General features: G+C 42.4%; 13 protein-coding genes and 1 long non-coding RNA gene across 16 annotated transcripts; 9 read left to right on the forward strand and 5 right to left on the reverse strand.

The window, feature by feature from the left end:
- Nucleotides 1–212: 212 nt before the first annotated feature.
- On the reverse strand, nt 213–5697 carry LOC135496112 (mRNA cap guanine-N7 methyltransferase-like). Its single transcript, XM_064785249.1, has 10 exons — nt 5562–5697; nt 5185–5323; nt 4737–4868; nt 4273–4397; nt 3777–3958; nt 3295–3465; nt 2972–3089; nt 2594–2734; nt 1415–1448; nt 213–1036 (listed from the first exon to the last, which is right to left on the reverse strand). The coding sequence occupies exons 2-10, from the start codon at nt 5222–5224 to the stop codon at nt 642–644; spliced, it is 1338 nt and encodes a 445-aa protein (XP_064641319.1). The 5' UTR covers nt 5225–5323; nt 5562–5697; the 3' UTR covers nt 213–641.
- Nucleotides 5698–6472: 775 nt separating this feature from the next.
- Nucleotides 6473–9289, forward strand: LOC135495581 (protein FAM210A-like). Its single transcript, XM_064784377.1, has 3 exons — nt 6473–6622; nt 6935–7475; nt 7894–9289. Exons 1-3 carry the CDS (start codon nt 6538–6540, stop codon nt 8276–8278), a joined length of 1011 nt encoding a protein of 336 aa, XP_064640447.1. The 5' UTR covers nt 6473–6537; the 3' UTR covers nt 8279–9289.
- A 65-nt stretch (nt 9290–9354) lies between these two features.
- On the reverse strand, nt 9355–28101 carry LOC135495580 (rifampicin phosphotransferase-like). Its single transcript, XM_064784376.1, has 33 exons — nt 27916–28101; nt 26721–26893; nt 26064–26320; nt 25653–25727; nt 25146–25259; nt 24648–24757; nt 24062–24173; nt 23511–23789; nt 21325–21505; nt 20579–20635; nt 20253–20302; nt 19305–19471; nt 18795–18930; nt 18311–18458; nt 17542–17659; nt 17251–17351; nt 16805–16983; nt 16096–16192; nt 15611–15706; nt 15223–15390; nt 14951–15076; nt 14646–14730; nt 14379–14467; nt 13587–13745; nt 13107–13166; nt 12714–12820; nt 12516–12579; nt 12242–12313; nt 11813–11904; nt 11358–11436; nt 10831–10962; nt 10450–10627; nt 9355–9756 (listed from the first exon to the last, which is right to left on the reverse strand). The coding sequence occupies exons 1-33, from the start codon at nt 28013–28015 to the stop codon at nt 9704–9706; spliced, it is 4014 nt and encodes a 1337-aa protein (XP_064640446.1). The 5' UTR covers nt 28016–28101; the 3' UTR covers nt 9355–9703.
- Nucleotides 28102–28507: 406 nt separating this feature from the next.
- Nucleotides 28508–29922, forward strand: LOC135495990 (kunitz-type serine protease inhibitor conotoxin Cal9.1d-like). The gene is made up of 4 exons (XM_064785065.1): nt 28508–28593; nt 28768–28800; nt 29195–29246; nt 29716–29922. The coding sequence occupies exons 1-4, from the start codon at nt 28561–28563 to the stop codon at nt 29889–29891; spliced, it is 294 nt and encodes a 97-aa protein (XP_064641135.1). The 5' UTR covers nt 28508–28560; the 3' UTR covers nt 29892–29922.
- An 8780-nt stretch (nt 29923–38702) lies between these two features.
- On the forward strand, nt 38703–41526 carry LOC135496022 (uncharacterized). Its single transcript, XM_064785124.1, has 7 exons — nt 38703–38777; nt 39152–39238; nt 39567–39779; nt 40267–40293; nt 40624–40845; nt 41219–41243; nt 41426–41526. The coding sequence occupies exons 2-6, from the start codon at nt 39175–39177 to the stop codon at nt 41236–41238; spliced, it is 546 nt and encodes a 181-aa protein (XP_064641194.1). The 5' UTR covers nt 38703–38777; nt 39152–39174; the 3' UTR covers nt 41239–41243; nt 41426–41526.
- Nucleotides 41527–43939: 2413 nt separating this feature from the next.
- On the forward strand, nt 43940–46384 carry LOC135495378 (uncharacterized). The gene is made up of 4 exons (XM_064783920.1): nt 43940–44073; nt 44825–44974; nt 45725–45901; nt 46152–46384. The coding sequence occupies exons 1-4, from the start codon at nt 43951–43953 to the stop codon at nt 46350–46352; spliced, it is 651 nt and encodes a 216-aa protein (XP_064639990.1). The 5' UTR covers nt 43940–43950; the 3' UTR covers nt 46353–46384.
- A 2179-nt stretch (nt 46385–48563) lies between these two features.
- Nucleotides 48564–58461, reverse strand: LOC135496304 (calcium-activated chloride channel regulator 1-like). The gene is made up of 14 exons (XM_064785560.1): nt 58263–58461; nt 56188–56491; nt 55811–55928; nt 55498–55663; nt 55023–55161; nt 54628–54746; nt 54166–54396; nt 53316–53624; nt 52774–53004; nt 51899–52072; nt 51342–51441; nt 50802–50975; nt 50187–50411; nt 48564–49957 (listed from the first exon to the last, which is right to left on the reverse strand). Exons 1-14 carry the CDS (start codon nt 58428–58430, stop codon nt 49023–49025), a joined length of 3393 nt encoding a protein of 1130 aa, XP_064641630.1. The 5' UTR covers nt 58431–58461; the 3' UTR covers nt 48564–49022.
- A 602-nt stretch (nt 58462–59063) lies between these two features.
- On the forward strand, nt 59064–65351 carry LOC135495468 (uncharacterized). Of its 2 annotated transcripts, XM_064784147.1 has the most exons (7): nt 59064–59336; nt 59829–60093; nt 60476–61680; nt 62014–62141; nt 62544–62689; nt 63092–63189; nt 63706–65351. In XM_064784147.1, exons 3-7 carry the CDS (start codon nt 60511–60513, stop codon nt 63931–63933), a joined length of 1770 nt encoding a protein of 589 aa, XP_064640217.1. In that variant the 5' UTR covers nt 59064–59336; nt 59829–60093; nt 60476–60510; the 3' UTR covers nt 63934–65351. The 2 variants fall into 2 exon arrangements, with proteins under 2 accessions (XP_064640217.1, XP_064640216.1); XM_064784146.1 differs by having other exon boundaries at nt 59829–61680.
- A 332-nt stretch (nt 65352–65683) lies between these two features.
- LOC135495466 (uncharacterized) lies at nt 65684–71499 on the forward strand. The gene is made up of 6 exons (XM_064784145.1): nt 65684–65964; nt 66401–67605; nt 67939–68066; nt 68469–68614; nt 69028–69125; nt 69642–71499. The coding sequence occupies exons 1-6, from the start codon at nt 65808–65810 to the stop codon at nt 69867–69869; spliced, it is 1962 nt and encodes a 653-aa protein (XP_064640215.1). The 5' UTR covers nt 65684–65807; the 3' UTR covers nt 69870–71499.
- Nucleotides 71500–71648: 149 nt separating this feature from the next.
- LOC135495292 (amiloride-sensitive sodium channel subunit gamma-like) lies at nt 71649–76507 on the forward strand. Its single transcript, XM_064783755.1, has 7 exons — nt 71649–72559; nt 73208–73302; nt 73794–73877; nt 74261–74367; nt 74833–74996; nt 75765–75845; nt 76367–76507. The coding sequence occupies exons 1-7, from the start codon at nt 72185–72187 to the stop codon at nt 76505–76507; spliced, it is 1047 nt and encodes a 348-aa protein (XP_064639825.1). The 5' UTR covers nt 71649–72184.
- Nucleotides 76508–76874: 367 nt separating this feature from the next.
- On the forward strand, nt 76875–78984 carry LOC135496335 (uncharacterized). Its single transcript, XR_010448651.1, has 5 exons — nt 76875–77007; nt 77305–77362; nt 77454–77524; nt 78115–78193; nt 78476–78984. It is a non-coding gene; the product is annotated as an uncharacterized LOC135496335 (long non-coding RNA).
- A 4660-nt stretch (nt 78985–83644) lies between these two features.
- LOC135495293 (mucin-2-like) lies at nt 83645–88357 on the reverse strand. The gene has a single exon (XM_064783756.1). The coding sequence runs from the start codon at nt 88355–88357 to the stop codon at nt 83645–83647; it is 4713 nt and encodes a 1570-aa protein (XP_064639826.1).
- An 8717-nt stretch (nt 88358–97074) lies between these two features.
- Nucleotides 97075–106852, forward strand: LOC135495911 (uncharacterized). Of its 2 annotated transcripts, XM_064784935.1 has the most exons (17): nt 97075–97456; nt 98093–98175; nt 98409–98579; nt 98940–99146; nt 99778–99888; nt 100487–100672; nt 101016–101231; nt 101549–101659; nt 102137–102301; nt 102557–102784; nt 103093–103203; nt 103704–103880; nt 104047–104268; nt 104672–104782; nt 105175–105345; nt 105754–105993; nt 106379–106852. In XM_064784935.1, the coding sequence occupies exons 1-17, from the start codon at nt 97431–97433 to the stop codon at nt 106423–106425; spliced, it is 2583 nt and encodes an 860-aa protein (XP_064641005.1). In that variant the 5' UTR covers nt 97075–97430; the 3' UTR covers nt 106426–106852. The 2 variants fall into 2 exon arrangements, with proteins under 2 accessions (XP_064641005.1, XP_064641006.1); XM_064784936.1 differs by lacking the exons at nt 97075–97456; nt 98093–98175; nt 98409–98579; nt 98940–99146 and adding an exon at nt 99429–99491.
- Nucleotides 106853–110237: 3385 nt separating this feature from the next.
- LOC135496231 (uncharacterized) lies at nt 110238–113740 on the reverse strand. The gene is made up of 7 exons (XM_064785423.1): nt 113618–113740; nt 113317–113427; nt 112897–113073; nt 112297–112524; nt 111980–112027; nt 111021–111668; nt 110238–110870 (listed from the first exon to the last, which is right to left on the reverse strand). The coding sequence occupies exons 1-6, from the start codon at nt 113730–113732 to the stop codon at nt 111022–111024; spliced, it is 1326 nt and encodes a 441-aa protein (XP_064641493.1). The 5' UTR covers nt 113733–113740; the 3' UTR covers nt 110238–110870; nt 111021.
- Nucleotides 113741–140636: the final 26896 nt, after the last annotated feature.

The following is a 140636-nucleotide window of genomic DNA, read 5'->3' on the forward strand; positions in this document are numbered from 1 at the left end:
CTGAAATAGCTCCACCTCTCGATAACAATTTATTGGAATCAAAGGCATAACTGTTGTTCATTACGAGGTGGGTGACAATCAAGATAACGGTAGCTTGTCTTGCAGCACTGTCCAACCCTTGATCATATTGGGCCTGGAGTAGTCCATCTACTGGAAGTAGTCCATCATTTTCTTTGGAAACTACTGAAAAAAATTGTGAATGCGAAAAAATCTTTTTGATTTTTTACACTTTACTTTATTGAGTCTAAATGCATTTGGTATTACAACACTATACCAGCACAGTATTGAACTTTGTCAAAAATAGTTCATTACTAGAAAGCTCTTCTAACATTCTGAATTTACATTTAATTTTGAATACTAGCTGCAGCTGAGGATACATGTATGCAAGTTGCTACCTCAGACCTCATTGGGATCTGAAATCCAAACACACCGACAGCCTGATGGCTAACCCACCACATGAACCTGGATGCCTTGCCATCCATATCATTCAAGCCAGTCCACAAGACATGGAAATCCATACACACATTTTATTGACACCCTTCTATTGATAAGTAGCATGTCCTAGTAGATATTTCGCTTTGTCTATGTAATCTGTAGTGATTGAAATGACAATACAGTATCAAATGGATGACGGTGGCCGTTTACTCAACTTCACTGCTCTTTTCAGCCACAACGTCAGCTTGGTCGGCAGTATCTTCTGCCATTTTAGCCACAACGTCAGCTTGGTCTGCAGTATCTTCTGTCATTTCAGCCACAACATAAGCTTGGTCTGCAGTATCTTCTGCCCTTTCAGTCACAACAACTGATTCTCCCTGGGCTACGGTATCTTCTGCCATTTCTTGATCCACAGTTTCTTGCGCGGTAACCTCAGCTTCCTCATGAGGGCGCTTTCTACTCGGGCTTGCCGTCTGCTCCGTATCTTGAGTAGTTTGCTCAGATTCCCAACGAGTGCGCTTCCTGCTTGGAGTTGTTGTGTGCTCTGTCGATTCCTGCAACTGCCCGCCATCTTTTTGAAAGGCAAACACGATGTACAAGGCTGAAATTACAAATTGAATGTTTTGACAAAGTGAATTGTTGGAATATACAACCAACCGTCTGTAAAAATGATGGTCCATACACATGAGGTTTCATCTAATCATCACTCTTTAGCTTAACCAGCAGAACAACAATCGTGAGAGTGAAAGATTGAGAGCAAGAAGGCTGCAATTTCGACTCTAAATTTAAAGGACAAAAACTGTTTAATCGTTGAGAAAGATACCTGATGCAAACAAGTGATTTTATTTATTATTTTAAGTCTTTGTGGAAAGTTGGTCCTTGAACTCATAGAGCATGACCATCTTTCAGCAGGAAAAGATGGGAATTTTCAGGCCTTCTATTCGGGTTATCTGTGAATTGTCTTAAATCATGTACTTACTGGAGGCATCCCAATCGTCCTGGGATAAGGTGCCCTGGAATAAAACAACAGAAATTTGTAAACTCAGTTTTCTTTACTTCAGTGCCCTGGGACTTCACCCACTAGAGGAACTTGCATGATCCTATTAAGCCAAATACCAATTATCCTACCTGCTTAAAGGGAGACGATAGGTAGAAGCTGGGGGTCAAATTGGTCATCTTCAGGCAACTAATACAAAAGTTGTATGAGGCGAGTGGCTTACTCAAATATTTTAAATGATATGCATTGTTGGGGTTATCGTGTGGTCCTAAATTGTTTTATTGCTGTGTTTTAGTACTTTGAGCACATTGTTTCTTAGATTGTAAGGTGCCTTTGAGCAATTTGTTGATAAAGGCACCTAAAAATATGTTTTAATAATAATAATAATAATAATTGTTTAATAAGGGACTCTGATGTGTTTGATTTGACATTAAATATATTCCTCATACAATTGTCAAAACTTTCGTTGCACTGTGAGATGAAAGATACCCCTATTGCAGGGTTGGCCCGCCCGTTCGCATTTTCGCCACTTGCGAATGCTGCACATGAGTGGCGAATGTAAAACAATGTCTGGCTAAAAATTTTGCGAATTCAATTTGACTTGCCATGATTTGGCGAGAGAGTAATAGTGCTGTACGAAAATTGATCAAAGTCTATCAAAAAGAGCCACTTCCACACCAAATGCACCAAGGAACGATCGTTAGTCAGTCAAACTTTATCATATTTGCGGGCGGCCGCGCTATCACACGTGGTTGCTATCGTCTGCATTGTAGTTCAACCCGTTGCCGCTACAGTGATTTTGGTGGCGCTGCTGGTCGCCTTACGCATACATTATCGGCTAGTTTCCCGCTCGCTTCGTTGCCATGGAGTCTCCGGTCACGGGTTCCTCGAATCGTTCGTTGATTTGCTAGTCTCAGTACTGGCGGGCTACCATTCTCGCACATGTTACTGTGGGCTGGGTTGGCCCCAAGATGGACAAACGATTGGCAATGGCTAGAGCTGACTCAACATGGCTAAAAGTGACAGCCACTTGGCTAAAAAGTGGCTAGGAGGAAAAAATTCACAGAGCCAACCCTGGCCTATTGGCAACTTTGTGTAACCTTGCTGCAGCCGGGCACTCCTTGGAGCCAAAATCCCAATGAAGACAAAGGCACAACTTACCACCTTGAGACGCCTGAGTTTGCCATCATGGTCACCCCTCTCCCTTGCCTCTTCGTATAACTTGGCATGAGCCTCTTTCGCTGCATTGTACCCATCATATTTTTTACACAACAGAGCACTGTCGTCATCTGCAGGATACGGCTGAAGGAATAGGTCCATGAATGATTATAAAAGCTAGTTACATACATGTATAACCTTATAAATTTACAACATTTCAAACAACTAAGTGGTGATCAGACAGTCATCCAAAGCAAATGATCCATGGATTGTAGTCTGACGCCCTGACCGATCAAAATTATGTCAAATGGCCACGTACCTTCATACAAAACATACTGACCTCAGTTGTCATGTATTTCCAGATTTCAGAGAAACACCTACCTCCAAGGCTTGCATTTTCCCAAGTAGAGAGCGACTGTCAGATTTCTTGGAATTTTCGGCGACATATTCTGCAAACGTTTTCTTGTAGAGTAGATTCATACCATGCTTCTTTGCTAACCTGAAGAGAGGAACATACATAGTAATGAAAACTACTTTGAAAGACATCATTAGAGTTTTAAACAAAAAGATGACACCAAAGAAATGTACTGTAGATTGTAAACAAGGAAATCTTTGAGAGGAACCCCGATACGAGAATATCTTCCCAATATTTCATGGGCTACAGTCCAATTTCATGGTCTACATGAGAATCAACCTTGACTTACTTGACAAAAGTTGGGAAGTGCACCAAAAACTCTGGACAGTCGACTACCCCTTCTAAGTGGAACATGTACTTGGCACCAAATAAAGGAATGTCTTCTTTGTTGTCGCTATCGAATGTGACCTGGTAGATTTCATTACCGAAATTGTTTCCTTCCGCGGCCCGCCATCTTTTGCTGGAAACAAACAGGTATACGGTATTAGCTGATGTCACAGCTTTCGACCTACATTGAAGTTGTACCCTTTGCAAGTTTTAGTAGGCAGGCGCAGCACTACAGTGGGATGTCTTCCCTTCAAGACCAAGACTCAGAGAAACAGCACAACGGCGTTTAAAACAAGCTGTCTAGCCATCTAGGTAGCCACATGCAAATCAGCTGAGGTTTGTTGATTGGATGGGATATCTCCTGCAATAGGTAGCTGATCAGATGCCGTCTTCAGTCAAGGTTTGATGTTTAGAGGGATGTCTCCTTAAAACTCATAGACTTACATTAATTCAAAGGCATTAGGCGTGGTCCCAATGAAGTAACCACCAGGTTTCAGAGCCTCACATGCATTCTGTAACATCCTATCAGCCTGTTCATAACTTTCAAATGAGTAGTGATATGCGAACTGGCAGCTAGTGAGATCAATGGCAGAGTTGGGGTCGCTGAAGCGGTCTTTTAACCGATCCTGAAAATTGATACAAGCAGGTGAGAATCATGACTATCTTTGAGGATAACGATTTCCTCACAGGTGTCCCGTGGTCTATTGTTGCCTTCCGACAAGAGTTACACCGGCCACGACAGTAAGAGAAATGCTTTATCAACCAATAACAATAGAAAGTCCCTTAGCGGACACCCTCTCTCTATTAAGGACACTAGTTTTGGTCCAAAATTGGTTGTTTCCATTTAATTTGACCTCTCCAATAAGGATACCTCTCTCTATTAAGGACAGCACTAGTCAGTCCCGAGGGTGTCCCTTATAGAGAGGTTCTACTGTCTTACCTTGGTACAGTCTGCGGTGATGAATTCAGATGTGAACATGGTTTGTTGGTACCTATCTCTGGAGTTCCTCTCAACCATTTCTTTGTAACGAGTTTCACACTGCTCAACTGATGTGCCTGCAATATCTGAAAGACATAATCTATGCAATCAGCAACTATCAACAGATTCGAAAGCAGTGCGAGAAAGTTTACAGGGACCTACAAATCATTTTCTTTATGTCTACCACTCACTGATCCTTGGTCAGCCCTTTGCTTTTGAGGAGCACACTACTCTTGGTCCAGGAGGAAAATAGAAATGCAGTTATACACAATACCGAAGTGCAGTCATTACACACAGGAATTTGCTGAAACTTTGTATTCATAGTTTTTGTATATTTGTCTACAAAACGACATTTTTGAAACTCATATCTGGTACATATATAAACAATTTCAAATTTTCAAATTCAATTTCAAATTTTTACCTACCAGCACATATCAAATGTGAGATATTCCCCTTCTTCCATTTGAGCAAGTCACCTCCTTTACCAGAGCCTAAATCCAATGCATTGATTTCGTAAGCACTACCGTTCCGTTTCCGAATCTCTTGTATGAATTCAGCTGCAACGGATATAGATTTTATGACCCGAGTAGGAAATGGTTTGATCAGGCATATATGAGAAAATCACTTCCGAACATCATTAGGCAGTCTCTCACTCGCAGTGGCCAATTTTGTGAAGACAATGATGATTCAGCCAATAAAATATACAAGAATTTTTCCCAAAAAGAGAGAAGCTTTATTTCTAAAGCTGTTTTCTTTTTAATAATACAGTAGAACATCTTCATTGAGGACACCTTTTCGACAGACAAATGCTGTCTTTAACATGGATGTCCTGATTACGGTGGTGTTCGCTAAAGGAAGTTCCACTGTACTCACCAATAACAACACTTTTGATCCAATTGTTCAGATTTCTCATGTAGAATATTCTGCTCTGGACACGAGCCTCTAAACCAGTCTCCTCCAGCTGATTGTAGTGCTTAGCAACGGTATTGCCAAGTCCACCATTGCTACTTTGCTGCAGAAAAAGAGACGTAGACATAGATTTTAAAATCTTATACAAATTTTTATGAGGATTTGTTTGAAGCCCTGCCTGCTTGACTATGATTTTCCACAAACCACACAGTGATATTTCAAATGACGTTTATTTAACATTTCACGATCTTAAAAAATATTTTTTCAAATGAAGCAGAATTGGAAATTTGATTCTATCATTGTATACAGTTTGTAAAGCAATGTGGTAGAAGAGATCTTACATTTGAGGCACTTTTTATGACATCTGGAGCAGGTACTGGGGTATCTACGACAGGAGCTTGGGCATCTGAGACAGGAGCTTGGGCATCTAGAACAGGAGCCTGGGCATCTGGGACAGGAGCTTGGGCATCTGGGACAGGAGCTTGCTCATCTGGGACAGGAGCTTCGGCATCTGGGACAGGAGCTTCAGCATCTAGGACAGGAGCTTCGGCATCTGGGAGAGGGGCTTTGGGATCTGGATTTTTCTGCTGCACCTCTGGCTCTGTGACTTGATCTGCAGGCACCACAAGTACTGTATCTGAAAAAAAAAGATTGGTGAAGTCAGAGGGAATCCCACACATTTTTGTTACAGATATCTAGAGAATAAGTGTGAAATATGATTGTCATCAATGTGGTACTCTGGTGGGGAAAACACTTATTGCAAGGCTGCATGTATATTGACTACTTAGTGTATCTCGCTGTATAAAATGTACAGCACATTTTTTCTCATTTTCAGAACTTTCATTTTACTGTTTTCTTTTGTCTCAGACAGAAAGATGACGTCTTTCGATCAGCATGACAGTACACTAAAATAGATATAAGTAGTATTAACAAAGGTATAACACATTGAAATTTGAAAAGAATTGTTTAATTCGCTGAAATAAGCAAAGTTTGAAGGCAAAATTTCACAGCACCTCCTGAATTTTCCATTTTGATTTTTGAGGAAACCCCTGTCGTGAAATCTTTGAGAATTCCCTTTCGCGACATACATAGCAATTCATTTCGCAATAATAAAAAAATATCTATCTATTGGATCTTAACTGCATATGTTCTTGAGTACATGCATGATGTTTTATATTTGATGATTACTTAAATCAAGAGATATCACTGACTTTGTGAAACTCCGCGTATGCCGGAAATGAATGACCTTGAGTTGGGGGGCCATGTGGTCGAAACAAACATTATTTTCAAGCCTTGCATAAAAGTTGCGATTGCAACATGCAGGCTCTCCGGTTCAGTCGATTTTCGTGGCCATTTGGTAAAACAAATAAGAGCAATGCACTGTCTGTCGTCGAAGCTTTTGGTAAGTGTGAAAGGGCAAGAGGAGGCATGTCGCACTCCACTGTTGATGCATTCATTCTGCTCTGTCAGTGTAGCAATGCATGCAGCGTGTCCATTGTGAGCTTGTAGTGCTAAAAATACACTGACCACCATGTCATTGTCAAATGAATGATCTAGCATTGTTAAATTTTAATAGGGCGCCGCACCCTGTTTTCCAAAGCTGTGCCCTTTTCATTCTGTCCTGCTTTTTCAGATTATCTAGCTGAAACACCAAATTAAATATGGTAAACTAGCAGATATGATATAACTAGGCCAGATGTGATATCTTTTTCAGGGAAATCTTTGAGATGTCAGAGGTTACAGTGTCCTTTCACCCGTTCATCCATAAGACAGTATTTCATCAGCCGTGGACAGCAGTGGCAAAGCAAACAAGTGATGAAATGTGACACAAGCCTAAAACATTCAGTTCATGACAAATTCAAATGGACATGCTTTTATAGTGGTTTACCAAGTCACAAGCAGAGTTACTCGAACAATAGTGAAGATCGCAGTAAAAAAACTGACAAATCGTTTGAAAACTCTGAGATAACGGAAGTGACAGGTCCCGGTGGCGATAACGTTTCAATCGATGAAACGTCAAAAACATCCAAATTTCCCAATATTGAGGAACCTTTGAATAATTATGCGACGCAAGAAAGCTCGGTGCTTGAGGAAAGGAAGGTCGCCGCAGAGTTGGAGGGGAAGGCTGTAGAAAGCAATGCCTCCATCTTCCGGCGTTTCAAAGATGCGTATAAGGAGCACGGGAAAACTTTGATAGCTGTTCATTGTGTGACGTCTGCTGTCTGGTTTGGGTCTTTCTATTATGCTGCTCGTAGGTGAGTGTGATGTGTCATGTCTGTTTCATGTCGATATAACCCAGAGTGCATTATTTATATCTGCCTTATGACTCAATATAACCCCAGACTCCATGGACAACCTTTTTAATCTGTAACTTTGGAAGGTGATGTAAGAGCCTTTTACAGATAGAAATTGGCGCTTTTGGCTCTTATGTGCATTTTGATGATTGGAACTACATGTGCCATTATTAGATTGGATGGTGACTGGACAGTCTACAACTTTGTAATGCTGTCATTGATGACTCTGTTGGTCCTTTTAAAAATTTGTTTCTTTCTATCACAAAATACATGTAGACGGAACTGGGACTTCTTAATTGGCTCTACGAGCATGTACATGTAAGACTAGCACTACCCTTCATAATTTAAATGTTATTCTTTCATGTCTTTCTATTTTCAGTGGTATAGATGTTCACGCTCTTCTCCATGGTATTGGTTTCCCCGAAAAAGTCATAACACCTTTAGAAAACTCCCAGCTGGGCAATGTGGCGGTCATGTACATCATGTACAAGATAGCCACGCCTGCAAGATACACAGTAACCTTGGCTGGGACGAGATACGCCATCAAATATCTCAAGAAGACCGGCAGAATCAAGGAGGTTCCTGAAGGGGATAGTCTTCGGGATCTCTTTTCAGACAGCAAGGACGTTTTCTCGCAGAAAGTTGAGGAGAGGAAAGAAGAATGGGCGCAGATTGTTGAAGAAACCAAAGAACAAATCAAGACGCAGGCTGATGAAAAAAATCCATTTGGGAAGAAAAAAGAGAAACGTGATAATAAGAAATGAACAGGTGCTCCTTGTTCTGTATCATACCTACCAGAAATATGGCTTAGGATCAAGTCCCTGATGGCTTGTCGGCGGCTGTCTTTTAGGCAAGCTCGTTAGTATTGCGGGAGGATGGTGCCCTAAACTTGAAGTCCTGCTTAGTTGCAGGCATCAGATAGGGCCCTGATGGCTTGTTAGTGGCTGCCTTTTAGGTGCCCGAAGCTTTTGGAGTTCCACTTTAGTTTGAGGTACAGGCAGTGGACAGGACACAGGACCATGGTGTCTTCTTAGAGGCTACCTTTAAGGCAAGCTTGCTGGCTCTGCAGGAGGAAAGTGACCTAAACTCTAGAAGGCCTACTTTACTTTGAGCTGGAGGCATCGGACAGGGCCCTGATGGCTTGTTAACGGCTGCCTTGTAGGCAAGCAGTGCAGCTGTAGCAATTCTTCTGGTAAACTCCCAAGTTCAGTCCTGCCCAAGAGTTTGAGCCCCTGACCCTGTAATTGTTTTTTTTGTAGCTTTTAAAGTGCCCTGCAGATGAGATATTTCATAGTAGCTGCAGGCGATAATTATCGTGCATGACAAAAATCTGTGGTGTCTGCAACAAAAATTACCACTGCTGTGATATGCGGTCAGTACAAAATTCAGCGATAACGCTAACAGACATCAATAATAGAGATAACGTAGGTCTTTTTCTCGCTCATGACAGTTATTGTAAGTAGCTGCAACAAAAACCTCTCGTTTGCTGGGCACTTAAAACTTGAGGTAAAGCAGTGTTATTGAGTGACAATTTGATAATCCTTGTTTTTGCTGTTGGTAATAAAAACTTTTTATGACCACATTAGTTTTCTTTTATCTTGGAAACACTGGAATAACGCTCAAGACTTTTCGTACGAATTCCTGAATGAATGACTAGCCTTTCCCACTGAGGACTCCAGCATTCTCCACCCCAAGTTTCTTGGGCCAGCTGCCTTTGTACTGTTGTATGTGGAGATGGTGTCTTTGGGGCAAACTGCCCAGTTCCATGACTGAAACTCCTGTTTTCTCTGGTTTTCCTCAATTCCATTTAGTACAATATATGTAAAAGATTTTGACACTATAGATGTTAAAACAAATTTATTATTCATATCACAATAGTAGTGTAAATTATGTCACTCTTAAAGTATAACTAAAGATTGGCGAGCACAGACTTTGACTTACTTTGTATATTAGTCACCTGAAAATGGTAAAATTAGCCCCTCTGCTCCTGCCTATATTCCCCCCTTTAACATCTTCATAATTGTACGAATTACATGATTATCAAAGTTTATTTAAAGTTGCCGCAACTGGGTTCGAAGTAAGGTTATGTTGACTTTGAAAATATGAAGAGAATCTCAATTTTCCAACTTTCTCATGACTTCCTCAGACTGTATGAGAATATTAGAATCTCAAACTTCTTGTGTTGCACATTAGACAATCTTCTCTATCATCCCTTTCGTTGCGTTCAGAATGACCGTGTCATCTGAAAAAGGAAATGGTTGATGTAAGTGTTGGACAGCTATAGGCCTGTACATTCCAGTTTATAAAGCTGAACTTCCTGGGTGCTCGCCTCTGGTTAAGTGCCTTGCTCAAAGGCGCAAAGATGAAACTGGTAATCCTTCTGAGAGTCCGACCCATGACCTCCCGATAATGAGGTCGGTGCCATAACCACTCCGCCAATGATCTCCCACTTTGGGCAGCATTGCTGCTATGTAGACAGTTAAAGACAAATGATATGAATACCAGTTCCAAGTTTCAGTGTATAACTGCATTTCTATTTTCCTGGACTACTAGAACTTACGAATTGCGCACCCCTTTCAAGCACCTGCAATTGGGAACTTCTAAGTGGTCCCACCACCATCACTTGCAAGTGCAACAAGGCTTTCCTAACTTAAGGTTTGGGCCTTTTATCCTATTGAACAGGTATACATGCTTCCCGAAATTGGTGGCTTGCATTGGAACTAACTTTTCCCCCCTTGTCCGTCATTAAAGGCATTCAAGTGTGTTGGTCAACCATGACTATCTCCGTTGTCCCTCCACCATAAGGCCTAGTTTCCCCTTACTATTTTGGACACTCAGCACCCCATTTCTGGAAAGGTGTATATAGGTTAGAAAGGCCTGCCATTGAACCTGTGGTGATAAATTCCATTAAGTAATATACATTGTAAATTCTAACCTGTTTTGAATAGATGTGTTGCTCTTGGACAATTGACAACACAAGGTAGTCCATACTCCCTGGCCACAACAGCACCGTGAGATAGGAGGCCACCAATCTCGGTCACCAGTCCAGCCAGCAGGGGGAAGTATGGTGTCCATCCAACGTCAGTATATGGTACAATCAGGATGTCCCCGAACTAAAAAGCACCAACATATTTATTCAGTAAAAAGGCATTAAAAATTGATATAAACTGATACAATCATGGAGCCCCAAAAAATTTGCCAAAAAACTTGTGAAAGCGTGTGCATGGGTGTCCCCAGACTGAATAAGCACCAAATTAAAAAAATCTCTTGCACAAGCTTTAGCCTTGGAAATTATGAATAACAAATTACGGAATACCTGAATTGTCTCTGCCTCTTTCAATGTCTTCACAACTCTAGCTCGGCCTTTCACCAAACCCTGACTCACAGGCATACCCTTGATGGTTACCGAAGTCGCCAACGGCTCTTCACAATCCTCTTCTTCCTTGAGCTAAAAGAAGGAAATCGTGTGCTATGAAACGGGAAAAGAGAGGCAGGCTTATGTCAAATATAGACAGCAGCTTGCAGGTGGCAGTGTTTCCAAACGGTTTTCTCAAGGTAGGGTGGTACCCTTGATATTCAAAAAGTTTTGCCAGTGTGCAACTCAAGGTCGGGTGGCCAGGACTTTAAGGTGGGTGCCGGCCCAATAGAAACCCTTCACAAAATTCTAGAGCAACGTGGGGTGGCTCTTTCCTTTGGTTACTCTAAGCTCTTCCGAGGGAGTGTATGCCGCCCTGACAAATGGAGTTGTGGAGAACTCTGGGTTGGAGATATCACTCCTGACAGTAGACAAAATGCATCGAAAAGGACAAAAATAAGGAAAAGAATTAACTAAGTGTTCCTCACACTTGTTGGATGACCAATGCTTATCTCTGGGAAATGCACATCCATCTGTTTGGGAAGGACTCTACGTCGTTTGGAAGCTCTGAAAGAAATTAGTTGTACCATAAATATACGTGTAGTTGGTCCCCACAGTAGGCATATTGCATAGCCATGTGCCGGCTGTTCCAGCTGGTATGGCCTAAACATGCCGCAAACATTTTGTCCCAACAGTATTGCTTAGTCATGTTCCGGCTGGTGTCCCAAACATGCCCCACACATTCTGTCCCAACAGAATTGCATAGCCATGTTCCAGCTCGTATGTCCCAAACATTTTGTCCCAACAGTAATGCATAGCCGTGTTCTATCTAGTATGTCCCAAACTTGCCCCAAACGTTCTGTCCCAACGGCATTGAACAGTATCGCACAGCCATGTTCCAGCTCGTTTTTTTAGCATATATCTCATCTTGGGAAAGATTTACCTTGCCACCAGCTTGGCTGACCTTGTCTTGAGTACCTGACCGATCTCATAGTGTGTGAGGAAGAAGAGCAAATCTCTGTCGGGGAGGTAGCCCTGGAGGAGCAAAAAAGTAATGATAACAAAGAACGAATGAAAACTAAAGGGCTGCGAGGCAAATCGACTTGGTCCTACTATATGACTTTCGTCGTTTTGCCTTTCAGCCCCCAAACTGGCAGTGAGTATTCAACATGATTTGGCCATTCATTTAGTAGGCCTACGTCAGCTCAATTCCCCAATTTTTCAGTACTCCTCCCCTACATCAGAGCCCAGACTCCCAGTTGCGTACCTACGCAAAAAGATAGTCAGTCAATACTCCATCCCCCTCTGGTTAACATCTAACACAGAGTCTTTTTTTAGTGGACTTTAAACAACTGCATCGAATGGTAGTTACCTCTTCGACCATGAATTTGGCCAGTTTCCAGTAGGCCTCCTTGAAAATGTCATTGAACTCGATGGAAATGGACTGAAAAAGAAGAACTTTGGACATTGAATCCACCAATCTCGATATCACACTTGAAAACCAGTGAGAAATATCCAATATGAGAGATGGTGTAAAAAGTGCTAGTTGTTATCACTGCTGAACTTTTTTTGGTAAGTTGAAGGAAATAGTATACATGTACTTAGAATGGAATGAAGTACTTTGCCCAAGCCGATAGACCACTTACCTTTCCCCATTCTCTTCCACCGACAGCCTGACGAGCCCACGGAACAAGCAGTTTGAGTACTTTCCTGTTAAAAAGAAGCAGACCCGAGTATAAGTTATTTTTAAAGGGGTACTATAGGCAGGAACTTGCGGATCAAATTGGTTGTCCTCGGGTAAATAAAGTTAAACTTTAGAAATGCCCGAGGCATTTAAAACTTACCTTCCAAACCATGTTGTTGGTGTTTTTAACTTTGAAATTGCCTCATTAACATCGAGGATTTGATCCTTTGACTTTTTTTGATCGGAATGTCCAACCTTGATCAGCATCTAGAATAAGGAAAAACAACACATGGTGGGATGGTGTATTAAAGGGAAAACTTGGGTGTGGGGTTTAGGTACGTAGTTGGAGAATAATACCTCAGATCACCACCATGACTGCACTGCCACATGGATTTCTTCATCCTGACGTTATCATAAGAGATATATATGACTATTGTGCTATGTTTCATTTGACTCCAGTCGAGATGATACGCACAAATATCTTTCCCCATGACTAGACTCCTGGGCAAGTCCAAGTATGACCCCCCCCCGGACTGCTAAAATCAAAGCTTACCTGTAACGATGGAATCAGTTTTGTTGGTTCTGCTCGCCAAGAGGTCTCTCTGAATTCAGCCTGAAATCAACAATGTTTTGCAAGATGCAGTAAGCTCGGCATTAGATTTGACTCCCGGGGCAGTCAATTGTGTCATCCTAACTGCATCTTCTTAGGGTGAGGAACGAGGCCAGTCCACTGAGTCCGGAGCGTACATTAGCTCTGATGAGTTTATGTTTCCGACAGAGAAGAGGAAAGGCGGGGTACCTGTCGCGATGTACCTGAAAAAAACTGCAACCTCTCTCCGGCTTGGCATTTTTATCAAATCAAGGGCAAATTTTGGCAATCTCACCTTGTGAAAAAGTTGATATCCTCCTCATACAACTACATCAACATTTCAAAAGGAACCAACACGGCTATACAGCAACAAGGTCATTATCATTTCATACGCCAACCTTGCATTCTGATTTACCAACTCAAATCTATAGTTAATGTTCTCACCTCCCTCACACAGCGATGACCATGACGATCGATGAACTCCGCAAACTTCTTCCCAGCTTCGCCACTCTCAGCTGACTTCAGCCAATTAACTGCATCTTGACAAGTCATGGTTAGAAACGCTTCTTTCTTGTTCGACTTAGAAATCACTTCAGCCAGTTCCTGAAGTAGATAGATTAAAACGTAGAAACCAATGGACCTCCAAACAATCAGAGATTTTATGCACAATCAAATATCACTCCCAGTTAACTGTTTTCTGAAGAAAGGCATAAACCATACACTGTACGTGCAGCCAGGAGGGTGTTGGGGGGAGGGGGGAAACGACACCCCTTTTTTTGCCAAAATAGACTGTGAATGTCCCTTGCACTTTCAGAAAATGACTCCTCTCTCGTAGATCCTGTCTACGCCTATAAGAAATAGTGTTGTATCATTAACAGTAAAGTGTTAATACCCCTCCCCCAAACAACCTAAAAAAATTGAGATATGCTAAGGGAAAGCAGGCCAGTCCCAAAATGTTAAAGAATTCAGATCGTTATGATTCCTTTGTGAATATCATCCGAGAGTAGAAAAGGGGGACATGTATGGAGAAGGAGGGGACATGGAAGAGAAAAAAGGACGTGATGATAAAGCGGGGATATGATGTCTGGGAAAAGATGGGGCATGTCTATATGGAAAGAGAGTGTTGATGACAAATAAATCACTGTATCTAACTCGAATGATTGCTGGAGAAAGAGTCATAAGTTGGTGTATGTATGACTCGAGAGGAAAATTGAAAATGGAAACATTTGATTCTACCTTCATTGCAGTTGGTACGTCAGCGCTGTAGACATCGTCACACTTGCTGAGCAACATGGCTACATCTGAAACATGTTCCGTCTTCCATTCTGGAACGGAATCACAAGAATGTTAGCCAGGTTTGGAACATCTTGGCAAACAACTGAATTGCTCCCAATTAATTTGATGGGTCAAGAGGGGAGTTGGTGGCCATGGGCAGCGAGAAAGTAAACAGATAGAAACAGCCTTAAACAGCAAGAGACGTGTTGGCTTTTTTTGAAACCGTACCTTGTTTTCCCCGAGTTAATGTGAACAATAGCGCAGCTCCCCACACCCCTGACTTGCTACTGTTCAGGACAGTATCAATCCAACACTGAAATAGACGAGTAAAGCAGAAAACTTGATACAAGGTACCTATTTTGAAATTACAGGACTGGTCCAAAAGTCAAGAGGCTTTTATTAAGTGTACTTTAGGAATTTACGTTACAAATGCCGGCTGTGGGAGGATGCTATGAACTTTGCAAACCTTATTCGATGTCTCAATGCTATGAAACTAAAAAGATGCGTGTCAGTGATTTAAAACTACATCGTACTTTGTAAAGGTCAGGTAGCTTGTTGTCGATATCATGGTAAAGCTCGGCAGCATTCGCCCCCTCAATCCTATAAGTCCTACACAGGTCTCCCCATCTCTGTGTCTTGGCCTTGCAGTGGTATCTTGACTGAAAAGGAACAAAAACGTTGACAAAAAAAGTCTCTTAAGTTCAACCCTTGTGATACCGCCTTTGTTCAGGAAAAATCTTCCTATTTAGGAAAATTCTAGGTGTAATGTTACAGCTACGTCCAATGATCACATGGATCTACTCACACGATTGATCTCCGCCACATTCTTCAGTCTCTTCCACCAGGGGGAATGGCCGACATATTTGGCCACCTCCTCTTCATCAAGACCTTCTAATGTCTTCGCCATCAGTGAGAGCTCAAGGCCTTGCCGCCTCACGCCATGAATGTGGTAGTGACAAGTTGAAAATAAGCTCTGAAAAGGATACATATTTAATATGTCATCAAGACCCTCGAATGCCTTCGCCATCAAAGAAACCTCAATGCCTTGTCGCTTCTCGCCAATGCGGTCATGACCATCGAAAGTCTTTGCCATTAACGAAAGCATTGGATGAAAACATTGGATGAATGTATTTCAGCAATTAGTTATGCTTTTTTTATTTTTCACGGATAATTCCTTCATTTCATACACTTACATAGAGGTTTATGAACAGATGGTTACAGCAAGTTGCCATCCCTTTCAGCGGAATGAAGGCATCCTGGACATTTTTTCGGTTGAAAAATGACGGACCCTGAAATCAAGAAATTGACGTGAACTTGCTGAACTGAGACTGATGATTTAATCGAACAGCAATCTGAGATAGTTATTTTGGAGTGAGTAAAAGCTTTAGAGTGAACGATATCAGGGTTGAACAGTTTTTTTCCCAAAAGCAGTTTATTAACCCTTTATTTCGTCTTTTAATAGCCTATTGCTAATCAGAACTGCTGGGGGAAGAACACTGGCTAACCCATACAATTTTGAAGGAGGCGCAGAGCTCCTTCCCAGAGAGCAGCGAAATTGTGATCTTGGGAACTCGGTTGGAAAATTTGCCACTACAGCACCAGTTACTTGTTCTATTTCAAGAAGTTAAATGGTCTTTTTTGCAAAAGGTTTCATACAAACTTGAAATCTTTGACGTACCTGACCGAAATAATTTGTGTTCGTATAGATTGACCACTGGATCCCCTTCAGGAAGACAAACATGGAGAGAGGCGTCATTGCTCCAGGCATCATCTCTCTGAAAATTGTAGAAAAGTCATATTTTTAAATATAATCCATCCATAAAGAAGAAATGCTCGTTATTTGTTAGTCTTCAGTCTTGTCACCAACATTGATATCACGTATTATAAGAAAGCTGTTAATGTTACAAGATATGTTTACTATAAACTGATGAACAATGTCTTCGATGGTAAGACTTGCGAGAACATAAGCAACAGAGAATACGGTGAAGAGAGCACTTTCCACCTGTTGCAGTGCCTCATGGTCAGTCTGAGCACGTTGGCCTTGTAGCGACTGTGAGCACTGGCTGGATGAAGACCAGCATTAATGTAAATGCCAAGTTTGATAAGATAGGTTTAAGGAGATTGACAGTCAAACGCACTGATGAGGAGGGGTTTTCTTTATAAGAAGAGCTGTTAACATTACAAGACATGTTTACTTTAAACTAATGAACAATGCCTTCTATGGTAAGACTTGCGAGAACATAAGCAACAGAGAATAAGGTGAAGAGAGCACTTTCCACCTGTCGCAGTGCCTCATGGTCAGTCAGAGCACGTTGGCATTGTAGCGACTGTGAGCACTGCCTCATCAAAATCTGCTGAGCAGTTCAAAAGCTAAATATCATACCTACCCTATATTTGCTGTTGTTACCCATTCCTTATCACAAGAGAGCGGCGAATCAAACTCATGGATGAGGTCATATTCGGACTCAATCTCAAACGATGTTATCGGTCGTGCTTGTAAGAGGTAGATTTCACCATCATGGATCGCCCATTCTATATCTCTGGCATCGCCGTAACTTTTTTCAAGCTGGGAATGAAAGGAAAGCACACGTTGTAGGCTGGCTGATTCGAGTGACGAGATTGGCACTGATCGGAGGAGGTATACAAGACTTACTTGAATAGCCTGGCACTACCGTAGCCAGTGCCTTTCAAGCTTGACAAGAAGAAGACAGCCCGGACACCCTGGAGACTGAGACTCGGGCAATCTTAACTTAAAAAAACGACTTAGGATAAAAATTTAGGTTTCTTTGACAACAGTGATAGATCTCGATCACAAACAAAATAATAGACGTACCGTAACTCCTAATTTTCCTAATTGTAGAATTTTCTCATCCGACATGCAGCAATGTGAGGATGCTCCGTCATCTACATCTTCTGTGGATGTTCCACCATCAGCTGTTAAAAGGAGTTAGTGGATATTTGGTATCAACAGGAATCAGTTCATTTTTCTAAGATTGTTTGCAGCTGTAGCTGTAACGTCTGTTTAAGGCTTGTGATGGCTAGTGACTGACTGGTTGCTAAGATCTGTAAAAACTGAGAGAATGATGCAGTTCTTTAACGACAATGAGTTGATTGCAATACTGACCAGAAAGTTTGATTGCCACTTTCTTCCCGCCTATCGTCTTCTCCTTTATGGCAAGTCGATTGTCCCAATTTCTCGACAAGTATATGGTATCGGGCTCTGCTGTACCGGAGACAACACTCTGAAGGAAACAATGGAAATCTAAGAAAGGGGTTACGTGCGTTGTTTGGTATTTTGATTTGACTTGAGAGTTTTGATGAATTTTACATGAAAGACTTTGGGGTTTCTTGATAGATGCGAATGTATTTCTTCATGCAGGAAGTATCGGCAAAGGAATGGGACATCATTGATGGAAAATGGAGGGGACGTGCACGGAAAAGGAAGAGGACTTGTATGGAAAAGGAGGGGACTTGTATGTAAAAGAAAGGGGACTTGTATGTAAAAGGAAGGGGACTTGTATGGAAAAGGAGGGGACTTGTATGTATGTAAAAGAAAGGGGACTTGTATGTAAAAGAAAGGGGACTTGTATGTAAAAGGAAGGGGACTTTTATGGAAAATGAAGGGGACTTGTATGGAAAAGGAATAGGATGACTTGTATCAAGGAAGGGGATATGGATTGAAAAGGAATGAACATATAGATAGAAGGGGATGTGTATGGAAAAGGAAGAAACATGTATGGAAAGGTAGGGAAGTACGAAAGCCATAATGCGAAATGTATTGACGAAGTTACAAAGCAGAAGTAAAAAAGAAGGGGCATGTGGCAAAAGAGGGGGCACAAGGATAAAGATAAACGTTTTGAAAGGGATTCGAATTGAATGGGTCTTCTTCTTACCTCTCCTAAACCATAGTTAGCGTTGATCATCATCACACTAGGGTTGCCTGATAATGGATCTCGAGTAAAGAGAACTCCAGATATTTCTGAAGGGACCATCTCCTGTATTACTACGCCCATTAGTGAGGTAATGGGCTGGCCATGTTGCCTTAAAATTTGACAAAAATTAATTTATTAGACACGATTTTCCACAATGAAAAGAAAGTCGGGAGTATACTTATTCATGCAACAGGCGATCCGAACCTCTCCGTTAGGATACTATTGGAACCGACAAATAGCATAATGGAAAAGTGACTTGAAATGAAAACGACAATTTCGGACCGAAAACATTGGTCCTGTCCTGTCAAGGGAGGTGTTCGCAAAGGACGTTTCAGGTGTTAAGTGTGATGTGACAACATTTTGATCTTTCTTTCAAATTATAAAATATTCTTTTATTCAAAATTATATACAGATCTTTGATACTGGAAACGGAGACAAATATTACCTTTTGTACTCGACAGCCTGGTGAGAAAATTGTGATGCCCAACACTTGGAAAGCGCAGAATAGATCATTGTTTTGCCAACAACCCCAAGTATGGTTTCCATCTGACCAGCAGCCGACATCTCTTCGCCATCCTCCCCTGAAATGTCAGTTATCGCCAAATAAACATTGTGCCGCTAAAGATACAGATCTCTTGCCATAAAAAAGCAGCCTGAAAAAATTGTGGTTAAGCTGTTCCTTATCTTCAATGGTGTGATTACTAGTTACAGCAACTGATTAAAGTGTTGCTGATTCATATTTCTCAGTCTCAATTCTCTATCTCCATCTGGAGCTAATTTATCCAGTTCTGGTGTTGCATCAAAGCTCAGTTACTATACCGTATTGCCATGGTCATGTTTTCAATACACTATTTTAACAATTCAAAATATAATGACAATTTCAATGACTTTTGATGACGTTATCAGCCCGGAATTTGTGCAATATTTTGGTTTGATAAGGTAAAAAATATCTCACCGGCTGCTGAAGACCGCACAGCCAACTTCACTGTTTCACATCTGCCTCCAAACTGTGTCTCGAGTTCCCCATCAACTGCTCTCTGCACCTCTTCCAAGACATCATTGTTGGTGAACAACTGCTCCAGCAATTCGCATTCCTGCTTCAGGTTACCTATGACCTTGCCACTGAAATGTCAGGAAAGAAGGTTCACGCAATAACAAAATGGTCGACCTGTCCGTCTCAAACTTTAGCTGACAGACCTGCCTACCCAAAGGCGTCCATTCCTTTAAGGAATTAACACCACATTGGAGGGCTCTTTAAAAAAATTGAGACCGGAAGGATGTAGCGGAAATTAAGGTCCACACCTGAGGCACTTTTTACCCCCTCGCAATATTGTTGGCAAGCAGAGGCGTCATCAAAAGACAACACTGCACCAGCGGGCTGTTTTTAATTACAAAAACCGCTGGGGCCAAACGTTGTTTTTACTGCTGCGGTAAAATACCAGTGAAAAGCCAGTAATTCTTTTTTTTCAGCAAAAAATAGCTGCTGTGGTCTATTTTTTGGGCAAAACGATTATATTCGTGATTCTTTGTCAAAAACAATATTAATGCATTCATAGAATGATTGTTGCACTGATTATTAGTGAAGTGGCGAAAAGTAGGCCACAATTATGTTTGGTTGTTCGATCTGATAGAAACTTTAACCTCCATTTAGGCCTAATTGCCCTCATGTGCCATTTGATATTCGTGATGATAAATAGGTAATGAATGATCATGATGAAGGGAAACAAAATACAAAATCAACAAATTATGACTTTGTCGTTGTAGTTCTGTAGCACTGTTGTCATCCTACTATATGATTTGTTTTCAATATACACGATATGCTCCGCTCTCGAAATTTCAGACTTTTGTATATGACTTAAGAGGGAAAACCCCTGAATCTCAAGATGCACTGCTGTAGGCGTACCATGCTATATGTTCCAACTTGGTTACAGCTGTCTGCAGTTGGGGATTCCTCTGAAAAAAGAATAGGAGGGCAATAAAAACAGAAGGGAAAAGCAATGTTAAATCTGAGAAAAAAGCCTTTTTAAAGCTAGGAAAATTATGTAATGCATTTACAAAATTTTTACGTTATACTGGTGATGGAAGGCGAAGCACCCAAAATCGGTTTCAAGGGGTACCTATGATTTATTATGTTCGACGTGCAAGCAGAGCCTACCAGTTAGTAGGCACATATAGGCTAACATCAGCAGTGTTTTATTTTTACGGCATTGCTATCATGTATGTTCATACCTCTAGTTGCATTTTAAATGCTGTTAGGGTGACGCAGAATCCAGTCGGCACTTTCACCTGTAATCAATCAAGGAGAATACTTAGTGCTTTGTTAGAGGAGAATATAATGTAACAGGCTTTTTCAATCGTAAATGCCCACCTTTTCGTTTGAACGCTGTGAAAGCTACTAGTCAGGACCGATTTCTTCAAAGTTTGCTTTTTCTTATGTTTTTTTACGCAACACAATTGTTAATTCGCACAGCAATCCAAATGGACGTGGACATTTACTTCATCGACAGCCTACAGGGATTTGTTAAAGAAGAAAAAGTATGTTCCAGAACAGTTTATTTATACTGTTTAAAGTACAAAGTTTTACAATAAATAAATCATATGGGTACATGATGGAGATGAGGTTACTACATGTATTGTTAATATGACAAACACCTAAGTTTAATCGCCATCTATCTCTGATGATTATTTAGAATGGATTTTAGCACTGCTATAATTTCAAAAAACTGACATCATTAACTTTTGAACTAAATGAAAACTACACATTCAAAAGGATGAAATTTTATGATATATTGCAATAATGAAGATTATTTGGTGCGTGAGTGTTTTGACTATTGGTTAAGTCAGGATTCATTACGGCTCTTGAAGGATAAACCAAATCTGTAACGGTATATTCAATCAACGGTTTAACATGATGTTTATGTGATTTGCTGCTGACCTAGTTACTGTAATAGCACTATAGGAATATGTTAACTAACCTCGTCTCCCAGTGATGTTAGCATGGCCAAGCTTGAACCTTTCCCTCCAACCAACTCGGAACTCTGACATGCTTTATCTTTGAAAGCTACAACTAGCTTGTCCTTGTCAGTTTCAGTCAGTTGAGGCTCTTCCAGCAGGGAGTAGTTAGGCTCGAGAAACACTGGACAACTACCATCATGCCTATGGTTAAGAAAGTTAATGGCACAAGCTAGCATGGGACTACGGGTAACGAAGTCAGTGAGTAGAACTATAACATGTGCCACAATTTCTGTGTAACTAGGTTAAAGGTAAGGCTTTTTCTAGTGCAGGTATTTCAGGCTCCAGTTGCGCAATCGGCGTTAGAGGCAAACGCCAGCGTTAGTTCAACTAAACGTTGTATAATTCAGTTAATGATAAAGCCAACATTGGTTGCGCTGATTGAGCAACCAGGCGCCTATATCATAAAGATTTTTAATGAGGTTCCATTATTGCACTTTAATGGAAGGATTTAAGTCCACGGTAATGCCACGTCATTAAATACTTCCATATGGCATGCTTTATGATATAGGCGCCAGATCCTGTGTGTGGTTAATATAAAGCTAAGATGAGAATATTGCCAAAGTTTCTACAGCTGGGACAATTTCTATACAACTAATCTGTGGTTGAACTGAATGCGAAACTTATTATCATATGGTCAGACGATGATTCGGGTCAACTACACATGTATACACGTATTTCAATAAAACCACAGGACGATGAGTATACATTGGGTGATTTCAAAGTTGGTTTTGGTTTTAGTGTTGGGTGTCAGTGTCAGTTTTATTCTTAATTTCTACCCCTAAAAACCTATGTCTGGAAAGGACCAATTCGAGGTTTTAGTTTAACACCAACACCTGGTTTTATCTAAACACCTAAAACCTGGGCTGAAACTAAGAAGAGGTTTTATTCTGCAGGTAAAACTAACACCAAGATGGACAGAGATAAAACCTTGGGAAAACCAAACATGCATGTTGTTGTCGTTGTTACTGTTGTTTCCCTATTGTAACCGCTTCCGATCTATATAAATTTGGTCGTCCTCTTTCACGTCCATCATCATTCCCATCAGCGTTCAAAATACCAGCAACTACTTCTTCAAATGGCACGAACAACATGCTTTTTTTTTCTTAACACCAACACTAACTTTGAAATCAACTCGGTGTTAATGCCTAAGGTGTTAGTTTTATTGGAAATACAAAATGCACTACAAATCTTCCAAATATAACACCGAGCTGGGATTAAGATCAGACCTTGGTGTTCCAATTGGTTTCAGTGTGAAACTAAAACCTAATTTGAAATAGGATAATACTATATCTGAGTGTCAAAACTAACACCAGAACTGATTTCATTTCTGGTGTTGTGGAGAGTTTTAGTTTTAGTCCCGGTGTTAGTTTTTGACACTAAAACCATCCCTTAGTTTTAAGCTAAAACCGGACATAATGCTAAAAACAACAAACACCGACTTTGAAATAGGATGAAACTTAAACCCACTTCATTTCAATGCTGGTTTAATCAGGGGTTTTGGTGTTCCATTTAGTTTTAAAACTAAATCTAAAAACTGACTTTGAAATCACCCATTTTTTAAAACTAAATGGAACACCAAAGCCCAAAAGTTAGTGTTGGTGTTAAGAAAAAAAAATCATGTTGTTGGTGCCATTTCAAGGAGTAGTTGCTGGTATTTTGAACGCTGATGGGAATGATGATGGACGTGAAAGAAGACGACCAAATTTGTATTTCTGACAAATGTTTTCAATGTTTTGACAATTTTTATTTGAGGTGTCTGCTAAAATCCTTGTCAGGCAAGATCGGAAGCGGTTACAATAGGGAAACAACAGTAACAACGACAACAACATGCATGTTTGGTTTTTCCCGAGGTTTTATCTCTGTCCATCTTGGCGTTAGTTTTACCTGCAGAATAAAACCTCTTCTTAGTTTCAGCCCAGGTTTTAGGTGTTTAGATAAAACCAGATGTTGGTGTTAAACTAAAACCTCGAATTGGTCTTATCAAGACATAGGTTTTTTGGGGTAGAAATTAAGAATAAACTGACACTAACACCCAACACTAAAACCAAAACCAACTTTGAAATCACCCATTGCCTCAGTTTCTATTAAGGCTGAAATCAAAACAGGCTCCTACAGAAAGCCGAAAAAAGCTCTATTTGATTTATACCTGTAATGCAATTCAGCCAAGCAGAGGGCCTTCTGACCATTGACTGTTGCGTCGCAGAACCTCTCCAATATTACTGAATTCCAATCGTCGCCTTGGTACCATATTGATGTCGTCCTCGTTGATATTGTCACATTATACTTTTCACCTCCGGCCGTGAAGTTGAACTCATATTCTGTTGGAGGATTTTTGTTTTCTCCAAAGGAGGGAAGATCAATGCTTGCCTCCGAAACAGTGACGACTGGGTAGCCACTGGATTTGAAGACGTATCCGACAGTCATGCTGAAAAATGGGCGCTGCATGAGCATTCCTGGTTGCACAACTGAACTCATGAACGATATTATCAAGGATTATTTGGCGTGTTCTGGAAAAAATAGGCACTAGTCGCATATAGAGAAAAGGGGGAAAAGGGGAATTTAACTGCACGATGGCATTGTGTACTGTATTTCTATTTTCCTGGACCGCCAGTATTTACGAACGGCGCATCCCCTTAAAAGTTACAAAATGTGTCAGAACCAACAGTCCTGGGATATTTGAGGTCTACTGATGCTTACTGTGACATCCCCGTGCCTGGCATACTGATCACTCCTACCATCATGGCATGGCCGAGCTCTGTCGTTATGTAGTGGACGGCGTATCTGTGGAACGAATGCCAGTCTCGGATACCTAATTGTGGCAAAGGCAAGATGTGATTTCAATCACTGGGATAAGAGGCAAAAGGGCTAATTAGAGCAAGAAAGTATTTTTTACAAGAACTACCATCAAGACGGTACTATTAGAGTCTTTCTTTATTGAAAGACTCTGGTATCAAGTACTATCCGTCTGTACTTCTGGCAAAGGCAAAACACATTTGCTTGGTTTAATAAGCACCTTCTGCCTCAAATGCCAGTGATTTCAATGACATGATTTCAATAGGGCTATAAACGGGTGATCCTTTTGGTACTAGTAACCTTTCTTACATGAATTGGCCTGTTTGAAGGTAATCTTGAGATCAGGACAGATGAGCAATTTTTTATGAGTAAATTTCAAAGTTCCGTCTAATTTTTCATGTTTCATGAATACATGTACTTATCAAAGCCATGGGTATATAGCACATAAAAAACTTTTCATGTATGGTCTAAAGCACTATACGGTTCATACCATACGTGTGATCTCTCACGCCGCGGAGCGTGACCAGCTTATCGCTCTGGCCATCTATCGCCAATGACCCTCTCATTTCTCCGAACTGCTCATAATGAGTTTGGTGCTTTCTGAAAGGATGAAAATCCTGTTACATCCTTTTCGATGTTTTTGTTATCATTTTCTTGGATTAGCCAATTGCTTCTGTTCTCTTTGAAGGATGTCGGTCAGATTAAGTTACACGACGCCCCTTATAGGGGCCTCTCAGTCCTTACCTCACGACACATCAAAGCTATTCACGCATGTGCGAAGAGAGTATTTATCGCTGCAGTATTAAACGCACATTCTTTAACTTAAGAGTATAGAGATTGAGATTTTGATGCGAGAACGAAGACGAGAACAAATTGAAAGGCATTGATAAGAAACAGGCTGGTTTGCTCCCTGGTTTGCCCATAGAAACAATGGTGCAAAACGATCAACTTGTGACTTGATGACGTCAACAAGAGATATGAGACTTACTCTTTGAGCTGTGAGAAAAATCTCTTCGACCAGGTTTCACGGGCAACTGCATCGGAGAGAGCTCTGGCATCCATGTCGGTATCGAAATTAAATATATCAGTGTAGCACTCAAATCTATCAAATAAAATGAGATAAGATGAAATAAAACAATTAAAAAACCACATATTAATAAGCTTAATTTTAATGTGAGAATCTATTGCTATTAAATCAATCTACATGTAGGTCGATGTTATTAAAAACAACCATAACATACTGGGTGTTAATTAAAACATTGCTCCATTGAAAGGCTATTTTTTTCTCACTTAGCTTATTTCTCAATAACCACAGTATCTCATGGCAGTTCCATGATGGGACAAGCTTTCAATAGATACGAATAATTTACGGACCATTTCAAGTTTCAAGTTGCCATCGTTGCTTTTAGTTTGAAACCACACTCTATTTTCCTCATCAAAATTCGAGGTGTCTGTACGTTATTTTTGGTAGTTAGTTTGGTAGTTTTTAACTTACATAAAGGAGAACTTCACATGAGAATATTCTGCCCCATTTCTGTCATTTTGGTCCCAGGTATTGCACAGGCCCTTTCTGAAGGAGAAAATAAAATGTGCTATAAATCAAGATGGCGGAGCAACTTAGCGGCGATACGGAAGGCTTCCATGTGGCTGCACTCTTTAAAACAAATTGTGTTCAGCTTTTGAAAATATGCACCCGTAGAGGTTTTTCAGTGAAGTGAACAACCCTGTCAAAAACCTTTTGGGCTTTTCATTCTACCAAAATACGTCTACGTGGTGTATATTTGTGCTGATGGTTTTTGAGTTTTTATTTCTAGGAGTGTGCGTGCTCCCAGGCCTAAAAAGTATCATAATAATTAAATGGAGCAAGCTCTAGAAAAAGCTCGATGTATGAAAGTGGAGGACAAACCTTAGTAATCCATTGTAAGACACCTTCCATCGTCTCTTGGGCTCCAAAAGCTCTATCTTGAGACCACCACCCTCATATTTCCCACCAAGAGTATTATGTAAGATGCAGTGAGGGTGGATGGGATGCTGGAAGTACCCGACATCAGGTACGTTCAGGACCAACCAGATTTCGGCAGTGTGGTTTACGCGTCTGCCAAATCTTGCCACCAGGCCGACTCCATCTTGGTTCATGCCGCAGAAGTATACACAGTCGAGAGCCTGAAGGAGAAAGAGGAATGAAACAATGCACTTGTGGCTCAGATCCAAAAGTGTTGTTTCTATCCGCCATGCGTCCGTTCTCCGGCTTCTTTAGTAAATTATTTTACCAAATGTGATTGACGTCTTTAAAATATTTCACCGAATGTGATTGAAGTCTTTAGAATTTTGTTTCAACTCCCAGATAGTAGAAAAATGCACCATTTTTGTTTTTTTTTTCGTACGCACAACTCCTGCCTTAACCCTCTTTCATGATGGACTTCAATAGCTTGATCTGGCCACGATCGGCCCATCGGGCATTTTGTCCGACTCGGAATGAAGAATGTATGGAAAAGGGGTAGGTGTTTGATAAACAAGGTTCCCAGATGAATCTGCCATTTGATGTAATGGGGGGAAATCTTACATTTGGATCATCTACCAATGGTTGGATTTCTTCCATTTCGTCTAGAGTAGGCCTTGTTCTCTGGCCATATCCATACCCTGCCTTCTGCGTCGGCCCCATCGAAGTCTTTTGTTGTGTCTGCCTTCTTTTATAGATGAGGTAGAATATGAACTTTTTCAGGTAGAACCATTTTCCTGAAATTATTAGTAGTGTATAACTCACATTGCAGGCTATTTTTACTGCTGTTCATTGGATTTATAATTACTAGTTGGTTGGTTGACGCAAGGGAGTCATGGCACTTGTTGATGCGTTGGCCCTCTTCCCTACCGTTGCGAGTCATGCTGCTACACTCGGGTCAAGTTGCGGTGTTGGTCAAAGCCAGGCTTGATTTAGAAGCCTAGGAACCGCCGGGTGATTCTCCTACCATTTGGGTTTTTCCAGTGCATACATGAACAAACATATTCTTCCATAATGGTATATGCGTCATGGACAACGAATGTGTGTCCAGGGGGGGCAAAGATCAGAATGGTCATCATTGGCCTCCCATTAGGCCTACAAGTCGATCGTAAAATCCGGATTGTTTATGCGATATGTTCCTGCATTTCTAGTTCGCAAAAATACATACATTGTAGGGAACTACGTTTATTGTATTTTATTGTAAGGGAACTTCGCTGACATAAACAACTAATAACACAATCTCTAAAAGTTATGAAAAAGGACATCGCATTCGATATTCCCACTTAACATTCAAAATATCAATATCAATGGGTCACAGTGTCCTCACTTTACCCATGCATTGTATACCTAGATATACTGATATGATACTACTGTCTCGAAATAGAAACAAGGTCGAGGTGCCGACATTAAGTGCGTACGCACGCACACCCTACCGATTACTCCGTGCTACCTCCCCTTGTGTACGGTTGCGTGCGCTGGAGCCCGGTCCAACATCTGCGTCTCTGTAATAATATGCACGATGAAACTTGCTTTTGGACTTTTAAAGTAATCATTTCAAGAAAAGTTCGAAATCAATAAACTGTTATAATTCTAACCGAACGCATCATCTTTTTCATACCTCAGTGATATGTGATGGCAAATTGTGTACGCACGCGTACGGAATATGGACCTAAGGAATGCCCCCCCCCCCGTCTCGTTCCGTACGTACTAAAGAAACTGCCCACATGACCTATTGAAAACTGTTCCTTCCTTCACCTACCTTTTCTGGCGTAAACTCCAAAAAGTGGCCAAGGGTCCCTTTTGAGAATTGTAAAAGCCAAATAGAGGAGGGGAATAGCGAGGAATAATTCGAGAATCATGGTGAAATTAGAACATGTCGATCAGCTGGTGTTAATTGAATGTACTAGTCCTGCATAGCTTATTATTTAAGGTTATTTGTAGGGTCAATCAGCAGATAAGTGGGCCCACTTGCAATATTCGGGCCAGTAGGCGTACTGTTGCACAGTGCAATAGATATTAGGCTTAGGACATCACACAGTACAAATAGGCCTACTAATCCATTACGATATTCAAATGTCAGTGAACCTTTCCACGATTTGAAAAATTCTGAAGACCCCATAAGACAACGACAGAGGCGCACCCGGCCGCTGATAAATCAGCATGACTGAAAAAGAGTTCTTAGACACCTGGACAACTTTGGCCTACATTGAAGAATAGAAGTTCTTGCTTTATCTTTTGGCGGCAGATGACACACGTATCTTGTAAAACACATCATGATAGATAGTGATGCAAAACAGTTTGACTTGATAAGGTGTGTGACCGGACCAGCCGTCTGGCTGATGGACATCCTATATATAGTGAACACGTTATTTGCCTCTTTATTCTATAACTAAATTCTAGAGAAATGAAGCTCCATATTGCTCTCCTCCTGGCGTTGGTAAGTTTGTTGTAAAATTGTTTTTCAATTAATACTTACTGTATACTCGACTCCAAGACATTCCTAATGGAAAGCAGATTTGTCGATTTCAAAGCCACAAGTTACTCATACAAATAAATATGATAGTTTCAACATAGCATTGCAGTTCAAATCATCAACATTTTAAACTTTCAGGCCAGTCTGTCGGTAGTTTTGGCTCGAGACTGTGTAAGTATATTTTATCGTAAGCAATTTCCGACGGACTCCACCAGCTGTTCAATTTTTTACTTCATCGCAATGTACAATGTATATGCATTTCACTTTTGGGATCCGAACAGGGGGCTGCAGCGGGGTTAAAATGGCCATCTTTGGGTGACTATGCACAGTAAGGGCATTGGGTCATGTTAGATTATAAATATATTCTTGTACAAACGTGAATAGTTTTGACGTACTGTAAGATGGGAGCGGCCAACTATTGGCGACTTTGTGTAACTTTATCTCGCCTACTTAGCAGCTGCCTATAGTGTCCCTTTACCTTGGGTATACCGTTTCACATAAAAAAGATATAATAATGTGTGGTTGTGTTAAACGATAAATGTAACACATCTTTTTCTTGTTACAGGACAGCGAAAAAGCCTTGAAGTCCGGACCAAGTGGATGTGAGCCTGATTACTGTAAGTTACTAAATATTCCGGTTAAAAGAAGGTCTCGCCGCCCCGCAAAACTTGCTCGACCTTTGCGGATATTACAGAGGTTGCACATCAGTTACGATCCCTATCCCTCCCTTATCTTCGAGAGTGAATTGCAGTAGTCTGATGAGAGTTGGAAGAGTTTGCAACATATCTTTAACCCGCTATAGCGTGCGCGTTTGCAGATAGAGGGAAGCGGAAGTGTCGTCAAAACACGCTAACAACGTGTTCAGGTAATTAACCGGAAGTAGATTTGTCGTGGCGACGGACGCAGTGGCAAACTGCCGCTCTTAGTGGAACCAGATCGTTACCAGTATTATCCATGGGTAAAAGCGGTAAAATCTCCATGCCTGCCCGTTCGTATGTCCATGTATACCTTCAAAGTGGTGACAGTGTCTTACAAACTGTACAGAACAGGGCGCCAAATAATGTTTTGATTCTTCCATCTTGTCAGCATCACCCAAAATCTGCCGAATTCTGCCAGAGACGGGGCCATGCATGGCTCGCTTCGTGATGTGGGGCTTTAACAGGCTCCATGGTCAGTGTGAACAGTTTACATACGGAGGCTGCCAAGGCAACGGGAACCGTTTTGCGACCATGAAGGAATGCGAGGACAAATGTCTTATGTGATTGACTCATTAATAAATTTGTGATAAAATGACTTCGGATTAGCTTTATTATTTCATTTATTTTCCCAAGCCATGACAGGACGATTGGGGCACACATAATGAGTCACTCACTTGGATCTCGAAAGAACGAGGGGAAAATGTGACAGTGTGTAGCTCTATGTAAACCCTGTGTAACGCTTTGGTTGCTCCTCATATTTCAGTATTTCCGTATAATAATAGAGCTCGTAAGTCCATGACTTCGCAGTTGGAAGAAACCCAGAAAAACGTGTCAATATTTCAGTGTTTTCATACAGTAGGCAGCAAGAGATCACAACTTTTCAGCAGGAGAAACCGAGAAAAACGTGTCAATATCTCAGGGTTTCCACACAGTAGGCAGCTAGAAATAAAACTTGATTTTTCCAGTAGCGGGAGAATGTGTCAAGCTGTCTTTCGGCGTTTCCAATGAGAGCTGGGAAACGCTCGAATTGCACCGCCCTCAGAGATTAGAATGAATGGTGCTTGGATGGCTTGTTTCTGTGTTCCTCCACAAAAACTTCACAACTCTCCAATGAATAAGTGATAAAAAGTTTCGGTGAATTACTCAAGCACAATTTCTATGCGAATTGCAGACATTGAACAACAAGATTGAAGAACTTGCATCTTTCCCGGAGGACCGGGATGGGGCGGACAGCTGCTTTGAAGAGACAAATGAGTAGTTAACGGTATCATTTTTATTGAGTTTATCAAGCGTTTATGCCGAGTCACATGAGTGCAGTAATTTCAGTTTAAGGTAGAGTCATTTGCAAATGTAAGACCATGTCAGTGTCAGTGCGGAAAATGTCGAAATTCAATGCCTGCGTCAATGTACGCATATACTTATTTCGCTAACTAGGGTTACAAAAATATAAAAAATCCTGTCTGGTTTTGAGGCAAAGACCAATAAAAACCGAACCTCAAAGAAATACGACCAGTATTATGGCTTCCAGAGTCCCAAACGATGCGAACATAACACTTATGAATCGGAGTATGCCGACAGACTGTAATACTTTATGTCTGTTACTATGACAAAAAACCCTTCAACATGAAGCACACGATCTTGAAGGGTTTGGAAAGCTATCGATTATCTGGCCACTTCGATAGTTTTAACAGTATAAAGCTTCCCTGGCGTTAGTTTGGGGGTAGGCTGTTTTATAGATAGCATTGCAATCAGAACGTTTCCCGTTCACGAAAACCAGCATCAACTGACTCCACCAGGTAAGTATATTCAGGGTTCAATTCAGGGTTTTTATGTGATCAGTGTCACGATTTACCTCGTAAAAGTTGAGTTGTCCTTCCCAGCCAGCGTATTTCATTGCGTTTTCAATATAGAACTGTGGTTGACAAACCTCAAACCACCCCTGCTCAGCCGGCGCCAGTCATGGTGTTTCAATTTGGATTCAGTAGAGTGAATGTGAAATTGCAGAGTGCTAAACTCGTCAGGATAAATAATGTTGAGGAGCGCATGGTATCATTGCCAATCCATGGCAGCAATATGGGATTTCAAACAGTAAGTTATAATATCCTCCCAAAGACGATTGAAGGAATTGAAAGCTGCTCATTCTACGATACGTTTTATTTTTCAGAAATTCAAAACCTAGACCAGAGTATGCAGAGCTTTTATCTTGTTGTTTCGGGCCTTTTGGTCCTCCTGAAGGTCAGCCTCGCAACAGGTATGAATGTATAGGCCTGTTTTACCTCAAAGATCAGAAATTCTAGAATGCTTACAACAGGTTAAAAAGCTCAATATTTCTAAGTTTAAACGAAAGGCAATTAAGGGTTAGGGTAGGACAGTTTTCGCCAAATGTGTCGACTCGAGAATAGTTTGGTTGGAATGCCTTCCGCTTTACTCTAGGCTTAGTGATTAACTGCTCCGTCAACAGCGAAGAATCTGGGCCAAGGTGTTTAAAAAAAGTTTATTGATTATAATGTTCTATTCAACTTTACTTAACTGTAGGAGATAATTCCAAGTTGAAGTTAACGCGAAGGTAATGATTTCAGAATGTGCCTACAGCGATCTAATAAATGCTGATTGTAATGGCCACGACATTGTTTATTTGAAACTGAACGTCGAGCAATGTAAGGATGCCTGTGATAAGAACTGCAAATGCAAGTCCATCCAAGCCCGCCTTGGTAACTGCTGGCTGAAGAATTACGTGTGCAATGACACAGAGCTGACGTATAAAGGAATAAATCACTTTGCCCAGTTCACAAGTAAGTCATATGTTTTTTGTCTCCACTTGGCACACAGTGTTCGGTCACGTCAACCTGTTGGGAACAATTAAACGGATTTGTACTAACTTGGACAGAAAACTCAATTAGCTAAACCCGAGTGTAGGTACATGCATCATCAAGAATAAATAGTCTTTACAAATTCTTGGTATCATGCAGCACTCCTTGCTATCAAATGCCTCATTTCTGACAGAAATGGCCACAACTTCAAAAGCTTCAAACCAAAGACTATGCATCGTAAAACGCTATCTAAAACACTATTTAGTCGATGTTTGAAAGTTTCCGGATGGTGAAGTCATTCTACGCTCCCTCCCTCTGAGTGATAGAAGTTAGTACCCAAAGTCGCGGGTTATCGGATTAATTTGATTGCATGGGGGGGGGGGGGGTCTGTGAAAGGTCAAACTATAGTCATTATTTGGACTAAACTTTACGAAAGGGGACTTCACAAATGATCTGAAATATCTTTTCTAGAGAAAAATCCATTGGATGTCTGTAAACGTAAGTAGACATTAGCATCAACCTCGAAAGTACTGCACAACGCAGGTGTTGGAATATTTCTTTCATATACATGTACAAAGATATTCATGCCGATCTATCGGCATGGTGCGTATGAGTATTATCAAAAAAGAGGAGACTTTGGCAATGACGTCTCACCGCCTGTAACCGGTAGAAAGATATTGCGCCTCTAAGATATCATAGGCTGAAGCCAGCTTCGGACCCGAACGAATATTGTCAAAAATAGCGTAGTAGTCTATGCGTAGTAGATTGACAAACAAGATCGATGATTGAAAAAATGAATGCTTTCTACCAGGTCCTGTATCTTTCGTACATTTCAGCTGTGAGATGCGAATACGGCAAACCCATCAACGCCGACTGTAACAGTCACGACATCAAACACTTCATTGGTTTGAACCCCTCGCAATGCCAGGCTAAGTGTGACAAGCGATGCGACTGTGTGTCAATACAAGCCCGCTACAATCACTGCTGGATCAAAAACCATGTCTGCACTGATACCGAGCTCGTTCGCAAGGGTCAGAAGGGCTTTGCGGAATGGAACAGTAAGGCTCACAGCTTTATTTAATTTATCACTTTCCTCAAGCAGAATGTTTACATCAGACAGTGCACTGACGAAGTTACTGGAGTATGGGCAAAAAGTTACCCTAGTTAAATTTCCTATGCTTGAAACGAGGGATATTTCATAAACTATGCCATTTAAAGATAGCTCTTAGAGTGTTTTTTACTATCAAACATGTTGGAAGGAAGAATCTCAACACTGCCAGAGTACTGGGCCCGGGGTCAAGCGTTAGAAAGGAACGAAAACAAAATCACACATTACTCGAAATTACGGAGTATTTTTAAATAGCTTTATCCTGTAGGCTATACATTTACACGTATTATTTTGTACAATCCATTCACACTTGTGTTTTTCAGAGGGGAATTGCACGTACTAGGTTTGGTAAGTTAAACTTTGGTAGTTATCGTAATCTATCTTCCTGATAATTGTAAACATTCAAGAAACTACATGTAGCTGAAACTACGTGATCAAAATGACTAGACTTCCGACACCAAAGGTATTTTTACAGTATCACTCCTTCCGAACAAATTGCTTGTCCTGTAAAGGTTTTATTTTATTTTCAGAGTCTTGCCAGAGGATCACTGAAATTCGTTAATCATTGACAAACATTGTCGCTGTTTCTGTAATTTTCGGTGCACAATGTGCTAATTAAAGAGACGAGTACGAAATATTGTTTCCTTTGTATATTTTTTAAATTGTTATCAGGCACGGCCGTTTGTTTTTCCTTGAGCGGATTTGCGGCTTCGTCTGTTTGAAACTAGTTAGTAGGGTTTTTTCGGCTGTGTAAACATTGAACTTGTCTCAGGATGATTATTGCCTATTCTAGCTAATCGATGAGCGTGCACCCTGTTCATTGGAATAGGTCTACGTTGCTGATCCTGTTGGGTGAAAAGATCCTGCCGATTTTCCAATGACATTTGCTCTGAAATTGAAGGTGTCGAGGAGCTGTGTGAGGCAGCTGGTCATCATCCAACATTCTGTTCCTTAATGCAAGTATCAATTCGTTTTTTGTACCCCCCCTCCTCAAGGGTAGTTGAGCTATCACCACTAATCTTTGCCGATGCTTGAGTAGTGTTTATATTTCCTTCAGTGAAAATTTGGCGAAGCTGGAAAGAATAAGGATGCTAATGTGTTGATGTCTTGTCGAACATACAGCCTTACCCAGTAAAATTAGTCCGGTTACTTTATATGATGGTGACAACTGATATATTGTTGATGGTGATGTCTTGACGAAAGAAAAAGTAGCCTTGGTGAAAAAAGGGTGATGCTTGAGCCTTAAGATGTCGTTATAGGGTGATAAGGTATCGTACCCTTGAGGAGGGGGGGGGGGGTACAAGACACGAATTGATACTTGCATAACAGGCACGTTAAAATGAGGGTAAACTCAACACATTGCTCCTACAGCTGTACAGTTGAACTTTGGTTATTGAGTATCCTTGACTGCCGCTGAAAGGGTGGATGTCGTCCTGGGTGCCGACAAATGGTACCCAGGTTCGAGATCGATTGGACAAAAAGCACCCTGGGTGCCATTACACTAGACAAACAGCACCCAGCTTCTTTTTGCCTGGCTTACGGATCTTAGGGACGAGGACGTTTCTTGCAATCTCGTTTTATCTCGCGCCGTGGTACATATCACATGGGGCTAGGGAGCGTATGTCAACCTCCTCCAGGAACCAATGAAAATCCGTTATTATAATGAGGTAAACAATGACACGTGCTAGTCTTGGAGTTTGCTATCTTCAGGCAGCGATGACTGTGACGGCATACATCAGGTGGGCGTGGTCACGAAATTCTTCACCCGCGAGTGACTGCATGCTGTATGACACATGTGTCTTGTACAACCGTTATCAAACAATAAACAATGGAGTTCGGCTTAGGCAAAAAAGGTGAATAATCAATTTATCACATCGTGCTAAATGCTACATTTTAGTCTATTCGATGTTGATAACAAGGTCTAGGCTTGTTGGCCTAAATCGGCTGCTAGCGCTAATAAGGCCCCTCAAGGGCCTAGATGCCAGCAAGTACAGCACTAGGCCTACCATCATCCCGACACGCATCATGTATCATGTCCATCCATATATGTGTCACACTGCACTCGGTGCTCTGTGCTCTGAGTATACAAGACTAGCACGTGTCATTGTTTACCTCATTATAATAACGGATTTTCATTGGTTCCTGGAGGAGGTTGACATACGCTCCCTAGCCCCATGTGATATGTACCACGGCGCGAGATAAAACGAGATTGCAAGAAACCATTTGTCGGCACCCATGGGACGACATCCACCCTTTCAGCTTGACTGCCAGATTGGTTGAAGTCCAGCAGACCAAATGCTTGGTTGGCCTTTTGCCTATCTTGCTGAGTGAAATAATGGCGAGCTTTTTGTGGGGAATGTGGTCATCGAACCCATCGATGACTGTATATTTTTTAAGATGAGGAAAATATGGTAATGATCGATGTCCAAATAAAGTCATATTTCGTCAATCACAAGTACATGTACCCCAAGATGACTGACCCATGTACGATATCCGCCGTGACGCGTGCACATCCACCCCCGCTGCAAATTGGTTGGCAGTTGAAGTCAGAGGATTGGCACTTACATGGGAGTAGCTATGAGCGGGAGGGGGCAGGCGGGGGGGGCGAATGCCTCCACAGAAGTCACCAAAAATCGTGTTTTGACCGTGATTTTGGCCGAAAATTTCTAAAAGTGTCATTTTGCCCCCTTCTCCCGAGAGACTTCCCCCCAGACCAAAAAGCTACAAATGCAGCTACGCCCTTGACTTAGCTAATGCTCTGTTCGCGCTACCCTCATTTCCCGGCGTCTAGCCGCTGCGATTGCTAAAGCTTGCAGCACACTGGACGCCAACTTCGGCGGCAAGGCGCGTCAGACTGAACGCGACTGAACGCCGCTCGACGCCAGAGTTGGCGGCAGTGGATCGCGCTCATAGCACACCTACTCAGAATTGGCGTCCAGTAGCGTCTTTTCCGCCACTTCCAAGAATCGTGGGGGCTGCCATTTTGATATCATGTGACGTCGAGACGCAAGCTGATTGGCCAAAGCCTCGCCGTTGACGCTGGTTGACGCCAACTCTGGCGGCGATCCGTAGCACACCTGGATTCTTCTTGCGTTCACTGGCGTTCAGACGCCGCTACAGGCGTCAAAAATCAAACATGCTAGATATCTGGCGGCAAGTGGCGTTTGCCTGACGCCGTCCGTAGCACACTACGGATTTTTCAGGCGTTCAGGACTCTTGCGGCAAAAAACGCGCCTTGCCGCCGGAGTTGGCGTCCAGTGTGCTGCAAGCTTAAGTATCGCTGCTGACCGCGGCCTCAATTGAGGAGTTTTGACCAAGTGGATGTGAGCCTGATTACTGTAAGTTATTAAATTTTCCAGTTAAAAGAAGGTCTCTTATCTTCGAGAGTGAATTGCAGTAGTCTGATGAGAGTTGGAAGAGTTTGCAACCTATCTTTATCCCGCTATAGCGTGCGCGTTTGCAGATAGAGGGAAGCGGAAGTGTCGTCAAAACACGCTAACAACGTGTTCAGGTAATTAACCGGAAGTAGATTTGTCGTGGCGACGGACGCAGTGGCAAACTGCCGCTCTTAGTGGAACCAGATCGTTACCAGTATTATCCATGGGTAAAAGCGGTAAAATCTCCATGCCTGCCCGTTCGTATGTCCATGTATACCTTCAAAGTGGTGACAGTGTCTTACAAACTGTACAGAACAGGCCGCCAAATAATGTTTTGATTCTTCCATATTGTCAGCATCACCCAAAATCTGCCGAATTCTGCCAGAGTCGGGGCCATGCATGGCTCGCTTCGTGATGTGGGGCTTTAACAGGCTCCATGGTCAGTGTGAACAGTTTACATACGGAGGCTGCCAAGGCAACGGGAACCGTTTTGCGACCATGAAGGAATGCGAGGACAAATGTCTTATGTGATTGACTCATTAATAAATTTGTGATAAAATGACTTCGGATTAGCTTTATTATTTCATTTATTTTCCCAAGCCATGACAGGACGATTGGGGCACACATAATGAGTCACTCACTTGGATCTCCAAAGAACGAGGGGAAAATGTGACAGTGTGTAGCTCTATGTAAACCCTGTGTAACGCTTTGGTTGCTCCTCATATTTCAGTATTTCCGTATAATAATAGAGCTCGTAAGTCCATGACTTCGCAGTTGGAAGCAACCCAGAAAAACGTGTCAATATTTCAGTGTTTTCATACAGTAGGCAGCAAGAGATCACAACTTTTCAGCAGGAGAAACCGAGAAAAACGTGTCAATATCTCAGGGTTTCCACACAGTAGGTAGCTAGAAATAAAACTTGATTTTTCCAGTAGCGGGAAAATGTGTCAAGCTGTCTTTCGGCGTTTCCAATGAGAGCTAGGAAACGCTCGAATTGCACCGCCCTCAGAGATTAGAATGAATGGTGCATGGATGGCTTGTTTCTGTTCCTCCACAAAAACTTCACAACTCTCCATTGAATAAGTGATAAAAAGTTTCGGTGAATTACTCAAGCACAATTTCTATGCCAATTGCAGACATTGAACAACAAGATTGAAGAACTTGCATCTTTCCCGGAGGACCGGGATGGGGCGGACAGCTGCTTTGAAGAGACAAATGAGTAGTTAACGGTATCAATTTTACTGAGTTTATCAAGCGTTTATGCCGAGTCACATGAGTGCAGTAATTTCAGTGAAAGGTAGAGTCATTTGCAAATGTAAGACCATGCCAGTGTTTCCCATATTAAAGGGATTCTATAGGCAGCAGTTAGATAGGCAAGTTAAAGTTAATCATAGTTGCCACTAGATGTCTCTCCTATCTCGAAGTACGTCAAAACTATTCACACTTGGACGAGGAATATATTGAGTGGTGAATCAAACATGACCCAGTTCCTTTATTGTGCATATCAGTCACACGAAGATGGCCAATTCAACCCCGCTGCTCCTGCCTATAGTCCCCCTTTAATAGACCTATGCCATTTGTAGCATACACGTAGTGCCACTAAATCTTGTTTGTGACAGCTTGGCTCATATCACGATGATTTCGAAATATCAAATTGTTGATTTTAGAAATAAATGTAAAATACAAAGATGATCCATTAGTAAAGATTAGTCCATATAAGTCGGGTGATAAACCGTACAGAGCGGAAAATGTCGAAAATCAATGCCTGCGTCAATGTACGCAAATACTTATTTCGCTATGGTAACAAAAATATAAAAAATCGTGTCCGGTTTTGAGGCCAATAAAAAACGAACCTCAAAGAAATACAACCATTTGTTTGGCTTCCAGAGTCCCAAACGATGCGAACATAACACTTATGAATCGGAGTATGCCGACAGACTGTAATACTTTATGTCTGTTACTATGACAAAAAACCCTTCAACATGAAGCACACGATCTTGAAGGGTTTGGAAAGCTATCGATTATCTGGCCACTTCGATAGTTTTAACAGTATAAAGCTTCCCTGGCGTTAGTTTGGGGGTAGGCTGTTTTATAGATAGCATTGCAATCAGAACGTTCCCCGTTCACGAAAACCAGCATCAACTGACTCTACCAGGTAAGTATATTCAGGGTTCAATTCAGGGTTTTTATGTGATCAGTGTCACGATTTACCTCGTAAAAGTTGAGTTGTCCTTCCCAGCCAGCGTATTTCATTGCGTTTTCAATATAGAACTGTGGTTGACAAACCTCAAACCACCCCTACTCAGCCGGCGCCAGTCATGGTGTTTCAATTTGGATTCAGTAGAGTGAATGTAAAATTGCAGAGTGCTAAACTCGTCAGGATAAATAATGTTGAGGAGCGCATGGTATCATTGACAATCCATGGCAGCAATATGGGATTTCAAACAGTAAGTTATACATTTAATATCCTCCCAAAGACGATTGAAGGAATTGAAAGCTGCTCATTCTACGATACGTTTTATTTTTCAGAAATTCAAAACCTAGACCAGAGTATGCAGAGCTTTTATCTTGTTGTTTCGGGCCTTTTGGTCCTCCTGAAGGTCAGCCTCGCAACAGGTATGAATGTTTTGGCCTGTTTTACCTCAAAGATCAGAAATTCTAGAATGCTTACAACAGGTTAAAAAGCTCAATATTTCTAAGTTTAAACGAAAGGCAATTTAGGGTTAGGGTAGGACAGTTTTCGCCAAATGTGTCGACTCGAGAATAGTTTGGTTGGAATGCCTTCCACTTTACTCTAGGCTTAGTGATTAACTGCTCCGTCAACAGTGAAGAATCCGGGCCAAGGTGTTTAAAAAAAGTTTATTGATTATAATGTTCTATTCAACTTTACTTAACTGTAGGAGATAATTCCAAGTTGAAGTTAACGCCAAGTTAATGATTTCAGAATGTGCCTACAGCGATCTAATAAATGCTGATTGTTATGGCCACGACATTGTTCACTTGAAACTGAATCTCGAGCAATGTAAGGATGCCTGTGATAAGAACTGCAAATGCAAGTCCATCCATGCCCGCCTTGGTAACTGCTGGCTGAAGAATTACGTGTGCAATGACACAGAGCTGACGAATAAAGGAATAAATCACTATGCCCAGTTCACAAGTAAGTCATATGTTTTTTGTCACCCTTTGGCACGCAGTTTTCGGTCACGACAACCTGTTTGGAACAATTTAACAGATTTGTACTAACTTGGACAGAAAACTCAATTAGCTAAACCCGAGTGTAGGTACATGCATCATCAAGAATAAATAGTCTTTACGAATTCTTGGTATCATGCAGCACTCCTTGCTATCAAATGCCTCATTTTTGACAGAAATGGCCACAACTTCAAAAGCTTCAAACCAAAGACTATGCATCGTAAAACGCTATCTAAAACACTATTTAGTCGATGTTTGAAAGTTTCCGGATGGTAAAGTCATTCTAAGCTCCCTCCCTCAGAGTGATAGAAGTTAGTAACCAAAGACGCGGGTTATCGGATTAATTTGATTGCATGGGGGGCGGGGTTCTGTGAAAGGTCAAACTATAGTCATTATTTGGACTAAACTTTACGAAAGGGCACTTCACAAATGATCTAAAATATCTTTTCCAGAGAAAAATCCATTGGATGTCTGTAAACGTAAGTAGACATGAGCATCAACCTCGAAAGTACTGCACATCAGGTGTTGGAATTTTTACTTTCATATACATGTACGCACATGTACGCATCGTCATTGTGCGTATGAGTATTATAAAAAAAGAGGAGACTTTGGTAAGGACGTCTCACCGCCTGTAACCGGTAGAAAGATATTGCGCCTCTAAGATATCATAGGCTGAAGCCAGCTTCGGACTCGAACGAATAATATTGTCAAAAATAGCGTTAGTCTATGCGTAGTAGATTGACAAACAAGATCGATGATTGAAAAAATTAATGCTTTCTGCCAGGTCCTGTATCTTTCGTACATTTCAGCTGTGAAATGCGAATACGGCAAACCCATCAACGCCGACTGTTACGGTCACGACATCAAACACTTCATTGGTATGGACCCCACGCAATGCCAGGCTAAGTGTGACAAGCGATGCGACTGTGTGTCAATCCACGCCCGCTACAATCACTGCTGGATCAAAAACCATGTTTGCAATGATACCGAGCTCATTCGCAAGGGTCAGAAGGACTACGCGGAATGGAACAGTAAGGCTCACAGCTTTATTTAATTTATCACTTTCCTCAAGCAGAATGTTTACGTCAGACAGTGCACTGACGAAGTTACTGGAGTATGGGCAAAAAGTTACCCTAGTTAAATTTCCTATGCTTGAGACGAGGGATATTTCATAAACTAAACAATTTAAAGATAGCTCTTAGAGTGTTTTTTACTATCAAACATGTTGGAAGGAAGAATCTCAACACTACCAGAGTACTGGGCCCGGGGTCAAGCGTTAGAAAGGAACGAAAACAAAATCACACATTACTCGAAATTACGGAGTATTTTTAAATAGCTTTATCCTGTAGGCTATACATTTACACGTATTATTTTGTACACTCCATTCACACTTGTGTTTTTCAGAGGGGAAATGCACGTACTAGGTTTGGTAAGTTAAACTTTGGTAGTTATCGTAATCTATCTTCCTGATAATTGTAAACATTCAAGAAACTACATGTAGCTGAAACTACGTGATCAAAATGACTAGACTTCCGACACCAAAGGTATTTTTACAGTATCACTCCTTCCGAACAAATTGCTTGTCCTGTAAAGGTTTTATTTCATTTTCAGAGTCTTCTGCCAGAGGATCACCGAAATTCGTCAACCATTGTCAAACATTGTCGCTGTTTCTGTAATTTTCGGTGCACAATGTGCAAATTAAAGAGACGAGTACGAAATATTGTTTCCTTTGTATATTTTTTAAATTGTTATCAGGCACGGCCTTTTGTTTTTCCTTGAGCGGATTTGCGGCTTCGTCTGTTTGAAACTAGTTAGTAGGGTTTTTTCGGCTGTGTAAACATTGAACTTGTCTCAGGATGATTATTGCCTATTCTAGCTAATCGATGAGCTTGCACCCTGTTCATTGGAATAGGTCTACGTTGCTGATCCTGTTGGGTGAAAAGATCCTGCCGATTTTCCAATGACATTTGCTCTGAAATTGAAGGTGTCGAGGAGCTGTGTGAGGCAGCTGGTCATCATCCAACATACTGTTCCTTAATAGGCACGTTAACAAGAGGGTAAACTCAACACATTGCTCCTACAGCTGTACATTTGAACTTTGGTTATTGAGTATCCTTGACTGCCAGATTGGTTGAAGTCCAGCAGACCAAATGCTTGGTTGGCCTTTTGCCTATCTTGCTGAGTGAAATAATGGCGAGCTTTTTGTGGGGACTGTGGTCATCGAACCCATCGATGACTGTATATTTTTTAAGATGAGGAAAATATGGTAATGATCGATGTCCAAATAAAGTCATATTTCGTCAATCACAAGTACATGTACCCCAAGATGACTACGCACATACAAGTACGTGTACATGTACGATATCCGCCGTGACGCGTGCACATCCACCCCCGCTGCAAATTGGTTGGCAGTTGAAGTCAGAGGATTGGTACTTACATGGGCGTAGCTATGAGCGGGAGGGGGCAGGCGGGGGCGAATGCCTCTACAGAAGTCAACAAAAACCGTGTTTTGACCGTGATTTTGGCGAAAATTTCTAAAAGTGTCATTTTGCCCCCTTCTCCCGAGAGACTTTTGCCCCCCCCCAGACCAAAAAGCTACAAATGCAGCTACGCCCCTGACTTAGCTAATGCTCTGTTCAAGCTACCCTCATTTCCCGGCGTCTAGCCGCTGCGATTGCTAAGTATCGCTGCTGACCGCGGCCTCAATTGAGGAGTTTTGGAGTCGTAACAAATACCTAGGAGAGAATTCCCGGAATGGGGATATTTATATTTTTAGTTTTCTTTTCGTGCATGACCACAGACGTGTGACCCACGCACAACGAAGTTTGCTAACCACTTGTAAATGTACAGTATCAACTTTTCAATTCAATCACCGATATTTATTTACTTTTAAAACGGCCTTGGCATGTAGATAACTTAGTTCACTGCTAATGTGATAAAACACAGCAATTACCTATATATGTCCACATCAGGAACGCTTTAAAATGTTCTGTCGTAATCGTGAAGTGGGCATGATCGAGGAGGGGGCGAAATGCCATAATAGCCATGAAAATTATCGGTAGGATTGAAAATATGGATAAGATCAAGTGAAATAGTTCAATCTATTCTACAAAACATCAATATCACCAATATCATGTCAAAATGGGTGATGAATTACGATAGAACCATTATACATGTTATACAACCATATCGAGAATATGATGTGGTGCCAAAACCAATACTTTTATCAATGACACTTCGCAGGATCTCAAATGTGCGGAAACAGGCGCGGGGCGTATCATAACAATACATCTCTATAAGGCCTCGTCAAACCGACTTGGCACCTGTTTATCTATTTAAAATTGTCCCTATTAGATATGTGATTAATTTATAAAAAAATCCAATCGCATCCAAGTACACTTTGATGGACTTCGTCTAGCCTGATTGTTTTCAAAAGGTTCCGGTTTGTGAACTCACACTGTTTTGTGCGATCGGAGTCATGTTCGTCGGAATTTCGCGCACAGTTTACTATAGCAACGTACATTTCGTTTTGGTAATATTGACGCGGAGAGGAAGTTGATTTTGGTGGGCTGAGACTGTCGATATATACGGTATATATAATGCCAGGAAACTAGCATGTAGACGTAATAATGGAAATTGGAATTTTTCGCGGGGAATCTCCGTTGAAAAAATATATTCTCGGATGCATAAAAGGCAAGATGTGGTCAGAAATATTCACTCCAAGATCATCCTTTGGAGATCATTACATTGAAGCTGTCAGCACTATCAAATTATTTCGGAATTGTTTTTCAAAGTTTTGCAAATATGTTTTTATCAAGACACGGTAAGCAGTTACAGTTGCGTCTGAATGCATCTTGGCATACAGGAGTAATAATACAGCTCACCATAATCATGGTAGTGTTCCACACTCTTGAAAGAAAGGTTTTTGAGCGCTTGAAGAAGACTTACTTCGTAATTAGTCTTCCGAAGCTCTTAAGAGATGCGCGACCTGCCTAATAATATATTCAGTCACGAGAATATATGAGTAATGTGACAAGACGCATATTTGTTCATCATTATTCCATCTTCATGTACATTATCATTTGATTTCAGTTATTTCAACCTCTCTCCTGTCTGCTGTTATTCTCCTTGCCGCCATGACATTTGTGACGTCACTGCCGATCTTGACCTTGGCAGGAGATGAGTTGAACCTCGTTACAACCACGACAAGCTATTTATCCACCCTGAAGCGACAGGCCCATGTCGCCTTTAAAGAATTTGTAAGTAGCTTCACTTTTTTCCATTGGCTTCGGCAAACTCTTATCTCAGCAGGAAACATTTTATCGATTAGGCTACAATATGTACATGTATACATGTATCTAATTTTTTTCTTATACTCTGTCCATGGCTCAGTGTTTAATGTCTGTCAGTCCTCTTTTGGCGCAAATGACGAGCGAGGAATTGTAATATATACAAGCACGTCATAGGCTGGCTTTGTTAGCTGATTGGCCATTTCTAAGCATTAGTCATTTCAGGACGAAGCTCATAATATCGATTGCGCTCGTACAGGAGAGATTAAGGCCACGCGCGACCTCGCGCGAAACAACTGTAAAACATTAGAGTAAACAACGCTACTGTAAAGTAAAACCAATAAATTTTCGATCAGCCTAATTTCTCCGGTACAATTTTCTCGTTTCTTATTTTTCCGGGCAACGAATTTTATTTATTTTTTTCCAATGAATAATATGTCACGTTGCGGTTTTTGGATTTTTGTATACAAAAAAATATATAAGGCGAGCTTATGTATTTTTGCTAATACGGAAATGATTCGCCAAATTCCGTACAATGACTACGCAGTCAGTTGACGGTTGTAGACGACCTCCTTATTTTCCGGGAGGGTCGCTTCTTGCTCCTATACCCAGTCTGTGTACCAAGGACAATAGATCAAGCAATATTTTCTGTCGACCTCTCAAAAAATTTTACATTGTAAGCTTTTCTACTCATAAATCACACCATGTTTCTTTTTCTCAGAAAAAAACACACCTCCACCTCCTTCCCGCTGATGAATTCAACACGTTCAAGGATTACGCCAAATCGATCATTTCCGATCGAATAAATGTATGTAGCATACGTGTATCCCTTCCAAAGTTCCACAGATTAAACAAGACCATCACTGTGAAGGTAAAAGCATTTATTTTTGGTCATTGTGTCCATGCATCTTAAATCAGCTAGATATCATGCTGACCGCAGCCATAAATGATTGAGGTTGGGCTCAATACTTAAGGTGAAGAACATACCACTGACCTTGTCGGAGAAGTCGTGACCAATGTATGTATTAGAGCTTACGGGTCAAATAAACATTCCCGAGTAAGGCCGAAGCCGATCGCGAGCTCTCGGGAATGTTCGTGATGTGCATTTGAATCTTCTACAGAGTATGCCCATTACCCCCAGTGCACATACGCGCTTTCGATCACTCGATGTGCACCCTGTGGCGACTGCAGAGAATGCCTCGCTTTCGAATTGTGCAATCTGGGGGTAATGGGTATATTCTGTAGAAGTTTCAAATGCACATCACGAACATTCCCGAGTGCTCGGCTTCGGCCTTACTCGCGAATATATATTTGACCCATCATCACTGACCTGCTGACCCGCACTTATATTCATGTTCCCTGGCCTAAGATGAAAACCATACTGGGCCGCGTCGCCGTCATCATCATACTACACTTCCTGCCGTTGTTAGCCCATGTGTACAGGGTGGCCCAGAATTAGTTTCCCTCACACAACGGATACACAATAGAATTCTATTGTGCAAGGGAAAATAATTCTGGGCCACCCATCAGTTATGGAAAATAGAAGTTTCAAGATGACTGTCATACCGACCATGTTGAATAGTAATGGGTTTTGAATACTTTATCGTCTCTAATTCTTCAGGAAGTGTACCGAACGCTAAAGAGGTTTGCCTTTGAGTACAAGGAAGCTGTGGATTATATTCATCGTCACGCCAGCAGGTGCGATGCACACACCCGCACACACCCTCAGAAGCTGTTAAAAGAGCTGAGAAAAATACACCATACGACAAGGATACTGTACGATAATACTAAAACAGTGGTAAGAAAAGTCCATTTAATATACAAGATTCTGATGTTGAGGATTTAAAAAAGAATGTTGAGTACTGTTTCACCGCTTTTTGGTGTCCTCGAAACTGCTCAGATTTACGAATGAGAACTTGTTCCCGCCTTCGGTTATTACCGGGCCGTTTAAAACTGTCCATTTTGATCAGCGTTTTCCTACAGGTTTCTTAGAGCGTTAATTTATTCATAAAAATTGTTCTTTAACGTTCATTTCTTATATTTTTCAGATGGTGGAGCTTGGTTTTGGGGATAGTGGAGAAGCACAGCACGACTTCACTGGCGCGCCCTCATCAAGCGGATGCCATTGCTTTATGGATTACTACCTGGCTGTGATGTACAGACTCAAAAAACAGACTTATCGTTTAAATACACTATGTCCTATATGTGTAAACAGCAGTCCATTCCACGACTGTTCGAAGAAATGCTAAAACTATGAACTTGGCTGTGGTACGCCGCCAGAATCTGATGTCTGCATCTATATATTAACTGCTGGGACAGGATTCCCAGTCATTTTTGTAGAACAATAGTGCGGGACACTTTTTTCAGGGGACACTTGTCCGACTTTGTTTACATTTAAACAAGATATCGTTTGGAAAAGTACATGCCAATTCCACGAGGGCTGAATAAGTTGGCTTTCGATGACCCTTGTTCGATTTGAACACGTTGATAAAGACATGGATAGGCATGGTTTTCCACTGTTTCCCAATGCACAGGGGAGAAGTGTGCAGCCCTGTAATCGGTCCTAAAATCTTTCGACTATTTCGAGAGTTCATTCCAGTCTCGAATTCTTGTAACACTTGTAGGATGATAGTTCCAGATGTATCTAGTATGGGGCTCAAATATCAAACTTTGAAATTTGTATATTTCTGGGGGTATGTGAACCCACGTATTTGCGATATTGGAAAGAATTAAAAATCTTCAGCCTGAGGTACAGAAAGCATTCCAAACACCGCCCTGCACGGTTTCGTGATGTTACTTCTTTCCGTTTGGTCGGCGAAAGTAGCCTATATCTGACCGAAATCCAATTGTTTCAGCTAACGAGCGGCACTATAACTATTTGATAGTTTACCAAACTATGATCCTGTTGGTTGCAGTTATACCTATTACCTAGCTGGCTTAAGTAATATTGTTGTAGTCGATATTCGATTTCAAGTCTTTACATGTATATACATGTATTCATATATTCAAGATTGTGTACAGGTTGTTCCAAGATTATAAGTGGCTGCTATGACCCGTAAACAATGTTTTAAAACATTGCCCGATCTGCTCATCATGTACGGATAAAATGAGGCTGTCGGTCATGCCCGCCATATTGAACCCCCTCAACCAATCATCCTGCCAACTTCGGCCACAGCGGCCACTGCAGTCGCTCTTAGGCGTTTGATAGGCAGCAACGACTGAAGATCAAGGAAAGCTGGACTTTTCACTTGCACCTTGCTGCCACGTGAATGCGTGTTTTGCAGTATGTAGGCGTCACGTGTTGCTTCCTATCGAAATCCAACTATCGACCTCAGGGCCCCGCAGCAGTTGCATGCTTTCCTATTTTCGTCTGGAAAGTAGTATACATGTACTTGTATACGGACAAAGGGTATATGCATACACTGATTCAAAATGGCATGCTGGTAAGCAGATTGGGCATCATGGTCTAATCAAAAACTCTTCATCTAGAATCCATCATAATCTGCAGGGACTCTAATTTATTTGCTAAACGTTGTATAGTCTAGTCAGCGAACTTTCATTCCAGAATGCGTTATATAGTACACATTAACAACATTATGTTGCCATAAACCTGTTGAATGGGTTCAATAAATCTGGAGTAAAACATTATAAGTATGCGTTTCCTTTCCCTTTTCCTTTATTCATCTATCTGCCGACTCCGTCCATGGATGTCAATCAACCATGGTCGAAAGAAAGCTCAGGAGCGCCCTCACGATTTAATGATGGCAGTCGTGCCAACATAGGTACCAGTTAGATATATTTCACGTTTACCTTTGTACACATGTATGTAGAGAATTGCTGCAATGAGCGAGAAATATCTATTGTTTCGAGGCGATTTACTATGTATTCGGTGCTGAAGACCGAACACGGAAATTGCACAACAAAACAACATTGCCATGCATCGCATGTGACGTCTGGTGGAATTTAACCATTTCACAAGAAGTAAAGTCACAGGCGACGTGGTGCTGTTATGTCTAGAGCCACTGCCCGCCATTTCGTCGTGCAAGTCATCTATACTTTATGTTTGCCAGATGAATGCCAGATGAAATTAGAGCCAGAGACATACCTCCTTTCGATACTTTTGTGATCATCGGTATCAAACCGCCTCGTCCTTCTCCATACAGTTTCCCTTCCGCTTACTCGTCTGACAAATTTGCCAAAATCATTATGGCAAGGCATCGCGTGTTTGAATTTGTACGGAACGTGACAGACACGGCAGACCCGTACTTCGTACTGCGTCGCTCGGACAATATGCAAAACATACGACGGTGTTTACGAGGAACGACCTGAAGAGACTGGCGAAGATCGACGGAGGCAAAATGAATTGTGAGTACATGTCCCAGGCGGACCAAGAGGGGATAACGCAAGAGAATCCGGGATAACGAAAATGCACCCTGATACAAACATGAATTAGAACAATCTGTTTTTACCAGTCTAATAAACGATTTTAATTAGGAAACGATGCTCTTTAACACTGAAGAATACGTGCTTTCATCACACGTTTTAGGTTTCATAGGATACTTATTGAGCCGACTTTATATCGTAATTGACGACAGGAATAGTTATAGATAACTGTACTGCCTAGTTAAAATGATATATATTGACGTGAAATTGATATCAAATCGGCATACTGGTAATACAATTTTGTCAAATCAGACCCAGAAATACCTCTGTACAATGTCATGTAGTTTGTCATGTAATTATGCATCAAATCGTGTAACCATATTTCAAAAGAAAATCCATCCTATTTTACCAAGTTACCCGGTAACACAGTTTTTTTTCAAAATCAAAAATGTCTTGGGAATGGTTATTTATTGAAAACTCTGCTCTTTTAGAATGTAACTGGTAGTTCCTGCGAAAGTAACATTATTACATAATCATCAGAAATCATGGTCATAGCCTTTGTTGTAGTATTTGTAGCCAAACACAGGTTCTCGGTCGTCCTTAGACTTAGACTTTTTCTTCTTTGAATTGGCCTTGATCAGGCACAAGCCTATTACAGTGGCCACGAAAAATACCACCACGATGACGCATACAACTGATATCATGATAACATTTACTGGTTTACCACTCGAACTGCTGCCCGAAGTTCCGCTCATGTTTGTTGTAGTATCATCTTTTTCAGCTGTAGTTGTACCAGGTGGTGGAATATAACTTGGTGTTGTTGTGATGTCCTCTGCAGATGAAACACTGGCACTAGTGCTTTCGCCTTGGTTGGTTGGGACTATGCTTGTTTGAGGGGCCGTAGTGACACTGACTCCGCCGGTAACACTTGCAATGGTTGTTAATACACTTGTGACACTTGTGACAGTTGTGACATCCAGAGGTGACGTGACGGCGGTCGTATCTTCCAAAGCAGTAGATTTGTCCGTAGTAGCGGTGTCCACTTCTTTAACAGTTGTGACAACATTGTCAGTTGTAACACTACTGTCCGTAGCTACACCCGTTGTAACACTATTGCTAGTTGTAACGGCAATTCTTGATGTGATACTACCCGTAACGTCCGTTGTAATATCAGTGAGCGTGTCCTCAACAAATGCAACAACTTCTCCACCAGCGAAGCTCTCTGGGATCTCAGTGCTCACACTGATGATGTTTGAGATTTTCCCTGTATTCCCCGCCTCATCAATGGCCCTGATCGCCAGGTAATATGTCTGGTTCGTGGCGTTCACCTGCTCGAATAGGCTCATATTAATGCGGCGGGTCTCGGTCACTCCAGCAAGTTTTGGTGGGTCGGTGAGAACAATCGCCAGACAGTTATCGAACTTCTTTTCAACGGCTTCAAGTGTGCCGACCCTTAAATCGTATGTCGTATCTGGAAGGCAACATGATGGGCTTTAATAATCACATTATTGAGAAAAGTACCAATGTGCCAAGACTTTCTTGACGGTGACACAATCAACGCGGTGCAAGTAATTTTAATTGAGGCGATCGAAGCTAGTCACGAGGGGGACACACCATACCGTATCTATAAACCTCTTGGTGACTTGATAAAACGAACACGTTGTTACAGTGACCAATATATTTGAAAAAATAATACTGACCGTTCCCTTTGCTGACGTCATCTCCTCCTGCAGTCCAGGTCAAGGTCACAATGGATTCGTTTAGCAAAACCATGAAAACCTTGAGGTCCGTGATCCTTGGAGGAGGCAGGACGTCCTTGACCTCTCCTACCTCAGCTGGCGGATGAACAAGCATCTCTCCTGCGGTGGCAATGCGGCGCATCAGGCCAACATTTTCGTAGGTTACGTTTTCTGTTGGGACATTTTCTATAGAGAGAAAGAAAAATCCGGACACGATAAGAAGGAACTATTTGCTCATTTACAGCCGATAATATTGTCATAGCTACGACAACAGGTTTTCAAGGTTATCTCAAATTTCAGACATCTTGCTATGGAGGATTCGCCAGGCATTGTGCATTGTGAAGACAGACTGGTTTACCATAGATAACATGATTCAGTGAAAGAAACTGATTATGCAATATTGATTATATAACTAAGATAAAGAGTTATGCAGTTATAATTGCTCTGTAACATCAGTCACACAAAATCTGAAAAACCAAAATATTTGGAAAAGGTTCAATCAGAAAGGAAAAAATAAGCGAATATCAAATGTCGGACACGTTTTTCATGACACCTAGTACATGTATATGCATGCACCTGTAATATTCCTTGGTATGGTCAGTGCACCAGATCCTCCACCAGATGTAGCTATCTTGCCCGCATTATCCGGATTATCCACGTTAATCTTGACATTATATCTCCCTTCAGAGTTGATCAGGTGTCGGGTGAAGGTCCCGGAGTAAATACCATCGTCTCTCGTCACATCTGAACCTGTCGCAAAAGTGGAGAAAAAACGATCAAACATCATAACGGGTCCGATAACAAAACTTACTCTGGGTTTTTTTGAGCTAACAGTGCGCGCTATGAACTACATTGTACATGTACTCTGGGGTGATCCACAGAGGCTGCGGGAAGTCCATGGGACTCAAATGGAACAGCAAACAGAAGTTGCAAAAGACAGACGAGAGTACAGAGCAATTAGAAAGGTTCAAGTTTTGATCCGGGGACGCAAACGTCATCAAGTCAAGTTCATTGTATTGTATTATTGTTTCTAGGCTCACCAGCAACATCATTTATTACAATCTGATTTGGTTATGAAAGTTCGTTGACTTTAAGTGGCTGGAAACCTGACGTTACCTATTCCCTTATCCTGTAGTGGTACAAGTATCCTGGTGTTGTCTCCCTCTATGATGGCGTTCACATTCACACCAATAACAGGTGCGTAGCCACGGGTCACCTGAAATATTTTACCAAGTGTGATCCATCTTATCCCATTGACAGCAGGTTCGTCGCTTGAAACATCAACTTGACTTTAAGATTCAAAGAACATTGTCGTCAGTTGTGGCTGGCATTTTATTCAATTAAATCGATGATCGATCTACAAATTGGTTGATTGATTCTGGATCTCAATGCGCATGTGAGTTGAGCTGATTTTTTTCGTTTAACTTGGTGATCAATCTGTTAATTAATTGACTGATTCTGCATCTTCATGCGCCTGTGAGTCAAGCTGATTTTCACTTTCCAGCGGTTACAGTAGTCATCAATGTTGACATTTTGACCCTTAAGTTTTGGAGCCACTCAGCCGACCCGGACTTTGTTACACCATTTGGAGAGGAGGTTATGGACGAAGTACCTCTGATGGTTCAGAATGCAATGTGGGGTGCGCTCTGTTGCATTGAGAAATGCGCTCATACCTGTGCATAGACGGTTAGTTGAGCCGTCGCCAGTGTGCCGAGGGTTCTCGCGCCATTAGCGAAGGAGGAAGTGACTGTGATAGGGTCGGCTGTGCCACCTTTGGCCTTCGAGAGAACGTGCGCCATCACTACCGTTTCCATCGTGGCCGAGATTGTGTACTTCCATTCACCGATCTGTAATCATAAATAAAATGCAAAATATCATTTTGAAAATAAATCATTATTATGTTGATTACTACGGTGGCTGGGAAAGGACATCGAGAAAAAACGGGGGGGACGACTTAGTAACTCGGGGGGACGACTTATTATGTCGGGGGGAACGACTTATTATCTCGGGGGACGACTTATTAAGTCGGGGGGGACGACTTATTATGTCGGGGAATAAGTCGTCCCCCCGAGATAATAAGTCGTCCCCCCCGAGATAATAAGTCGTCCCCCCGAGATAATAAGTCGTCCCCCCGACATTATAAGTCGTCCCCCCCCCCCCGAGATAATAAGTCGTCCCGCCAAGAATTTGTTTTTTCTCGATGCCCTTTCCCAGCCACCGTAGGATTACAGTACATTATTGTAATTTTTTTCTTTTCTATTAAGTCGCCCGTGCAGTCCCGTTTTTGAAGACCGACTCCTATTGCTAAAGATCTAAAAAATTGACCCTGAATTTGAAATCTTCCGTTTGTCGTAGTATATGTAGATACGTACTAAATATATTTTCAAACAATGCCATTGTACGTGCAAACAGAATTCTATATAAATGGCAAGTTTTAGCAAATTTGCATGCATAATAAATGCACTACGACAAAGTTTATTGCTATTTATCTGAGCCACAAGAAAATACAATGAACATGAACTACGTTGGCCTTTAAGAGAACTCGTACCTCAGCTGTAGAGTTGACATCTATTTCAATCTGCTTCAGCACTCTATCGTTCGTGTAGCCAGGATAATTCCTGTCTATGAAGCCTCCGCTCGGTTTGGTGATGTTCACCTCAACCTCGGCGTCAGTTAAGTAGGAGAATATCATCTTCGTGCTGTCACCAATAGTGGCATCGATGAAGAAACTTCCTTGGGACTCGGTCGAGGGTTTGACATTTATTGCTGAACTTTCAATCTGAAAATACATTTAAGAAAGGGACTTTACTATTTCTTGCTCTGCCGTGCAGTCATAATGATGGGAATGCCTGTGGCCAGATTCAGCTTGGTATCGTCCTGTGACAGATAATAGACCTACACGAAACACTGGGTTTGGTAGCTGTAGTATCTAAAACTTGGAGCCCACAGGGCTAAATGTCGGTGAGGTCATTCGCAGAGGTCTTTGAAATCCTAATAAAGACTTAAAAGAATTATGACTGACGATAGACAAAAGAATAGGAAATATGAATAGGAAATAGGAAATAGGAAATTTTTAAGCATAGCACTCACGGTTACGGACGCCGTTTTCGGATTCGCCTCATCGTCAGTGCCGATAGTGTTAAGAGCATCAAACAGCCCAATGGATTGCAACTCCGATGATATAAAGAACGATTTTCCACCGGATTCGTCGGCCATTTCCATGAGGTATAGATCAGCCTCACTGCTGTAGGCGATCGTGTCCACCACGATATCCAGCGGTAGAACGTCATTGCTCATGACCTGTTCGGCAGAAGGTTGCGTAGTCTGCTGTCCGTCACTGATGACGACTATTTTCGCTCCCTTCGCTCTTTGGTCGTCTGCGCCAGCGTTCGTAAGTACCTTAAGGAGAGAATGCAGGCATAAAAGGTCGTATAAAATTGCTTCTGCAGCCAAATGACTGAACCTTGAAATTGAATTAAATACAGAATATAGTCCTGGGCTACACTCTATCTTCAAATGCCGTCATATCTACTGCAGAGGTAGGACAAGTGGTCTCGCGAGGCATATATAATAGTAAATGATTACACCACCAGCAAAAACTATATGAACAAGTAAAGTAGTGAATCATAAATGTCAGTTTCGCGACTAACAAAGCGGGGTCATAAACCTGGGGGGGATAACGAGAAGAGTAGTAGGATTGCTATCCTCATCTGGGTAAATTCTGATACAAGTTGACTATAAGGACATCCTGGGCAGTAAGATACACAAAACCACACGAGTGGGATTTCTGAGATACGAGACTACACCCGAGTGATGGTCTTTGGCTTGAAATTCCCTGAGACTGCAGGTTGAGGGGGTTTCCCTCTGGCCGATACGGGCTTTCTGGCCATGATACCGGACTGATATTGCTCTGCTCATATGATAACATCTAAATACCTACCCCTACGGCCTGTAGAAGCCCGGGGCCTAACGCAGTTGCTGCACCAGTCTCGTTTTTCTTCGGGAGATATTTCACCATCTCCCGCCGGCTGTCCATCCCCGTTATCTTGGTTAAGGGCATCCTGACTGCAACATCACTATCGAATGTGATGATGCTAAGTTGAGTACCATCGGCTAGAAGGTCGAGGATGTAGTACCTTGCTGCCTGGATCATCATAGTGATGGGTATCTCCTGAAGGAAAGGGAAACCGCGCATTTGAAGCACAATTACTGATATCAATGATACAACAACAGGGGGAGGGGGGGGGGGGGCAGCCGTAGCGAGCCGACTGTAGTAGGCCTATAATTCTCAAGCCAAATAGTTCACATGAAAAAAACAAGGGGATCAGTTCGTTAACATTACCAATGTTATACAAAACTATCAAAATCAGTAGTTTTGTGGTTGTTTCTTGTCATCACTTACATCTGGTTGCAACATGCTATTTGATGTATCCAAGAGCAACACGACCATTTGTGAAGTCTTCTGAAGCATGAAGAAGGCTGTGGCAGGGGGCTCGGTTGCATTCAAACCCGGGTTGCTTCCTGTGCAAAAAGAAAATACTCGTATACATTATGCATATGAGACCGAATTTAAGTTTCGACTTGATATGAATTCTTTAACTTTGGTCATTGCCCAGTTGATGACACTATAATAAAAAATCTGTATTTGAACGATTTCATATATAATCCAGTTCCATTTAACTATATCACGATGGTTTTGCGAATGACGATAACTTCAGAATGGACGACCCAAACCCAACCAAACTAAATAAAGAGGTGAAAGTAACAGTATTAAATAACACTCTGTATATAGCCTACCGTTTTTAAAATCCTCATGTTGCCTCATGACCTCCCAAGCACTCCGGCCTTCGCACATTCTGTTTTGCTTGTTGGGAGCTAGGCGATTGTGGATGATCGTTGGGTCGCCCAAGGTTCCGTCGTCGCAGAAATCATGAACCTACAATTAAAATTCTCTGTCGGTGTCAAGACCAATGGTACAGTATTGTTGCATTTGATCGCGAGCGAAGTATTACGAAGTATCCACAGATGCCGGCTGGTGTACACTTCGGCTGCGTGTCGTCGTGTGAGCTATTGGCGTCACAAAACTGATGAAGGCTGTATCTTGTTTAGCCCTTTGACAATGCCGCATAGCGTAAGCGTCAGCATTCACCCCCATCACCATACTCCTTGCGCAGCAAAAGTAGTGTGATGAGGTGGTATCCTACAACATCGCTGTTTTGGAGAATAACCCGTCACTCTAGTTGCCCGTCGATTTCTTAAAGTAAGACCTTACCGCGTCGATGAACTGCATGTACATATGCGAGGCTTTCACATTGTTCTTTGAGCTAAGGTCGGGATAAAATTTGCAATCTTTTTCCACCTGAAGTGTCTGACGGTCGACTTTGCATCTCGCGAAGGTCTTGCTGTTGAGCGGCTGGCCGCGGACGTCCTCGGTGCATCTGCATATATATATCACTTTTAGGGTAAAAAAGGGTCAGGTTATTAGAAGATATTAGAAGAATTAGAATAGTGATGAAAACATCGATTTCTTAACATTCATAAATCGGTCTGTTGCTGTAATTTTGATAATAATAACGCGGACGTACCTGACCGGATTGAGCGTTTTACCAGTCTGATAAAAATGACCGTCACCTTCCTTCTCAATGGGATATTCGTCAAACAGACCCCATCGAAGATGAGCCCATTCGTGGACTAGTGACTTGTCTGGAAAACAAGACAAGACGTTTTGCTGGCTGGTTACCGTAACTGTCGAAAATGACGTCTTATTTGCGTTAGCGTCCTCATAAACAACGGGAAAAATCTTTCTTCATCACAATAACCACTATAATCCTCATTCATTACTACGTTAAAGGATCGTAAGACTGATACTGAGATTATCAACTTAGTGTTTTTGCGTTAAATCACCCCCGCCCAATTATACACTTTTAAAAAAAACCCTGATTTTCGTTTCAAAACCACTCACCAGGTGGCCCCCATCTGTATTGCGTCTCATTGATATTTAAGAGATACTCCGGTGTCAAATGAATGAATTCCCCTGGCTCCCCGCACCCTCCTGGTTGCCTGGTGTACGGATTATCGCCCCATACTGGATTCGGCTTGTCCACTCTTAAATTGGCCGAAGCGAAGGACTGCCCAGATTTGAGCTGGCCGAGAGTTAGGTTGTTGGGCTGAGTCCAGGTGATGGGCAACAAGATTGAGACCTCTTTGAAGTAGGCCCGCTGCCGTGTTGCCGTGAACAGCCGCTGAGAGCCTTTCGTGAAGACATCCTGAAATGGTTTTTCAATAAATAAATAAAATAAAATAAAGGAAGTGACTATTTGGCAAGCCCGGCTCACCAAACAGCGCCTTTTTTCTGCCCTGGATGGAGAGCCGAACTCATGCATATTCAACCATCCAGGAGCTCATTATCATTCGTGGCAACACGGTCAGCAACACTGGAGTTACAGTGAAACGCCTTTAGAAATGCACACTAATGCATTTAACATGCTTATCAGTTAAATCACGTTTATGACTTTTTTTGTAAATCCATACAGTCATGTACATGTACATGCTTCTTCATGGATTATTGACCAAAACCCGAGTTTAGTAACAGAAATTGAATCGAGAGCGGGAAGTCGGCCATTGTTAAATATGCGCATATAAATTCAAATATGACGTCACTGCTCTCTGATTGGCCAACATGTTGTAACCTCTCCGGCTCGCCAAAGAGGGTAGTATTTTTGCCCTGTTTGGCAAGCCCGGCTTGCCGAACAGGGTGGCTTTTTAGTGCTGTTTGGCAAGCGGCTCTCCAAACAGGACAAAAAAAGTTGCCTGTTCGGCGAGCGGCTTGCCAAATAGACCCGGCCTAAAATAAAACCTGAAGATAGTCGATCGATTGAGACGATGTAAATTTTCGCGGCTAGATGTTCTTCGCGTGACGTCACGACGTGACGTTTGACGGCCACCTGCCAAAGCATTTCAAGCCAATATGGCAGTGCAAAACAATTGGCAACCTCATCATGTGACGTCAGTGAAGAACCTGCTCGATTCGCGAAGGTACAGTCATGTGTATGCAAAAATAGACTCGAAAATAATTCGAAAATATTTTTTGATTGGATAAGAATTTCGTAAATCACCATAATTAAAATCGTAAAAACACTCCCTGAACGCATGCCAACACAAAAGTGTAATGTCAGTGATCTAGTTGAACTATGGTATGATGGCATGGCATATTTTCATTTTGATCATGTCCATTTTTGATCTCATTAACAAAGTGATGCTATCAGCTGTTAATGTTAAAGGCCAGGGACGTTGGTTCAGAATTTTAAACTTGAACTTGAGTTTGAGATATTCCAATTACGTGTATGTGAATACGCATTTCAACCATAGAGAGACCGCTAGTAAAACATTATACATGTACACGTATACATGTATGCAAAGTTTATCTCCAATTACTTAGCTTGCCACTTGTTAACAAATAAATGGGTGAACCTGGCCTCAGTCAACATCACTTTCTCTACGCCAATCCCCTCCCATAAGAAGTCTTCGATGAGTTTCAATAAAAAAACATATAATGTTTTTTTTAAAAACATATTAGAAATTGATGAGCAAAGTGGTATGTATATAGATACGTTTCGTTCAAAAATGATAATCAGTTGGCTTTTACTGGGCTCGGTTTTTTGTGACCAGGTAGATTACTAATACCCCTGTCCGCCACCATGCGTCAAACTTACCAAAGTACCTATCATGGGGCTGGAATCTCAACTGCACTGATTTCACCATAAGAAGTTCTTAACTTATAGGTACATCATTCAGAATTTGAGTTAGAATGATTTTTTTTAAATGTGCGTAATCTACATGTATGACTATGCTGTGACAATGAGTTATACGATGTAGTAGTGTAATCTCCATAGGGAATGCGTTTTGAGCTTTTGAACTCTGAGTGAGTTTTGAAAGACCTCTAAAAGAATACTTTCTGTTCCGTAGAAAGACCTTAGAGATTTCATTTGTGTTGGTAAAACCGTTGTTTAAGGATTTTCAAAAGCTCAATGTACCTACCCTTATTCTCGTTATGATATCATCATTCTCCTGCACGTCGTTTCCAATGGCCACCAAGACATTACTGTAGCCATGGTTCTCGAAATTCACTTCGTTAACGACTTGTTGGCTCGGCCCACAAAAGAATATCAGAGCGAAGGCAAAGACGCCTAGCCGTTGATGTGACATTTTCAATAGATGCGAGCTCGCTTTGATTAGTATTTACTCAGTACAAGGTTAATTAATATGTGCCGCGTTCTGGTTAGAAACCCACTTCAGATGGAGAAGGTTATCGGAATATATCTGTCGACCTAAATTCGTTTTTCCGACATGCACTCTTAGATCCTGAACCATACCTGTGTCTCGCGGGATATTATAACCATAACCACTGGCAACCCAGGATTTGCTTGGTGGTGATATCTAGCGTATGAAAAATCATGAAATAATGTCGACACGTTGGCATACGCCTAAAACCCCACAACAGGTTCATTCAGCCTCTGCGTACAACAATCGAATATGCAAGTCATGGGGCATAACAGACTCGTCCGAATCTTTTCTCAAATCAATTTTGGAGGGGTGTACTGCACTTCTTACCCGCCCCTTTTGCCTGCTATCATGCCCGGTTGTTTAGGCTCTACCATTTGAGGCGGAGGTAGAAATCGGGTATTGTCGGGCTTGGGATCTTATTGGATCTCGAGGTCGAATAATCAGGCCACTCATATCAGACTTATATCAGGACAACACTTGAGCTTGTCAACAATGTGCGTAAGCATGCTATTTGATATTATTGCAGATTATGTCAATCAATACCCTGGTCTGCTGATCAGAAGTCACCTCAGTCAATAGGTTATAGTCTTCCGAACACCTCACAAGCAGGCAGCCTAGCAATGAATGTCGAACTTCTGTAGTCTACACGGATCCGGAAACGACTCAGAAAGATGGGACCACGCCTATCAAAAGAAGCCCAGTTCTCCCTAATGGGAACTGTTAACTTCGTGCTGGTACCAGTCTACCTTGCGGTGGCCCTGCATCGGTCATGGATGGGTGGTTTTAACGTACCAGCACCCTTGTTCTTCAACAGCTTTGCAGCTGAGGGTTCGTCACTTTACTCTCTCCTTTTCCTCTTGTCCATAGACTCTCTACATCCAACACCTACCTGGGATACTGCCTCATTTCGTCTTAAAAATCTTGAGATATTGTGAATCCGATTGAAAGTCAGAATGACTATGAATCGTCTTCAACACAGCATGTAACGTTACATGATACAAAATGTATTATGTGTTGACGGTGATCCATGAGTAAGCCTACCCGGGTCACATGTGCTTAAAAACATACGATCGACCTTGATTCCAGGTGGATGTGTTTTCCCTAGTTTAGCCCACGGCTTCTCTTGATTCCAGGTGGATGTGTTTTCTTTAGTTTAGCCCTCGGCTTCTCTTGATTCCAGGTGGATGTGTTTTCCCTAGTTTAGCCCACGGCTTCTCTTGATTCTAGGTGGATGTGTTTTCTTTAGTTTAGCCCTCGGCTTCTCTTTTTCAAAGTACATTGTGTTTTCTTAGTTTAGCCCTCGGCTTCTCTTGATTCCAGGTGCATGTGTTTTCTTTGGTGTAGCCCTCGGCTTCATGTGTCGAGGGATTGCCAAGAAGAAGCCGAGTAACTACCTCTCATATCGTGCCATACTGATTCAATACCTCCGGTGGAAAATGACCGAACGAGTGGTCGCTAGGACGCACAGGGGATTCGTCGCAGCATCTAAAGATCCCGGGAAAACCCAGGCGGATTGGTTGCTGAAGTTTCTGGCTGATAGAAAAGACACCGTTATTGGCAGAGACTGGGGTTTTGACTCAATAAAGTCCGTTTTCCTCTTGTCTATAGACTCTCTACATCCAACACCTACCTGGGATACTGCCTCATTTCGTCTTAAAAATCTTGAGATATTGTGAATCCGATTGAAAGTCAGAATGGCTATGAATCGTCTTAAACACATCATGTAACGTTACATGATACAAAATGTATTATGTGTTGACGGTGATCCATGAGTAAGCCTACCCGGGTCACATGTGCTTAAAAACATACGATCGACCTTGATTCCAGGTGGATGTGTTTTCCCTAGTTTAGCCCACGGCTTCTCTTGATTCCAGGTGGATGTGTTTTCTTTAGTTTAGCCCTCGGCTTCTCTTTTTCCAAGTACATTGTGTTTTCTTAGTTTAGCCCTCGGCTTCTCTTGATTCCAGGTGCATGTGTTTTCTTTGGTGTAGCCCTCGGCTTCATGTGTCGAGGGATTGCCAAGAAGAAGCCGAGTAACTACCTATCATATCGTGCCATACTGATGCGATACCTCCGGTGGAAAATGACCGAACGAGTGGTCGCTAGGACGCACAGGGGATTCGTCGCAGCATCTAAAGATCCCGGGAAAACCCAGGCGGATTGGTTGCTGAAGTTTCTGGCTGATAGAAAAGACACCGTTATTGGCAGAGACTGGGGTTTTGACTCAATAAAGTCCGTTGAAGACTACCGGAGCAAGATACCTGTCACACGGTACGATTCCTACAAGGATTACATGGAACGTGTCGCAAAGGGTGAGGCGAATGTCGTGAATAAAGGAAAGCCTTCTTACATCGTTCTTACGTCCGGAACCACAGGCAATAACAAGAAATTCTGGTTTGACAAAGCCGTACTTTGGAATATCGCTGAAGCGGCTTACATCATACCACTTCCGTTTAAAATAGTGAAATTCCCAAGCGTAGTACATTTGCGAGAGCCATTTGTGTGCACAATTCTCCCGAATATGATGAAAAGTGAATCTGGATGCCGAATGGGGCCACTTTCGTGTTGTGTGATCGAGAATACCGTATCGACCACACCGATTGACGCAATACTTGGAATAAAGGACGAGAAAGTCATTATGTACATCCATGCTGTTTTTGGCCTGCTGCACGACGATACGGAATCTATCGTCTTCAATTTCGTTTCCTCTGCGCGAAGTTTTTTCGTCACATTGGAAACCAGCTGGAAGGATATTGTGGAGGACATCAGGACAGGTCACCTGAATCCGTCTCTTAAACTCTCCGCTGAGCTCCGGCACACATTAGATGGGAAAATGTGGTCAAATCCAAAACGCGCTGCTGAATTGGCTCAAGAATTCGAAAGAGGGTTTGAGGACATCATTCCGAGGATTTGGAAGGAAGCTTCCGGGGTAACGTTGCTTAGTTCCGGGAGTTTACAGGCGCCGTCTCTAACGCTGCAGCGGAGGTACTTCCCGAGTGTCCCGGTCCTCTCACCGATGCACCTTTCATCCGAGGGTTGCTACGGGGTCTGCCTTGATAATGGGTCGATTCTTTCCACATATTATACTCTGCTCCCCTTGGGGTGCTTCTACGAGTTCATACCTCTTGCGGAAATTGAAAACGATCAACCACAGACCAAGTTAATCGAGGAGGTAGGTAACGTTGTAGATAAATACTTTAGGCTTCAGGGTTATAAAAAGCTCACTCTGGTCTATCACCAAGGTGACTCTATCAAAGTTGTCTTGAACCAACACGTATGGGTGTTGCTGGCTACTCTAAGGTGTTTCCTACGAATCCTTTAGAAATGAGGCTGCGTTCATGGTCCTTACATCAAAATTGCAGTAATGAGTTGAACCCTTCGACGTTCATGATTGTATGATAATTTTCGTTGTTGGTCATTCTGCATAACTACAACCATTTATCATATACACCTGATATTGATTTCATTGACCTATATTTTTATCGGTGTTCTATCGTCCTTCTAGCTTGAGCTGAATGAGCAGTATGAGCTGTGTGTGACCACCGACCGAGGCCTGTGTCGCTATCGTGCCGGGGACATCATCAAAGTAGTGTCCTACTTCAACAAGATACCCCAATACGAGTTAATCGGCAGGTAAATACATTGGACCATATCTTGGGACTAACAATACATAACTTAATAGAGAGGTGTCCTGATTTAAGAGGTAATATGTAATGGAAATGGCTAATTTGGGACCAAAATAGATGTCCTTACTAGAGAGGGTGTCCTTGTACAATTGTGTCAGCAAGGGAGGTCCAATTTACAGCACAATCCACTGCTCACCACGTTGCTGTCCACCTGAAAAATAAGCAGGGAAATGAGGCGTGTTTGAAAACACACACTAGAGATGTTGTACTGTGTTAGCAACGGCAAGAATGCTCCGAAAAGATAATGCATTACATGTAAGGGCCTATCGTCGTCGTCGCGTCCTTCGCCACCGTCTTATTTATACATATATACAGTATTTAGCCTAATTCCCAAGTTTGTCTATTGCAGACATGGCGTCATCCTTGATATCTGTAGCGAGAAGACTAGCGAAGTGGCCTTGACCTCGGCCTTGCAGCAAACCATGTCCAAGCTGCGTGACTTTACCATAGTCGAATTTACTAGTGCTGAGAGTAGCATGTTGGAGACAGAAGTGGGTAAGTGGTGTCGAATAGATTTAGATTACCTTCAACCAATTTCCTGATGAATTTTTTGGCGAGTTGGATGAGGTGAAGTTCTAAAACGGTTCACTGGGGGATTCTGCCCCTACTACCCCGCCAACGCACACGCAAGCTTTTTGGATAGGATTGTCATGCGCTCTAGCTCAAACATAACTTCAAATTGGACAACTATCGAGAAGAAGAAGATATCCCTAGATGTCAACAGGTTATTCCTACATGTACCATTCAGAGGAGTTTCAGTAGAAGAGTCGCACTGGCTTCAGATCATCCAATAATGAGTATATAGTATCCTTCGCGATGGAACACTTTTATTGCAAAGTAGACAAAACGCCTTGAAACAAATTGATCACTCACCAGGATTGCTCTTTACGATTTCAGAAACGGCTGGCAGTGATAGGCATTACATCCTGTTTGTGGAGCTCGAGTCCAAATTATCAGACGAGGTGGAAAGTCTCACAGAGGAACAAAAGGACATGGTAAGGGTTGCCCCAGGGTTGGTTTTATCGTGCTTAAACTATGTTATCGAAAACTGATTTGTCATTGCCATACATGCATGACCGAAGTATAAAATGATCCCCTAGAAAATCTGTCCGGCCCTATCGTTTTCTGACAGATAATGATATATGGTTTTATAGAGGCCGTGGCTGCAAAAGCTTGGAGTTTAAATCGTAAAATAGAATCCTTCGTTCCCGGGACATTACATCCCTACGACATTTCAAACCTCTACACCTGGATAGGTTTTGCCCCGATAGTTCCTTCGGTTTAGCCCCGACAGTCTCTTATGACTGTTCTATTCAAGTTTTCATATTTTGTTCTTGCTTGAGCCAGAGGCCCCAGTATCAGTTGACAAGCTGTGCACAGAACCTAGTTGTATTTTCACGACTCCGTTTATTCTGCATAACTTTGAACCGTGTGTTTACTTTTAATTGTCTACTTTGACTTTGACATACTAGAGATTAAAACATACTAAACTGACCATCAATTTTCTTCAGTTCGACGAAGACTTACAAGACTTCAACGAGTATTACAAAGGTCTCAGGTGTCAAGGTCGAATACAGAAGATGAAGGTCGTCCAAATGAAACCCGGTTCATTCGCCTTGCTGAAGATCCTGACCCTTGCGATGAACACCAAGGCAAGCAGCGCCCAGTTCAAGAACCCTCGTGTACTGAGGACCGAGAAACAATTAGAATTAATGACGAATCCAGAAAATGTTCTATAAGAGTAAAATTTGCGACAGATGCAGTTTCCCCATTCCCCGGCCCCGTTCCCGGATCGCATTACAGAGGCCAGAGGTCCAGTGAGGGTTACTTGTATATATATTGAATAATCAACAGACACTACAGTCAATGGGTGATATGAATAAAGACTAGCAAATGCTTTTACTTCAATTTTGTACAGAAAGGCCTAGTGTAAATGTACATGTAGTTTTAGATAAAAGCATTTGCTAGTCTTTATTCATATCACCCATTCATTGGTACATGGATTCATTTATCATTAACAAGAATATCAAATCAACATCATTCATTAACAGAACAGTCTAGCACGTTGATAGCATTAATGAGATCAGTGGCATATTCTGTAGAATGGAAAATTTTCGCGGCATGAAATTTTCGCGGCATGACATTTTCGCGAATGCCGAACGATGGATATATTCGCGGCAGAATATTTTCGTGAATCAAGGTTATTTTTTCTAATGAAATTTTAATTGTCTTCTTTTACATAGAGCTCTCAGAGAATAGGCGCTGCAGTTTGGATGGCTATATTCGAATACTCCAATCCACTGTCAACAGGTCTCATTGTGTCGGGTAGTTAGGCCAATATAGCACACAAAGATGGGTATATATCACTAATAATTATGCAATAGTCATTCAAGAGGTGTGGAATTTGTGTTTGTTAGGGGTAATCATATACGTGCTAACTGACAAGACTCCTCTTGAAATTGATATTTAGATGAGGTGTTTGTAAACCCCATACCAAACTGATACTCAGCTGACCCATACTTGTAAAGGGAATATAAAATGAACTATACATGTGGCATAGGTGTTCCCAAACGTTTTGAGGGTAGTGTATATTTTAGGAGATATATGTGTTAATTTTAAGTCTTCATTTACTTTTGACCGAGGTGTACGAATGTAAAAAACAACAACACAGAGCAAACGGCTACGTGCGTAAACCTGTTTCGCGTCAAGTTGCGAAAACACCCCTTGAACGACCATGCATCGCCTCAATAGATATACCTCGATGTGACTTATTATGCAGACGTTTCAAATGCTGTTTTTTAAAGGAAAACAAATTCAAATTCTGAAATAACTCTCTTCTAAGCCTTGTTATAGTCGTCTGATAAACATTCCCGATTGTGGTCATCTTGTTTATTGATTTCTTTGACATTTTTTACATCACACATACCAAGCATAGCAGGTCGATATAATCCGTAGACCTAAATTCGTTTTTCCGACATGCATTCTTAGATCCTGAACCATACCTGTGTCTCGCGGGATATTATAACCATTACCACTGGCAACCCAGGATTTGCTTGGTGGTGATATCTAGCGTATGAAAAATCATGAAATAATGTCGACACGTTGGCATACGCCTGAAACCCCACGAAAGGTTAATTCAGCCTCTGCGTACAACAGTCGAATATGCAAGTCATGGGGAATAACAGACTCGTCCGAATCTTTTCTCAAATCAATTTTGGAGGGGTGTACTGCACTTCTTACCTACCCCTTTTGCCTACTATCATGCCTGGTTGTTTAGGCTCTACCATTTGAGGCGGAGGTAGAAATCGGGTATTGTCGGGCTTGGGATCTTATTGGATGTCGCGGTCGAATTATCAGGCCACTCATATCAGACTTATATCAGGACAACACTTGAGCTTGTCAACAATGGGCGTAAGCATGCTATTTGATATTATTGCATTGAATTGAAATTGAATTGAATTGAAAATTGCAGATTATGTCAATCAATACCCTGGTCTGCCGATCAGAAGTCACCTCAATAGGTGATAGTCTTCCGAACACCTCACAAGCAGGCAGCCTAGCAATGGGTGTCGAACTTCTGTAGTCTACACGGATCCGGAAACGACCCAGAAAGATGGGACTACGCCTATCAAAAGAAGCTCAGTTCTCCCTAATGGGAACTGTTAACTTCGTGCTGGTACCAGTCTACCTTGCAGTGGCCCTGCATCGGTCATGGATGGGTGGTTTTAACGTACCGGCACCCTTGTTCTTCAACAGCTTTGCAGCTGAGGGTTCGTCACTTTACTTTCTCCTTTTCCACTTGTCTATAGACTCTCTACATCCAACACCTACCTGGGATACTGCCTCATTTCATCTTAAAAATCGATTCCAGAGATAAGGGGCAGCCACGGAGAAACTGCGATCCCCGTACTTTGATTTTGAGCGAGGTACAAGGAGACACTTTGAACAGGATGACCTGGTAAGGCGCCCACCTTCGTTACGCTGCAAAAGTGAAGACAGATATGATGGCGCAAGTCCATTGAGGGCCTTGAAACACATCACCAGCACCTTGAAGACAGCTCGGCTCTTTACTGGGAGCCAATGACGCTGCTTCAAGATGGGAGTGATGTGATCACGCTTCCTCGTACCACGGTTTAGCTCTCGGCTTCTCTTTTCCAAGTACATTGTGTTTTCCTTAGTTTAGCCCTCGGCTTCTCTTGATTCCAGGTGCATGTGTTTTCTTTGGTGTAGCCCTCGGCTTCATGTGTCGAGGGATTGCCAAGAAGAAGCCGAGTAACTACCTATCATATCGTGCCATACTGATGCGATATCTCCGGTGGAAAATGACCGAACGAGTGGTCGCTAGGACGCACAGGGGCTTCGTCGCAGCATCTAAAGATCCCGCAAAAACCCAGGCGGATTGGTTGCTGAAGTTTCTGGCTGATAGAAAAGACACCGTTATTGGCAGAGACTGGGGTTTTGACTCAATAAAGTCCGTTGAAGTCTACCAGAGCAAGATACCTGTAACACGGTACGATTCCTACAAGGACTACATGGAGCGTGTCGCAAAGGGTGAGGCGAATGTCGTGAATAAAGGAAAGCCTTCTTACATCGTTCTTACGTCCGGAACCACAGGCAATAACAAGAAATTCTGGCTTGACAAAGCGGTACTTTGGAATATCATTGAATCGATTTACATCATACCACTTCCGTTTAAAATAGTGAAGTTCCCAAGCGTGGTACATTTGCGAGAGCCATTTGTGTGCACAATTCTCCCGAATATGATGAAAAGTGAATCTGGATGCCGAATGGGGCCACTTTCGTGTTGTGTGATCGAGAATACCGTATCGACCACACCGATTGACGCAATACTTGGAATAAAGGACGAGAAAGTCATTATGTACATCCATGCTGTTTTTGGCCTGCTGCACGACGATACGGAATCTATCGTCTTCAATTTCGTTTCCTCGGCGCGAAGTTTCTTCGTCACATTGAAAACCAGCTGGAAGGATATTGTGGAGGACATCAGGACAGGTCACCTGAATCCGTCTCTTGAAATCTCCGCTGAGCTCCGGCACACATTGGAAGGGAAAATATGGTCAAATCCAAAACGTGCTGCTGAATTGGCTCAAGAATTCGAAAGAGGGTTTGAGGACATCATTCCGAGGATTTGGAAGGAAGCTTCCACGGTAACGTTGCTTAGTTCCGGGAGTTTACAGGCGCCGTCTCTCACGCTGCAGCGGAGGTACTTCCCGAGTGTCCCGGTCCTCTCAGCGATGCACCTTGCATCTGAGGGTTGCTACGGGGTCTGCCTTGATAATGGGTCGATTCTTTCCACATATTATACTCTGCTCCCTTTGGGGTGCTTCTACGAGTTCATACCTCTTGCAGATATTGAAAACGATCAACCACAGACCAAGTTAATCGAAGAGGTAGGTAAGGTTGTAAATAAATACTTTAGACTTCAGGGTTATAAAAAGCTCACTCTGGTCAATCACCAAGGTGACTCTATCAAAGTTGTCTTGAACCAACACGTATGGGTGTTGCTGGCTACTCTAAGGTGTTTCCTACGAATCCTTTAGAAATGAGGCTGCGTTCATGGTCCTTACATCAAAATTGCAGTAATGAGTTGAACCCTTCGACGTTCATGATTGTATGATAATTTTCGTTGTTGGTCATTCTGCATAACTACAAACATTTATCATATATACCTGATATTGATTTCATTGACCTATATTTTTATCGGTGTTCTATTGTCCTTCTAGCTTGAGCTGAATGAGCAGTATGAGCTGTGTGTGACCACCGACCGAGGCCTGTGTCGCTATCGTGCCGGGGACATCATCAAAGTAGTGTCCTACTTCAACAAGATACCCCAATACGAGTTCATCGGCAGGTAAATACATTGGAACATCTCTTTGGACCAACAATACATAACTTAATAGAGAGGTGTCCTGATTTAAGAGGTAATATGTAATGGAAATGGCTAATTTGGGACCAAAATAGATGTCCTTACTAGAGAGGGTGTCCTTGTACAATTGTGTCAGCAAGGGAGGTCCAATTTACAGCACAATCCACTGCTCACCACGTTGCTGTCCACCTGAAAAATAAGCAGGGAAATGAGGCGTGTTTGAAAACACACACTAGAGATGTTGTACTGTGTTAGCAACGGCAAGAATGCTCCGAAAAGATAATGCATTACATGTAAGGGCCTATCGTCGTCGTCGCGTCCTTCGCCACCGTCTTATTTATACATATATACAGTATTTAGCCTAATTCCCAAGTTTGTCTATTGCAGACATGGCGTCATCCTTGATATCTGTAGCGAGAAGACTAGCGAAGTGGCCTTGACCTCGGCCTTGCAGCAAACCATGTCCAAGCTGCGTGACTTTACCATAGTCGAATTTACTAGTGCTGAGAGTAGCATGTTGGAGACAGAAGTGGGTAAGTGGTGTTGAATAGATTTAGATTACCTTCAACCAATTTCCTGATGAATTTTTTGGCGAGTTGGATGAGGTGAAGTTTCAAAATTGTTCTAAAACGGTTCACTTGGGGATTCTGCCCCTACTACCCCGCCAACGCACACGCAAGCTTTTTGGATAGGATTGTCATGCGCTCTAGCTCAAACATAACTTCAAATTGGACAACTATCGAGAAGAAGAAGATATCCCTAGATGTCAACAGGTTATTCCTACATGTACCATTCAGAGGAGTTTCAGTAGAAGAGTCGCACTGGCTTCAGATCATCCAATAATGAGTATATAGTATCCTTCGCGATAGAACACTTTTATTGCAAAGTAGACAAAACGCCTTGAAACAAATTGATCACTCACCAGGATTGCTCTTTACGATTTCAGAAACGGCTGGCAGTGATAGGCATTACATCCTGTTTGTGGAGCTCGAGTCCAAATTATCAGACGAGGTGGAAAGTCTCACAGAGGAACAAAAGGACATGGTAAGGGTTGCCCCAGGGTTGGTTTTATCGTGCTTAAACTATGTTATCGAAAACTGATTTGTCATTGCCATACATGCATGACCGAAGTATAAAATGATCCCCTAGAAAATCTGTCCGGCCCTATCGTTTTCTGACAGATAATGATATATGGTTTTATAGAGGCTGTGGCTGCAAAAGCTTGGAGTTTAAATCGTAAAATAGAATCCTTCGTTCCCGGGACATTACATCCCTACCACATTTCAAACCTCTACACCTGGATAGGTTTTGCCCCGATAGTTCCTTCGGTTTAGCCCCGACAGTCTCTCATGACTGTTCTATTCAAGTTTTCATATTTTGTTCTTGCTTGAGCCAGAGGCCCCAGTATCAGTTGACAAGCTGTGCACAGAACCTAGTTGTATTTTCACGACTCCGTTTATTCTGCACAACTTTGAACCGTGTGTTTACTTTTAATTGTCTACTTTGACTTTGACATACTAGAGATTAAAACATACTAAACTGACCATCAATTTTCTTCAGTTCGACGAAGACTTACAAGACTTCAACGAGTATTACAAAGGTCTCAGGTGTCAAGGTCGAATACAGAAGATGAAGGTCGTCCAAATGAAACCCGGTTCATTCGCCTCGCTGAAGATCCTGACCCTTGCGATGAACCCCAAGGCAAGCAGCGCCCAGTTCAAGAACCCTCGTGTACTGAGGACCGAGAAACAATTAGAATTAATGACGAATCCAGAAAATGTTCTATAAGAGTAAAATTGGCGACAGATGCAGTTTCCCCATTCCCGGCCCAATTCCCGGAATCGCATTACAGAGGCCAGAGGTCCAGTGAGGATAACTAGTATATATAATGAATAATCAACAGACACTACTGTGATTCATTGGTACATGGATTCATTTATCATCAACAAGGATATCAAATCAACATCATGCATTAACAGAACAGTCTAGCGCGTTGATAGCATTAATGAGATCAGTGGTATATTCTGTAGGATGCCGAACGATGGATATATTCGCAGCAGAATATTTTCGTGAATCAAGGTTATTTTTTCTAATGAAATTTTAATTGTCTTCTTTTACATAGAGCTCTCAGAGAATAGGCGCTGCAGTTTGGATGGCTATATTAGAATACTCCAATCCACTGTCAACAGGTCTCATTGTGTCGGGTAGTTAGGCCAATATAGCACACAAAGATGGGTATATATCACTAATAATTAGGCAATAGTCATTCAAGAGGTGTGGAATTTGTGTTTGTTAGGGGTAATCATATACGTGAAAATTGGCAAGACTCCTCTTGAAATTGATATTTAGATGAGGTGTTTGTAAACCCCATACCAAAATGATACTCAGCTGACCCATACTTGTAAAGGGAATATAAAATGAACTGTACATGAACTTATTGAGGGTAGTGTATATTTTAGGAGATATTATGTGTAAAATTTCAAGTCTTCATTTTCTTTTGAACGAGGTGTACGAATGCAAAAAAACAACAACACAGAGCAAACGGCTACGTGCGTAAACCTGTTTCGCGTCAAGTTGCGAAAACACCTTTTGCACGACCATGCATCGCCTCAATAGATATACCTCGATGTGACTTATTATGCAGACGTTTCAAATGCTGTTTTTTAAAGGAAAACAAATTCAAATTCTGAAATAACTCTCTTCTAAGCCTTGTTATAGTCGTCTGATAAACATTCCCGATTGTGGTCATCTTGTTTATTGATTTCTTTGACATTTTTGACATCACACATACGAAGTATGGAAGGTAGATATATGCTTCCCGTTATTATCTCCTGTCACAAAGGCCGTCAAGGGAAATAATACAGTTTTTTTTCTTCGACTTGACATATATATTCTGCTTAATTTAAAGCCATTCACCGTCTGTGTGTGATAAATAGAAAGATATTATCGCGAACGTGACCTACTAGCGAAATTCGCGAAAAAAACCTACACGCGACATTTTTCTGTGCTAGAGTATTATTACTGTAAATTCTTGAAGCAGACAACGAAACAATGTTGTTGTCTAAATCGGTTACGACAACTGCATGTAGCTCAGAATGAGTGCAAGTTTTTAACATGATATCTTTTGACATGGAGTAGTTATTACATTATGAATTTAGTGACTTTTTGGGGCCACCCTGAAATATATAAAATGCATAGGATATTCGATATTTATCAAGTAAATAAGTACATTTTTTGTTTTCGAAGTCTGTGAAAATCTCATGTCGGACAGTGACAGAGTGGGAGTGAAACCAGTGCCGCCGAACCATGAGAGTCGAGTGAAGGACGAATAAAATCGACAATTGAAACTCATTACTTTCCTGCGTCATTTAGCAAATACAATCAGTGGTGCGCGAAAAAGTCATCGTTTGATTATATGTGTTTATAATATCGTTAATTTCCCCCGAGAGCAGAATCCATCAGAGAATTAAAAGCTTTGGTGCATCCATAGCGGTGTAACCTCGTCAATGGATACCCACTTGGCGAGTTGTTACCCAATCGACCGCTTTCGCTCTTTGACTACGCAAGTCCTGTCCACCGCAACTGCAACTCGTGTCATTTCTGGAAATAGGCTGGCGCAAAAAGTGCAAATCTGCGCATGTCCTTGTTGATTTCGACGATGATTTTCTTATTCGCTGTCGCTGTTATGTGGTGAAAAACCAAGTCAACATCGGTGAGATATAGCCCATTTTTAAAAATGCAGACTTACGTAAGATGATGTACATTTTGGATATTCGCTCACGTGCCGTGCCGGTGTAGTGGCTTTGAGTGTTATATGTGTGTGTTTCCCCTACAATAAATCAGTCATCGAATGGTGTTTGCTTATCGAGAGGTCGTCTCATCTGTTAATAGGGGAATAACAGGAACACTGAAAAATGTAAAACACTGACATACATGATACACCGGAGTAAATATTGGAATTCTATTCGAATCCGACGCAAAACTTGATTGGGCTAAAACTCGTCTTTCGAAGATCATCGCCAGGCTTCCAGTTTCGAACCACAATTTAATCAAAGGTATTAACAGGAGTTTATACACATCTAACGTTAGTGTTGGATTCAATTATGGCGGAGTCAGAAAAATCTGATGAACGCTCCCTGAAAGACACGTTGAAGGCATTCGCACAAGACACAACATGTCACGGCATCGGAGGAATCGTCAGAACAAAACATACGGTCGTCAAGATCCTTTGGTCTTTACTATTCATCGCAGCCATGGGCACAATTTTGTTCCAGGTCTCCGAGTTATTCCGTTTATATACTTTACATAAGTTAAAGACGCACATCAGTGACGCGCCCCAAGGTTTTACCGAGTTCCCAAGTGTGACGATTTGTAATCGTAACCCGATCAGTAAAAGCGCTCTGGAGGAAGCTGATGGAGCCCAGTTTAAGTTGCTGAAATCAAAATACCAGGCCATGAATAGCTTTGATGAGAAAGTGGTAAGGCAAGTTTTTAGTTATTTCATTAATTCCGCGGCAGAAGAAATGCATGTGGTTAGAAAATAAGTTGGTAATTAAAGGGACAGGGTGTTTAGCTGATCATACATGTACCTGTGCAGTACTACCTGTGAAAGTCCCCATGTTTCTATATAAACACGATGGCGCCTATCATTACGAGTTCTCTATCATTACGAACCAACTTGGAACTACCAGTACATGATGAAAACAGAGAATTGCTGTGTATCTGACCTAGAATACACTCAAGCCTTCTAAAGACGATAATATGGACATTTCAGATATGAACGCCTCAGACACTTTCATTGCATTTCTGACAACAGGCCACACGATATCCGTCTTCTAAATGCCACTTCTTTTCGTTCTCATTCTCAGATCAAAATCTGAATCTTTCTAATATTTTCCTAGACACACGAAGGAGGGATGCAGCCGGCCCTCAGGAAAACGAGAACGGTCGAAACCTGGACTTGCAATATATGCCTGGGGTTCCGCGGGTGAGTTTTCGCAAATCCCCGAAACGCCAACGTGAACGCCTGTCCCATTGTTCGACATCGTATGGGACAGGCGTTTGCGTTGTTGTTTCGGGGGCTCTGCGAAAACTCTATAATCTGATCTATTGTTGTCTGATTTCAGACTACATCGTTGACTAGTCCAAACCAAACTATCTCTATGACTGGTGATTTCTACCAATATCTTGAGGAATACCGTGAGCAAGTTGGAAACATCTGGTGAGCTCTCTGAGTATTGATTCCAGACCGGTATCCCGCTTCGGTCAGCGTTCAAATGACACTTGGCCCCAACGGACAAGTACCCGCTCAGTGTGAGTGGTGGGGAGCGAAAGTGTCACCAATGGACGCCAATGCACCCGCGGATGAGCACCAAAGGACAACTGGAGCCAAGCGAGGTGTTATTCCCGCCGCCGCAACCACATGGAGTCAGAGCGGAAGCCGTGCTTGGTCCAATTTCCCTAACGTTACGGAACGTTTTCACATGCGTTGCTTTCTTCAAATAGATCACTAATTGATCGTGAATAAATGCTACTTTTGATTCTGGTTAAAAAAACGTAATTGCCTTTTTTTTTCAAAACATGAGGTATGGGAGAATGTGTGGACCAAATGGTTCTTTTGTTGAAGTTAGTATTAACATCTTTTAAAACCCACCACCAAGCCTTAGTGGGGAGCATGCTCCTATTTGATGGATTTATTCATCGTAATTCCAGGTACAGTGGCCTAAGTCTCCTGGGCCAAAATAAGGAAACTTTCATTCAGAGATGCATATTTCGAGGCAAAACTTGTGATGCATCGTAAGTGTCAAAATGTCCTGCAACTGTACTCGGAATATGACGTGGCTCTTCAATTATATTAGTATTATCTCCAAATAATCCAACGGAGATGTAGAAAATCGGCAGACTGTGCAAGATACAATCTTTTGTGTGGCTTTTCAAGATGATGTACTACAGTCCATTGCATGAGCGCTCAGCACTGCGTGCAAAAAGCCTAAAATCGCTGATAAAGTTCGCCAGTGTTTCACTCATCGTTCTTGGGCATCCTATGTCCGATTTTGGCCAAGCAAATGATTTTAAATCCGTCAGACTTAGACGTTTTCATGAAAAAATATGTATCCGAAAAGCGGAATGCTTAGTCTGCTCGTGAAATGTACTATACTTGAATGTATTACTTTTTTCAGCAACTTCAGTCTGCAAATCTCGCCTGTATATGGGAACTGCTACACCTTCAACTCAAATGAACTGCTGGACCACTCATTAGGAATATGGCGTGCTGGATCTCTCGGCGGTAAGATGTTTTCCTCTCGAACAGGGTAGACTAATGATAAATCCCAGACCTTTTGTTTTCGTTATCCACGACAGGATATTGTGGCCTCGGAATGAACTGATGATTGTGTCCGACGTGAACTCCCGAAAAAATTGCCAACTGTTATTTTTTCATACGAGTTGTCATGAACCACACAATTTTATTGTAACTGTGCACTCAGCTTGCAGCGTTTGATTCCATAAATAATTTTATGTATGAAATTGTCTAAACACATTGCGTGTACCTGTTTTGGTTTTAAAGTTTGCAATAGATGACCAGTACAAGAAAGACTCTACCCGTTACTAGAAAGACATTTTAAAAACTTAACCATAATTTCCGTGCCATGTAATGAGAAAAGACACTTAATAATCATGATATCACCGAGGGAGGGATTTTTGATTACATTAACATATTCGGCAATTTGAAAAAAACGCAATTTTCTTCTAGGACTCGAGCTGGTTCTGAACATAGAACTGCACGAGTACGTCCCTTATGTTTCCGATGGATACGGTGTCAGGCTGACCATTCACGAGTTCGGGACGTTTGCTTTCGTTCAAACAGGTGGCATCTCGGTGTCGCCAGGAATACGGACCCACACACATCTGAACTTGGTGAGTCATTCTTTTTGTGGCCAGACGTATTACATCATCATCATCATCATCATCATCATCATCATCATCATCATCATCATCATCATCATCATCATCATCATCATCATCATCATCATCATCATCATCATCATCATCATCATCATCATCAAGATTGGGGTCATGGCCCAGACTTGAGCCTTTGAGAGTATCATCTTTGTTGCTTTAGTAAAACCTACGAGTGAAATCGTAAAAGGTGACCGCGGTCTGTGCACAAGGTTCGTGCTATCGCTAATGGATTCGTTTAGTATCTTAAAGACATTCTCTGTTTCTCTTAATCGCAGGCTTTTTTATGTTAAGACTAACGCCGTCGTTCAGCCAACATGGATTTCGAACATTCTTTGCCCAGTACATGGCCATGGTTTGATAGAAGGCTTCTGGTTGGCTGATACAAACAGCACTTCTGATTGGCCGATACATACAGGCTTTCTAATAATGCATTGGAAATGGAGAGTTTTCGGTATGATCGATTGCAGCGCCACGCGGCGGATAAATCGCGCCGGTTCCTCATTGGCCATTACAAACAGTGCTCACCATTTGACTGGCCAATACAGGATCGTTGTGTGGCTATAAGGACACGAAGGCTCAGTGAATATTCTGCTTAATGAAAAATGAAAAATCTAAATGGTATAGACACTCTGAGGAAGACAATTGATTTATCATACTTTTAATGCCGTTTCATTTGTAACCGGGAGGATTTTAACTAGTTTTGTTTACGATGTTTTGTTTTAGGTGAACATGAAGCGACATCCTTGGTTTTGTACTTACAGAGACGGTTTTGAGGAAGAGTACTCGAAGAAGTATACAACCATGGTAATAGAAATAGGATATCAGTTCATTATTCGAAGTAAAATCGCTCAGGCTATCAAAATAATTATTGGAGGGGAGTCTTTCCGAGAAATACTACCTTTACGCAGGCCAACGACGTACCATATGAGCAATCACTCAAATGTCTGGCGTTGGTTGGGTAATGGGAGGGGTGATCACTAAATGTATCCGAATGCTAGCGGGACTGATACTGAACGAACTGCGGGCGTTTACTTTATTTTTTTGCGAATTTCACGAATAACCTCTATCCTTGAAATTGAGAAAATAGTTTTTGATTGGAAATACCTAAAGAACTTTCGTTATCCCACGCCAAAAGAAACTGTGGCAATTTGAGAATGGGTCAAGGTGCCATGTTAAGAACGGGCCTGGTCTGGCCTAGACGCTGCTTGAAATGCTTGGGGGAAAAGGACAGGAGAGGACCGAAAATGCGAATACCAGAGTCGCTACCATCGACATCTCCAAGTGCCTATTCTTCTAATGTGTATGTTTTCAATTTACCTCCCCAGACCTGTGAACTCGAAGTTTTTGATAAGTTGGTTTTTGAGGAATGTAGGTGTCAGCTCGCCGTGATGGAAATACCCCTTAAGAGACAAGGGAATGTAGCATTCTGTAACGAAACCAAAGAAGGCAAGTACTCACCCAGTTAAAACACGGACTTGCATGTAAGTCTGTCGTTAAGGGTTGACCATATTTGCAAAGCCATTTTGGCTAGAATTTGATTACAGGAAGTCGTTGGATACATTTTCGCAGCCCACGAAAATAAACTTTTGTACGATATTTGATGGGAGGATGAAGACACTTTCACGACGCACCTGACATGGTTCGACAGATTGGCTGTTGCTTTGGGCTAGTCATCTGATGGGTTTTGAATCGAGCTACATGCAGGGAGCTAGTAGAATCAAGGAGTTCTATTTTTATTTTATAAAAACATTATATTTTATATAAAACTTCCTTGGTAGAATGAAAACTTAAGTCAAAAGCTCCGTTTAGCATCCAAATGTCGGCAGCTAACATAGCTGTTAATCTGAACGATCCTTCCTCTTCCAGCGAGGGCATGTGTGAAAGTTTTAAAACAAAGTATTTTGGATGGAGGCCAAATAGTTCAGCGATTAACTTCACTTAGTGGAGAGTGCAAGAAGCCTTGCAAGTACGTACGGTGTATTTCATTTCGTCTTTCATACTTATCAAAATAGTCCATCCGCGGACCTACATGTACATTCTGCCTTTTTCTACAACCTCATGATAAGCAATGTGTAGTTCTGATAAAGGAAAATTGATGGTCTTTAAACTGTCAAACGCTCAATAATATATATGACAGGTAAACTTCTCAACATCGAATTCTAATTATGACGCTCCATGCGGGGGTGAAAGAAAGCCAGAATTCATGAACCGAGTGTAGGCCTATACCCGATTGGACTTCATGTGACCAACCCTCGTTTTTCAGGGAGAAAATATTCGAAATTTCACGCTCGTCGAGCAAGTGGCCTCAGCATTCAACATTGGTAAGTGCGAAACAACTTCTGGATTTTTTTCTTTTTTATATTTTTAATGATTTTATCGAAGGATTATATCATTGAAGTCGTTTTTTTACAGAAATTCCTCACTTGGGAACTTTGTCAGCGAGCTAGGAAGATAAACGCCTCTCATGTTTGTGCGATTCCAAAGTAAGTTTAATTCTCATTTGCCAGTTGTTTATTTGTTTTTTAAACATATTAAGTATTTATGCATATTTGTTTGGATGTACATGTACATTTAGTGAGATGTAGGGATTTTACCACAATCGTTGACAAAAGGGAGAATTAACGTTTTGTTTAAAAAGAATATTTCAAAAATGCTATGAAAACGACACAAATAATAATGATCTTGAAAGTCATTTACAAGATCTAGGCTATATGCCACAGACAAACTGAACGATGCAAAACTCTAGTAACCGACAGACTGACAAAACGTAGCCACACAACTTTTCACAGAGTTAAAACACCGCTGAATTTGTTCATAGCTTCCAGGGCTGGTCGTTATCTTGGTTTGCAATAACCATTACTTTGGCATACATCAGTGTGTACGTTGCCATGTACATCAATGTGTACATCAGCCATACATCAGCCTCGGCATCGTCAATATGGAGTCCAGTGCGCATTCTCAGATTTGTTTACTACTAAATACGAAGACAGTGGTTCCAAAATGATGAATTGTTAAACGGTTTGAGGCGATTCCCAATCAACATAACCAGATCGTTTTCACCTTGACCTTACAGAGAGGATAATTTCGTGAACCTGGTGGTGTCTTTTGATACCACAAGATATGAAAATAGGGAACAGGTACTGGCCTTATCGGTAAGTCAAAATTCACAATGTAGACCCCAACATATCGAGATGAAAACGTCTCGTCGACATCACCAATCAAATATTTTGCTCTAGCTATCGCTATTTGCTGACATGGACACCTTAGATTACGAAATAGAAGTGCACACACCATCGTCGGGGGTTTAAGAATGAGTTACTAAGATCATATTCAGAGACCATTGGTCTCTACCGCCATGCAGCTCGATCCCTTTGGACAAGACTATTTCTCCCGGAGGAATACATTTATTTTCGCATCTTCACATTTTTTTCCAGGTGTCAGGTCTACAGGCGAGCGTTGGCGGAACACTTGGCCTCTGGGCCGGCATGTCCATGCTAACACTACCGGAAGTGGTCCTCCTGATTATCGATCTCATCCGGCTCTTCCGCCGCAGCCGTAGTCCTGATGTAGGTGCCCAGAAAGGTGCAGACCACTAAATTTGCCAGGGTGTCCTGAGATTCAGGGTATGTACCCGTATACAAAATGATGTAAAATTTGAAATATCAAGAGAGTGAATTGAAACCCCCTGATTATACGAGGATGGAATTAGGGACGAAGTGAGCTGGGGGCCTACATGTAGAAAGGGATGACCTCGTTTATTCCAATTGAAAGAACTGAAGCACGCACGCCACCTTCCTTCGTTAAACCAACAGAGAAAACAAGTTAAGACTTTTTGACATCACTGCAAAATACACTTTCAGTTGTGAAAGGCCGTTCAAGACAGAATCAGAGACTTTCTATAAATGTATTGAAAGACTCAGATAGAATAAAGCATTTACGAGTATGTCTAATTTTCTTAGTTTTTGAACTTCCGGAACCTGACTTCAGAAACTTCGCTACTATATGACTCGAACTCCTTAAACAAGTCATCAGTATTGAGTTGTTCTTCAATACAAACCACTTCCTTCACATCAGGAGCGGTCTTACTATCCTCGTCCAACCGAACAAAATCCTCCGACTTGTACCCATTATCGAAGTGAACATGCTTGATTTCTGAATATTTCACCCGAAAAGTATCCTTGACAACATCTGGCTTGTGAACCGATTCGAATTCCTTGCCGTTAAATGCACGGACCTTCACCAACAACGGATCATATAACCACGCGGAGACCTGACCATCCTCCGACTTAATTACCCCAGGGGGCTTTAAATCCGATGACGTTTCACCCAACGGTTGACACATTTCCCAACCTTTCGCAGATTTCTCCGTTGTCTTGCATGATTCGCTTGCTGCGGCCTCGTGTAACGCATCTAACAGTTCTCTTTTATATCTCCGTTTGGACTTCCTATTTTGCCTGGCTTTCCTCTCCGATTCAATCATTTTTGCAGAGCGGCAAGGTTCAATTTGAACTTTTTCAGTATTGGTCCCCTTCGATTTCAGAATATTCCCGACTGAATCCACCACTATATTTTCGAGTGATACACCAACACCAGAACCTTCATCGCCACCGTGCAACTCGTCCAATACCTTCCGAACAGAATGTCGTTTCGATGTTTGCTTCCGTATTTTCACCTTCGTCAGTTCAGGATGAGTTCGCGTCAGAAAATCCGGCGACATATTCGTTCCGGTCGTTACTATTTTCTTCATTTGTATTGTTGGTACTTTGCTTTTATTCTTTGCTGGTTGCTTGACTAGTTCTCTCGGTATCTGTTCGTTTACGCCAGACTTCAGTTCAATGGGCGTTTCAAACGAGGCAGAGTCTACCTTGCGATTGATAGCAATACTCTGATCTTCCTGTTCAGAGTCTCCGCACTCTTCCTTCGCACCTACAACAGCGTTTCCACCATTCTCATCGTAATAAAAGGATGGATCTGGATAGATATCCGCAGACCTCAGCCAAGTTGAGAATGTAGGGAGATAATAAAGCCTGTCGTGCATAGCAGCTACCTCTTTCTCGGAATAGGCTGCCTTGGCGTATCGGCTTTGAACCTTGGTAGCATCAGCCCCGCCGGACTTCGTACCGTCACCCCTCACACGGCTCGCGGCGGTACGAGTGCCTGCCAACCGGTCAACAACACAAGCGATACGTTTCGAAGTGAACTGCCGAAATGCAGCGATACGGTCATAGTGTTTCTGTCGGTCGTAAATTTCATCCAAATGTCCTTTCCTATCCCTAACCCGTTTCCAAGAAACCCACTTGTTTATACTCTCACATGTATGGGCCCTGTTCAAGATTTCACTGATGGTTTCCGCCGAGGAATATGTGGGCATTTCGTAGCAAAACTGACTGTTCGCTTTCTTGGTGTTCAACCGGAGCGAGCCCATCTCGGCTGGTTATAGCAGATCGCCGTTGACTTGATATAGATCCAACTGAAGCGTCTCATACGGTTGCTTCAGTCATCGAATAGACCGATTGACAACATCTGACATGTATGTAATTTCTTGCATACATACAACCTGTTGATTACTCTGAATTCCTGTGTTTATGAGCATATCTACAATACCGTAACGTAAAAGATAATACTCCAATATCTCTAAGATACAAGTAGTCCTCGCGTATACCGTCTATTCAAGAACACGTTCCTTGGACGGGTTAACGACAGCAAATATGGGATTTTGTTGGCTTCAAAGAGCATCACATCGCGAAAATGCCAAAATAAGTCGATCCATTATTTGAAGCTTTCTCTTCACATGCTGGATCGATAACTTATGACGATATGTACGTTAGGAAAATGTTTGGTTTAAGAAGTCGAACGCTTCTTATAAGACTCATGGGGTTCTAAAATCCCTTCTTAAGGGATCAGCGGCTTTAGATAAGTCAAAAGCAGTGTGAACCGGACTATAACTGAATGGAACTGCCTGATCCAGTGAGAAACCAAAATAACGACCTTCTTATATGTACGATTAAACTTCCAAAAGCCTCCGCACCACAGGCCTCCTTACTGTGTCGACCTGTCCAACCCGGTTCGGGGAGGCCCGTTTATTCGACCTATTTTACCTGTAACACGCCTCAATCGATATCATGAACCTTCGCAAGGGGATAACAACTTTATGGGGACCTGTTTTAGCACACCAACGCGGAACTACGCCTTGTGTCCGATCGACATGTCAACAGTGTTCCTCCGTTAAGAGTGAAAATGTCCAGGTGATGATGGTTCTTTTCCTCGATCATCAGCTGCCAGATCGAGGTTTTCAGCCGTATCCACGGCCAAAATCTGCCTTCGTTTCATCAAGGATAGGGACAGTCCTCTGCAGAATGTGCCTTAGCGTTTGTACACGACAACAAAGCAATATTGTGCGAAAAAGTTTTATTTAAACAAAAACATAAACTTGGGGGAAGCGGGATAATTTTCTGGTGCCGACTTCTGGTATAGAGGGCAGATATTCAATCGAAAATGTAACGTCGAAAAAATCGAAAAAAACGTTGGTAGAAAGTTTGTGTACATTTTCTGATGCACCCAAGAACTGCCCTCTATACAGGAACTCAGCAGCCCGACCTACAGTTCAACAGCTAGTTAATACGTCCCTCTATTCCCCCTTAAGATGGTGGATACAACGATCAACAATGAAACTAAATGCAGTTTGTTGTGTATAGTAACCAAGAAAAACATATATCACAGACCGCGGTGAAACAGTTCTTTATACAAAGCTATCATCAATATATATACTGCCGGTTGAGGAGGCCTCTGTTTTATATATGCAGTGGCAGGTAAATAGCCCCCCTCCCCCCACACTCCCAACCAGCTTTATCCACAGTATTGGGCCATCAATACGTACGCACAATTTCCCTACTTTCTTTACCCCCCCCCCCGCCTTACCTGTACGCGGGCCAGCATAAGCAAAATGGACCTCAAATTGACACTGACTGTCCTCCCCTGAAAACGTCCCCTAAATATGGATTATCCCAAACCATCATTCATAAACAGCCCATCAGGACGAGAGGAACAATCCTTCTCATTTCTATTTTGTACTAGTTATTACTAATTTAAATTATGCATACATGCTCTCTGTGTCTTCTCCCTGAGGGCTGAATTGAGGCATTATAGGCTGACCATTGTACAATTTGTCATGTTAATAAAGACATTATCAGCCCCCGATACAAAGCTGTGATAGCACGGTTTGACCTAACTCTCTTTTCGGCCACTGCCCAGTATACAGGGCGACACAAAATCATTGCAACCCATAACATGCGGAAATAAGTTGCTCATTATACTTCCATAGCATGCATGTATCAAATTCTGCAAGTTGAGACCGGTTTTAAAGCTGAAACAGACCATCTGAATCGCAGCACTAAAATTCCCAAAGCCGTTGTTATGTTTTCCGAAGGCATCATCTAAGTAATGAAAGTGGTAGCATTATTCATGCTTCAATGCCCATGTTTTGTATTGCAGACAATGTGTGTCACCCTGTATGAAATTGTTACATTGGATTTTACTCAGGTGCGACATGAAACGATCAATCCCAGACAAGCCACACGTCCTGAATACATGCTAAACCACTTAAATCCACCCGCACAGTGATTGTGCATGGTGCTCAAATATTGCCATACTGATTTTTTTAGAAAAATTGTTGCCAATAAAAGTCATCAACTAGAAGCTTTCGGAATATGTTCGAAAGAAAGTTGGATGCAAAAATATTATGCCGTTATTGCATGCGTGTTTATACATGTATACCAGTCATGCTGTTATCTGGTTATCACCAATCGCATGAAAAATTCGTCGCATATCACATAATAACACTTAGTTTTCAACGGCTGGTTTTTTTATATATAGTATTGCTTTTTTCACGAATTTTACTTCGGCAGTTCGAGAGTAATGCACTCACATTCATGACATATATTTGTGCAACTCTACTTTATAATCCTCACAAAACATTGCTATGTACGAGATAGCACAACAGTCGGGTACCTCATTGCTCAAGTGTCGCTTTTGTTTTCATCGTACACAGCGATCGCATTCTGAATTAAAATTTGTCATATCCTCGTCAAAAAAACCCAGATCATTATGATTGTCCAATTGTCAATTATTTTCATTTCAAAATGCACTGAGTGACTCGTTCAGAATTTCAAATGCATCTTAGACTAAATACCAACTTTTGGAAACCTGTCATATCCTCATAAGGAAATTCTTCTTCAACTATCAAATTCATTTTAACCGGTCTGGAAAATTCATATTCAACAACACTGGGCGTAGTTCATTATCAAACCCATGATTTCATTATCTTTCTGTTTGTGTGGTTGTTTGTGGTCAGCTATATGAATGGGTAGAACTATTTTCTACCTCCGCCGTGGAGCAGCCACGCCAATAATCGCGATGAGAGCGAGGGCGCATCAGCAAAACTGGATGACTTTCATCATATACATGTAGATGATTGAATACACCTGGTGCAGGGAACCAACTTTATGTGATACAACAATAATATGAACTGAGAAATAACTAAATGCAACGTTCGTATATAAAAAAGGAAATTTCCACGTAAAGAACACAATAAACAACGATTTTCATCAAACTGACACAATCGACATCTTGGTAACGTCTGATTTCTCTTCCTTCATGGGAGTCACCTTGTTTCTATCAAAGGACTTCTTCACGAGGCTGATGGGCGCCCAGGATCTGCCTGTGTTTTCACTCATATCACTTCCAGAACTTCTGACTTTCTTCTTCTTGTTGACAGTGGCAAGGCCGAGACAGCAGGCCACTATCTCCGTGACTCGTAGTACGTACATGAGACCCAACCAAGGATCTGCTGGGGCGAAAGCAAACGGCGACAGCACGCCAAAGACACCAAATGCCGCATAAACATGCGCAGTCGCCATGATGAACGCATCAGCAGCAAACAGGCCGAGAGTAACCACAATTTGTTTCCTGCCGCTTCCTTGAGCTCCTGCGGAGGCGCCAAGGTTAGACGCTATTTTATGTGCAGCGTACGAGTAGCCAGCCACCATACACAGTCCAAATAAAAAGAATAAAGTCTGGCACATGAGGAGCAATATCTTCGCCGTAACATAAAGCTCCACTATCACGTCCACTGTAGTCACTAGGACGAAATGCCCGACGATAGCGCCAAAAATCGTCTGCCATTTTGTGAATAAAGGCGGCCCCATGGACATCTTCGTAGAGTCCAATAGCACTGCTAATAAAAGAGTGAATATTCCTGTTAATGCTGGCCAGCCAGTTGACCAGAACAAGCGATAGGCTAAGAGCGGCAGTCGTCCTTTTGAATTATATGGATCCGCAAGTAATAAGATCCCTCGTGAAAATCCAAGCCACCCCACAAGACAATTGAGAGATAATCCGAGATATCCCTTCGTGGCAGCATCTTCGACCTGTGTCCGTCGGTATATGTACATTCCAATATTATAGATGCATATCAATGCGATGATTAGAAAAATAATTCCAATCAAGTAGAAGTGAATCTGCCACATGATTTGCCATTGTTGTGTAGTGCTATCCCATTCGGGTACAGGTTCAGCTTCTGATAGACCACGGCCACCCTCCGCCTCGGGGAATAGGGTGCTGTTACCAAACCCCTCCGGCTCCGAAGAAACATTCCAATTCTCTGGTTCCACATTTGGCGTTGAATATTCGGCCTCGGGATACATCTTCGATTCTGGTTCTGGTATTACAGATGTACCATTCTTAGATACCGCAGGCTCAGGACTGCTATTTATTTCGGGCTCAGCACTTGCCTCGACTTCAGGTTTAGCACTGGGTTCTGAACTGCTTTCTGCTGCGGGCTCAGGACTGCTTTCAGGTTCCGGTTCAGCACTAGTAACTGTGTTAGGTTCAGCGCTGGATTCAACCTCAGGTTCAGCACTGGCTTCTGCTGTTGGTTCAGCACTGGTTTCTGCTTTTGGTTCGGCACTTACTTCCGCTTTTGGTTCAGGGCTAGTTTCTGATTTTGGTTCAGTACTGGTTTCTACTTCCGGTACAGCACTAGCTTTGGCTCCTGGTTCTGCACTTGCTTCTGCTGTTGGTTCAGCACTGGTTTCTGCTGTTGGTTCAGCACTTGCTTCTGCTACTGGTTCAGAGCTAGTTTCTGCGTTTGGTTCAGCACTGGTTTCTACTTTCGATACAGCACTTGCTTCTGCTTCTGGTTCAGCACTGGTTTCTGCTGTTGGTTCAGCACTAGTTTCTGCTGTTGGTTCAACACTGGTTTCTGCTTTCGGTTCTGTACTGGTTTCTACTTCCGGTACAGCACTAGCTTCGGCTCCTGGTTCTGCACTGGTTTCTGCTTTCGGTTCGGCACTTACTTCCGCTTTTGGTTCAGGGCTAGTTTCTGATTTTGGTTCAGTACTGGTTTCTACTTCCGGTACAGCACTAGCTTCGGCTCCAGGTTCTGCACTGGTTTCTGCTGTTGGTTCAGCACTAGTTTCTGCTGTTGGTTCAGCACTGGTTTCTGCTGTTGGTTCAGCACTGGTTTCTGCTTTTGGTTCGGCACTGGTTTCTGCTGTTGGTTCGGCACTGGTTTCTGCTGTTGGTTCAGCACTGGTTTCTGCTTTTGGTTCGGCACTTACTTCCGATACTGGTTCAGAGCTAGTTTCTGCGTTTGGTTCAGCACTGGTTTCTACTTCCGATACAGCACTTGCTTCTGCTGTTGGTTCAGCACTGGTTTCTGCTGTTGGTTCAACACTGGTTTCTGCTTTCGGTTCGGCACTTACTTCCGCTTTTGGTTCAGGGCTAGTTGCTGCTTTTGGTTCAGCACTGGTTTCTGCTGTTGGTTCAGCACTGGTTTCTGCTGTTGGTTCAGCACTGGTTTCTGCTTTCGGTTCGGCACTTACCGCCGCTTTTGGTTCAGGACTAGTTTCTGCTTTTGGTTCAGTACTGGTTTCTACTTCCGGTACAGCGCTAGCTTCTACTTCTGGTTCTGCACTGGTTTCTGCTTTTGGTTCAGCACTGGTTTCTGCTTTTGGTTCAGCACTGGTTTCTGCTTTTGGTTCAGCACTGGTTTCTGCTGTTGGTTCAGCACTGGTTTCTGCTTTTGGTTCGGCACTTACTTCTGCTACTGGTTCAGGGCTAGTTTCTGCTTTTGGTTCAGCACTGGTTTCTGCTGTTGGTTCAGCACTGGTTTCTGGTGTTGGTTCAGCACTGGTTTCTGCTGTTGGTTCTGCACTGGTTTCTGGTGTTGGTTCAGCACTGGTTTCTGCTGTTGGTTCAGCACTGGTTCCTGCTGTTGGTTCTGCACTGGTTTCTGCTGTTGGTTCAGCACTGGTCTCTGCTGTTGGTTCAGCACTGGTCTCTGCTTCAGGTTTAGCACTAGTTTCTGCTTTTGGTTCTGCAGTAGTTTCTGCGTAAGTTTCAGATTTCGTACTACTTTCGGCAACAGCCATTAGTTCAAATTCAGTAACACCACCTGCAGCCTCAGCCACCACACTCGTTCCTGTCAAAGGTGCAGCAGTAGCTGTAATTCTTGGTCCTTGCGTATCGGCAACCACAGTTGTTGGTTGCAATACAGCAGTTAATGGTACTCCTACAGGCAATCCTGTTGGTGCTTGTGTCAGCTGTGTAGAAGATCTCACTGCGTGTGTGGTCCGTTCTGCCAAAGGCCCGTCTGTTGCTTCAACTGGAATCTCAGCAGCTGATTGAAATTCTAAAGATCTTGTTAACCTCGCTGTTAGCACACTCGTAGATTGATCCGTAATCTCACTTATTGATTCATCTACAGTTTGCGTGGTATGTTTTGTTCCAGACCCTCTCGCTGGTTCAACTACAGACAGAGTTGTTAATCCCTTTGACAGAGTTGTTGGCTCTGTCGCTGGCCGTGTTGGTTCTTCTTTAGGCTGGACGTTTAGTTCAGTTGTTTTCGGAGTAGTTGACCCTGCTGCTGGCTGCCGTGTTAGATATGTTCCAGGCTGCTTTTCGAATTCTGTTGGAGGACGAGTTATTAATTCTATAGGAGGATGAGTTGTTTGTTCTTTTGGAGGATGAGATGTTTGTTCTATTGGAGGAGGATGTGTTGGATTTGTTTCCGGTTGTGTTGTTGGTGGTTCTGTTGCAGGCTGAGCAGTTAGTTCAGTTATTGCCCAAGTCGTTAATTTTGTTGCTGATTGAGTATTTAGATTTGTTACCGGTTGAGTTGTTAGTTCTGCAGCAGGCTTAGTTGCCGGTTCTGCAGCTGGCTGAGTGATTCGTTCTGTGGCACGCTGAGTTTTTGGATCTGGTACCGACTGAGTAATTAGTTCCGTTGCAGGCTGAGTTGTTGGATCTGCAGCAGGTCTAGTCGTTGGCTCTGCTGCAGGCACAGTTGTTGGTTCTGCGGCAGGCTGAGTAGTTGGTTCCTTCGCGAGCGGAGTTGTTAGTTCTGTTGCGGGTTGAGCTCTTGGTTCTGCTGCAGGGGCAGTTGGCTGAGTTATTGGTTCTGTGTCCGGCAAAGTCGTTAGTTCTGGTGCAGGCCGAGTTGTTGGTTTTGCTGCAGGCCGAGTGTTTGATTCTTCTGCAATCACAGCTGTTGATATAACTAGAGCTCGAGTCGCTACAGACTCGCTTGTCGATTCAGTGTCAGACTCAGTAGTTGATTCAATTGCAATTTCCTTTGATGCAGATCTGGATATTGATATAACTTCAGGCTCAGTCGTTGGTTCTACTACCAGCTCACCTATTAAAGTTACTATAGTCTCAAATGTGGAGACAGGGAGAGTTGTTAGTTTTGTTTGTTGTGGTTCACTTCTAAGATCTTCTACCCACTGGGTCGTAGAATCGTCAGCAAAGGGAACTGTTGACTGAATACCTGGAACTGTAGTCGTTTCTACCACGTTCTCACCTAGTTGTCGAGCTGTATGCTCCGTCGTTAATGGATCGGAAATTTCAGTAAGTGCACTCAGTGGTTCAGTCGTTTTAAATGCTGATTCTCGTTGAGTTTGGCTTGATCCCGCAGTAGTTTTCGACGCAAGCTTCGTTGGCAATTTCGCTACATGTTCAGTTGTGGTCCAAAGTGATGGCTGGGTAGTCGATTTCTCTTGAGCCTCATTTGTCGATTTAGTGTTAGTAACTAACTGAGCAGTAGTTCCGGATTTAGATGTTAGCTCACCAGTTTCTTCGGTGGCTTGTGTATCAGGAGTGGTAGGGTCGTTCTCGGCAACAGTTTTTGTTGCCAGCAAAAGCTCGATTGGATCTGGACCTGATGTTGATACTGCATTGGCCTCTGTAGTCTGGTTAACCTCGGGTTCAGTGATGAATGCGTCTGCGTTCAGGACCGACGTATCTTGGTCGATGACCATCTTGACCTAGGACGAGTTGCAATGTCTGCAAGAGAGAGAAAAAGCAAGTGACAGAATGGGATGAATCAAAACGAAAAACAACAAAGGTCAACTAAAGGTCTTGGCGCTGATCCACGATGACGCCAACCTTGACTTTAGAATGTCTTCTTTCATGAGATGGAGGTACTTTCAGTACGAGTTCTGCAGACGATAGACATTAAAAGAGGGTCCAAAAGGAATAAAATATCAATGTATGGTATCAATATCAGTTTGGGTGATTGATACCGCATCATGATGAACTTAATTACATTTCGTGAATTCACAGGCAACTGATGTGTCCCACTTCGCATTGACCCAGTAAGTTGGAATCCATATTTTCAATGAACTGAATCGTGACAGATAATTGATAAGCCCACGTTTATTTCTTTGCAAAAACACCCCAAAACGATACTTTGGCGAGCTGAAACTACGTATACAGCCCCCAGCGGCAGAGGAAAAAGGTTTCGACTTTGCCCAGATGGTGTAATTAGTGTTCGGCGCATTAATTGCTCAACGAAGTCTTTTAACGAGGACTTCGGTCATCCACTCTTACGTGATCACCGTGATCATCGAACAAGCTACTAGTAATGACCATTGGAATCGATCCAATAATAATTTACACAGACAATAAGTAAGTACTATAGATGTGATAGATAAATAATTGGACTGGAGAGTGGTGAAACAAACCCGCTGTGTGCCGATGTGACAGTCTTTGAGTGTTTCAATTGTTGAGTGCTTCTCCTCATTACTTTGTTTGGAAACGCTGACGGACTGACGTGCGTATAGAAGTTTGTGCTTTAGGTCACAGTTGTTTTACAAAAAAACATTAAACCACTTCAGCATGGTAATAAAAAAATATTATGTGATGTCCTTTTCCCAGCCACCAGCTCTTCGTGTAGGCCGCGAAAACAAAACGAACATTTTGCCATCAACCGATGTGATTAACAAAGCTGAATGTGAGTTGATTGGTCAGAATGTCGGAGATGATTACGAAGCTGGAAAATCAACGTCGGATATTTATAATTCATATAGATGATGCCACCCACGAAGCAGCTTCTGATTATGATCAGAGTTCAACTGAAGGGGTTCTTCCATGTCAACATTTTGTATACTTCTCAATGTAATAAGTGAGCGCTAAGATTCATGAATTGCACGATATAAAAAAGCTCATAGTTCACGCCCTTCTGATGAAGAGGAAATGGAAGTTCTTCTTATTGTTACAAGTACAATGTATACACTTGCGCCTTTTACTGTAAAACTGTGTTCTGTCTCTGAACTTTACATAACGAGTCGCACTGGTCGAGCATCGAACCCACGACCTTCCAATAACAAGTCGGTTGCTATTCGACTGCGCCACCGCCGGCGCGCTTTCCAGTGACGGCAAAAAATCATGATGAGGATGAGGATGAGGATGAGAGATTATGGGGAACGTCAGAAAGCTACTGGATCTTCCTGAAGTAGTTAGTTGTTCCTGCAGGCCAATTAGACAACACAGATTTTTTTATACAACATCGATAATCACAACGGTCTATCTAGATCGAGTAGGAGAGAATACAACATCGATAGACTATATTACTGTGTACTTCTAAAGCGCCATAAAAGTATCTAATTTACGTCTCCACCCATTTTCAGAATGTAGAAAGACACAGTACTCGACGCAGGTAGACCTGGCTTTTGAGTTTTTTGTCTTTCACGTGAAATTAGTTTTTCTGACACACAAGGTTTTGACAGTGCACGCTCGTTGTGGCATATTACCCGTCCCATCTTTCGACATCGTGATCAGGAACTCGAACGATGGGATATTTGTTCGCGTTTGCGTTTCGGAGGCACTTTGCGAAAACTCCCTCTTACACAAAAATGGCTCAAACGCGCAAAGATATGGGGAATTGTCACACCTAAACAAGTTGAAGTTGGAGTTCATGCTATATCTGACCAAAAAAGAACAACCCGATCTTAGCAGACAACACTAAAGACTACTGAAGGTCTCACTTTCTCCACATAAGCGTGTCAGTGTTACGCGGAGTGCTAAATCCGCCATGGCCTTTGTCACGACGGCCACCAACAAATGCCGGTGTAGAAGTTCGAAATGTCCTCGGGTGGAATGTCCGGACAACAAAGTATTATATTGCTTCTACTGAATCATACCATCATCTGTCAGAATATAATGGGGCCGGACACTTTTTCCAGGGGACAGATTTTCTACTTCTATACCGGCCTTGTGCGTGATACGGTGATGTGGAGACAAGCCTTGGCCCGCAATGGAAACAAGGAACACTCTTGACACAACTTACTGCAGCCATTTTTAGACCTTGATCAAACCGTCGGTGTGAGAAGTTCCTGTAAATGCGATATAAAAGCAGCGTTATTCAGAATCAGTCCGTCTTCATCTGTAAATAATCAGTCTTTGGTCACAGGCGGCCCGGCGTCCCTTGGGCGGCAGCGAATACCTCAACCATGGTTACTCCGTCCTGACGTTCTCCGTAACCAACCCTTTATGGACACGATGGGGTCGTATGGAATCCACTCGGCTGGCGACTGATTTATATAACGTTAACTGTCATGTTAGTTGTTGACCAGTGAACTTTTGTTTGCGAAACGCCCAAATCATTTTTCCTCGGCTTGACATTTCTTGCAAAGAACCACGAGTGCGCAGTGCCGGTGCAAAACGTATCATCTTTCCTGAGGTGCGTGCATGTAATTCCTGGTGCGAAAGATTAACCCAAATTGCGGTGCTTTTTATGACGCGAAAAACTCAATAACCGCTCCAAAAGCAACAACTCAGGAGAGGAGATGATCATCCGAAGTAAACTGAGGGAAGAATAACGAACTGTTGCAGTCTTAGAAGTGATGTGACGTCATGGTCATGGTTGAAAAACTTACATGTCTAATGATTTCATGATCATGACCCAAAACCTGGGGTACGTATTGGTCAATCGTCGAAGAAATTAATCCTGTGTAAGAATTTATCATGAAGCCAATGAATAGCCGCCAATTCGAATTAGTAATTGCAACCAGGCTAGTAAATATCGATTTGCACAAGCAAAGATAATCGATCAGATAAAGGATTATTCATGGCACAAAACATGTAATTGAGACCGCTGGAAGACAATTGGCGTCCATCGGTCGTGATCGTGATGATGGAGCTGTCCGTAGACTCATATATCCAGGTTCGTTTGGCCATTGTTTAAGGGAAATTACTACTCATTGTGTCAGAAATTGTGGCGAAACAACTGATTAGCGCCCAATTCGAAGTATAATTGCAACCTGTGGTACTAGGAATCTGAACACTGACCGAAGGCGTTAGCCCCCATCAGTGGCTGTGGCTAGACTGATGTTAAAAATAGTGATTGTTGGTTAAGTCACTAAATGCCTCCCGCCGAATAGACTAAGTCTAGGCCCTCGGCCACCAGTCTACCTGGTGCTACTGTAAGAACGGCCCCTATGGAAATAAATCGACAATCTATCAACCAAGTGCCGCATAGACCTACCCTTATAATCCTTTCCTATCGGAGAGATGGTGTTTTGTCATTACGGAAGAAAGAAAAGCCCCGTTCTAATTTCCTCACGAAGGACATGTATGTACGTATAGTCTCGCCGATCGAAAGCGGCAAAAGAATAAATTTCACTATACACAACTCGAGAAGAGCAATAGGCCCCAGATGCAGACAAATGGGGCGATCTTATATTACACAACTGGATGAAAAAGTGTCGGTACTAAAAGTTTATGTCTAATTGGTCTCACTTTGCAGAAAATGCAGATTCGCATGGCGACAATGACCACATCAACCGACTCCTTCAAGCAATTCCTGAGTAGTGTTTACCCTATTAGTGCCTATTTTACTAGCAGCTTTGTAATAATACGCGTTTAGGGGCAATTAAAACAGATTTGTTAATGATTTTTGCATTTTTAATTGGCAACTGCGTCATTACCACAATTGTTAAATTCTCAAATATATCAGTGAGTGAGTGTAATGAGAATTTGCGTCGGTTAAAATGTTGACGAGCGGGAAAATGTTGAAATGTTAATCACATTGTCGAGTCGATAGCACTATCATATTGACCAACGACGCCCGCGTTTTTATCATATATAATTATATCCGCTTCCCACATACATTGTTTGAAATAATATTTATGCTGGCGTCTTGAAAAGAGAGTAGGCGCACGGCAGATTTTTGTCGCCATCTTTGAAAATGTCAAAATGAAGGCAATCAGTATAAATTCAATTTGAAGTGCATTGTACTTTCTGTTTCTTTGCGTTGCCATGCCAACGTAACCTAAACTTGAAGCGCCCCGCTGACTAGGAATCGGCTAACTTTTCAAATAGCGGTACAGAAGTACCCTTTTCGATAAAAGAGCCAATATCCGTTTAGTGTATTTGTAAAGCTTTCAATCTTCGGGGTAATCAATACGAGAGAATGGCTGTCGGTGGGGAAACATGAAAACGCGGAATAAATATCGTGGACAGCCTCCAGAAGGCATTCATATCAAAAGTGACAATAGTCCTAATAATTTGTCACAATCTTGTAACGCATGGTTTTCGAAAATACCCACGGCTATTTCGAATAATTCGACCATTTTGAAAGACCTTTCACACGCAACGTACGTTTAACGCGACATCAAAGTAACAATAGACAAGTTTATTCAAGCAATTTACAAGAAGTTGTCCATGTCTTTCAATGCTCATGATATTTTGGATGCTTTTGGTGATGATTCGATTTAAAACATTACTTTTATGTCATGGTAAACTTACGCTGGATGTGAAAATGGCATTTCAAAATGGCCGTTATTTATTTTCGCAAACCATCTATTAGAAGTGCTTTGTACAATGATTTTTCCAAAGATAAAAGGGGTACGTGCAAGAAATAGATAACCGCAATGACTTTGATCGTTTTGAGAAAATCGTCAACGAACCATCCTGCAAAACGTCGCATGGATAGAACTTTAGCAAAATCGTCTAACACTTTTTGTGTTGTCTTCAAAACCAGGCGAGACCCACAAACCAGCTTTTCATCATTGTCGTCGTCGTAGTCGTCATCGTCATCGTCATCATCATCATCATCATCATCACCATCATCATCCCTTGGCGTCATATCACTTGATTGATTTTGCCTTTAAAATTAAGAGTATGAAAATAAAGTTATACTGACCTCAGGGGATGGGCTTATTCCGCAGTACGCTACATCTGAAGGTGTCCGAGTTGGATGCGTTTTTAGTCAGCGACCAGCACGGGTAGATCTATATATCGCTAAAATCAGAAAAATCCATGAGTTGTCCGGTATCTATTTACATGCATATGCGTAAAACTCCATGCACGTCACATCGAAAACATGATCTGGTCGTTGAACCTCTTTTATGGATTTGGTGAACTTATCGTGCACGTAATCGTTCTTGTTATGTGCATGTATGTTCCACTCGTTCATCACCACCCGGACATGATGGAGACCGGACACCAATCAACTTGGTTGACGTTTTGTTATGGATGTCAATATTACATTACTTGATTCGATTGCCGGTGACAGACTGTCAGAAGCGATTGCATTCTGCGCGCGGTCATTGCGGTAGGCAGACTGTGAGACGAAATAGCGAAAAATACGGTCCGCAATAGTTTTCATGGCAGACACTACCTTATTCGTGCGGAATCGGTCGTAAAGTCAATAAAACAGGCGCACACTTTAAAAACAAGCCATGCTGTTTGAAACAATTGATGTTACCAACGCTGGCCAACCTGACCAATTAGGATGCAGCATTAAGCTCTGTGTACACTGGCAACATTTCAGGAAACAACAGGACACAACACAAGTGGACACAACCAGACACTAAAAATTAGGCCTTGTATACACTAGGTAACAAGATTGCATACATGTTTGGATACATGTTGCCAGATGTGTCCAGAAAATGAACGGGAAAGCATATTTCCTGAAGAAAAATGGCTCCTACAAAGAGGAAAAAAATTGTTGTGGCAGCTGCAGCGGTAATTCTATAGTGATTTTGGAGAGAAGGAGGGCACAGAGGATGAAAGAAAGACTGTGGACAAGGCCATTGATAACATTGAGAGAAAGACATGGGCCTATCATTGTCTGCTGGAAGAGCTGAGGATGGGGGACAAACCCTCCTACAAAAATTTCCTCAGAATGGACGAGACATCATTTGATGAACTGCTAGCGAAGGTTGAACCGCTCATAAAGAAGAAAGATACCCATCTACAGGTAGATCAGCTGACTTGAAGCTGATTTCTGATTGGTCAGAACTTGGATACATTTGGAAACATGTGTCCAAATAATTGCATTTCAATTTATTGGCAACTTGCGTCAAGAAAATTTTTACCCTGTGTACACTATTGAAATTTTTGGAAACATCGTGAATCCACTTGTATCCACTTGTGTTGTGTCCACTTGTATCCTAAAATGTGTCCAGTGTACACAGGCCTTTAAACATCTCGAGTGACGTCGCGCCGTGATGTGTTCTCATTATCACAACATCGTTTTGTACGATAATGTAGAATTTAGGATTTTTGCTCCAAATGTATATACATGTACTCTAACTGGTCATGCAATGTTGGTCAGTTCAGCGACCTACGATCAATAAAAGCCAAGCGCTTTACCGGTTTACCCCCTGACGAGACCCTGAATTTTTGTTGTCCCATATAGCTGCAATTATCATCGCCTGGTCGCGGCCATTTCGTGAACAGTCCCTACGCATCTAGGTCTCTTTGGATAATCCAACTGACAGCCACTATTACATGTACCCTCAGATATTACCGTTGCCCCCATGGCTTAAGCATGCTTCGCCCGATGATGATGAAATATGGTGCACTGTTAAACCAAATTGAATCCAAATTGCCCTGTTGAACTGTGTATGCTTGGTCCATCCACACTCGAATCAGTACACTGACCGACCATACATAAGTTGTTTCGGGTCAGGAACGTGTGCACAATTTAAGGGACTATCCTATACCCGGCCGGTATCCAACAGAACTGTTAAACTTTGTGTGGTAGGTAAATGCTCTTTTTCAACAATTGAGGATGTGTTTTGAACATGCATGCCGGTATCATACTATAGTTCCAAGGAAATATCCCGTGGTGTCGTTGAAAACGTCAGCACTGTTAAAGGGGTTGGCAATAGGTACCACCATTTGGCTAGAACCTGAAATTCCAAATCGACTAGACCTCCTTCAAAATGAAGTGGATGCCAAGTTAAATCATGGGAGGCTGTTCTCTAGAGAATAAAGAACCGACTCCCACCCTTGAAATTACCGTTCATTTTGTTTTGAAAGAGATTTCAAGTTCTAGCCAAAATGTTGGTACCTATGGTCAACCCTTAAGGAGTGCGCAGGTTGAAAGCTTCGTGATTGGAAAAAGTTGTATTTCGATACAGTGCCGATTTAAACAATTCACAACCTTCGGAAGTAAACGTGATAACACACTTATTAATCTAAAGTGATACCTTTATGTTTATTTCTTAAGGATATGCATTAGATCCAACATTGTATTCTTTACCATGACCGTATAAACGTACATGTACAGTATACGTACATGTACGTATGCTTTCTGTACATGGAATTGGAATAAGGGCTTCCACCATAACAAAAAGTACATTTTAATGATGATATGTATTATAAATGAATAACAGACGACCGTTTAGTGGGCGGTCAATTAAGTCTGTGTTTTGTAAGTTCGCATTGTTAGTTCGGGATGAGATGTTCGTTTGACGCCTTTCAAAACGCGAAGTCTTGATATAATGCCATAAAGACGGCAGCCGGGGGTGTTGCGAACGACCACCCTTTGGGAATTTTATCTGATTTTATTTTTGAGCCCCCACCCCATATAAAGCCTGTGGACACCTCTACATGCATCATGTACTGCCTTGCCAGTTACATGCAAATTAATCTTCGTTGTCCGTCCCAAATATTTATCTGGTGAGCTAAGATTACATAAGCCGCACTTACACCACCTGAAAATGGACCACCAATCTTGGTTCGGGAACCAATGCCGCACCATCGAAAATCCACCAAGCGCTTACACCAGCGCTGCAGCTAGTTATAAAATCCGGCTACAGATGGCGCGCAAACAATAAGCAGAACGCGGAAAGCCTTGGCAGAAAGCGCCATTTCGAAAGCGCCGCCTGGAGCCGAACCATCTAACTAGCTAATTGCCGATCCATTTGCGCTTACACCACGACAAAGCCGAACTTTTAACAAGCCGGGCGAATTTGGACCATCAAGCTTGGTGGGACAAATTCGCTCGGCAATTTGTATCGGCAATGGATTGCCGAACCAATTTGTCGCGGCAATGTGGTGGTGTAAGTGCAATTGGTCCACCAATATTTCGTGGTGTAAGCGCAGCTATAGTCCTTGTCACAAGCTCGAGTCAAGTGCATTCCTCTTTCTGTCAATACCCCCAATATGTGCTTATCGTCGTCGGACAAGGAATTCTTTATTGGTCCGGAAAGGAGGAAACGTGTTGACGCAAGTGTGGTCACATGATATCATGCTGTTGTATCGGCTGCATTGGGAATGCACTTGGAATGTTTAAGAGTTTAAGATTCATTGCCGTCTCTGTACATGTACATCTCTGAATTTGACCGCTCAAATGTTTACCGGGGGTCGTGTAGCGGATATACTGGGATCTATAGCTGACGCAGCTGGTTGACTTGGTAGAGTCACATGCTTGTCGGCCTGTTGACAACGCCCCGGCCCTGGATATAAGCATTTTTTGGAATGGCGCGTTGCAAATCCGTAAATTTACCTTAGCATTAGAGTATAAGATCCTCACTAATTTTGAACCGCTCGTCCACGTCGCTGAATTGCCTGATTACTATTGTCAGAAAGTTTTTATTGTAATATCCGCTTCTCTTTGTAACAAATGACAGTTTGGCCTTGATTTGCCCTGATTACGTAATCAGTGCCAACAAGTGTTGTTGCAGGGGGGTTATAACCCATGATAGGCTTGGCTAAACCCAAAAACGAGTAGAACTGCCTTGGCCGTGACATAGGCCTACAGAGACGCTAGGCCTGTATTAGACTATTACAAACTGGAGTAAGCTCCTGACGAGGTGTATGATCCGATTTGGTCACATTTTAAGGTAAGTAAGGCGTTTCGTTGTTGGTATATTTCCAGGTATGCAACTTATTCTAATTTTGGTCCTATTTCAAACTTGGAAGTCTTGGTCTTGGTTTTTGGTGACATTTAAAGGTGTGCAAACTGATCTTGGTGCCATTTCGAGCTTGGCTTATATTTTGATCTCATTTTATGGCATGCAACTTGTTGTGACTTTTGTCCTACTTCTAGGTTGCTCAATATCTTGATTTGGTCTTGTTGGTCTGTTCATGAAAATGAGATATCACTATCACTCCCTTTTCAACCAGACTTATTTGAGGCTTCCCGAGCGGCGGTACTCTCTTGTTGCGTTGCTTGTCGATATGCCTATTCAGTGGTTATACAGATTAGTGGTCATCAATATTTTTTCAGCGATTGTCCGGTATTACATAACACTGTCTGATTATGCACTTTACATTTATACATACAGAACGAAACGAAATGAAGGTGATCTCGCCCAAATATATAACATTCCATTAAGTGTAACTTTAAAAAGGTTCGAGTACGATGATATATGGAGGAATTTTGCTGCTCTTATGCAGACGTACGTGTATTTGTAGAATGCATATAGGTTTCTCGAGGCCTCTAGCTGTGGACCATACACCAGTGATTTTCGTTGCAGTATCATATCAGCCATGGAGCGTGTAGACCGGGTCGTCGACTCACTCAAGGCCAATCTAGCTCTGCAGGGCACTGAGAAACAGGGTAAGGACAAGCAAATACTGAATCACCTGGAGAAGAGTGCTAGTAACAGTTACCCCGCAGTAACATACACCAACGACTCGGACAAAGAAGAGAAGAAGACTATCTTATATTGTCAGAATCAAGTTGTGTATGGGAACTTGCATTTCTGTTAAATTGATTTAATAATATGGAAAATTAGAGGCGCATTTAGAAGCTACATTTATATGTATACTAAGTATTTTCTTCGATTTCAGAATGCGAGCAGGAATTCGACAACTTATCACGGGAGAATGATTACATTACACTTGAGCAGTTTGAAACCAACGCCAAGGCTGATATCGACAAGTCGATGCCAAACGCAACAAAAGAAGATAAATCAGCTGCCCTTGCTAGAAGAATGCACCAGGTTGAAATGGCTGATCGAGGTAGGCCAAGATCATTTTCTACATGGTATTTTCTCTTGAGAAGGCCGGGAGATAACGAGTTGAGATCTAAACTTAAACTAGCCCTTTAAACGGTATCGAGCGATTTCTTATCTGTAAATAACGATGTTTTTGACGAATCCAGAATCACGGTCTCTCGTATCACCCGATGGGATGTGATACGACCGGGTTTCGAACACACGATCACCGCAAAAGACTTGACATTCACTGATATTTATTGACCACTGCGCCACACCTGACAGTCAAAACTGCAATTGACGACTGCACCACGTCCATCGTGACAAACACGCCGATCTGTTTTCAGCTCATCGAAATATAACAAGTCACTTCTTCTTTCCTCAGACTGGGATGGTACCATAACGAAGACAGAGTTCATGAACAGTCGTATATACTCGAAGCTGCAGACCACCATGGTGCAGGAGGTGGATGGGGAGGAGATGCCCATGGAGAAGTTCCTTGGTTGGTTGAAGAAGTGGTGTGTCCTCACTCCAGATGCGAGCGCCGTGCTGAAGAGCGTCCTCGATGGAGATGGAGAGGCCAACATACAAGGTAAAATTCATTTCATTTTGGTACACCCTGTAGAGTGGTCGGTCTCAGAAAAAGACACCCGCCATACCTGTTGTAGCAGGTTCCTTTGTGGTGAGGTATTCAAAGAACGGGTGATACTATTTTAAGACTGAGACAAGTTTAGCCCCTGTTGTCGTCCACAAATCAGAAGGGTTTCCCCATTGTTGTTGGCGAAGGTGTGTTGTACTGCACCATATGCACACAACATTTCAAGGCTGGCAGTCTTGTTGTTCGAAAAGTTTGTCTGAATTTATTGTTTTGTGACTGAAACGGTCGCCATTTCCAAAGAAACTATGCCATCGGGAAATAAAGATAAGAGACCGAAAGGTAGGTGCCAGTGTTCCGTCGAATATCGCTGATGGTTCAACATGGCTTCGGTGTATATACCCCCTCCAGCACTAATCGGGATGTCTCAGTGATATTTTTGAAGATAGATCCGAGCTTGCAAGAGTCAATCGCATGTTTCTCCGAGGGCCGAGTGTACACTTAAGTTAAGGACAGACTTTTGGTGGTGCTAACATTCTTGAAGTAGAAGTTGTTTATTAGTGCCGCTTCTAGCCCAGCCCCATCCCAATATTTGATTGAGACTTACTGGGACTGTTTGCTTTTCCAGATTTGGTGGATGGTCTGTTTGAACTTGCCTTCCCTTGCCCCGAAGTCATGGTTCAGAGAGTCGTCGACGCCGTAAGAAAGAGTTTCACCTTGTCGGACCAGGCAAAGCAAGGTAAGTTTGGAAAGGTTTTTTTGGAAGTGGGGACACAGTTTTCTGTCAAAGAAAATAGGTCTGTTTCTATAATCTACCGCATTCGACCGGAGGATAACAACAAACATTTTTGTATGGCCGTGGCTATTCGTACCGTGACAGGGCCGGCTGGCCTGGCTGGAAGTCAAGGACCCTACCCACACCCGGAGGCAGGAGTAAAGGCACTTCCAACACTCGCCACAAACAAACACCACCTCAATCATGAATTAGGCCTACTTTCCTTACCCACCATCACCCATGTCACCACGGTGCGATCTATTTATTCACTCCGTATTATTCGCACCATCACGGTACGGTACCTTTCACCGGACTGACCGGTGTTTCTGACGGTGCGAATAAGACCGGAAACAATGGCCCCATGCACCGTGGCGGTTCGAATAGCCAGTTCCTTTTTGTATAACTTACATCTCGACAATGCATCATCGGATCATGCCGTGATCACACCTGTATTGTGTTAAAACCCAATGAAACAATCCCCTAATTGACGCTCAGCTCCAAACTCGATATAGGAAAAGTTTCTTCCATTGCCATGTTATAATTAATCTACATGTACCTTCAGAACAAAATGGCGAATTCGAAAAAATCTGCGGCACTAGGAATTTCATTACGAAGGACCAGTACAGAGCTGCCACACGGGAATACGTCAAGAGGACAGTCCCAGACAAGAACGTACGAAAACTGATCCGCCATGACGTCAAGGTGCAGCGGAGGAAAAACAACATAATGAAACTTGATGAAAGCCAAGGTGAGAAGAAATTTTATTCCTCGCGAGACTTCGCTGTGCTTTCAGGTCAAAGAGCATGTCTGTGTGGTTTTCTAGCACTGCATCATCGGGGCCCAATGGCTCCGCCAGATTAGCCAATGGTTGCGTCTCAGTGGGTTTCAGCCTATTCTTGCAAGTCTCATTTCGACCATCACTGGCAAGCCTTTCACGGCTAGCTTCCTCGAAACTCACGCCATAACTTTTAACAATTACGATTTATAACAATCTTTAGTCAAATAAAATACTGTAGTCTGTTGTTGCAATTTCGCGCACGGGTCCTTACATTTTTGTTTTTCCAACATAAAGTAAACTTTCCCTCCAACAGCCAACACAGGAAAGATTACCAAGACCGACTTTCTGAATGGCCGGAGTTACGTGCATCTGCTGTCGTCCCTGGCCTCTTACAACGCTGACGGCGACGCCGTGATGGACCGTCCCGAGTTCGTAGCCTGGCTCGTTGACAGGTGCGGCATTCACGACGAGGCGTACGCCGACGCCGTCATCCAGCAGTTCGCAGGGGACGCTGAGTTACAAATAAAAGGTAGGATACGTCATTGATTAAGGCCCAGCATGAAGTTGGCCAACACCTATGAAAAGGTCATACGGAAAAATAAACGACCAAAAAGAGACCCCCTACTGAACGTTGAGGATGAGCCAACACCCCCACCACGGAGCTGTGAAACGTGCGACAGAAACAGCTATTAACACCAATTAATGAACAAGTCGTCGAGTAGAATCGTTTTGTTTCTCGAACTTTTTCTTCATGCTGTATTCAGCACTTTATCTCATGGTGGAAACACAAACTCTTTGACTTATGTATTCTTAGTGTCATTCACATAATTCGTACTTGTTTTCCAGTTCTACTTGATTGTCTGTTCGAACGTGCCTTCCCAACAGAAGAGGCTAGAGTGAGGCGTGTTGTCGAGTGTATACAGAAAGCATTCAAACTGACCTCTGAAGAAAGGCAAAGTGAGTTGGGTTGTCCCTTGTCTCAGACTTTAACCAAATAATTGTAGGTTCTTTATCTGCCCGATATGAGGTTTGCCTCACATTCCAAGTCACATTACTACAATTGATCGGAAATAGTCTCGTATGTGAACAAAATCGAGTGTCCCGGATAACTTGGTGGTAAAAAAACATCTCTGTGGGTTTTCATCATAATGCTTTCACGGAGTTGTTTTGGTGGGACGAGAGAGAGTATAGGGGGCTCTGGAAATAAGAAATCTTAAAGAATCATTGAAAACATCGCTCTGGCTTGAAAGGGTTAAATGAGGACATGACGGACAGTGTCATGATTTTTTTTATATAACTTCACACGAATTAGGATATTTTATTGACCACTTGACATTGTACAATCAACCGCTCGAGGGAACTTGATGGGCTGCACAGTATTTGCAACTTAAAAAACTGCCGCCTGAATAAAATGTTTCATGATTGTCATTTTAGTTGAAGAAAAGGATTTCGAAGATTTCTGCGGCAAAGGCACCGAGTTTATCACGATGGAACGGTACAGGGAGATTGCTAAAGCCGAGTTGAACAAGAAGTTTCCTGGCAAGAACATGAAGAAAGCATTGGATGCAAAGGTTAAGAAGATGGAGGAAAAGGACAGAAGTGAGCTTAGATTTCATCAAATTAATAATCTTCCTCTGCATTATTTGTGCATGACGCCTCATATCGCAGCTTGGATGCACCAGCGGAATACAAAGCGAGGTTTCCTTCAGCTATAACCTGCTGGTATTGCAGGATTTGAACCTGCGTCCCCTAGGTTATGAGCAAGACTAGCCAGAACGCCGGCGCGCTCCACAAAGAAGAATCAACTACACATCTGTCGCCAACTGTTATCAATTTTACCCTTTTGCGTTACAGATCAGGACGGAAATATCACCAAGACGGAATTTCTGATCCACCGGATCTTCTGGCGATTCGAGAACGCATTTGAGCACAGTTACGAAGATGAAATCGAGGAGGCCGACTTCGCGGCATGGTTGAGGAAAACGTTTACTTCGTTGTACAGCAAAGCTACTGGGGAGAGAGAGTCGATGCTTGATGCTTCAGCTATCTTCGAGGTCGTGCTCCCAGGAGGAGAATTGCAGGGTAAGTTAAAAGCCAAGGCTCTTTGTTTACATTGTAGAGTTTAATTGTATACCTCTGGAAATGATAGTTCAAGGGGTACGCCGTTTGTAATTACTGGTTAGAAAGGCAGTAACACACAATGTCGTAGTGCAGTTATTATGCATACAAATTTGCTGAAACTTAGTATTTATAGTATTTGTGTATCTGTCTACAAAAATTGGGGCCTTTGACAAGTCATCACTGTGATATAAAGAACGAGGTTTCCCTAATAGTCTGTCTGTGCGTTCAATACTACTTGTTGAAGAATGCCCTTTTTCGTTTATCTTCAGTTCTTCTTGATGGTCTATTCGACCGTGCGTTCCCTCCATCTAACGTCAGGGTCAAGAGAGTCATCGAGGCCATCAGGACAACCTTCGGCCTGGAACTTGAAGAAGCAGACAGTTAGTGTTGAACTGAATATGTTCTGGCCCTCGGCGGGATTCCAGATCGCGATGATGGTCTTAGCGTCAACTTGATAAAACCCTTGCTCTATTGATCATATGCACCACAATTCTGATTAGAAATTGACATCCTAAAGCGATTAGAACTCGTTCAAAACTAAGTGAATGCCAATTTCAAGGGTGGGTGTCAGTTCCTTGTTTTCCAGAGAACAGACTACCAACCTCGAAATTGGCATTCACTTTGTTAAGAAAGAGTTCTAATTGCTTTAGAAGTTCAAGTTCTCGCCAAAATAGTGGTGCCTATGGTCAACCCTGAATAAAAGGTTATATCATGGTCTTCTACGAGACCCATGTACATCACATTTCCGGGACGATAACTACCTAAAGTTAACTAATTCACTTAATCATGTTTTTGCTATTTCTTGCCTTTTTGTCAACACAAGTACCGAACACAGATAAAGTAGAAAATGCATTGACACTTCTATTCATCTTTTCTTCAGAACTCATGGACGAGTTTGATAAACTTAACGACGAAGAAGACTTTCTTCCAATGGATGTGTACCTGCCACTAGTGGAAAAGGCTTTCCAGGAGAAGTTTAAGGACACGAAGATACCGAAACATGTAATCGATCGCCTGCTCAAGAAGAGAATAGACAATGTCAAGAAGAAAGATCTGAGTAAGTACTGCTACCATACCAACAAGAAGTATTTTGTCTTGGCCGTTTATTTGAAATATGAATTTTAATTCTTTGGTAGAACACTCTTCTTTTAAGGTTTCAATTTCTTTCAACTCTTGTTCGACAATGACCATATGGCTTCATTGTTACAATTTTTCGTCTTCAGACGCAGACGGTAAGATCACAAGAGAGGAGTTCCTCAATGGAGAGATCTTCTTGGCCCTGGAGACTAGCCTCAACTGTTACGATGCTGACGGCGACCTGATCATGGAAAAGCCTGAGTTTATCTCTTGGCTGGCTGAGAGGTGCCAGTTGTATGATGAGGCCTACACGGACGCGGTCATGCAAGAATTCCTGCCTGATGGGGCCTTAACACTAAAAGTTGAAGGTAAGAGCAACACCATACTTAGTTTCAATGTAGATAGAATCTTCCGGATTTTCCCGATATGAAGATTCGTGAGTTTGGGAGCGAAAAATCGTGGAGGGTTGGCGACTGCAGACTGAAAAACGTTTTGAACTTGAACTACTTCACTCAAGCCTTCAAAAGAGCCCGTGAGAGAAATGTTTTCGCATCGTATCAATCCCTGCGACGTTCAAAGGGATATAAGGCCATGAGGTTAATAATGTTAAAAGAGTGACACTGGTATTAATTGATTTGACACCGGCATGAATAGACGGCAATTCACTGTCTACACAAGGGCATTCGGGTGGTCGTACAAATTCTCTTTTTCGTCCAATACATTTAGATGTATCGGTTTGAGAAGCTTATGGCAATCACCCATTTTTTTCAGAATTGACGGACGGTCTGTTTGATAGGGCGTTTCCCTCGGCTGATTTCATTGTGGACGAGATGGTGAAAGGTGTTCATGAATTATGCCAACTGACTAGCGAAGAGAATGAGGGTGAGAACACGAGAGCTTGGTCGCCCTCACATTTTTTGGTGCTTATTAGTACTTTCTGTGGAAGTTGCACATGAGATTTAGCATGCATTGTTATGCAATAATGGCAGTCTCGCTTCAACCATAATTGAGGGTTTTACGCCGGGTATTTCTTTATCTTCCTTCAGTTGCAAGATAGTTTTTTTGATGTGTAACACATTTCCCTTCGTTGTGGCAATGGGAACCCATGGATTTTGCCAAGGTTTTAGTCAAGGTGATCAACATCACCGAAGTACTTTCTATGATATTGACGGAGACGTGCATTCCTGGGGTCCTTTGTGCGCTTTAACACAGAGTCTAATGTTTGGAACTTCATGAATAAACTGCCAAAAAACGAGATTTTTTTTCTCATTCAGAAGCCACTAACGAATTCAATGAAATATCTGGTGGAAACACGTTCTTCACCATGGAACAGTTCAAGGACAAAACGGAGAAACTTGTTGAAGGACGATATGGAAAAGGGGCTAGTTCTCGTAAGGACCGCATCAGGGGGCTGAAACACCAAATAATTCAAGAGAATGGCCTCAGTAAGTATACTGCGTGAGCTCTAGACGATTAAGGCAGGTGATAGTGCGGGATACTTCACCTTTGGTCCCCTAGATGTGACAGATCAATTGCCAATTGACAATTAGAGGACCACCTCTTTGATTTCACGGCGTTTTGAAGGGTTTTTGACCTCACTTAGTTGTGTTCGTTGGGGAAAACAAATGATTCTATATTTTACGATCGTCAATTCAAGGCCTTAGTCGATCTAGCCATCAATCTCTAAACAATTATCTAACAATAGGGCACGGTTTATTCCCAATGGAGGACTATAAGGTTTTCACACGGAAAGACTCGAGAATTTAGGGTAGAAATAAGGTATGTCAAGAATTATACAAGACTACTAATGTTCTTTCAGATCTATTATTCAAAGTTTCGATTTTCCCATACAGATAATGATGGAAAGATCTCGCGTGACGAATACGTGGCTACTGAAAGATATATCAAACTGGACGAGAGTCTGCGAGAGTATGGTGAAAAACTGGATGACCTCGCTGATGACGTCATGGATTTGGAGGAATTTGAAAGGTGGCTTGCCGAGCGCTGTCAAATCACAGATGATGTCAAGACGTACGCTATTCTAGCCACTCAGGAATTCTTACCCGACGAGGAGGACCAGTTACACCTGGGAGGTGAGTTTGGATGAAGTAATACCCCTGGTTCTTCTGTGCACTTTCTGTCTGAGAATATTGATCTGTCTATCCATGTCCCTTAATAATCCATCGTCGAAATAGACAGGAAAATTTTTTATGGGTACTTTTTAATGTTACACTTGGTGTTCAAAGTTTCCCCACTTTCATAACTGTTCAAATTGATGTGTGCATTGACTATCTGGTGGACTGAATCTTTCGTTTGTAATGCGCTAACATAATGATATAATAGAAAGTGATATTGGTTACTGTCAAATGGCGTTAAAAGTAGTTTTTTTCGATTGTAAACAATGCAACTTTCGACTCAAACGATCAACTGGGATAGAACTTCAAATGGTGAAATTATGTTCTTTTTCTAATTTTTCAGTTCTGGCTAAAGGTCTCTTCAAGCGTGCGTACCCCTCGGCAGCCTAGAACAGCCCATCTAGACACAGTGAAAGCTATCACGGACTGAGATAATAAAGACACTTATAACACTAAAGACAATAATAGAATCTTTATTTTACTGGCCGCGATGGAGGTATTAATATGACTTAATATCTCTCGTCCCCTGTCAACAATCAGGCCAATCATCACCACAGAAAGACGCACGTGGATTAAAGGAAGCACATATAGATGAAAGCGTAAAAAATTATCAGTATCGACTTTATAGCACATTGGAGGCGAATAATATTGAATACGACTCAAATTTTAAATTATATTGCGGGATTAACGAGTCGTTGAGTTGCCTAGTACGTCTTTTAACGACGCCCGCCGGTCCTTCTGCGGTGGCCCTTGATAGTGGTACCATCGGTTGTAGACATTGTATGTCTTATAATGCAAAATGTAATAACGATTCTAATCTGCATGTAACAAACAGTTGTTTTGATTATTTCCACTCAGTCAGCATTTTTATCATTTTTTCTCTATTTGGCACAGTGATGTTCTGTACGACTTCAAAATCATCAAAACCGCCTTGGACAATCTCTATGATATACCTGTATCATTAGAGACCCGGCCCAATAGTGGCCCAGCAAGTACATGTATTGCCATCTCACATATCGGTCCATGCCTTTCGAATTGGCTGTTGTCTGCAACAGGCCGTCGGGTAATATAACTGGAGTTCTCATCAAAGTGGTTTAAATAATGTCCTCGTCAGTCACTAAAGACCGGGTTCTCTGGTGTGGTCTTTTCATTCACAAGCTTCCCATTCTTTGGAAGACTTGATATTCGTTAGAAAAGAAAAGATGCGTTTATTCTGGCGATAATGTCACCGCATGTATCGGGTTTGACATACATACAGTGGTTTACCCACGGGGCCAGCCAGTCTCATAATATTTTGGCCGCAGTCAGCACGTGGGCATCGTTTCCGTTGAGTCTGATATGACCCGACTTCAACAGTTCAAGCATTGGTGGCGCCATCCTGGCACCAGTTGTTTGCAATATACTCCGCCTCTCGATATACGGCCTTGGTCGGTCGCGTTTGTGGAGAAGACCCGGGGAGAAGACGGCTGGGTGATTCCGGGCTCCCTGCCATTAACCACGATGCGGTCAGGATGGGTGGTGGACTCTGAGCAGGCCCTAAGGGAACTGATTGGGCAATTTTCTTACAGATTCTTTCATTATTTTCTAACATACTCTTGTTCAATCGTATATATCGGGACTCGTTTTCGCCGAAATGTCTGATGGGGATCGATTCATAGCTACTATTAATCGCAGAGTGGGTCCATCGCCTTCCCCAGACCTGTTAGGTCGGAAACCACCATTGTACGATAGTGGATGATGATGGTGATGGTGTCAACCACAAAGAAGAAATAGTCCAAAGGAAAACCATGCTTTCTCCTTGGACGACATCAAAAGGACTGAGCAAGTTCGAATATTGTTAATTGCATAATAATTTTATTTGGGGAATAATACACAGTGTCGTATTAATTACATGCAAAAATGTAACATTTTTGTGACAAATTATTTTACTAAATAACAGTGGAGTGCGTGTTAAGTGGCAGTAGAAGTGACAATGTGATCTCGTGTTAAGGTGTTACCGTCAGTATGACAAGTGACAAATGAGTCGTGAGTCGATGAAACGTGAGGTCTATTCGTGACCTGATGAATGGACATTGGAAAACATTTCGACCTGTTCTCATTGAAGTGAATTTTGTAAGTTTTGCTCGCATTCGTCGTCTCACGTCATTTCATGTCATTTCACGAGTGAGACGATGAATGGACATGTTCATTCTTTGTGAAATGAGCTGGCAAAGAAAGTGGACGTCCATGTGCATTTGTAGTGATATCGCCTTCGAAACTGTGAGTATAGCTACTTTTCGGCATTTTCATTAGTTTACACATTAATACAATAGCTAATTTCGATTGGAAATGAGAAACAATAACAAAAATGCAGCACTTTTATGTACCACATTGTTCTCGTCCGTCGCCTCCGCATTCGTTTTCTATTCTCCATCAGGAGCAGCATGGCTGCCATCTCTTCTTCTTCTGGGTCCATGTGCGTCGCCGAGAAAATCCAACTGACAAATGAACGAGCGAAAAGTGATCTGTATGTAAACCGCCGCGGTCACTCGTGACAAATGAGGAGTGACACGTGAAAATGAGCCGTGGGTCGATGAAAAATGTGGCGTGAGTAGCTCATTCCTATGTAACATCAGCCAAGTCACTTCGTGTGCGAAGTCAGATTATCTGAGTTGTGTCTGGACAGGCTTTGCAATTGGGGGCAACTTTCTCGCTGAATAATTTGTCACTCCAGAGTCTGGGCATACGGATTTAAAATTTTTGACAAGTGGCGAGAGTTCACACGTTCTATCGTTAGGTAATGAACGTTTACAAATTGGTGGCAAAACTAACTTCTTTGCGAACACATCTTTACAATTGCTGCCACCAGTTGGTGTGCTATTTTTCACAGTTTTCGACTGTTCAGCGCTAGAATTTTCCCGGAGATTTTGGACCGGTTTCGCTTTTTGTACATGTATCCAAGAATTTATAACACTATGTAAAACTTTCTCCGTCGTACTTTTCGACTCTGAAAGGGTATTGGGCAATTTTGGTTCAGCCCTTGTCCTTAGTGTTGTATTCCTGAACTTGACTGTGATGCCAGCTGTTAGGCCTAGGTCAGGTATTGGAGAGCCTTCGCTTTTGAAGCGCTCCCTGCCACAACCACATCTATTGCCATGCTTTTCCACTCGCACTTGCTTGGCGGGTTCGCTACGAGTGCGGTTCCTGGAGGTGCCCGCTCTCCTCTGAAGAAATGGGCATGTTTCCGTCTCGGGACGAATATAGACCGGATAGCTCGGAACGTCTACGTACGTCTTACCCCTTGGGTCAGTGACATTTACGTCCTTGACTTTTCCATTCCTTTTTATGACCTCACATTTCCCATTCGAACACAAATCACCCGACTGCAACTGAGTGATCTCGATGTCAGAAAGTGACAATCTTTTCTCAGGTTCCTCCTGTCCTCCTTTTCTTGTGTTCCTCTTGCGTTTTGGCTTATGCATCACTGACGCACCGTTATTGTTGACGTCCTTCTCGCCACCGAACATGTCTAAGTTTCGCAGCATTTTCTGCCGGGAAAGCGGTATCTCCGAATTGCTGTTCATTGCCGCCGGATTTCGTGTTTCCATGCTCCGCAACAGGACATGTCGTCTCCACTTGACACCATTCCCTGTCTCCTTTAGTGACGGAGTCTTGTGGTCGAGATTGTCGAATATAACACCTGAAACACAAGAATCAGGCTTGGAACAGGAAAAGTTCGACATACTGGTACCGCAAAGAGCGTAGGGCCTTAACCTCACGAGTTTTCTTTACCACGTCGCCAAAACTACTTTGGATATTCTGCAGAATTATGGCCACTGGATCTTCGACGTTTGCTCGAGTTTGACGGTTGCTGGTTGAGTATAGAATCTTGTCGTCTCCTCGAGTGCTCTCTGCAGCGAATAGGTTTATTATAATTCATCCCTGCTTGGTTGGGGCTTTTATAGGCGTATCCTGACATGACATCAATGCAACCATGGTGATTTGATTTGACAACCTCGTCAAATCAGGCTTTCGTGCGAAAAGTTATAAACGTAATCTGAACCTCATGGGGCATGGCTGAGCAAGGTGTTATCTGAACGATCAGCTGCCACAATTAATCGACAGTCGAAATGATATGAACGCTCACTTTACAGTTGAAAAGACAAATAAATATTTGTATTTGAATACTCATGTTAAATCTATTATCTTCTTATTTCCTTTACATAGGGGGTGTACATGTACGTTTTGATAAACGCATACCGTTATTTCAAGTAGTCAAAGCTTGTGGTGTATATACCAGAGATAATGTTTAAGAATATTGTTTCTGAGCATGACTTCAGTCCTCTGATGTATAGCGGCCTTCAAGTAGAGTCGAATTATCCGGAGACGCTTCGAACACCTTTCAAACAATATCATAACCGGCGTAGAAAATTGAAATGTCCTTGGATTGAAAATCTAGAGAGCAAAAGATGCGCTTTAATCTCCGAGCTATTGACGGTCATGGCCTCTTATAGAAGCAATATTCAATATATGATCCAACATAACTTTTTTTCAGGGGGACATTTTCTTCTTCTACACCGGCCCCAGTGGACCGCCATATTCGTTGTTATAATTTGTTACAGGAACTACATGTACATCACACATGCACTTATACACGTTTATGTATCGCCATTGTTTTGTGTTTGATGTTCGCCGAGGGGAATGTCCATTTTGAAGTCGAGATGTACTCAGCATTTTGAGCTAACAGCACCATAACATCACACGCTAGCGTTAAATTCAGTGCTTCCTCTTGTTCGATGGGCTCCACGCCTTTTCTCAAGTCAATTTGTTCAAGAGACTGCCAGTCTGTACTGAACCTGAAAGACATGGGATTTATGTTAAGCTACAGACACAGTGACAGTTACATATACATATACAGATACAGTTCAAATGAAGATACAGTTTAAATATTTTCTTTCCATAAAAATCGTTTTTACGTATAATATCATTCCTAAGGAATTCCTCACCCTAATTAAGCATTCCTGCCACCTTCTCCTTCAGTCCTGCTATTTTCTCCTTGTGTGTCGGACCGTTCAACAGCACCAGGCCAGCCAGACGGCCCTTAAACGGACGCCATTTTGGGCTCGACGGTCGAATCCCGCAGAAAACTTCTCCCGCCAAATCTACTTCTAATTTCCCAATGTTCTTTTCCATGATGTCATTGTCTATCCACATGAGGACATTTCCTGTGCCGTAATCATAGCTCACACCGACAAAATGCCACTGTTTAGGCGTCAACAACTCAAAGAATACATTATGCTCGTGTCCGTCGATTGTTCTGAAATTTGCAAACAGGCCTCTCTTGTCCCAGTACCAAAAGTGGAACCCACATGGAAATTTCGTGTCGCCTTCGAACTCCAGGATTGGTCCGTTGTTCAGCACGTCTTGGTAGAAGAATGTTGCTACAGTCAGGCTCTTCCCGAGTCCGTTCTTCACCGGGGATGAGATCTTAACGAACGAGGTAGCATTGCCGTCGAACTCCCAGGCTTTCAAGCCGGCCCCTCCTACAACACGGACGTTACTCGCCTCTCTTTGCAGACCCTGAATGTGGCGAGTGTCCTCCTCGCTAGCCCCGAGGATTTGCCACGTGGTGAACTTGCTGAAGTCGGACGGATCTGAAATCAAATAGAAATTATATGTAAGTAAATACGTTGACAACGTCAGTCAGGGATTCGAACAAGAAGACCTGTGGTGAGATCTGACAAAAACATTGCCTGTCCTGAGAAAGCCAACGATATAGAGGCAAATTGTAGACAGCTACGAGTAAAGCACCCCCTTTAACTCAGGGGAGAGGTTGGCCTGGGGGATAAACAGCGCATTTCGTCACATTCACTAAAATGCTAAGACGATCATCTCCGATGCATTGTTAAAATCAAATTGTGTTTTGAAAGTCCATTCTAAAAAGTTAAAATTGTGGTTTGCTCACCTCGAACGTCGAATGCGAATGCGCGGTCGAATATACCATCGATGATTACTGAAAATTGATGACGAAACCGTATTAATATTATTATTAAGCATTGATATCGACTAAAATGAAAATCGGAACTTAGGCACAGTCATGGAACTGTACAATGATACTCCATAGACCAGTACCAAAAGAGAAACCCGTAACCAATATCGTGATATAACGAGTTACGGCAAAATGTGTCCACGTTAAACGAAGTGACGAAAAGAATGGGCCGCATTAAGTGTTCCGCCTAAAGAAGCCTGGTGCGGAAGTGGCTCGTTCAGCGCGACCCATACCTTGTATTTGTGTCTCTGAACCTCCATTGGGCATGAATTCGCGAACCAGAGCATCAGTATACGACTCCATATCACCAATCAGCTCCAACTTCTCTATGAGCCAACCATTGAAGACGTTTCTTTCCATCAAGGCGATGTCGTCGATGTTGTATGGGATTAAAGACACGAGCATTCCAACGTAAGCTACGCTTAACGTGAACTCAGACTCATGGACGGTACTATCATTTTCTGAAAATGAATTAGAAGTAAACTTTTGAGAATCAGACAGGGATACTACCATAATTATCATTAGTATTCCTCTAATATATTGTTGAGTACGCCTGAACAACTTTTGTTTAAAAACTAAATGGCACTATTAATCCTGATGAACATCTTCTAGCTCTTATCACGTGAGGGTTAAACCGGCACTCCGTCAGGAAATTGACACGCTGTAAGAAGCCAAGAGTATTACGCATATTGGACGAATTTCGGTGCGTTAGCCGGGCGGTCGTACAAGAGCTTCCGTTGTGAGAGTCAAACATTCTCAGCGCAAACACGATTATTGCATATTTCACAATTTGTGACGAAGAGATGTTTACTATTGACCATGTAATGACTTACTTCCATATGCTTTAAGGAGTCTATTATGCTGATGAACTTGAGCATCGTAGCTTATTTTCCTCTTGATATTCGAATCACACACATGATTATTGATGAAGTTGTTGATAGTTTTCCTGAAGCGTCGCCAAGATATTGAACCTGTCCCTTTACTTAGCTCGGCGAATTCGGCTTCCACACCTGAAACGAGGATACAGCCATGACAGTCAATTATACAGGGTGCTTAAAAAAAGAAAACCAAGATGAAAAGGCAAGTTCAAAATCGTGCTACGATCGTTTTGAACAGGGCGAGAACAGTGATTCCGTTGCAGCAATCCGTACAGTTTCGTTTACAACACTAAAAAAAGAAATCACACATGCCAGAGTCACGGGCAGGTTCGAGCAGTAACAGTAGAGCTCTATATGCTACACTGAAATACCTACCTTTTCGTTCGGACGCTTCGAGAGTAAAGTGTAACTTCACAGCATCCACGACTCGGCCAATCAGGACATGTCCAGCCGGATACAGGAGATCGAATAGGCCGTCGAGAAGCACTGAAACCGTTGACGAAATGGTTAAGAACATACAGGATGGAAAGGCGTTTTGGGAATGGTGTTCGAACCAATTCGTAAACATTCATTATGTCTTGGAGAGGTTCTCACTAAAAAATGCTTTTTTGATTGCTTCCGTCGATGATACGGCCAACTCTTATTCCGTCACCGAACATTATCACTGCATGCTTACCTTGTGTTTTCAGCTGAGTCTCTCCTTTCGGTAAGATGGCTTTCTTCAGGGCCTCGCAGTCAACCTTCTGGCAGTCCCATCGCCTCAGAAAGCCCCTGATCTGATTATCATTCATGGCGACCTCGGAACCTATCAAGGGCTCGTTGTAGAGTTTGAAGTACCTTCTACTGCTTAGGTAGTCTGTGCAGGTGATCCGGCCATCTGTGTAGAAGAAAAAGGAGAAGACGTTTTATCACTCTTAGAATTGAAAAGTACTGAGGTTGAGGAACGGATTTCTGAACTAACCCGTCTTCCCATACATTATGCAACGTTAAAGCTTCCTAAAAATTGTCAAAAGACGTGCTGAATGTATTGCGCCTCAATGCTCAGTGATACGCACTGGACTTTATACGGCTAAGGATAGAACGCAGAAGAGGGAGTTTAGGAGAAGAAGAAGAAATAAACAACGCCCATGACTTACTTTGCGCAAGCTTCTCTATTCTTGCAGCCATTAGAGCAGCTACCTGCTGTCTCAGTTTTTGTTGCGGCAAATTAGGGAACTTCCTCAACGCTAACTGGTTTGTAAATGATGTGTAGTTCTCCGCCGTTAGAAAGCCGTCATGACCGCACATTTCCTTGTACTCGTTGAGATATTCTTGAGGGAAAATAAGGTTGCAGTTTGAAAGAGATCTGTCTTAAAGGGACAAGTTGGGCAAGACATATGATGGTTTTAGATACGAAAATGACTTCCTGCTGAGCCGGCAATTCTCAAGTTCGGATCACTGAAAATCACCAAACTGCAATAAACAATGTGAGTGTACTAGAACGGAAAGTAACCGTTGGTTTGCCTGAAATTCCCAGACCACGTCCAAAATCTCCTCACAACAAAATGTAGGCGATATTGATAACTAAGATAGATGGCTTTGATTGGAAAAATTCCAGCAGTGGAAATCGAAAAGTAGTCTCTCTGCTGTAGCTAGGGACGACGCAGGGCTGTCGAGATTTTCAAAGTGGCAACACCTGCTTTGTGATGGGAACGATGCGGTCCACCATCTCCCAGCAGACGACCAAAATAATTTGAAAATCACACACTTACTCGTTTGTTTTTCATTTGTCAATGCCAGGTGAACCCTGAGAGCATTCTCCACTTCTTCCATCTTGTTCTGCATGAGACAATCAGAAAACAGTTAAAAAAATGACGTAGGGTGGCGAAGCGGCGGGGAGTAAAAATTCTGGAGTTAATGCATGGTGGGGTCGAACTAACACCTCAGGTGTTCAGAAACGGGCACGTGGGAATAACAAGTCTATGGGTGGGTACAGCAAGTTGTCAATGGGTGGTCGAACTAACACCTCTCAATCGTGTCGTGTCAAAACGTGACTACACAACCTTGGGACAATTCTGGGAACAAATCTTTTCGTTACACTGGCTTTGATGATATTTCTCTCGCAAACAAAATGGATAACACGGCTTTATACAAAAAGACGCCACTACAGCCCGACACGTTGCATAATTCTCGGAAAGAAAATGTTGACCTACCTTTTAGATATTCAACAGGAAGCGGAAAAAGAGCTATGTGCTATCTTGATGATACTATTTCGGAACACTAGACTGCAAATGGCATTTTTCTGCCAGACTGGTTAACTGGTTAAATAGGATAGAAAACGCATACAATTTATACACATAAGTACATGTACGCTGTATGCGTAATTACACCTGAAAAGTCTATAATTCCTTCCCACAATCAATGGCATTACATAATTTGTGCATAACTCTATTGATCTCTTTATTGTGATAAACATGACGTAATATGTCGCAATGATCGATCCACCATCGGGACCATTCGGGCCGAGTCGGCAATCTTCGGGAAAAGCACCAAGTCAACAATGGTGACTTCCTATGTATATATTTAGCTTGTGATTATAATGTGTTATTTGAGGTCATACGTCGTAAAGCCGTGGCAAAGGATAGAATTCACAATCATGAGGCCAGTGCGAGTTTGCTCGGGTTAAAGCTTTGATCAGATTCCATGTACACTGCGGATGCCCTGTCACCCAGATATCCAATTAGGATGACGCAATAGACTGCCCCGGGCGACGAAATCGACTTGCATGAGAGGTTGTGACATTGTAGTGTTGATCCGAAAGGACAGACGACACTCGTGGTCGTCGCCGCGAGTACCTGTATTCTGAATCGACGCAACTATACCCAAAGCGATGTTAACTTTCGATCAGATGGGGAAAATATACACAGTATCAACAGCTAAAACCATGTATCAGCTGCATAAAAGACCACCCTCTTGCGTATTTCAGGGCTTGGCTAGCTTGGGGCATCCATTGTATGCTTCCGAGAACCCGGGCCAAGCCGCGGGCCGGCGCCCCGGGTATAACCCAAGGAAAAACCAACTCGACACCTCGCGATTGTCAGTCATGTCAAAGGAAAGTCTAAGACAAAAGGAACTGGCAAAATGTAACATTTTGTCAAATGTGATGGCGAATCTGTGAAGAGGGTTTTAGTTCTTAGTTTTCTTTTATAACAACTGTAAGAAGAGACTAAGATCACTTTGAGTCGCCGCCAAGAAAACATTGACTTCTTGGCCAGATTTGTGCTCCGATGTGCTTGTGATAAAAATATCGTTATTGGATGTCTGATCTGCTGGGTGTGGTACTGTTATCACTGTTCTGAGCGAGTTAATGGTGCAACGCGTGGGGATTGAACTAAGTGGTCATCTTGATTGTGACCGGCTGTCATCCAGGGCCTGGTACGATTCCTGGTAGTCTGAGTAAGAAGAAACCACCAAGTGCATCAAACAGTACACTTGAACGGAATGTAGTCATGCAAAGACTTAGCAAAAAATCAAAAGACATGTCGAAAACCGCCCGAAACACCGGCGAAAATCATTTATTAGAGATCGGCTCAGTGTGATACTACAGGTGGCGGCGCGTAGTAACGGACGGGTGCATTATCCTTCTGGCAGGCAGTGCATATTTCACGGCTGTGTTGTTCCTTTTTACCACTGGGACATGTCACCAACTGATAACCACCAAATCTTACTCGGGGTTACAGAATAGAACAATCATTTCACACTTAAGCAATTCAATTCAAATTCACTGGATTGAGGAATGTTTGCCGACAGTTGGTCGGATGTTGATATGGCGATCCTCTGGAGTACCCAAATCAGCTAATGACCTGTTCTATATGATGAGACGACAACCCTACAAAACCCCAATTATTGACAAAAGATGCGACACTGTCATTAGATTCGCCATCGTATCATTAATATCCCCTAGCCCTGCTGTTGGCTTCAATTATGCAACCAGGGAACGAGGTGGCGGCTTGTTGCGGGTGCGGTGTCATCAATCATTGGGACCCTTGGACGACCCTGCTCGGGCCGGAAAACCACTGAATATGGGATTGAATCATTCGAATGTTTACATGTAAGGGCCAGAGGGCTTCTTTTTGGAAAGTTTGAAGAATGACGAATATGGGATGTTCCTTAATAGAGAGGTTCTACTGTTATTGATTTGTATTCTGTATATTTCGATGACACATGTACAATGTATCAGGAGATAAAGCATCCTGAGCTTCAGAGCCTTTTACTCGCGATTTACGGAGTTTACGCAATGTATGCGAGGGGAGGAATATTCAGCTGACCCTGGTATTCGAGAATGAGAGGAATTAAAATGTATCCCAAGTATCGCTCTTGGATTGATGCAGCACCTACAACAACAGCAACAGGGTGCATTAATCCTAATCTCCATCCATCGACAATAAGTTGATTTGACTTGAATAGGCGTGATTGTAGGAGCATACGGCGAGGTCATGCTTTGGGCGATCGTATTCGATAATGATGTCCATTTCTTTAGGGGATTATTCAAGGCAAAGCTAGGAGAAGTAATAGTAATTGTAATTGTTTGCGATAATGGCCGGCCCGGAGACTGCCCAAGGAGAGGCCGGTGGAACCAGCGGGCGGGTAACCTTGCTCTCTGGACCCGAGCACTCATTACGATTGTCTTGGCGTCCTTGCCAGCTTCCTGTCCCTCCCACAACCGTGCCATCTTTTCGTTGATCTAGAGCTGACACGTGCCAGCAATGAAAATTTGTCTCATATTCCGCCTTAGCGATATCCTCAATCACATTTGATTACGTAAAGCAAGAACAATAATTAGCGAAAATTCTGATGATCCTTTAGCTGATGCGTCCTCTATTTTATAAATGCATGTAATAAGTAAGCCTGTCTGTAAATAAAAAGTAAAAAGTGAGTTGAGACACGAGTGCATTTTTACACATCATAAATATATATACATGTATAGGTCCGAGGCACAATATCGGGCGATTTTCAATGTAAAGTAGGAGACTGTTAGTGCCGTCTCTCATAACAACACCAGTCTGGTAAAATCACGTGCCTCTCTCTGCGAGATCTCGTGATATTTGGGTGCTTGATCGCTCCGTTCAAGACGAAGCAACAATCCAATTTTGTGTCAGAAATTGGGGAAGATCTGAAATGGCTGGCTACGAGGCTGCATTTATTACCGGAATTAGGCCAACAAGAAGGAAATGACCAGTGTCCAAAATGGCGCCAGGTGGTCCGGTCATGTCTCGTTTTGTTCAAGGTCAAAGATGACCAGGTGTTTTCCTCAGTGGGGACCCTCTCCTGAATATCATTAAGGGTTGATAAATGTGTCATGCATCAATTCTGATTCTGTGCTGATTAATGTTAGGCCTAATGATGATTGCATTTTTGTAATTACAAGTCTAACCCTCCTCTTGGCATTGTCTTTGGAATGTCCCTCACGGTTAGTGTGACCTTTCGCCCAGTCGGTGGCATTGCATGCAGAGAAAAATGGCCTTCGATTTTCGAATTCTGTTTTCCTTGACACTCGATAATGACTCTTGTAAGTTCTGTCAACGTGTTTTGCGATGAAGGACGAAGACACTTCATTGCTGATATCAAACTAAAGGGCAAATTTGGCAAACTCGGCTTTTTTTAACATTAAAATAAAGCTGCGTGGTTCGTCGTCTTTTCACACACGCAAAATTAGTCATATCAGGGCAATACTGACGTTTAATCAAGTCCAGTGGACTTTGGATTGTGGGGTAGCTTTTGTAAATAAAAACTTTGACCACAAGAGGCATTTTCTGTGTGTGCACCATGTGGTCTTCGGGAGGTTCTATGAGTTTTTCACTTGCACGGACTTTATATGAGTTATGGGACCTTTCGGAAATTCGGAAGAAGTTTTGGGTCTAAGGGGTGCCTCAGAATATGGTTCACCCGAAGTATGATGCCCAAAACCGGCTGCAGCGCTAATGACGGCGCATTATGTAGATACATGTGATTATTACATGAATTAATCGTCAGCCACACCCTGACAGATGATACCGCAACACGGTTATAGAAGAAAAGTGCTCACAATCATCTGGCAGCATGATCCCTTTTCATAAAAAGAATATCATTTGTATTTCATATCACGCTCAGGGGTTTTCCATTGTCATTGCAAGGGATCAGGGACTGCAGGGCTCCCCAAGACAACTGCTGCAGGGTTTGGTTCCTTTCGCCCTCTCCCATGAGGGGGTCTGCAGGAGCGGTGAAGACTGGTGTTTAGAAGCTTTGCACAACTGGCATAAGGGTTTGTCTTGAGACCCTTTTTGTGCAATAAGGAAAGGTTAAAAAGATGCAATTTGGTGAGATTAGGGGAGTGGCACAAATTGAGGGTTCACAAAGGCCAGACGGTGAGGTTGCGGGGTTATGTCCCTGCTTTCTCTGCCGATGAACCCTAGGCAGACAAGGTCCCGTCCCGGGCCGTCCAGATAACTGTTCGAAGGAAGGGACCAAAAGGGTGTAATTACGTTACATCGCGCAAATTGTGAAGTTAGTGGGAGGTAAACATATTACGCTTCTCTGGACAGGACGGGTTAGAACTGCTGATGCTACTCTCCTTAAGAACAGCGTTTTAACCCCCTCCCTATATTGCTAGCGACTTTTCATCTTTCCTTCCAAATGAATCAGGTTGTTTCGCCAGGAAAACCTTCATTTTTCAACTCACGGGCAGAAGGAAGGTACAACCCATGTGTTCACATTTGTTCACATACAAAGAAAAGTCCAAATATCTATAGTGGGATCCACACTATGACACGTCTGAACCCATTGGCATTTGTTCCAGCCACAATCGAATCAGTACTCTTAATGACTGTTGTATACATTTCCCCTCAGCCTCTGGCACCAAACTGCAGTCTCCTTTTAAATTAAAATGTCTTTTGATACGAGAACAGAGGAGGATACAAACCAACGATATGATACTATAATCGTCGCTCCCACTTGCGCCCGACTGGTCGTTTTTATACGCCCCCTGGTTACCCTTGAAGAGGGCGCACACATACCCGGTTGCCCAAGGCAAAATTTGACTTAATAATTGTGGGGGCTTTGCCTAGTTTAGTTTGTGGTGCCCTTAAATTCAATTGAAGTGGGCTATTAGTTAGCTGAGGATATTCAAAAAAGGGAAGCAGTTTCAAACGTATCATGTTTGCTCGACAAGGGTGTCAGTTTTATCGAATAGACAACGGGAGAGGGTTAAACTGAAATGACATTTCTGCATGTTGTCGTCAACAACGAGTGCCACGTAATTCAAATGAAGTATGAACTTTCGTTTCAGTGATGCGTTTTCGCTCTCATGGTAGGGTACGTGAATTGGTGAAATATCATTTATAATTCTACGATTGATGCCAATCTTGTAACAAATGATCAATAGAGTGCAACATCTGCTCCGCTTCGCAAACAAATTTTCCTCATCTCTAGTTTGTAATATCCATCAAACGTGACAACTCCTTTTCTAATTTATGACAGCGATTAGGATCTCTTTAAATAGAGATCAAACGATTTTTTTTGTTTCGGGACGAGGCTTAACATTTTGCGACACGTGACTCACTGCGCAGACGTTTATGGTCACGTGACTTAAATTGGATTAAAACGAGGCTGCCTGCACATTTCTGATCTGCAGAAGGTACATTCTTTTTTGCACATGAACGTGTCTTCTTGAAATTATCTGTGGCAGAGAGTTGAATTCTTTGAAATTAACAAAAAAAGGTCTTTCGAAAGTCACCAGGCGGAATTCTCCATCTGTGACAATATTTTTTCATTGGACACAAGACAAGTTGGCGCATTTGGGGTGCATCACGTTGTTTTTTCTTGCTGCAATTGTTCACCATCCCTCCCCCTTCACACGCAAATAATAACTCAAAATAAGGGAAAGAGAAGTCGGTGTCATGTTGGCAAAAGCTTCTGTTCGGGTCATGTACTTGGGCATGACCAATCTGGCCTGGATACCGCCGGTGTAAAAGTTTGAAATGTCTTGGGAGAGAATGTCTGCGGAAAACAAAAGGTTCTTTTATGCGCTTTTAAGTTTTAATCTCCGAGGTATTGACGGCCATGGTCACCACAGGTCCATCATGTCAATCATGTCATATCAAAACCGTCAGAATAAAATAGCGCCGGACACTTTTCTCCACGGGGACATCTTTGACTGCTACACCGGCGTTTCACTGATCGCCTCCTTTTTTAGTCTGATTGAAATGCTAATACGGTGCATGAGCCTGCAACCACCTGACACGAACTTGGGTATGTTGTCACTTGTCTAGTGACTGGGGCGCTGGAACTGGCCATACTTTTTATAACCAACAGTGGAAACCGGATACTGTACGTTGTTGAGGTTTTGTGCATTATCAACCCATTAAAACTGCATGAAACGAAACGTATTAGAACCAACGTGTCCTAAAACAACGTAGCGGACTTCATATTTCATAACAACAATAAACCTGTCACGGTAATAATGACAATATTTAGAAATTTGGCACGGACAAGATCGGATGCGCAAGTCGGCCATTTTGTATTGCGCGATGCGATTCCAAGACATGATACTGCGCATGACTGCGAGCATGCTTTTAGGGATATGAGAAATGTTGCTGGGTCCGTGCCACGTGCACGAAGCGGGCTTGTTGGGTGTTTGTAGGGTTTGCGCGAGAGATAAGATCTTCTATGGAAGTCTGTGAGGTCCCTGTTACGCCCGCAATTGGAGTAAATCGACACACTTTTTCTGTTTGGTTCACTTGGTCATATCAGGGTGTTGATTCAAGGATGGGTGAACTAAACGATCATGAGTTTACAGTATACTTTTTTTCCGTTAATCGGACATTTCATCGTATTTTAGGAACTATACAAAGGCAGCTTCATTTTTACTGCCTCTCAGCATGTACCAGGTCGACATGTGTGTATACATCAATACGACTAATACGAATGGTCCGGACTTGCGTGTATACAGTCCCGCGGAACTGGACCCTGAGGTCTCAGTCTTCATGGTATTGTCCAAATGCCGCGGATGCTATCGAAGTTATTAAAGCATATAATACATGACTTAATAGCCAAGTCATCAATAATCTGTCAGACTGCCGCTGCATCAGGCTTGCTCTTCATTTAACCTTCCTAACAAATCGAAGATGAATGTTTGTTTGCGGGACATTAAAAACACAATGACCATATTAAATAATAAAGTCATCGCGTCAAAGCTAATACAATGCAGATTGTCTCGTGATGTCGCGAAGACTTGCGCCGGGTAGAGGCACCCCTTTCATCCGTCTGTGATATCTCACGTAAAATAACAATCAGGAAGACATAAGAACAATCAGGGGCCGAACTCAAGGACGTGGAGTCGCCAAGGATGAAAATATTGTCCACTCGTCTGTGACGCAGCCGTTAGGAACAATACGAGTCTCACTTCATCGCGATGAAATTTTTGTTGTCGCGTGTTGCGTAATCGGTGATTCCCCTCGTCCTTTGTTGTACTGGTTTATATTGCATGTCGACGAAGACTGCAATATTGCCGGATATTTCTCTGTTTTCTGTTGCTGCGCAGCTGAGGGTCCAGTCGGGTAAAAAGTCATTCTTGGGTCAAAGTTGGTTCAAATAATGAATTGTGAAAGGTAGTTGGATTGTTGCATACAGTTGGATGTGCCTACCATATTGTATCCAATGCATGTAGTGAGAGAAAGTATTTCTGTCGCTGCAGAGTACTCTTTGGGACATGTAGGCCGGCCCGAGCGCAAAGTCAGAGGACTGATTAGCCACTGTTCTGAAGTAAAACACAATCTCACATCTGACTGTGGAAAATACTAGTACATGTACCTTGATTAGGAAAAAAATTAGAAAGTTAATTCGCATGTACCGTAGTGTATTGGTTTTTGAATACGTTTGGGTCGTCTCTTCTGTTGTTTCGATTACTCGCGGCCCAGCACCATTGCGTATCTTTTTTCTCTTAGCGGATGTTTGAGTGCCGCTGGAAGACATCATTGACTCGGCCTACGCACCCGGCCTACGCAACATCATGCTATGCGCTAAATTGGACTCGGGCATCATTTTTTCATCAATTCACTCGCGGATTTCATATCCACGGGGGGGGGGGGGGCTGTTTATACCTCTTGAGATATATCGCGAGGAATAGTGTTGATTTAGCAGTCAAAATAGTCATAATCATCGGCGAAGGTGCTATCATCTTTAGAGTGGGCGGACGCGTTAGCTAATGATCGCCTCTCTTCACGGTATTGTTCATGCCTCTGCCCAGGTCACTGGAGTTTGTAATTAATTATTGCCCCTGCTGATCAAGTTTGGGGTCCCGTAATCAAAAGGTGCACGGGGGGCGTACTCTGTATCGCCCCGCCAGCGTCAAGGACACTCGGTCAAATGGACAATGACTGAGAACGAGAAGTATCCGTTTAATGGGTTGTTATCAATGACTTCTGTACGTAGACATCTCTCACGAGTTCATTATCACGACTGCCCACTCATTTTGATTTCCATTGTTGTCAACTGGACAGCGCAGACGATATATTTGTGCGCGTCGTCTGCTCAATTGCATTGCTCACGGTTAATAGAATTAATTAGGTAATGGAAGAAATGATGATTTACGACATTTGTATTAACTGATTGGCCTGTAACGAAGGTGATTTCTTTTGATAGGAGAAGGACAAGATTGCAGATTTTGGAGCAGTGCTGATGAGTGAGTTTGAAACTTGTAATGTGGACGGAGCATTGACCAGCGTCTGGTGGGACATGGGAAGACGGATTACAAATCCCGCCGTACTTTAGAGCCAATTCCGAATAACACTGTGAGACATTTCTAATTAATGTCCAAGGATAACAACACTGATTAGACGAAATCCTCGTTGCCAACGCATTGCTACCATCATTATCATAAGACAAGTAAAACTAAAAAAATGTATCCTGACCAAGATGTTGTTGAGATCTCACCAAATAATCTCAAGTATAAACTGTGAGCATTACGAAGCAAGTTCAGGTTCCAAGGTCAACCTATAGCATCAGTATTCCTGAGTTCCAGGTCCCTCTATCCACCTGCCTGTGGATCTACATGTATCAGTGTTCTTCACCACTCCAAATGCGAATGCGTACCGTACCGTTAACATCAGTTACCCTTTTTTCTGCTGTCGACAATGGTAACAAGACAGTAATGGTGATAAAGAAGAAGATATGGCGATAAAGAAGAAGAGGTTTAAAACTGGGCCCTTCTTGTAATCAAATTTTATTGAGAAGATAGCTGCATGGCCGGTGAATCAGAATCTGCAGAGACAATAGACGAAACACCAGGATTAACTACTCTTGAATGAGTGGGCGGAGGCGGCCAGCCTCGAGCCCTTTGTCTCTTCAAAAAACGACAGGCGATTATAATTGACAAGGAACATGATGCTTGTCTTGGCATCTTAAATAAGGCCACACCTATTTAGTGAGTTGGATAGCGGGGGTCAGTATCATTTTAGGTGACGAGAAAGATAAAAAGTAAGTTAACTCTGGCCAATTGCTCTATTATCAGTTATGCATCCTGATATCCTGATATTCAGGGCTTTTTCACACTAATCTGTGTTGACGGTGTGAATGGAGGAGTTTAAGGGACGATTAAGGTTTGCAGAATGGTATTTTACAACTCGCTTGATTTAAATAGATTTCTTTTCGGAATTATCTTTGTGTATGAGGTAACTTTTTAAATATTGTTTACCACTGTAGAGCATGTTCCTGTCCAAAAATTTAGTTACTAGACCGACAACCTCAACTTGGCGCCCAACCGCCCTCCTTTGCAGGCAGCAAACGCTTACCAAGATGAACACACAAGAAAAAGAAGAGACCATCTAAATTTGACCGGAGGCTCCGCCACTCCCCTCATTAAGTTGCCGTGGCCTAACATGTCTTCCTGTCTCCCAGGGGAGGATCGCTTCCATGATTTAACGGAACGTGGGCTGACTTACAAGAGCAGCTTTTCTCCGCCTCAATATGATCCAAGCTTGCATACTTAAATCTGACAATACCGTCGGAACAACTCCTCCAGGATACTTTACCCGTTTATCCCCAACAGACTCATCCAGACAATGTCAATTTGATCTTAGGTTTTTTTTGTAGTCCCTCCATCCAAGACATGTAGCAAAGTTTGGTAGATCATGTTTTGACGGCGCTGCAGCTTTTTTTACATGCTGTTCATGTTCAATTGGCGGACAGTAGCCAACTTTACCACACTGTATATCTGTAGTATCTACATTCGACACGGCACCTTTCTTTCAAAGTTAAGGCTCGCATCCGACGAAATTTCTAAAGATGAATACATGTAAAATCAAAGAAATGCGATTAACGTATTGTAGTGACGTCAGCACTAGGCGTGTGTGAAAGGCTTTCGAATGCGTACAGTGTGGTAAGATGTGTGTAAAAGCACTTCAGTGCGACTTTTTTGAAAATTTCGCCAAGATAATTTACGAGCGGCGCGTTAATGAATTAGCACAGGTGACACGTAAGACATAACAGACCTTCACAGTTCGTACATGTACTTCGTCGGTCGTACAGCAGGGGCTGCGAAACATGGCTAACATCTGAGTCTATATCGTGCAGCAGTATAGCAAACTCGGCTGTACCGAGCACTGTTTGAACTACAAATGTAGGGGCAGTTGAGGTTCGATTTTCAGTGTTTTGGAACGGACCACGAAGGGAGTTGTCATTTTAGTAAGTTGACACGAAAACCAGTCTCCCGTAATGCTGCCTGTCACGTAGTCCGATCGCGATGTTGATTTCAGTTAGGAAAGGGTTAAACTCAGCCCACTCGTTCGCATTGCCAAGAGCCAATTACCAATCCCTTCAATTAGAGATGAACGGCCGACGCCCACGTTTTCTCATTTGATCATTTTAATGAGCCATTTTATTGTCTATTCATCAAATTTATAATGAAGAATTAAATCCGTTTGTACATCGTAGTATTGAACCTCGTTCCATGTTCACAGTGCAATCACAGTTTACATGTACAATCAGTGCTTCTTGGAGTTGTAGTATCCTTTGCGACCAGGTTGACATTGCCGTCTGCTGACTGATGCGATTGTCTTAGCTGCAGCGTTCTTGTAATTAGGTGTCAATAATGTTCGTCCTGCCGGTTTAATTTGCGCGAGGGATTTGTCAGCTATGTTCCTTCAACTAACACAAGATTGCAATTTGCGAATTTATTGACAAAGCGGGTTCGGCGATTTAATTATTCAATTTCTTGACTTTTTGATAACTATGAACCTCTTTACCATTGATTCCCATTGGACAATTGTTTCTTTCAAGCAATGTGTGCCGCCCTGGTATTTTTTCTTTCACGATGGCTTCTTGAGGACTGATGTTGTTCATATCGCAACTTTAAATGCAACCTGCAGCAACTGGCTATCCCTTCGCTGAAATCGTTGATAGGGCCTACATGTGTTGTCGCCCCATCATAGCAATACTGCGTTAATGAAGTGTCGAATAAATGTCGATGCCAAGCCTGGTCTCCAGACCTATCGGCGTGTTTTGTTTTAAAGTTATTGCATCGGATAGAATCAGCCTCATCGTCAAAGTAGAGCTAAATCACGACTCAAAATTTGACATGAACCTTGCAACCCGGCGTCGTCTCTCGATATTTTGATGTCGTCGCACCATAATACAGAAAATCTGCCCAATATGTGTCAGCCGTGTCAAGCCTGGTCTTCGGGGGACAGCGGCCATACAGCTTGCTTTGCTCAATAAAGCATTGCTTTAGAAAAATATCTTTTCATAAATCTGACATGGACAAGAATTGCTGATGCAGGGTGATAAGATTATATTACCAGTTATTGCTAAACCGGATGAGCAATGTCACAATTCGACAGTTAATGTTGCGACTTGAAAATGATGACGTCATGCTCATAACATCGTTTGTGACCCCAGACGAGAAAAACATCGAACTTTTGCAGAAAAGTTCCATTTATATGCATTTAATAAATGATTTTACAACAGTTGGTATCTTTCATAGAGACATGGTTTTACTCGCGAAATCAATACGATTTCGCTGCAGCCATGACTGGATTTGGCCTGTTCTGAAGGGGTATGTTGGGCCATTTTCGAGTGTGGTTGGTTGATAGCCTACAAATTCTTACCAGCTTCTTGTTAAGGGATCGTGGGAATGCCGCCCAAGGGTAACCAAGGGTAACGTTTTTTTCATGGATATTTTGGCCGATTTTTAGACTGACGGAGAACAAAAGAGTTGTTTTGCCTCCCCTGCCATGACCAATAAACTAGCTGTGGACCGCGGTGCTGTTTTCAACAATGGTAAATGCTTCTGGTGAGGCCATTTCATGTTCGCAAAGCAGCATTTCCTTTACAAAATACCAACAGTTGACGCGAAGAAGAAGAAGACGAAGAACACGGAATAAGAACAAGAACAAAGAAGAACAAGAAAGGCGTGAGGAAAGGCTTTTCAGTATTAAAACACGGAGAAGGTGTTTTTCTCCCCAACAAAAAAAGGTCTGTTGTATTATAGCCAGACCCAAACACGTGGCCAAGAATACATCTAAAATCATAATACCTTGTCCAGACACTTATTGCTGGATGATAATTACCTCAAAGTTGGCATAACCCTTAAAGGGACAAGGCACAGATCATGCAGGTGATTGTATCGAGTTTCAACGTTATTGCTCCCCGAAGGAAGAGTGTCACCATTCGACAAGAAAGATATGTTCAGGAGAAGGCCGGCAGATTGTTCCGATAAGACATCTCCATTTGCTCTCAAAGAATTTGTTGCCAATCTCATTTCATATGTGAGAACCAAGCCAGTTCGGTTTTTAGTTTGTTCCTCTTCTCTCTAATCCTGAACCTCATGGTCTTATATGTATGATCCCTTTAATGCAAAAACCTTGGTGTCAAGATGCTTCTCTCTGAGTGGTAAGATTGTTCCTCTTCTCCCTAAGAGGTTAGATTATCTCTATTAGGGCATTGTCATGCCTGATTGGTGAGAAATGGTGTAGTTATAACATCGTTCGATGGTTAAAAAATGCCATGCGTCACATTCTTGCTTCCCTTCTCTGCAAAGAGCACTAATCCCAGCGTCAATAGTGGCCTATCTTTCCATCTGACTTCCCCGCATGGGACGCGCTGACCAGCATTAGGGGACAGGTCGCTGACAAATTACTCGCCGAATCTCGTCAAGTTGGCCCCATCAAAACTAACAATAACAGAAAAAATCTGATAAAGTTTTTCATTTGCATTTTTATCATGGCGCTAAAGAGACTTTTCTCGACATTATGACATATTGGTGTCTGTTAATCGTATGGTGCGGGCATTTTTTGGATGGGGATAGTTCCCGCAGGGGTCACGACGCCCGTCTCTATCTTTCTACAATCAAGTTGACTTAAATAGAAAGTGTCCGGAGTATTGCGCGAGTTCACTGATCAGAAGATACGGCCCACGTGAAAGTATTTTTCTGACGCGTTTTTGTATGAAAGCTGTGGACGCCCGTCTCGTGTCCTAGCGGGCCGCTGCGGGCTAGGAGATACCATCTCTCCGCTTGGACAGTTCAGGAGAAAAAACGTCTGCCAGCTTGTCTCTGCCATCCAATCTACCCCTCAAAAAATAAAGATAAAATCAGATCGAGTCGGACGTAAGACTGCTAATTTCATCTGAAAACAAAGGCATGTTGAGTTTTCAATTGCCCGGATCAACTGGAGCAGACGATCATGTTGCGCATGCGCGATGATAATAATACCTTTCACTGCCCTCCTGTGCGAAGCCCACGCTTTTCGTGAAATACCAATCGTTGAAAGGCAATCTGGGGACGCAGGGCCGAGAGTTAGAATCGCAATTAGACAGAACAGACAGATTAATACGGCGTATGGGCGCGTAGGTGGACGATAATTTTACTGCACGATATTTCCCCTGTTTGAACTGTTTGTGAACGCGCAATCAAAGTTTTGTTAATCTGCTGCACAGGGAATGAACGATTTCTGCAACTCCTTGGGGAGTCGCCCGAAAGCTGTTAAATGCACCGAATCAGGTTTTTTCTCCTCCGGTCTCTTCAGCGAGAGATGTCAATCACCCGTCTAATTACCCGATGGTAGCCATTGTATCTCCATTATGATGCATTCATTCATTCTTCATGAAATGTTCATTTCAATTATACTTCATTTCGAAGTCAACTTATTTGATAAAATGCATTGTGCTTTCATTAAACTCGGAGAATTGGCATTTAAATGTCTTCTCTTATCTTTTTTGTTCCACGCGACGCCCACATATCTTATTTGAATTTAATTGGGAATACGGAGCTTTATATTTTACCATGCTCGATGAAACTTCCATGTACATGCATGGCACTTGCCACTGAAGGGATTGAAGAATAAAACAGAGAAACAAACAAGTTCAGCTTCCGTATAAATGTACATGTATTCATGTGACCTACGTGTAAGTGGCATCTTGTGATTTCTGTCTGCTGATACACGATGAATACAATGTACTATCTACATCTAACCTGAAGTTTTGTTTTTCCCATCACAAACTCCAGCAACACAGTATAATAATAATAGTAAGAGAGCACTAGCTTGGGAATTCTACGGTAAAAAGTTGTAGACAATAGTACAACTTTCAATTTTCATTGCAGTAGTTATCGACCAAAGGGCAGTTCTATTTTACACTATGCATGTGTATATGTCGTGCATACATAAGATATAATTTACATAAGATATAATTTAACTACAACAACTAATCCGGTGACTGAGAGCCAGTGTCGCATAGTCTAAAACAAGGCCCAGGTGCCCCTGAAGGCAAGCACATTATAAACTTTTAATTCAGCAAAAATTGAGACAAAGATCGCCAAGAAAATTAAGGGCATTTGTTGGGGTTGCATGGTACCCTAATGACCGGCTAGCCCCGGTCTCGAATGTCCGGGATAATCATACCAGCGCGAATGGGGCTTCAGTTTCATCTAAACACGACATACACGACGGGCACGACCCCCAGGGATTCCATACTTCCCGGTATGAATTCAACAAAATGAATTCCAAGGCTTTTTAATTGTTCTTAAGTTTGCTTTAAAAAACGGGGGCGGGCTAGCGTTTTTGTTAAAAATTGAATTCGAGATAAAGACATTATTAACGCCGGATAAGATTAACTTTGTAATACCCATATCAGACTATTGCGTTCCCCAGCGTATTCATATCGCTAATGACGCACTCTTTTATTTAGTGTTTTTGAAAGTTCAAGGTTAAAAAGTTAATGAATCGTGAGAGTCAAGTGAAAGTTGTAAGGATCAAGTGACCGAGTGTGCTGTTGAGGAAGGTTGTGATTTTTAGCCTCATGAGCGAAGAACGATCATTTGAGTATCGAGCAAATCTTGACTTAGAGGGCCATCGGTTACTTGAATGTCTCGTGTGTGATAAGCAGTTTGCAACCCTTTATAAGGCCTTTGGTCATGTTGGTTGCACAAGCCAGACGAAAAAAAGTTTATGAAGAACTAAATTAAATTTAACTTTTTCTTTTGGGGGTTAATAATGACTGTCCCATTCACAGCCAGGCTAATCCCAGCACCCAGCTGCTGCGCGAGTCCGGTCCTAGCACTCGTCCTCCCTAGAGGAGATTGGCCCTCCTACGCACTCGGGCTAGGACAAAGTCGGCAAGGGTGACTCACGCATCTCTTAATTACTCCCTCTTCTCCGTAAGCGAAAAGCAATCTTATTCTGTCCTTAGTCTCCCCATTTAAATCACTCTATCGTAAGCCCTCTTCACAATCAATTCCATCCGATTTTTTCATTCATTTGGAGAATACGTTCTCTTGGTGTAAACTAGTTTGGCATACATGTATTCCTTGCAGATCGGTTTCCAAAGGATTTTCATTTGATCCGCTGCAAGTAGATGCATTGTCATTGTTACTTCTTACATTTTAAATTTTAAAGATACACAACGATGTCTCATTTCCTGCTACTTGTACATGGGAGATATTCAGGCTGTCAGCTGGACAACTAGTTGCCAACAAGATTATACGATTAGCCATCGTCGTCTTGTACTTTCCATCACAGGATAGCGAAAAAGAATGGCTCTGGATATTGTTAATCTCTCTCACCCAGCATGTCCGCTAAGCCAAGCCATTCTCACTTTGACGCAATGATTGACGGCGTTGTCTAGACTCATGACGTTTTTGACAGGCATCTTAAACTTGTCAAGTACAAGCCATCAATGGTCAACAACCTTTTTAATCTTCCAGAGCGTCCCATCTTGACCCTGATGACACTTAAGTGCATTTAACCCTTTGGAGACTGGATCAGCTAAGACCATGTGGACATCGCACCGCCATTAACGAAACAAATAACAGTGCAAGATGGACCTTTTGAGACCATGCGCAGCTGATGGACCAGACATTCAAAGAATATAACGTTAGGTTTCTAAAAAACCTCTTGGAAAATATCTTGGCTCGTGAATGCATATCATTTGTTTCCTTATTGCATATGTTTGTGACGACAGAGGCATTAAAAGCCTCTCTACAGGGCTGGTATTATTTTGCATTATCATCTCACATGCAAATGTTTCATATTTCAGATGCACATTGTACAACATGTATTCATAGTTATCTCGTACAAGGTGAAATAAACAGTGGGTCAAAGGAGTCTTAACAATATTCATGTTTCAGCGAATCTACAACACATATTTCTCAGCTTTCATAGCTCCAGCCGATCCATTCGCAATATCCACCTCCGGCGCCATCCCGAAGGCGTGGCCTGCGTTGATCAGTTGTTAAGTGATGCAAGGGGAGAGAATCGATACGGAAAGAAGCAACGGTGCCCAAGCGTTGTTTTCATCGCTTCTCCAAGTGTAAGGAACCCGCTTGTCCACGCCCTTGCCCCTGCCATCAGCCAATGATTCATCATAGTTTTCTTCAACAGAGGAATCATCTTCAGAAGAAGGAAGGCTTCCACCACTCATTTCGCTCACTAAGGTTCGTGGTAGGTGTAATCTTCCCTTGTTCCATCCAGAGATTTAGGTTTTTCATACTCCTGCCTCGTATACAAAATATCGAGAGGCGGTGTATATTGAAAACAACTGGTGCCAGGATGTCCTTCCCCAGTCTTTACCGTCAGTCAGTATTTCCCTATCGTAGGTAAACAGTTCCTAAAACAACGCATGTCTATTTGACAAGCACAATTACTGGTTTGAGGGATGGTGATACATGTGTAGCCATGCTACTTCTGGGGGTACATGATTATACCCCCAGGGAACATTGCGCCCTTGGCCGGGGCCAGCTTAAGATTAAGAGAACAATTGGCTCTTTATTTATCTTTTGCGATTTGTTACTTGTATTGTAAGAACGTTGTTGTTCGGAGGAACAGGGAGAGGCAAGACGTGTCTGCTCGGCGCTTAGACGTATATATACGAGATGTGTGGTTAAGGCTTGGGACAGTCAGTTTTTTATACAGAGTTTCGGAGGTATGATGGAGATGTCGGATACGATCGGACCGTTCAGTTGGTGAGAGCTTCTTCGTTACCATTATATATATATAGGGCCCTCGCGTATGCATACTCGCGTCGCGCGCGCGGACATTATCCTTTCGCGTTGATCATTCATGTGTAGTACCTGTGCGCGGTATTGCCAGACTTTAAGGTTCATCTATTCCGGCGATTGGAAGGACAATGTTTCAATAGTTCAATTAAGTATTAATGTTGTACATAAGTTATGATTATTAACCCCTTGTATTGATATGTTTTAACAATGATAGATTTAGACAAGAAGTTGTGCGTGTTCCCTTTTTTTAGTGTGTTTGAACCCCACCACACGTTGAGCTTGAAGGCTAAGTGTGGCTACAAATTTGGCGCCCAACGTGGGGCATAATATTTTCAAATGTTTTGTCCCGTTAAAATTAGAGGTGGATTGATCTGGTCAAACTTGTACAACCCTCTCTGTACAAGCAGGCATTAATCCATAATGTTGAGAGTGGTATTTCGAAACACACACATTCTTGTCTTCATCAGATTTTAAGTTCAATGGTATGTGCTCCATTTTGTTTGAGCTACCTTGGATTATTTGTATAAGGGCCATTGTAGTTTTTCGGCATGGTCAGCCTTTGTCGGGTGCGGTTGAATCCTAGGTACTTTGAGTCCTTTGTATCAGGTTGACTTCTGAGAAGTGCCGCTGGCATTGTTTGTAGGATTGCTTCCTGGGTCCTTTAGAAATGCAACTTAGGTGTAGAGGTTTTACTAGTTTCAAATAGGGAGTACTGTAATTATACTCCCAGGATTTTCACAGGTAGCATTGTGCAGTGACCCAGTCAGTGTTTTTTTACCCTTATGGTGTTGCCCAGGTATCCCACTTTTTTTCACAATATGGCTGGGGATGATGACAATGGAGCTGTGGGAGGTGGTCCTGCCGTCGCTCAGCGCAGGGTTGATGAGCGGGCCTTGATGAGGCGTCTAAAATCTTTTTCTGGAAAAAAGTCCCCATCTTCTGGCGAACTTGACTTTGATTCCTAGAAGTTCCAGGCTGAAAAGATCAAAGATGAGGTAGGACTGGAAGCGGATGTTAAAATATCTATAGTGGTACAGAGTCTGGTCCAACCTGCTGCTGGTTTGGTCAGGAGTTTAGGCCCTGACGCTTCATTCGAAGAGATCCTTCAGGTCTTGCAGGTCGCTTATGGTCCACCTTCGGATGGCCATAGCCTTTTGATGAGGTTTTACGATTCTGTTCAGCGCAAGGATGAGACTTGTGCTGATTTCCTTCAGCGGCTGCAACGCTTGTTGCGTCAAGTCATTGACACAAAAGAAATCTCAACAGAAGCCGAACATTCATCGCTACGGAAACAATTTTGTCGGGGTTGCTGCGACGACTTACTGCTCCAAGGCCTTAACATTGAGTCGCAGCCGGATAAGTTCCCAGGGTTCTGCGCTTTGTTCTCGGCAGTAAAAGCAGCAGAACTGAAGAAAAAGGAAAAGACTGACAGACTATCCCGCCAGAACGAGCCAGGCGAGGCCAAGAAAAGCAAGGTTGCCCATGTAAAGTCAGCTGCCGCAACTGCTTTGCCGGAGAAATCAGATATTGAGAAGCTAAGCGACGTCTTTGCACAAGCCCTCAATGCTCACACGAAGACACTTGTTGACACGATGAAGGGATTTGCTCCGTCCAATGGTGCGGGACGAGGGAGAGCACGAGACAAAGCCCCACCTGAGAATAGGCCCCGGGGAAGAGATCAGCCGCCGGCGCCTGTAGGAAGACAGAAGCAACGAGGTTTTTGTTATCGATGTGGCTTAGACTCACATTATATGTCTGACGGCACAGGGCAGCCAAATGCTCAGCTAGTCCAGCAAAAGTTGTTGGAGCGAGCCGAGAGGAGTTCCCGCCAAAACCAGGGAAACTAACTGGGGTTTGCGCTTCGGGCAAAGCGCAGGCCCAGGGTGATGTTGCCCATCAGTCTGATCCTAGAGACTTGCTCTCTCGTTTAATAGGGGAGCGGTTGGAATCTCAGTTATTCATAGGTGGTGTTGGCGCCAAGTGTTTGATCGACAGCGGGTCGCAAGTCAGCACCGTGTCTGAGAGTTTTTATAGGAAGCACTTGGCGGTCACATACGAGTTACGAGGGTTGGACTGTATTGTCAACATCACTGGTGCAGGTGGTCATCTCATTCCTTATCTCGGGTTTATAGAGGCCGTTGTACATTTTCCTGGTGCTTTACAATCTGATTCCCTGTCTCAGGCTGGGAGTTCACGTGTTTTCGTCTGTCCGGACACCCAGTATTCGAAGGATGTCCCTGTGTTGGTTGGGACGAACATCTTGAGGAATTGTCCTGGTGAACTTTCGAAGTTACCTGGTTCGGTGCAGAAGTTGCACCATTCTGTAAAGGTTTTGGCGTCTTTTTGTGATCGTGAGACTGGTCGTCTGGGTAAGGTTAGGATTTTAGGCGACAAGGGCGTCACCTTAGAACCTGGCGCATCAGCCTTTGTGTCCTGTATAGCGAATGTTAAAGGTGCAAAGAGTCCATATCCTGCGTATCTCGATCACAGCGAGGATACACGAATTCAGGGAGGTTTGTTTGTAGAGAGTGCCCTATTGACAATTCCAGGCACAGTTAGGCCAAAGATTAGAGTCCCTGTACGGAATTTATCAGAGCGCACAATCACAATTCAGCCTAAAACCGTCATCGCGGAGTTGTTCTTGCCTCAGTGGGTTTGTCCTGTTGGAAAGGATACTGCGAATGATATGGGTTTGGGGGATGCTACATGCAATGTTTCCACTATTCCTGAGAAGTCTGGTGAGGTTCCCCAGACTGAGGATTCCAAATTTCCGTTTGATCATGACTCATTTGATCCATCACTTTCGTCTGAGTGGAAGGATAGAGCACTGTCTTTGTTGAAGGAATACGATCACATTTTCTCAAAACATGACATGGATTTTGGGGAGGCCATAGATGTTGAGCACGAGATTAACTTGTCGGATTCTCGTCCATTTAGGGAAAGATCTCGTCCCATTCCACCCGCAGACATTGAGGATGCGCGTCAGCACATTCAAGGGTTACTGGATGCTGGTGTCATTAGGGATTCTTCTAGTCCGTACGCTTCGCCTATCGTCCTATGTCGGAAGCGAAATGGTTCATTGCGTTTAACTTGTGATTATAGGCGTTTGAACAGTCGCACAGTTCGCGATGCTTACAGCTTACCTAGGGTCGAAGACGCTTTCACAAAGCTTTCAGGGTGCAAGTGGTTTTCAACTATGGATTTGAAATCTTCGTATTACCAGGTCAGGATGAAACCTTCAGATTCCTCTAACAGATGTTCACACACCGAATCCCAAGCCTAAGGAGAAGGTCGCTCCACCGCCGCTTGAACCAACTTCTCAGGAAGATGGAGGGGAGCACAACAGTGTACTGGATGATGAGTCATCCGACTCAGATATTGAAGAACACGCTTATGTCAGGCCACAGCCAGAATCCACTGAATCAGAGTCGGAGGAGGATGAAGAGCAGCGTGGTAGACCTGCAAGGAGGAAACAGCCCCCAGATCGGTTCCAATACTGGCAACCGGGAAATCCGCTTCTGAACCAGCAGGGCGTTGACACCAATGAACAGACTGCGAAACCAGACAAGATGGTGATGTTATATCACATTTTGGACAAATTGGAAAGGATTACCCAGTAAGTTCATTGGGTGAAAAATTGACATTCGCTTGAAATTATTTTGCTGATCGTTCCATCGTCTATAAGAATTGTATTCATTGATTTGTATTCGAGCTGCTTTCGGTTGTTATCGGTTTGTTGCTCTTAAATCCATATTGATTCATAGTTTTGTTTTGAATTTGATTCTCTGTGTTTCCACATGCTTCTTTACCTAGTTGTTAAAGCGTCTAGGAGGTCAAGTTGTTTCTTGAATTTAGAAGTTTTGATGGTTGTTTGATGTCGGCCCTATTAAAAATGGTCCATTTCCATGACATCATCTGGTTACTGGGAAAAGTAATAATTCCTATGTGAGAGTTTGCCGTTGGAATAATGATGATTCTGATGGTGTTGTTGCATCCTGTTTGGGTCACTGCATGATTGGCATTGTATCTTCAGGTATATTGAGATTGCTTCTGTGTTAGAAGTAGCTCATGAATCTTTGGTATGTTTTGTTTCTTTCTTTTCGATGTGGAGCGTATCAGAGGAGAGTTTTTATATAAGGCGGTGTCGGTTTTTTTCATAAGCTCGGTGGTCCGAATCTGGTATTTGTACAATATGTCCTATGTCATTGTTTGGATGAGTTTAAATACTCGTCAATGGTTAAAGTCGTTCAGTTCAGTTATCAGAGGTCGTCAATGCTTGTTGCAAATCGTGGTTTGATGAGTGGGACTTAATTCGTGTTGTGAACAGTTTACATGTTTTAGTTGTTCAAGATAACATGGGTTGTCTTGTATGACTGTTTGTATATATATATATTGGTACTTGCTATATGTTGATAAGTCGTATATACGACTAGGTATTTTGAATTCGTTACTTTTGATAACAGTTAAAGGTCTATGTGTTGTAGAGCTTGTAGAGCTTAGTGAATGATTGGACTTTTGAGATATTAGTTCACTAAGAAGATGATGATTTTTGCAACATTAGATGATTAGAATTTCGTGACAATAACGTTGATAGTTAACTGCGCTTGTCAAGTACTTTTTATATGCATTTTGGACTATGTAGATTAGAAATGAAGTTTCTCATTGACATTTCTGAGATTATTCTAAGGACGTTTTATTTAGAACATTCCGCGAGTACAATCCGCCTGAAGAACATTTATTCAGAGTATATATTCCGCGCGTATGATTCATATGAGGAGACATTTTATCCGAAGTATTTCACGAAGTTTAAAATAGAATTATCGTTCCGATTATTAGTTCCGATTATTAGTTCCGATATAAGGTGATTTCAGGGGAAATCATTTCCGGCTGGGAGGAGGATGTAGCCATGCTACTTCTGGGGGTACATGATTATACCCCCAGGGAACATTGCGCCCTTGGCCGGGGCCAGCTTAAGATTAAGAGAACAATTGGCTCTTTATTTATCTTTTGCGATTTGTTACTTGTATTGTAAGAACGTTGTTGTTCGGAGGAACAGGGAGAGGCAAGACGTGTCTGCTCGGCGCTTAGACGTATATATACGAGATGTGTGGTTAAGGCTTGGGACAGTCAGTTTTTTATACAGAGTTTCGGAGGTATGATGGAGATGTCGGATACGATCGGACCGTTCAGTTGGTGAGAGCTTCTTCGTTACCATTATATATATATAGGGCCCTCGCGTATGCATACTCGCGTCGCGCGCGCGGACATTATCCTTTCGCGTTGATCATTCATGTGTAGTACCTGTGCGCGGTATTGCCAGACTTTAAGGTTCATCTATTCCGGCGATTGGAAGGACAATGTTTCAATAGTTCAATTAAGTATTAATGTTGTACATAAGTTATGATTATTAACCCCTTGTATTGATATGTTTTAACAATGATAGATTTAGACAAGAAGTTGTGCGTGTTCCCTTTTTTTAGTGTGTTTGAACCCCACCACACGTTGAGCTTGAAGGCTAAGTGTGGCTACACATGTAGTGTTATGTATCAGGGTATATTCAACATGTATCAAAGAGGCAAAGACATGCAATGCTTCCCTATTTGTCTTTGGCAAGATGAAACTTCCCTAGCCTTGCCGTCAGCCAAGGATTATCCATGACGACGACAATACTTTTTATTTTTTGTTATATTATGATTCCTGTCACGAGTCTATTGGGCAACTGGCATGACTGTATAGTTCCCTGGCGCAAAGATTCGAAGGATGAGAGATAGTGACATTGTTATGCATTGAATCAATAGCTTAAGAAACAAGGTGTCAAACATGTCTCGACATCGCCCGAGATGAATAAGACGATTGCCCGAGAGATAACTATCTCGATCGATCGAGATGATAAGTCCATCGATCGAGATATTTCAGGATTTTTTTCATGTTCAAAAAGATAAATCATGTGATGTCCTTTCTTAGCCAGCGCACTCATATTCCTTGTTTTCCGTTAGAAAAGGACTATTCGCTCTCACATAAATAAACATTGATGAAGTTACTTGGAGAGGGGCTGTCACTCTATTGGATTGGAGATAATGTATGCCAGTGTTTTAGATTGAGCCATCGCTGATGGTAACCGGATCGCTCCTTCACGTTGCTTGCCATCTGTAAGCTGCTTGTCGCCGGGTGTTATTGATCGAAAGAAGACTTGGTGTAACTGTACCGAACAAGGCCCCATGTTATTTATCATAAAGATGAGATCGATGACAGCGTTTGTGAGATGTTGTCGTATGTTTGGATGGTTAAAGCGATGTCGTTGTAAAATGCATGGTTTTAATGGTGTATGAAGCAAAGATTTGCACTTTATGCTTGCTTTCATACGGTTTCAAGGAGCTGCTCAACAGCACTACAGTTGAGATTGACATGGGACTGAAAAGGGACGACCCAGACTATACACCCCCGGCTGACTTGTATTTCCAAAGATGATCCGGGTATGATGATTCAACCATCATCAACTACAGATTATAAGTCTATTTCTATTTTACTCATGCAAGCAGTATTTTGTTCCTGCCAGTAGAACAAGCCGAGGGGTTTCGACATGATTTCAAATTCCCCTGACATGTCTGGGATCTCTGGCACCTGTAAACGAAGATGCACATTCCTATCTCACAGCTAATCAGAGATTTAATTGACGCGGGACAGTAGATTTCAATTCAAAGCGCCATTAATTGGACATTTTAATCAGCTTTTCTCGATTAAAGTATAAAGGGCGTTATTTTGACATTTCGCATGGTAACCAGGACCCCACAAATCAAAACACTAAACTGAAAATATCCTTGTCGCTTTATTGAATTATAATTGAAACCTTTTCTCTCGTCAATGTTCATCTTCAATTGACCTGGATGAAAATCTATTGTTCCGCGCCAAATCTTCCTCACCATTCTTGCAGACGGCGGAAGTAAAATACAACACGTGACTAGCGGACGCGGTCCATTGAGGCTTCAGCTTGTTGGTGTATTTTACGGCGCGCGTCCAGTGTCAATTTAGACAGTCGGGGCGTGCGCACGTGGCTGCATCACTTGGCGCTTGACCCCGGTCAGTCGTGCACCCCCGGGCACTAGACGAACACTGCTTGTGGCCTTATTCGCATATGAGCCGCGCGTTCCCTGGTGATAAAGTTCTATTCAATTAAGTTCAGTCTTTTTCAAAAACACAACAAAACAGCGCAGTCTATATTTTGACAACAAATGTTCTATAATGAGAATCCTTACCTCCCTCATAATTATTATTATGATAAACAATGATAAACAATGCGATTTTGAAGGGTCTGGTGTATTCTTCTACTGGTTTGATATAACGTTGGCTGCGTCACGTACCTCGGCTTTTTTCTACCCCCAGGCACGCAAGCAGAGAACATGGATGCATAACACACATTTTATTAAATTATTACTCGACTCGTAAATCTCGTATTAAAGCGATTGGTAAAACCACGGGGCATAACCTGTCAGAGTAATACAAAAATTCAAGAGTCTCTTTTGAAAATGAAATCCAGAAATTTCAAAGTGATTTTTCTTGAAAATGATATGTTTTCTGCATGCAGTTGGTACGGTATTTATACTGAATCCCTGCTCGATAGAATGTGTCATTTTCTCAAACAATTCTTCGGCGCTCTAATGTTGTAACAGTTCGGTTGGATGCAGTGACGATTACTGACGGATAACTAGAAGTATTTCTTCATCACTTAATGTCGACATTTAGCAATTTATCACTTGATTCTCAACTAAAGTGAGTCTCCAGCCATGGGCGGCTGATGGACGCCGGCTTGCCGAGGACGATATAACAGCCAATTAGCGCACAAGAACAATTAGAAAGTGACGTGAATCCAGTATTACTGGTTTTATCTGTGTAAATAGCAGCTTTAAACAGTTACAAAGGAAACACCCAGTTCGTGTCCGACACTCCATGACCTTGCAGAAGAGAATAAAAATGCGTCAATTTGCTTTATTTTTCCTTTTTCAAGCAATTCATTAGGCGAAGGGACTTTCTGTTTCCCGGTGTTGGGGTCATGCGACTTTGATAATGGCCTGCTCCCCGCCGGGATAAAGATCCTATCATAAGCAATGGGAAATGAATAAACTCGCGATCGCTGTCGTCTGCCCAGTGACAATCGACACAGGCGGCTCACCTTCAGCGAATGATGAATTGGCTTTCT

This window comes from Lineus longissimus, chromosome 11, assembly GCF_910592395.1.
Source record: "Lineus longissimus chromosome 11, tnLinLong1.2, whole genome shotgun sequence".
NCBI classification, from domain to species: domain Eukaryota; kingdom Metazoa; phylum Nemertea; class Pilidiophora; order Heteronemertea; family Lineidae; genus Lineus; species Lineus longissimus.

Bases quoted from the DNA above. Each gene is read 5' to 3' on its own strand.
- LOC135496112 (XM_064785249.1), bottom strand. From the start codon at position 5,224: ATGAGAAATCTGAACAATTGGATCAAAAGTGTTGTTATTG. The intron at 4,398-4,736 runs GTAGGTAAAAAT...TATGTCTTTCAG, and splicing joins CTCACATTTGATATGTGCTG to ATATTGCAGGCACATCAGTT. The intron at 1,449-2,593 runs GTAAGTTGTGCC...GTTTTATTCCAG, and splicing joins AACTCAGGCGTCTCAAGGTG to GGCACCTTATCCCAGGACGA.
- LOC135495581 (XM_064784377.1), top strand. From the start codon at position 6,538: ATGCAGGCTCTCCGGTTCAGTCGATTTTCGTGGCCATTTGGTAAAACA. The intron at 6,623-6,934 runs GTAAGTGTGAAA...TATCTTTTTCAG, and splicing joins GTCTGTCGTCGAAGCTTTTG to GGAAATCTTTGAGATGTCAG. The intron at 7,476-7,893 runs GTGAGTGTGATG...TTCTATTTTCAG, and splicing joins TTCTATTATGCTGCTCGTAG to TGGTATAGATGTTCACGCTC.
- LOC135495580 (XM_064784376.1), bottom strand. From the start codon at position 28,015: ATGATTCTCGAATTATTCCTCGCTATTCCCCTCCTCTATTTGGCTTTT. The intron at 18,931-19,304 runs GTGAGATATTTT...CTGACATTTCAG, and splicing joins TGTGCGGTCTTCAGCAGCCG to GGGAGGATGGCGAAGAGATG. The intron at 14,731-14,950 runs GTACGATGTAGT...CGTCTATTTCAG, and splicing joins AGCTACCTGACCTTTACAAA to TGTTGGATTGATACTGTCCT.
- LOC135495990 (XM_064785065.1), top strand. From the start codon at position 28,561: ATGAAGCTCCATATTGCTCTCCTCCTGGCGTTG. The intron at 28,594-28,767 runs GTAAGTTTGTTG...TTAAACTTTCAG, and splicing joins TTGCTCTCCTCCTGGCGTTG to GCCAGTCTGTCGGTAGTTTT. The intron at 28,801-29,194 runs GTAAGTATATTT...TTCTTGTTACAG, and splicing joins TAGTTTTGGCTCGAGACTGT to GACAGCGAAAAAGCCTTGAA.
- LOC135496022 (XM_064785124.1), top strand. From the start codon at position 39,175: ATGCAGAGCTTTTATCTTGTTGTTTCGGGCCTTTTGGTCCTCCTGAAG. The intron at 39,239-39,566 runs GTATGAATGTTT...TAATGATTTCAG, and splicing joins GAAGGTCAGCCTCGCAACAG to AATGTGCCTACAGCGATCTA. The intron at 39,780-40,266 runs GTAAGTCATATG...TATCTTTTCCAG, and splicing joins TCACTATGCCCAGTTCACAA to AGAAAAATCCATTGGATGTC.
- LOC135495378 (XM_064783920.1), top strand. From the start codon at position 43,951: ATGACATTTGTGACGTCACTGCCGATCTTGACCTTGGCAGGAGATGAG. The intron at 44,074-44,824 runs GTAAGTAGCTTC...TCTTTTTCTCAG, and splicing joins ATGTCGCCTTTAAAGAATTT to AAAAAAACACACCTCCACCT. The intron at 45,902-46,151 runs GTAAGAAAAGTC...TATATTTTTCAG, and splicing joins ACGATAATACTAAAACAGTG to ATGGTGGAGCTTGGTTTTGG.
- LOC135496304 (XM_064785560.1), bottom strand. From the start codon at position 58,430: ATGTCACATCAACGGCTAGGCGTCTTTGCCTTCGCTCTGATATTCTTT. The intron at 52,073-52,773 runs GTACGAGTTCTC...TTATGATTACAG, and splicing joins ATGTCAACTCTACAGCTGAG to ATCGGTGAATGGAAGTACAC. The intron at 51,442-51,898 runs GTATGAGCGCAT...AAAATATTTCAG, and splicing joins AACTAACCGTCTATGCACAG to GTGACCCGTGGCTACGCACC.
- LOC135495468 (XM_064784146.1), top strand. From the start codon at position 60,511: ATGTGTCGAGGGATTGCCAAGAAGAAGCCGAGTAACTACCTATCATAT. The intron at 61,681-62,013 runs GTAGGTAACGTT...TCGTCCTTCTAG, and splicing joins AGACCAAGTTAATCGAGGAG to CTTGAGCTGAATGAGCAGTA. The intron at 62,690-63,091 runs GTAAGTGGTGTC...TTACGATTTCAG, and splicing joins CATGTTGGAGACAGAAGTGG to AAACGGCTGGCAGTGATAGG.
- LOC135495466 (XM_064784145.1), top strand. From the start codon at position 65,808: ATGGGACTACGCCTATCAAAAGAAGCTCAGTTCTCCCTAATGGGAACT. The intron at 65,965-66,400 runs GTTCGTCACTTT...TCTTGATTCCAG, and splicing joins CAACAGCTTTGCAGCTGAGG to GTGCATGTGTTTTCTTTGGT. The intron at 67,606-67,938 runs GTAGGTAAGGTT...TTGTCCTTCTAG, and splicing joins AGACCAAGTTAATCGAAGAG to CTTGAGCTGAATGAGCAGTA.
- LOC135495292 (XM_064783755.1), top strand. From the start codon at position 72,185: ATGGCGGAGTCAGAAAAATCTGATGAACGCTCCCTGAAAGACACGTTG. The intron at 73,303-73,793 runs GTGAGCTCTCTG...TCGTAATTCCAG, and splicing joins GAGCAAGTTGGAAACATCTG to GTACAGTGGCCTAAGTCTCC. The intron at 75,846-76,366 runs GTAATAGAAATA...TTACCTCCCCAG, and splicing joins CGAAGAAGTATACAACCATG to ACCTGTGAACTCGAAGTTTT.
- LOC135495293 (XM_064783756.1), bottom strand. From the start codon at position 88,357: ATGGTCATCGACCAAGATACGTCGGTCCTGAACGCAGACGCATTCATC.
- LOC135495911 (XM_064784935.1), top strand. From the start codon at position 97,431: ATGATCCGATTTGGTCACATTTTAAG. The intron at 103,204-103,703 runs GTTAGTGTTGAA...TCTTTTCTTCAG, and splicing joins GGAACTTGAAGAAGCAGACA to AACTCATGGACGAGTTTGAT. The intron at 103,881-104,046 runs GTAAGTACTGCT...TTTCGTCTTCAG, and splicing joins TGTCAAGAAGAAAGATCTGA to ACGCAGACGGTAAGATCACA.
- LOC135496231 (XM_064785423.1), bottom strand. From the start codon at position 113,732: ATGAATGATAATCAGATCAGGGGCTTTCTGAGGCGATGGGACTGCCAG. The intron at 113,074-113,316 runs GTAGGTATTTCA...TCCTCGTTTCAG, and splicing joins CGAAGCGTCCGAACGAAAAG to GTGTGGAAGCCGAATTCGCC. The intron at 112,525-112,896 runs GTAAGTCATTAC...ATTCATTTTCAG, and splicing joins ACTCCTTAAAGCATATGGAA to AAAATGATAGTACCGTCCAT.